This window comes from Oryza sativa, chromosome 7 (assembly GCF_034140825.1).
Source record: "Oryza sativa Japonica Group chromosome 7, ASM3414082v1".
NCBI lineage: Eukaryota > Viridiplantae > Streptophyta > Magnoliopsida > Poales > Poaceae > Oryza > Oryza sativa.
Window position 1 is genome coordinate 10364220 of NC_089041.1, and position 144179 is coordinate 10508398.

Here is a 144179-nt window from a genome sequence, read left to right on the forward strand (position 1 = left end):
CTCCCTCCGTACTCGTAAAGGACGTCGTTTAGGACAATGTTTAACTCAAACCTTGGGAATATAAATCATGAATAACTCTCAAGTTGTTGAGTTTGAAAATGTAAAAATTATATAAATAGATCTGTCTTAAAAAATACTTTCATAAAATTATACATATATCACTTTTCAATAAATATTTTTATATAAACAAAAAGTCAAAGTTGTGTTTTGGAGACCGTGTCGTTGTCCAAAACGAGTTTCCTTTACGAGTACGGAGGGAGTACCACTCTACTAGTTTAATAAAAAAATTAAACGCCTTTTCTAGTATTTTATATTGGTTATTATTACCAAGACTAACCAAACAATTTAACGACCGTAGACCTCCCTTTTTTCCTTTATCTAGCACTGAGACTTTACAACTGAACTTCGAGAAGCGTCAAATCTTTTAATAAAAAAAAAATTCTTGGGTTCACCTCCTTTTTTAAAAAAAGGCTTTAATTTAATCGCCACGATGGACCTAGTATTCGGTTTAGCACATAATCTAGGCTTTAAAGAAAAGATTTGGTCGTGTAATCCAAAAAGGTCTCCCCCCCTACTCCATCGGCCTTTCCGTCTCCACAAGCTTCTTCCCTCCTTCCTTCGTCTTCCCCCTTCTCCACTTCCCCCATTCCATTCCATTCCATTCCTTTCCTTTCTCTCTCCTCCCCCTCGCGCCATTAAGGCTCCAGAGCTTTCTCCCTCTTCACTTGGGGGGGACTGGAAGAAGAGGAGGAGCTCGGCTCGAGGCCCCAAGAATCGAGTTCGTCGGAGGCGGCGGATGCCGGAGAGGTCCGAGCTGGGGCGGCAGCTCCCGCTGAGAGGGCCCCTCAAGGCACTGGAGGCCGACATCCACCATGCCAACACCATGTGAGCGCTCTCTCTCCCCCGTGTGTTGTTTCCGCACGATTTCTGCTGGGTTTGGGTGGGGGATTAGGATGAGCGGGCGCTCGTGGTGAATTCGGAGGAAACGAAACTGTTGTGATGGAGAAGTCCCCCCCGATTTCGGAAACCGCAGTAATTCAAGAACGCAAGATTGGAGAGTACGGCGTTTCAGGGGGGGGGGGGGGGGCGCGGCGGTTTCGCGCGATTCCTGCGGGAATCTTCGTTGGGCGGGAGGGTAATTCGGGAAGTTCACCCAGGTAAGTCGTGGGACTGCGCCGTCCGAAATTCGTGTTGAGGGTTACTGTTGATTTTGAACTGGCCCTTGCTAGGTTCTTTGCCTCTACAAGCATATACCCTATTACCCTGTGGTTGAAGTGAGCTCTCAGTGTGGTGCTGTGTTGTGAGAGTAATGGATTAGAGCAATTGTAGTGTGTTCACGAATCAGTTTAGTTGTGAAGAACCCTATTATAGCAAATTGATTTTTTGCTTCCTGGCCAAAAAAAGTGGAAATTTCTTCTGTGTCCTAGGATGATAAGTCAACCTGGAGTCCAGAAATTACTCATCAATAACTTCAATTGTCAATCATTTACTATGATAAGGGCCGCCTCTTGCTACTGTTTAGTGGTAGTAACAAGTTTTGAGGTGGGGACTGAGTGTAATAGGTCAAAAACAAACTATACATCTACAACTTACTATCACGAATTTTTCTTTGCGAATGTGTTCATTTATCCATTTCGTGACATTTTTGTGTTGGATTAATGATAAGAGTTAATTGGATCCGTGCCATTACAAAATTGTCCATTTGAGAAAATACCACTACTATTCGTGAAACCTGCTACATGCCATTGCAATTTTCTAAAATCCGAACCATGCCATTGCCATCGGGTTTTCTATTAATATCATCTTCCATCGTGTCTACTGTCAATGTCATGCCCGTCTTCAATCTCCAGCCATCGTCGGGAGTTGATACCGGCGGGTTATCGTCAGGGCGTGACAGGAACTTCCACCATCTCCTCGTTGACTTGCTCTTGCGCTCGCACACGCACACATCGCTCTTGCTCTGTTGCCGCGACTTGCGAGCGTAGAGTGCCGCCACTCGGCAGGCGCATTGTGTGGCTGGATGGATCTGGTTGGTGTGTCGATCTGCTTGTCGGGTGGATGGTTTGCCGGTTTCGATCTGATTGAGGCGCTACGTGTGGATTGGATGGTCGTTGCTGCCGCTGCATTACTGCATTAGTAGTAGCGCCATGGCTCTCGCGCGCCGACACTGTTGCTGCTGTTCGATTGGTATCAGTCCGGGAGGTGAGGCGGATTCCTCACTGCTCATGCTGTTCATGTGGTGATGTGCATGTGTGGTTCAATGGGTTCGGGTTGTTGGGATGAGCGAGGAGCAGGGATTGATTCATTGTGCTGCGCTGTTGCTACTGCTGCTGCTGGAACACGTTGGAGATGCAGCCGGGAGGTAGAATGGCTGGCAGGAACTCGATGTCTGGCCATGGAGATGACGAGTTAAGGCGTGATAGTTGGTGATGATTCGGGGTCCTATTGAAGGGGGATTTGTGTGGGAATGGCAGAGGAAGTGAGGGAGTAATTCCCCTCCGTCAATTCGGAACGAGAATGGCCGAGAGAGTTGAATTGGAGGAGGTGCCACACTAGGGTTTTAATGGGGAGAGAGGACGCAGTGGCTGGAGGTTGAAGAAGGGCCTGACGAGTGGACCTGACCTTGACGGTAGCGGTGATGGTAGCAGAAAACCCAGCGGCAATGACATGGTTTGAATTTTAGAAAATTGCAATGGCATGTAACAGGTTTCATGAATAGTAATGGTACTTTTCCAAATCGGTAGTTATGTAATGGCATGGATCCAATTAATCCTAATGATAATGGGTTGGTCGTTGTTGATTTATGACTTGTTTCCAAATTTCAGGGCTAATGCTATCCAGAGGAACTATGGTGGAGCATGTGTGCAGATGAGGTTGTCGTGCAGCTCACTGGCGCCATTCTTTCTTTACCTCATCCAGTGGCTGGATTGTGGCTGCTGTTATGCTCTTCCCAGTTATCTAGGCCTTTTTCACATTCTCATTTGCAAGGTACCACTGAAGTATGGATGTATGTATCTTTGTACAAGAAAGTATGGTTGCTTGCATTTATGGGCTTGTTCAGCTGTCATTTTTGTGGCTGCAGCTGTCATTAGTAGCCATGGCTGTGCGCTCAGCCACACACACTAGACACAGAGGATGCTGCAGCCATAAAAATCGCAGCCAAATAGCCCCTCTATGTTTTATGACTTGCAGTTGTATAAGAGGTTTGGTTTCATATATCATATGTCTAATTGTTTGTATGTACAGGTTTATGCAGATGGAGATAGCTCAGTATCAACGTATGAAAGGCGTGCAAGCCTTAGAGAATTCTATGGTAATCTGTAACATTCATGTAATATGTAATTCGTAAAAGTCTAATTTGGAATCATAGCCTTAAACAATCTCTGCCTTCCAGCGATCATCTACCCTATCCTTCAACAGCTTGAGGGTAGTTTGATTGAGAGGGACCTGAAAGGGAAAGGGCGATGTAAAGACATAGTGAGTAGGAAGCGGCTCGAAGATTGGAGGAAGCTTTGTAACAAGGATGTGGAAAGGGAGGATGAATGTGGGATTTGCATGGAGACATGCACCAAGATGGTTCTGCCTAATTGCAGTCATGCAATGTGCATAAAATGCTACAGGGACTGGTAAATAGTATTTTCACAACTTAATTGCACTTATTGACAGTAGCAACCTGCTTGCAATTTGGATACATATTCTGAGCCTTTCTTTTCTGAACTATGCAGTCAAAGGATGTATGTATGTATGTATGTATGTATGTATGTATGTATGTATGTATGTATGTATGTATGTATGTATGTATGTATGTATGTATATGTATGTATTGTATACATAGACATATCTCTGGCTTCTGTTGATATCTTTGTTGTCATACAGGTTGACTTAATTTTGGTTTGTTCTTCTTGTAGGTATAGAAGATCAGAGTCTTGCCCTTTCTGCCGAGGAAGCCTTAAACGAATTCGCTCAAGAGACCTGTGGGTGCTCACAAATTACAATGATGTGGTTGATCCTGTAACTCTAGAAAGAGAAAATGTGAGGCATTTCTACAGTTATATTGATAGTTTGCCTCTTATACTTCCAGATAATATTTTCTTCTTCTACTATGATTACCTACTCTAATCTGGAAACACCACAAGTTGTGTGTGTGAAATTATGAAAGCGGAGAAAGCCATTTGTAGATTTTTCTTTGTTAGAGCTTAGAAGGATGGTCTTTCCACCTCTGACAAAACACCTTTTACTTTAGTGTAGCTGCATAACACTTCTAAAGCAACTGTAAATAAAATCTGCAGGTGAAGTTCATTGTATTGCTCATGGTCTCTTTGTTATGATGGACACTTTGCAGTATCTGTATGTACATATCAATGCATCGAGTTACTTGATAAAACCATGCTAGACTGGCCAACCTAAAGGCCTGCTTGGAACACATAATTATTCTCTCTTAACAACTACTCTCTCCATCCTCCTAAAAGAAATCCAATCCTAACTACGATGACCCACAGTTATAAATGAAAATAACAATGCGGTGCACTGATTTGTTGAGTTGAGAAGTTCAGTTTGAGGGGGTTTTATATTTCGATAAATATCCAGTACCGAATTAGCTCCGTTTTCATATTGGATAGTATTCGATTTTGTTTTCATATCAGGGTTGAAAAACTGGATAGTACTCTGTTTTGTTTCCATTCGATTCTGATTCAGAAAAAAAAAAAGAAACGGAACTGTAGAGGTGGTTTCCGAGCCGTTTTCATACATGTTGCCAACTGCACCCAACTGCTGCTCGGACCAAAGGAATAACGAGGTCGGACCTAACTTAGTCGGCATGTACTGACCGGGGATCATTTATCTGATCAGGTTAGTTGCTCAAGATAGTTATTCGAATAGAGTTTAGGGCTACTATGATTTTGAAATTTTTACATTTTGGTCTTTTTTGAAAACTTATTTTACAAAAAGACCCCTGGAAAAACTTAAACCGGGAATGATCCTTTTTGGGCCGCCAGAGTGGCTGCGCCGTCCCCCAACATGGCGGCGCCAGCCACAATGGCGCTGCGCCCGTGCCACCGTGGCACTATGGCTGTCGTGGCGATGCTGACTGGGCAGAAGGGGAGCGCCAGCCACCCTGGCGCCGCCCCGCATATGACGGCGCCAGCATGGCTGCCGCGCCCCTCCTCTGTGGGCCGCGACCTTAAACCCCGTAGGCCCTACCACCTTTCTCCTCCCCACTCCCATTTTCGCCCAAGTCCTAGCCCGAGCAGCAAGCTGCTGTTCTTCATCCTCTCTCTCCTCCTCACCTCTCTACCTCAAATCCACTCGCCCGAGGCAGAAGGCTGAGGGGGGGGGGCGAGGGGGGCAGGGGGCGGCCCCAGCCACCCTGGCGCCGTACTAGGGGGTGCGGCGCCAACCTCTTGCCCGAGGCAGAAGGCCGAGGAGGCCGGGGGAGGGCAGCGCCAGCCTTCCTGGCGCCGTGCTAGGGGGGCGGCGCCAGTGTGGTTGGTGCCCTCTTTTGCCACGTCACCCTTACACGTCGGCCCTATTGCCACGGTGGCACGGGCACGGCGCCAGCCACTCTGGCGCCCCAAAAGGGACCATTCCTGGTTTAAGTTTTTCTAGGGATCTGTTTGTAAAATAAGTTTTCAAAAAGGACAAAAATGTAAAAATTTCAGTACTATGATTGTAGAAAATTTGGAGGCTACTAGGGATCGGACGTCCGATCTCGTGGAAATCATTGGACGGTGTTGCACCATGTTGTTGAGGGATGTTTCACATGTTTTATCTCCTAGTAAAAATTGTTTCAATAAAAATGTTCCAAATGTTTCACTAGCAGATAAAATTGTTTCAGTGCTTGAGCAAAATTGTTTCAACCAAATCAATAGTCAAACGTACTAATTGAAACACAAAAAATCGATGTATGTAACAATGAATCAAAAAGTTTTACTGGCAGAGAAAAAATGTTTCAGTGCTTGAGCAAAATTGTTTCAATCAAATAAATAGTCAAACATCCTGATTGCAACACCAAGAATTGATGTATGCAACAATGAATCAAAATGGAAAGAAACAAATTAATAGAATAAAGTGCAACAAAATTCCGGCCAACGGAATCAAGCGACCGGCACAGGGAGACAAGCGAGGTGAGGTGATGGTGTAGACGACAACGAGGCAAGGAGCGAGACGGCGACGGACACGGCCCACGTCCCCGGCGCGATGGTGCCTGCCGCGTTGGCCATCACCGGCATGGGAGCAGGGGCAAGGCTGCCCTGCTCGACAGCCTCCTCCTCCATCACCCTCACGGCCGCCGTATGGCCACCGACAACGATGGGGAGGCCGCTGTGTGGCTTCCAGCGAGGTCCAGCGCCTCTTCCTATCCCACGTCACCCTGCCTCCCATCGCCGCTGCTGTGTGGCCGCCGACGGCGACGGGGAAGGCCGCCGACGACGACGGAGAAGGCCACCATGGTGAATGAGGAGGTAACTAGGAGAGAGAGCTAGTATGAGAGGGTGAAGCTTTGAGGAGAGAGATGGAGTAAGATAGAAGAAAGAGATAAAGGAAGTAATGTGCGGTGGAGAAGGTTGCTGTGTGTTTGGATAAGAATGAGTGCGTCCGATATTTTGAAGTCTTCGGACATCCGTCAGAAAGCATTTTTGAGAAAATATGAGTAACCCCTACACATACACCTACCTACTGAGAATACCGCATTTGTAACCATAAAAAAGATTAGAATGCTCTCAACACGGGACAAGAGGCCAAGCAAATAAGGATCTGGCGTATCTGAACTGGTTATGATTAAAAGATTGTTCGTTCGTTTCCTTATAGTTCTATTTTCTAAATAAGTGGGCACTCAAAGAGACACGGTGACCAGCTTTTTATGCATTGCTGCCACCACACGAGAGGTTGAGCTCTGAGCTCTGCTGCCACGCGGGGACCTTGTTTGTGCCGCCTTACTGTGGATATAAGAAGCGCCTGGAAGGGGACAAAGAGAGGGTTGGTGTGACGAAGTACCCCTCACATGTGGGTCCTAAATAATGTTTTAATTTTTTCTACCATCACTGAAATGTGAGGCTCACTAGGTTTTTTTCTCTCGCCTCTAGGGTCACGTAAGTACCATGTAGGACGAAACCATCGTCCAAACCGCTCAGGAAAAAAAAAACTGATTTTGATAATTTAAGAAGGCTTCATGTCTAGTTTTATTTGTACAACGAAACAATTTTTTTTATTATTAATTTATTACATAGAAGACCGTTATAACTTAACCAATATAACCCAAAAAACCTATTCTTTATATAGAATACAATGGTAACTTTGGAAACTTACTCTGTCAGAAAAAAACCAACCTATGAGTGGATAAGACACTAGTAAGTACAAAGAATCTAGACAATTACTAGAAAATACCACATCCTCTCCTAGATCGATTTTTTTAAGACGGAGCGAGTACAACCTAACATCGCATGGATCATGTCATCATGTCCAATTGGTGAGCACACGCGAACACCATGGACAAACGCCTGAGCTCAAGATAAAAAACAGAGGTCGAAACAGAGCAAGAACAGAGGACGACAGAGGTTGTGCTGCCAAAACTGCACAACAATTTCACTATTTACGGTATCAAAACATACTCCATCACGGCCATGGAATCCAGTTCATGCCGCACAACGTGGACACGCTCCAGCGTGGACTTTGCCTCGAGCAGCCGAAACAGAATGGCAATGCGATTTTAATTAGGATGGTGTCTATGACATTAACTATATTACCATGTAGGTCTTTTAACTTATATAGCATTATATTAATTAGGAGAGAGAGTGAAAAGAGGAAGAAACTGGGTCTCATACAAGACATAGCTTCAACACGAGAACCTACGCACTAGACACTATCAAATTTTGCATTGGGAGAGAATAATGTCTTCATAATAGATGTATTTATCAATGACCTATTTTAAGAAACTATGGGTTGTGGAGTGTAGTTTCTATTGTGATGTCTTATTGACATGGCACCACAGACACTACTACTTATAGACACTGTGGGTTGATACTGCCCTTAGCAGACGAAGTCATCCAATAAGCTGATATTTCGGACTCCACAAATCTAAATATGGATCAATAATTACGGTCACGCTAATAAACGCGCAACGCTTTGATTAGAAAAGCGAGCGCCTCTGAGAGCACTCAACCCCCACGTTTTCCGTTCTTTCCCACCTCATCCACATTTTCTGTTTCCTGCCACCCCGTGTTTTCTTTTTTCTTTTTTCCATCCCGCACATTCCACCCTTCTCTGTTCCGGCCCAGTAAAAAATTTACACCACAAGTTTTGACCCACTAAAAAATTACCCCGCAACCGTTCTCTGTTCTGGCCTAGTAAAAATAGGAACAATAAAAATATTATCCCTCAAGTCTTCTCTGTTCCAGCCTAGTAAAACAATTACCCTGCTTTTTGGCATGTACCCGTTACTCGTTCAAGCCCAGTAAGTAAATTACACTGCGATTATATCAGGTGAAAAGCACGCTTATTGTTAAGTAAAAAGTTTATTCTCCTGGTGTCAAAAAAAAAGTTTATTCTCCTGATTATTATGTTGTCGTTCCACATCTACTTTCGACTTGTAGTAATTCTTTTACTAAACCCATAATTACTCATGCCTCTACTTACATCTTTTTGTTAAACTGTAATTCCGACAAATGAAATGTTAGTAATTATTTTACTAACAAGTCATTTTTATATTTTAGTAATACATTTAGTTCCATTAGCCATTTTGATTTGGCTCCACAACTGACAACTTTTTACACGGAATACACAAACAGTATAAAGAAAACATTATAGACGCAACCATTCGATAGAAAAGGAAAAAAAAGAAAATTAAAACTGGCTGCTAGGTCTAGAATTCAGGCCGGACAAACACCAGTGAGATGAAACTAGAGGAAGCGTCGAAGGATAAGCGGGCTGGGATGGGGGCATGGGGCACCGGCAGAGCAACAGGGGACGCGATGAACAAGGCCGCCTAGACTAGCAGCCGGGACAGCAGATCCGCAACGAGGTAGTGCTGGTGGAAGAATCTGCCAAGGATGAAATGCCACTTCGCCTCTCCGAACAGCACTCATGGACTGCAACAGCCTGATAGTCGCTGGTTTCCGCTCGGAATCGCCGCGTGGTGGTTCCAAAAGCTTGCATGCCGCCGCATCGGTCCATATCCGGCGACTCCTTCTGCCGGTCGCTGTCGTGATCCGCTCGATACACTCACCATAAGAACTGCACGGCAGCCGCGCGGGGATGGCGACCTCCACCGTGGGTGCACCTCCCCCGTCATCGCTAGTTCCTCACACCCACGACTGCAAGAGCAGCTCGGATCTGCCCGTTTTTGGCCGTGGTAGAGTAAGACCCGACCGCTCTGACCTCGGAAGGTGTCGGATCAGGTGGGTGGCTGCGCTGTTACCCTGAGAGAAGGCGGAGCTCCGACCATGGGGAGGAAGCAGATGTAGGCAACGGTCGCCACATGAGGGAGATGGTATCCTCGCCAGTGTTGGAATGACCCTTGGTGCTGTTGCTGCTTCATCGTTGGTTTCCAGGACGGCACAGAGGAGCGGCAAGGCAGTGCATCGCCGTCCTCGAGGAGACGCCGGGGATCTTGCCTGAGGACGCTTTGCTTCTTCCAGCAAGGACACTGCCCCTCACCTCCCGTGGAATGCACCTTGCTACGCAGCATTGCCGACCGAAGCACAACACCTGAACACCACGCCGCCGATGATCGTCCTCGCCTGGTGCTGCTCCTGATCTAGAAAAACCGGGGGAGCGGAGGGGAAAGTGCTTAGCGGTTGCTTACGGCATGGTAAAAAGAAAGTATAAATAGGGGTATGTTGGATAGTAAAAAAAATTAATGTGTCTTGGATGCGGACTAGATGAAACGCTAGGTGGCAGGATGAATTAGCAGTAAAAGAATTACGTCAGTACGATGGTGGGGGGTTCGGTAAGAGGCACGCTACTACTTAGTTTGAGCGCTACGCTCGATATTGATAACATTTTCATAAATTATTTTTGTTTCTATTTTAGATGAAATATAAAATTTTAAACACTAGTATAATTTAACATACAAGCTTCTAATCCAATGTGGATATGAGATCTGGAGTTATATCAAACAGATCAGGAGTGTAAATTGGAAAATAATAAAAAGCCAAACATACATGATTACAATTTGGACATTAGATCACTGTGTGTCACTATAATTTTGAACTGATCCGACCTGTGACGACTTTTGCTCTTAGCCTTCAGCTGGTCCACTACACTATGTGGGCCATTGTAATTCTTCCAATCATGGAGCCTCACCTCCTTTAAGTCTCTTCAAGTGCTCGACACCATCAAGAATACTTTCTTTGCCATGGAAATTTATAACTAAGGTTTCGAGCTTTGGCATGGCTCCTTTCTCAAACCCGAAAACTCGTGGCATACCCTCACTAGTAATCAAGAACAACTAACTCTATCAGGACGAGGTGAGTGAGTGACTGAACCCAGCCTGGAATTTTGTTGATAGTGCCACGGATGTAGAGTACCCGGAGAAACTTTGGTGGCGAGGGGAGCTCAAGGAGAAAATTCATGTTGTTTGCCTGAAAACGCATGCCATCCATAAACAACTCGTGGAGACCTTCCTATGGATTTGGCGAGCTCGATGAGAACCTGCTCATTGGAGCAATTGGAGCAACTGAGGATGACACCGAGAACTTGCAACTGTACAAGGTCACCGATCTCTCTAGCAAGTTGAACGTCATCCTTACGGAGTTCGAAACTATATATCTGTTGTAAGACCTTCATTTTCCTAATGTGACGGGGTAGCCTCAGAAGTATTGTTGGGTCATGTCTATTTGTGAAACCTACGCGCTCAAGTTTCTCTAGATCGACCAAGGATTCCGGGACCTTGTTAAGCAATGTTTCATATAACCATAGAGTGTACAAATGATGTAGCTTGTTTATCTGGCTAGGCAATTCTGTTATATCTGTTCCATTCAAGCCTAGGAATTTGAGTACGAATAATCGACAAACATGCTTCATATGCTAGTTATGCAAATCCTCACAATCTTGTAGGTCGAGCACCCTCAGTAGGGTGAACTCGGATAGTTTATCCAATAGCCTTCGATGACCACTGGGGCGAAAAGTGGTCAATGACCGGATGTGACTCAATTTTGTATTGTCGATGCCATACCCTTGGTCATCACTGTGGATGGACAAACGACGAACACTGCCATATGAATTAGTACCTTGGCATTGGTTTCCTACCAACCTGACAAAGTTGGATTCTAAGGCCTTCGACACAGTAATATCAAGCATCATGTCGTGTACTCGACACTTTGGCTCCTTGCCATAGGGTTCGACACAGGGTGGTTGAATCATATGCCTGCTCACCAGGTCATCAAAGTAGGCTTCTGCAACTTCGATGAGTGTCAGCCCTCGTTGCTCAGAAACTAAGCCCTCGGCAATCCATCTGTACAACAGTCTATTCTTGCCAATATCATAATCTTCAAGGAAAATGCTCAGATACATCATGCAAGCCCTAAGATGATGAGGTGGGTGGTTGTAGTTGAGTGTTATGATCTATCTCATCCCCTCGAGGGTAGGGTTATTCTCCATCTGAGAGCCAATTGAGTTGGAAACCCTCATCCACACCTCTATGCCGTCCGGTGACCTGTAGCCTGCCAAAAGTCTGCCAATACAGACAATAGCCAACGGTAGTCCAGTGCATCTTGTTAATATCTTGTGCATTGTTTCTACCAAATGCTGTGGGCAATCTTGTTTAGGGCCAAATACTGCATTAATGAACAATTTCTTGGCATCTTCGAATTGGAGGGGCTTAATTCGATGGATGTAGTAGTCTTCCTCAAGGCTAGCTGAGCTGCACGCCCTGGCAACATGCTCTATCCTAGTGGTGACAATGATTCTGCCGCTGCACTTGTTATCCAGCAGTCTTGATAGTATAGCTTCCCAAGCTGATATGGACCATACATTATCAATCACAATAAGGTACCTGATTAAATCAGTTTTGCTATTCATCAGTCATCTTTTTTTCTTATATGTCAAATCACTAACCTTTGCAAATCTAAAAAAAAAATCCGAATTACCCCTGAACTACCATGGTCAACCAAATTATCCCCATGAACTTGAATACCTGATATTCTACACCTTAACTATTCATACATGACAAATAATCCCGCTAAGCAATGTTTTTCACGATTTTGACTCTAGCTTACTCACGTGCCGCCAACATGATAATCCAGTCAGCAAAGGAAAAAAAATCCCTTAGCCCACTTGTCATCTGCCACCCTCAAGGCTGTCTCAGAAAGGTTGGCATTATAGATAATATGTGATATATCATGGCATGTACAATTAGCTACATAAATTACAAATATGGCTGTGGATTGTATAAGTACTAGTGATAGTTTATTTTGTTATTTGGATGATTGACAAATAATAAACTAGTTGACTAATAAATAGAAAAAGGACGCCACTACACAGCATGTGGTCTCATGATAGTCTAAACTACTGTCCCAATTATTTTCATAACTAGTACCCTATTCAACTGAGTGCGCTTTCCGAAAGTAAACATGTCTAATTAACATTCATTTTTTTCTCACGTGGGGAGTATGCAAGCATGCAACAACAAAGAAAGATAGTCCTAATAGCTAAACTTCAAATAAACTTTTCTTTCAAATTACATATCCAATCTACAGTCAGATTATACCATTGTATTCTTTGTAATTAAATCTTTATAACAAGATCTTGCATGCTTATATTTTGATGAAAAGGTATATATATGTTGTAAATTACTTTTATTATATACGTAATTTACTTTTATCATATATATAAATTACTTTTTGGACATAAAATGAACAATTTACTTTATTGGTTAGTTCTATAATATGTTGATAAAATTTAATTTCTAGATGAACTTAAGTTTTTACCCCACAATAGATTTACTTTTATTGTCGTGACAAATTACTTTCTTTTTTTTAAGTTGCTTCTATAATATATGTAAATTACTTTTAGGTTTTATTGAATTTACTTTTTTACGTCTAAGAAGTAATTTAAAGAAAAATAAAAGTAATTTAGATATATTATAAAAGTAATTTGGATTTTTTTCATAAAAATATAATCATGTAAGATCTTGTTATAAAGATTAAATTGCTACAAACACAACGGTGTAATTGGATCGTAGATCGGATAAGTAATTTAAGAGAAAATTTTATTCAAAATATAAGTGGTAGGAATGTATTTTCTACTTGCTTGATGGACTAATACTATAATTAAGTAGATTCTTCCAGTCATGTGATGCCCCATCGCTGGTTACGACTAAAACGAGATGCTCTTGATTTAGATTTTATGGTAGAAAAGGTGGTCATTTAATTTCTGAAGTGACTACTTTTTTTTAACTTATTCATTAACCACCTACTCTAAGAGATGCTACCTTTCCTAATTTTTTTTGACTGTTTTTTCTCTTAAGTTTCTGATTATTTACATCCTAGTTCCATATATATACCCCCTCGCTCCCAACCGATCTTCACTAGTAGTAAAAAGATTCATCCAGAGCTGCCATTTCTGATTCCCTTGTTAGGTCCATTGGGCCATCAAAAAGGAATAACATGAATGCTACAAAACAACAACACATGACCGGGTAAAGACAAGTCTGGGCCAGACTGAGTTAACAGTGAGTACTTGGCCCAGGCTGCACTAAGTGATTCCTTCTCGTTCTGTCGGAAAGAAAGGATGCCTAATCGAACATTAATCACACGGGTTAATGAAAAGAAAGTAAGGCAAAACATGCACTTAAGCTCCTTCCATTCACTGAGGAATTTCTTGACAGACAGAGTGTACCATTGCTTCGCTTCATCTCTAAGAGAAAAATGAAACAACTTCCACTTTCGAGTTTCATGTGTCATGCCTACAATGGATAGGCATGAACACACTAGCTCAAAGTCCCGAAGTTCGAGGTACAGGTTTTCACCAATACTACCAGAGAAGGTTTGCTCTCGAATCATGGCTACAAAACCAGGACCAATTTCGTAGCCATCCGAAAGGATTGGTTTTGAAGAACACGATGGCTCACAAAGATTAGCCCGAGGAGTAGAAATGTTTTGAATTGTGGGTTGTTCCATCAAGGAAAGAAATAAAAGATGAAGAAATAAAAATAAAGATACGAGGATGACCTAGACTCGGATAAATTAGCAAACGTTCCCCGGCAACGGTGCCATAAATGCTTCATGGTATTTCTTACGCCTGCAGATAAATCCGCAAGCGCATGGAATACCACTGTAGCACTTCACCTTCGGGTGACTCCAAAAGGATATCGAACTCAGGGAACGTGTGTAATCTACCGAAGGCTAAGACGATCCAAGGACAACAACTATGGGTAGGCTAGCTAGGTTAGAGAGGAATTTATATGTGCTTTAATTATCTAAGCTAAGTAAATGTAATTTTCTATCTGTTGCTTCGGGCACTAATCCTTGCTGGTCTGCCAGCGTGGTTCCGGCTATAGCTCTATGATGTACCCGAACATGGAGGGTTACTGGGACGGGATTCAGGGCTATCACTACCTGCCGTCTGCCTCTGACAACTCCGTGGGATACACAACAAACAAAGGTAATCTCTTATCTAGACACAACGCCTAAGTTATTAATTACTACTCAAATACTTGCGCAGGAACTTCCTTCTTTATCCAGAGTCCTAGTATTAGAGCACTTAGTACGAACACTAAACAATGAACCTACAGGGTCGCACGCTTAATGGGCTGGAATAAGGGGATTGGATGGAGATCCAATATGAGCTTAATTCGGATAGGGATCCGAATAAGAGTCCTACGGGCCTTGGAGGCCCGAGTGATGGATCCTATATATTCGTGAGGGGTGTGACCGGCGGAGGAATTGTATCACGTGAGAAACCCTAGCCGTCACTTCCCTCCCCGAGCAAAACCCTAGCCGCGCGCGGGTGCTAGCACATCTGTGCGTGGCGTTCCGTCCCTGTACGTGTGGATCCCGTAGAGGCGCCGCTGGTTTGCAGTGTTGATCGGCGTGGGAGTACGACGAGGAGAACGCACGAGGAGGAGAAGGTCGAGCCGGTGCGATCGACTACTTCCTCTACATCGACGCGTGCTACTTCGCGATAGTTCCTTCGACTTCTCAGCGTCTTCTTCCGCTGCGCAGCGCGTCGAGTGGTAACGATCTATGATCTAATACTTGCATGGTTCCTGGTTTATGCAATAGAAAATTTTGATTTATGCTATCGTAGCCTACGCGTATCCCAACACTTCATAGTAGAGCTTGCCATCATTAGCAACCTTCGACAACGCTGACAGGATTTTTTTTAAGTGGAAGCGTGGCAAGAGGCTTGCCGATTATATTAGAAGAGTTGAAAATATAGTTTTAGCTAGGGGAGCGATTACAACAGTATCTTAAGCACAAACACGAGCCGATAAGCCCGACCCCTGCGACAACTGTGACATAGTAAATTACGGAGGTTTGAACGCCAACTGTTGCTCATGAATATCATCCAGGATGAAATTTGCTGTCAGTTGCCAATTTGGCGCCAACTGTTTCTCAATTTGCCAATTTGGCCGGGAGGAAGGTTTTTAGGTTTGGCCGAACTCATCCACGTGTACGCTCTTGATTTCATCCCAATGACGTTTGGATGGCATTTAGGACAATTCCCATATATGTAACCGTCATATTTGGAGCCTATAAATAGATCTCCTCTCCCTCACTTCACTCACACACAACTTTGAGCTCGACATATTTCACTCACACAACTTATTTCACTTCACTCACACACAACTTAGTATGCTGACAGGATGTTCGACGTTCGTCGAACGCCTATCTTGGTTGAGGTTGACATGTGTCATGCCTAGAAATTAACTAGTAATTTCCAAACTCATTTGTGCATAAAATCCTCGTCCAGGAATCAGCCGAGGTACACAAACTGACAATTTAATATACAGATTCATCAATAATACAATGTTACATACTTACAAAAGAATAGAGAAAACAACAGCGGAATTACGGTCTAGCGAAGCTCCGGCTCCACTCCCACAGGCAGCTCAACTGGGGTATAAGCCAAACGTCTTCTCCTTCGCAACTTGTCTTCAACTGAGGTTTGATTGATTATTGCAAGGTGAGCATATGACATACTCAGCAAGCCACACAGCAAATAAGCAAGTGCATAAGGATACCAAAGGAAGGCATAATATAGAGCTTATTTGCAAAAGTAGCATTTAGCAAACAGTTAAGAATTATAAAACAGTAGAGTAATTAATCATCAATATTAATCAACGCTGAACAGCACACCCATGCTGCACAGACCCAACCATCCTGAACAACTATACTCGGCTGTACAGATCTATCTCCAAACCAGGAATGTACCATTCCAAACCAGGAGCTAATCAAATTATTACCAATTATAGCATCATTTATTATGGTGAGAAGTGTGAGACTAATCACGAAAGACATTGTTAGACCCGCCCATAACCGCGGGCATGGCTATTCGAATAGTTTTACTCTGGCCAGAGGTGTACCACTGTACCCACAAGACACAGCCCCACAACATGTCACCGTGCGCCTCAATACCACCACGGTACCTCGGAAAGGAGCTGTGACAGTGCCCTTCGCACAACACAATCCACCACAGCGCACCATTTCTGGATCATAATCACCCCCTTATAAAACAAGGCATGGACTCCCCAGCGACCTCCGTGGGCTTATTTCCGCCACTTCGCAGTGGTTGCCCCGCAATGAACCATGCTATACAAAAGGTAAAGCCGTTGCCCATACTAGCTTGTGGTTGGCACGGTTAATGTTTCACAACCGAAACTCGTGAACCAGTCCTTAATTGTCATGAGCACGACTATCAAAACCATGTGCTCACAACCTACCATTATCAAGTTTTAGTTGGCAATTAATTAATTAACCAATCACGATTAGCCATCGTGAGCTACCTTTACCATGTACATCATTAAGTAACAGTGAAACATTAGTTATCCCAATGGTATACTAATGTTTCTAAGCATGGCTAAGCAATTATATCTAATACATCTAGTTGAACCAATATATAAATCCAACTAGTCAAATTATAACCCGAGGTAATTAAGAAATAGGGTAATCAATGCAAATTGGCCATAACAAAGGAACAGGTTCACGCTACCCGGTGACATTCGAAAATAAATGCACAGTTGAAATAAATAGATAATTTAAATATAGGATCAACATGCTCAAAGGAATAGTGTACGGGCTTCGGCTTGGTGTTGCGATGCCGACGACGGCCTCGGGGTGAACCGGCGACGACCGCAACAACGAGGAGGCTCGGCTGGAGATCAAACCGAGGCGGCGAACTCGGCCTTCAAGGCGACGACGGGCTTCCCGGGGTCTTCGGCTTCGGGGAGATGGCTGCCGGGCTTCTTCTCCTTCTTGCGAACCAAACGGCGGCAGTGGCGACCAAATGCGACGATGGACGACGACGAACGGCGCGGCTGGAGCGGCGGCCGGCGCTTGGAGAGAGAAGGAGAGCGCGGGGAGAGCGATTCCGGCGACGGCGGAAGATGGGACTTGCGGGGATAGGTAGAGGACGACGAGGGGGTCCTTTATATAGCCATGGGAGCCTGGAATCGAGCCCACATCGACGGGAAAAACTCGGGAAAGTTTAGATCTTCGCCGGAAAAAGGAAAGGTTGAACCGCGAAATTGGAAAGGATTTCCATAGAAATATTTGGGGATTTCTTGGGGAAATTGTAGAGGAGATTGAGAGGATTTCATTCCCGCAACTACTTTGGAAAGAGGAGCAACGAGGAGATCGGATTTTGGAAGGGGATCGGCGGCAACAGGACACGGCACGGCTGGCTCGGCTCTGTCCAAAGCTGGAAGATGAACAGTGCTGCTTGGGGACGAAAACTAGACTTTGGCTGGGCTGAGAGGAAGGGAGAGAGAAGAGACTTGGGCTGACTTTCGGCCCAAATCCAAAAGAAGGATTTTAAAACATTTTCTATTTAAATTATTCATGAAATGCAATTCCATTTATTAAAAATATTTCCTTTGCTCAAATAAATTCCAGAAAAATCTAGGAACTATAGAAACAAGAGAAGTATTTAATAAAATTTTATCTAGCCCACTTTTATATTGATATTTAGAGAATTAAAATTAGATCTTCTCTTTTAGACTTTTAAGACCATTTCTAATAATTCCTTTTAAACAACAATTTATAATTTAAGGATTTTTAAACAAGAAAAACATTTAACATAAATATAATTATTAGATCATTAATTGATTAATTTAATGATTAACTAATTACTGAAATATTCTTTGTATTATTAAAATTAGGAATTGAGCTCTGAAAAATTTGAGAAAATTCCAGAGAGTATAATTAATCATGGAGAATTTAATAAAAATTAAATCCAGCCATGCTTTATATTTAGGAAATTTTATTTTCCACATTTAACTTCACTTGTAAATTAATGAACATTTAATATAAATTTTATTAATAATTTATTAAATAATTTATAAATCCTGAAACGAAAATTCAGGCTGTGACAACATGAACTCTGTCAAGTAATGTTGCAGCACTCTCTCTGCAGCCTTCTCATAGGGGGGGGGCCTAGATCTTCAACCGTCACGTACTTCGACGATGAAGGAGACGATATCTCGACGGACATATTCTCGTCGAGGACAAAAGGGTCTCTGAAGAGGTCGGCACCGGCTCCTCGGACCTGGATCCAGCTATTAGGGTAGAGGAAGGAGTAGCCATCATGTGTTAATGTACTCCCTGAATGTACCACCGGTTGTCTCCGCTAGTGTGATCTGTTTTGGTCCAAAGAGGATGAATGTTGAAGTGGATAGCATTGTGGATAGTAAATTCCTCCTTGGAACTGCAAAAATATTTAGTTTGGTTGCAGTTTCCAAAAGAAAAAAAATGATTTATGATGACATATAGTTGTAGTGATCAAGGCAAGGATAATCACATTCATAATTCTAAAATTTTGGGATAGCTTCATTTTGTACTGAAGCCAATTTGAAAAAAATGTAGATACAAGCTAGCACAAGCAAAGTTTCAGACACAGCGGGACCGCCGTGTGCGTTGCCCCTTAGATTTCGCTTAGGGTTTTATATCTATCTTACTTTTTATTACTATTGTATATTTGATATGACATGGTAGGATAGATCCCCTCAGAAAAATTAAGTGTAATTTATGCTCTTCCAATAATTGCACCTATTACGGTTGTGATCATAAGTGATGGGTTTGCCATAGCAAAGTGTCACTTTTTATAATGATAAAATATGATAGATGTCTGACATCTATATGCGGAGATTATTGGTTTACTTGACAGGGTTATCAAAATGGTTTTGGACCTGGCATAGGTTGGGTTGGACATGGAGATGTCACCCCAACAGCACAAGAGTCACATATGATGTGATTAGCAAGGTGTTGCTTACCTATTTTGATAGTTATCTAGGTGTGATGCCAAAACTCACTAGACACTAATAAAATGAGGATCTTGACTCACTATGTTTCTAGAGGGAATTTTGTTTCACAATACATAGTGGGAGTATCTTTTGTTAAATTATTTAATGAAAGGTTAAATGTAAACATGGTACTGATGTTGCATACATATATTTCTATTGTAGATCATGGCAGCTCATGCACCATCCAATTTTAACTTGCGGTCTATTCTTGAGAAAGAGAAGATGACTGGAACAAACTTCATGGATTGATATCGCAACCTGAGAATTGTTCTCAGGCAAAAACACAAAGAGTTTGTGCTTACAGAGCCTTTTCCAGCTAACTTGCCCAACAATGCTCCTGTTGCTCAACGTAGGGAGTATGAAAAGCGATGCAATGATTATCTTGATATAAGCTGTCTCATGCTTGCTACTATGTCCCCTGAGATTCAAAGACAATATGAGGCATTGGATGCTCATGCGATAATCACGGGACTACGTAACATGTTTGAGGACCAAGCAAGAGCTGAGAGGTTTAATACCTCAAAGTCCTTGTTTGTGTGCAGGCTTGCAGAAGGTAATCCAGTGAGCCCATATGTGATCAAAATGATTGGTTACACCGAGAGTCTGGATAAGCTTGGTTTTCCCCTCAGCCAAGAGTTGGCTACTGATTTGATTCTCCAGTCGCTCCCTCCCAGCTTTGAGCCGTTCATAATGAATTTTCAACATGAACAACTTGAATAGGACCTTGGCAGAATTGCATGGGATGCTAAAGACTGCCGAGGAAAGCATTAAGAAAAACTCCAACCATGTGATGGTTATGCATAAGCGCAAGCCCAACAACAAGAAGAGTGGTCAAAAGAGAAAGCTAAACTCTGATGAGATCACGAGTACTAGTAACTCTAAGACCAAGGTTCAAAAGACAGGGCCCGCTAAGGATGCAGAGTACTTCTTTTGCAAGGAGACAGGTCATTGGAAGAGAAACTGTAAGAAATACCTAGAGCAGCTCAAGCAGAAGCAACAGGATGGAAAGAGTTCCACCTCAGGTATTAATGTTATAGAAATTAATCTTGCTACTTCCTCTACTGATTCTTGGGTATTTGATACCGGGTCAGTTGCTCACATATGCAAATCGTTGCAGGGGCTGAAAAGAAGTAGGAGCTTAGCAAGAGGCGAAGTGGACATTCGCGTGGGCAATGGAGCAAGAGTTGCTGCTGTTGCGGTCGGCACTATGCCATTATCTTTACCGTCATGATTAGTTTTGGAGTTAAATAATTGTTATTGCATTCCAGCTTTGTGTAAGAACGTTATCTCTGCTTCTTGTTTGCAAGCAGAGGGTTATGGTTTTAGATCTGTGGACAATGGTTGTTCAGTCTATTATAATGACATTTTCTATTTCCATGCACCCATGATGAATAGCTTATACATTGTGAATCTTGATGGATGTTCAGTCTATAACATTAATGCAAAAAGGCAACGTCCTAATGATTTGAATCACACTTTTATTTGGCATTGTCGCTTAGGTCATATAAATGAGAAACGCATGGAGAAGCTTCAAAGAGATGGACTTCTACACTTATTTGATTTTGAATCATTTGAGACATGCGAATCTTGTTTACTTGGCAAAATGACAAAGGCACCTTTCACGGGTCAAAGTGAAAGGGCAAGTGAACAATTGGCACTAGTACATACTGATGTATGTGGACCAATGAGCTCAATTGCCAGAGGTGGTTTTGGGTACTTTATTACCTTTACCGATGACTTTAGTAGATATGGTTATGTCTATTTAATGAGACATAAGTCTGAGTCCTTTGAAAAGTTCAAGGAATTTCAGAATGAGGTACAAAATCATTTGGGCAAGACAATCAAGTATCTACGATCTGATCGTGGTGGAGAGTTCTTGAGCCTTGAATTTGGTAATCATCTAAAGGAGTGTGGAATTGTTCCGCAACTCACTCCGCTAGGAACGCCTCAGTGGAATGGGGTGTCTGAACGGAGGAATCGTACATTGTTGGACATGGTGCGATCAATGATGAGCCAAACTAATCTGCCGCTAAGCTTTTGGGGTTACGCTCTAAAGACAGCTGCGTTCACACTAAACAGGGTTCCATCAAAATCAGTGGATAAGACACCATATGAGATATGGACAAGGAAGCGTCCCAGTTTGTCTTTCCTAAAGATTTGGGGCTGTGAGGTCTATGTAAAACGTTTGCAATCCGACAAACTCACAACTAAATTAGATAAATGCTTCTTTGTGAGGTATCCTAAGGAAACAAAAGGATATTATTTTTATAATCGGGAAGAGAGCAAAGTGTTTGTCGCTCGACACGGTGTTTTCTTGGAAAAAGAGTTTATTTCAAGAAAGGATAATGGGAGCATGGTGCGACTTGAAGAAATTTAGGAAACACCGGAAAACGCTTCAACGTCCACACAACCATAACAAGCTGAGCAAGATGTTGTTCAACAGGTTGAACAAGTTGTTGTTGAACCAGTTGTGGAAGCACCGGCTTCACGAAGGTCCAAAAGGATACGGCGTACACCTGCGAGGTATGCGTTGTTAACTACAGGACAATGTGATATATTGTTGTTAGACAACGATGAACGTACTACCTATAAGGAAGCAATGCTGGGACCAGACTCTGAGAAATGGCTTGGAGCCATAAAATCCGAAATAGAATCCATGCATGTGAATCAAGTTTGGAACTTGGTTGATCCACCTAATGGTGTAAAAGCCATTGAGTGCAAATGGGTCTTTAAGAAAAAGACAGACGTAGATGGAAATGTTCACATCTACAAGGCACGATTGGTGACGAAAGGTTTCAGACAAATTCAAGGTGTTGATTATGATGAAACTTTCTCGCTAGTCGTCATGCTAAAATCTATTCGGATTGTTTTAGCGATTTCTGCCTATTTCGATTATGAGATATGGAAAATGGATGTCAAAACAGCTTTCCTCAATGGAAATCACGATGAGGATGTGTACATGATACAACCCAAGGGATTCGTTGATCCACAATCAGCTAAAAAGATATGCAAATTGCAGAAATCCATTTATGGGTTGAAGCAAGCATCTCGGAGTTGGAATATTCGTTTTGACGAAGTAGTCAAGGCGTTGGGCTTTGTCAAAAACGAAGAAGAGCCTTGTGTATACAAGAAGATTAGGGGGAGCGCACTGGTGTTTCTAATCCTATGCTTGAATCCGTTAAGACATCATTGAAAAATAGTTTTTCAATGAAGGACTTAGGGGAAGCAGCATATATTCTGGGCATAAGGATCTATAGAGATAGATCAAAGAGGCTAATTGGATTAAGCCAGAGTACATACATTGACAAGGTGTTGAAGAGGTTCAACATGCAAGATTCTAAGAAAGGTTTCTTACCGATATCACATGGCATTAATCTTGGCAAGAATCAGTGTCCTCAAATGACTGATGAGCGAAACAAGATGAGTGTGATTTCATATGCCTCGGCAATCGGATCCATTATGTATGCTATGCTATATACACGTCCAGATGTTTCATATGCACTTAGTGCAACAAGCCGATACCAATCAGATCCAGGTAAGAGTCACTGGAGAGCTGTAAAGAATATCCTGAAGTACTTGAGAAGAACTAAGGATATGTTCCTAGTCTATGGAGGACAGGAAGAGCTCGTTGTAAATGGTTACACTGACGCATGCTTCCAAACCGATAAAGATGATTTTAGATCGCAGTCTGGATTTGTGTTTTGCCTGAATGGAACCGCTGTGAGTTGGAAGAGTTCCAAGCAAGATACAGTGGCTGATTCTACAACAGAAGCCGAATACATTGCCGCTTCTGAAGCAGCAAAGGAGGCTATTTGGATAAAGAAATTTGTTTCTCAACTAGGTGTGATGACTAGTGCTTCTAGCCCTATGGACCTCTATTGCGATAATAGTGGTGCCATTGCGCAAGCCAAGGAGCCTAGATCGCATCAAAAGTCCAAACGCATTTTACGGCGGTATCACCTCATTCGCGAGATAGTGGGTAGAGGAGATGTGAAGATATGCAAAATATATACGGATTTGAGTGTTGCAGATTCGTTGACAAAGCCACTCCCTCAGCCTAAGCATGAGGCACACACTAGGGCAATGGGTACAAGATACGTTCATGATTGACTCTAGTGCAAGTGGGAGACTATTAGTGATATGCCCTAGAGGCAATCATAGAGATAATTGTATCACACACTATGTTTACATATTTATCCGACTTTGTTCCTTGAAATGGATAAACTCATTATTGGTTAATGAATATGTGATTCTTTCATGAGACTCTTTATATTGTGTGTTGCTATTTCTAAAGGATCCCTGATCAAATATCATATGTGGAACAAATATGTTTAGATGATCAGCACATATATTAATTGATGGTCATGTCTCATGGATCATGGTATAGAGATACCAAATTAATAATGTGGACACATGTTGGTGAACATGTTGTTTGATAAACCCAACATGAGACACTGCAAGAGCCATATGTGTTGTGTCATCAGTGATCTCATTTAGTGTTGGTGTTGAATCCTTAGACCTGAGATTATAATTGTTCCCAACATGTGTAGTAGCTTACTTACGGACTGCTAAATGCTACTCCGTAATTAGATAGTTATAAAAGTAGTTTTCGGGTATGCTATGAAACATGTAGTGAGATATGAATAATCAAGATGGGATTTGCCCCTCCTATGGAGAGATATCTCTGGGCCCCTCGATGTTGTAGATTATGGAAGTGCATGGCCATGCCAAAGGTGATTGTGGAGTCAATCACAAGTTATATAATCTATCAACAGGTTCGAGTGAATGATTGAGCTATTAGAGGATGGCACATATCTAGCCTTGAGCTTAATCGATATCGTGAGGCAAAGGGGTTCATACAAGTATACACTAGAGGTTCAGCCGATATGATCTTTATGTATGCCCGGTGGGTCAATACGTTCTGCTAGGGGCCACTGTTGGCGCGTGGACCGAAAAGGAGTTTTCGGGTTACAGCCGAGTATATATGAACCTACAGGTTCGCACGCTTAATGGGCCGGAATAAGGGGATTGGATGGAGATCCAATATGAGCTTAATTCGAACAGGGATCCGAATAGGAGTCCTACGGGCTTTGAGGCCCGAGTAATGGATCCTATATATTCGTGAGGGGTGTGACCAGCAGAGGAATTGTATCACGTGAGAAACCCTAGCTGTCACTTCCTTCCCCGAGCAAAACCCTAGCCGCTCGCGGGTGCTAGCACATCTGCACGTGGCGTTCCGTCCCTGTACATGTGGATACCGGTAGAGGCGCCGCTGGTTTGCGGTGCTGATCGGCGTGGGAGTACGGCAAGGAGAACGCACGAGGAGGAGAAGGTCGAGCCGGTGCGATCGACTACTTCCTCTACATCAACGCGCGCTACTTCGTGATAGTTCCTTCAACTTCTCAGCGTCTTCTTCCGCTACGCAGCGCGTCGAGTGGTAACGATCTATGATTTAATACTTGCATGGTTCCTGGTTTATGCGATAGAAAATTTTGATTTATGCTATCGTAGCCTACGCGTATCCCAACACTTCATAGTAGAGCTTGCCATCGTCAGCAACCTTCGACGACGCTGACAGGATTTTTTTTTAAGTGGAAGCGCGGCAAGAGGCTTGCCGATTATATTAGAAGTGTAGAAAATATAGTTTTAGCTAGGGGAGCGATTACAGCAGTATCTTAAGCACAAACACGAGCCGATAAGCCCGGCCCTTGCGACAACTGTGACATAGTAAATTACGGAGGTTTGAACGCCAACTGTTGCTCATGAATATCATCCAGGATGAAATTTGCTGTCATTTGCCAATTTGGCGCCAACCGTTGCTCAATTTGCCAATTTGGCAGGGAGGAAGGTTTTTGGGTTAGGCCGAACCCATCCTGAGGCCGTTGATCACCATCTTCCACGTGTACGCTCCTGATTTCATCCCAATGACGGTTGGAGGGCATTTAGGACATTTCCCATATATGTAACCGTCATATTTGGAGCCTATAAATAGAGCTCCTCTCCCTCACTTCACTCGCACACAACTTTGAGCTCGACATATTTCACTCACACACAACTTAGTATGCTGACAGGATGTTCGACGTTCGTCGAACGCCTAGCTTGGTTGAGGTCGACATGAACTCTGTCAAGTAATGTTGCAGCACTCTCTCTGCAGCCTTCTCAGGGGGGCCTAGATCTTCAACCGTCACGTACTTCGACGATGAAGGAGACGATATCTCGACTGACATATTCTCGTCGAGGACAAAAGGGTCTCTGAAGAGGTCAGCACCGGCTACTCGGACTTGGATTCAGCTCTTAGGGTAGAGGAAGGAGTAGCCATCAAATGTGTCAATGTACTCCCTGAATGTACCACCGGTTGTCTCCGCTAGTGTGATCTGTTTTGGTCCAAAGAGGATGAATGTTGAAGTGGATATCATTGTGGATAGTACATTCCTCCTGGGAACTGCAAAACTATTTAGTTTGGTTGCAGTTTCCAAAAGAAAAAAAATGATTTATGATGACATATAGTTGTAGTGATCAAGGCAAGGATAATCACATTCATAATTCTAAAATTTTGGGATAGCTTCATTTTGTACTGAAGCCAATCTAGCACAAGCAAAGTTTCAGACACAGCACCGACAAGGTTCTAGACAAGCTACTACATGGTACGGTACAACAGTTCAACTGTTTACTCTCGGCATTTTTAGTATGCAGTAATTAAAACATGTAGCTGTTGTAGCTAGTACGAAAAATTCAAAATGCACCTTGCTTCTGACAGGCATTGTATTGTGACATGTCATATCACCAATCTTCTTCTGAGTTTGCTTTCTCGTAAACACAGGAGGACTGCGCTTCATTCTATTAAGAAAAAGAAGTATGAAAAAACTGTACAACAGAGAGATCCAAAGGACCCCTCTAGAGCCACCAAAAAGAAAAATAACATCTTAGCATTGCCACCATTGCTTAAAGATAACCAATGTTAATTGTTTCCACCAATCCTATCCTACACAACAGTGTACAAAATCATTGGAGGAAGTATGTAAGAAAATAGTATGCATAACTGAATACTCCCTCCGTTTCTAAATATTTGACACCGGTGATTTTTTAAATATGTTTGACTGTTCGTCTTATTCAAAAAACATATTTAAAAAATATTTAAAAAATTTAACGGCGTCAAATATTTAGAAACGGAGAGAGTAAGTTTCCCACCGAACCACGCTAGATGGAAACTCTAAGATTATGGTTCAACCGTTTGAACATTTGAATAAAGGTTATACAAGATTTTCAACACTAGGGTGTAGGGTAACACAGAAACTGTCACAGTACAGCGCGCATCTTCGGATGTACAGACTAACACAGAAGGCGTCGCGATACGCCTAATGGAGTCTTGCTCTTGAGCATCGGCTTTTAAACATGTAGGCTCTTCCTTTGACGAACACAAAAATATCTCGATGATAATCAGTCTACTTACATGGGCCTTATGGAAAACAAGAAACAAAGCTTGTTTTGAACATATTCTGCCTGTTGATCCTATAGAAACTGTGTATGTAGCATGTAATTGGATTGAGAACTGGGCTGTTTTGCAGAAGTTGGAAGCAAATCGAAGAAGGTTGCTGCTGGGAGCCATACTCATAAAGCAAGTGGCAAGTGAGGTCTTTAGCTCAAGACATGGATGGAGACTGTGTGCCAGACGACTGGAGATGTGAAGAGTGTGGCGCTTTTGCTATCCCTGTTTTAAGCCTGAAGATGGTGTAGCATGGCCTTTCTGTTCTTGCTGTCTTCCGATCTTTTGTTAGCAGTCTTTTGTTACTAAAAAAGTTGTCCCTGGCTCGGGGTAGATGTTTAGGCTGTTCTGAACAGTCTTAGTTCTATTTCGATCTCTCCTTTTACTGTTTTCTGCTGTAAGACTTTTGTAGAGACCTTTGTCATTTCTGTTAATGGAAATGGAGGCTTCCAGCCCTAGTTCAAGAAAAAAAAAAGTCTAACTGATGAGCTATAACAGCCAGCAATAACATGTTAATCCCAATCGAGTAGGCTATATATGTTGTTTATATCCTTTTGCATCTGCAAATTTAGAACAAGTACTATAAAGTTTCAAATTTCAGAACAAGTGGTAGTACGAATTCAGATTTCAGAGAACTCAGAACAAGTGCTAGTATTCAGATTTCAGTGCTACAGCCATTTCAGAGAAGTGAAAATATCCATTTCAGACAATTTATACTACAGCCATTGTTCTGGGAAATGTCAAAAATTGAAAACCAAATTTATACTATATTGAAAACCCAATTTCAGAACAAGCACTACTACAGTCTCATATTTCAGAACAATCTACAGCAGTTTCTGAACTTATATGCATGTGTAGGCAGTATATTAGATCATCTGTATCAGAGCATACGGTCTAAATCAAGAGTAGAGCAATTTTTTACTATGTAGGTCAGATTGTACAGCTACAGCTCTTCAAAACAACTCATGGATTAATTCAAAAATATACTAGGGCTGATTTCAGAATTTAAGTATTGTACAACCCACAATTCAGTACTGTACTTCCTATAAAAGAAGAATTTATCACAGCAATTTCAGAATCAAGACTTGACAAAATTTTAGAGAATTTATATTACAGCCAAAGTCTACAGCAAAAATGTCAGAGCATTTTAGAGAATTTATATCCAGGCATGTATCTACAAACTCAGATTTCAGAAAAAAAATGTCAGAGGATTTATATTACTTATGGACCAACTGCACAAAGTCTACAGCAAAAATTCATTCATTTTTTCATGTAGTAAATTAGAATGTGAATCCATGTCAATGTATATCAGATTTCATATACAACATATCAGATTTCAGAACAGGAGATATCTCTGTTTGGTTTTCACCATTTTCATAAAAAAAATCAACATGTGCAATAACAGCTAGATTGACATAAAATAAAGCAATAACAGAGTTTATGCATCACTGCATTTGCAGAATCCATTTTTCACCTCTTAAACATACAGCAAATCCATCCAGTTTGTCCAATTTCTGTCACTCCCAAAACTCAATTTATATCCCCATAATCCAAGATCATCCATGCCATGAACTCATTCTGCCAAATGTCTAAAATATCCCCAAAATTCAGAGGCAACAGCATACTCATCAAGGTCCCAGGCATTTCACCAAAACAGGCTTGCATGCTCATCAAGGTCCCAGGCATTTCATCAAACATTTGGATAAGGCAGCACAACTTATTATCAAATTCTGTACAAAATTTGTACTATAGTCAATTCAAATTTCAGTAACAGGAGATATCTCTGTTTGGTTTTCAGAACTGTTTTGGGTTCATCCCATTTCAATTACCCCCAGTTTGCAGCATCCAGGACAAAAGGATGTATGAGTGGCGGCGGCTTACCTGGACATGAGGAGGTCGGAGGAGGCGTGGCAGCATGCAGCCGTGGTGGAGAGGAGGTCGAGGAGGGTGGCGGACATATAAATGGCCGATATGAAAAACCTTTTTTTCTAGTAGTGAAATAATGTGATAACTGTAATAATGAGCAGTGAGCCGAGCATTGAACAGCCCCGAGGGAAAAATGCAACTATTACTAGCTGCAAGTTGTTTAAAAAAAATACTAGCTGCATAGTTCCCTTTATTACCTTTAGGGGTTGTATTTTCTCCTACTCTATTCAATGAAAAGGCACACCTGTGCTGTTTTCCGTTCAAAAAAAAAAAACTAGCTGCAAGAACACATGTACATCGCTCATTCAATCAAATTCAATTTTGAGATTCTTATATATATAATAAAATACGTTACTAGTTAAAGCTTCAACAAACACATCACATATTCAGAGAAGCTGAAATTCAGAGTTCAAAATGGATGGGCATTACAGGGATGTAGAAATTCAGCAATTTCAGAAGCATCAAAGTGAAGAGAACGGGTATAGGAGCCAATAAACTGTTCTGTAGTTCACATAATGTTCACAGCAACATTTTCAGGAACATAGCAACATAGAATAATCTGGCTGCAATAATACTACCTCTTTCCCTGAATGTTTGACGCCGTTGACTTTTTAAAACATGTTTGACCGTTCGTCTTATTCAAAAATTTTTGTGAAATATGTAAAACTGTATGTATACATAAAAGTATATTTAACAATAAATCAAATGATAGGAAAAGAATTCATAATTACTTAAATTTTTTGAATAAAACGAACGGTCAAACATATTTAAAAAAGTCAACGGCGTCAAATATTTTGGGATGGAGGGAGTATTTCGTTAATCTCCCACCTGCCGTAATATATGCAGCCATTCTGCAGCGGAACACATCTTTTGAAAACAAATAAATGAATGACTAATAGAAATCAAAATTTGTATGAGCATACGCTAGCTTATGTTTGCAGATATATATTACGAGGGCAAGGCTGTAGACACATATCAACAAGAGATGCATGCAAGGATACACAAGAAGTACCATATATATAAGTCCCTAAACATCCCAAGTGATGGTCATGCTGCACGAACGAAAAGAAAAAAACAAAGGCATTCCCTTGTTGTAACCAATCCTTACAGCTTACAACCAAACTAATATATGCTTGCCTCACTGCAGACAATCTCAGCATTAGAGGATGGCGTCGCACCAACATACTTGCAAGTTAATTATATTTGTCACATGACGAAATTAAAGCTGCAACCACTTGTTTGTAACTTGCCCCTAGCTACGCAACAAGATGATCAGTCTGGAGGATGATCAGGGGATGGATCGCCTCAGTCTTCCAACTACCAGATGAGTCGGGTTTGGACCGGGGGGATTTGTAGCTAAGGGTGCGACTGAGTTTTTGGACGCACTACAGGGAAGCCTTCGATACCTTGGTTCTCTTTGTGTGCTGGATGATGTGTGGAAGGAGACGAATGCACGTGTGTTCCACAACCGGGAGAAATCTGTTGGCTTGCTCTTTGGTGCCATCAAGGAGGAGGTCATCATCTGGAAGGAAGCTGGGGTTCTTAAGGGTTTGAGAGAGTAAAGCCAAGCCATAACTCCTTTTTTTCTTGTTTTGGGATGTTGTTTCTTTAGCAATCTCCATTTGGTTCCTGACAGCCTCTTGTTGGTTTTTGAAAACTTGTAAATTTGAACACTCCCCAATCATAATGAAATTTGGTCGGCATTTCTTTCGGCCGACCAGGCAACTAATATATGCAGCGCCAGTTAGGATATCATCCATGTGTATTACATGCTCCGTGCATGCATTTATGTGTTTGGGCACGCATGTAGTATGAAATTTTTTCGCAAGGAACAAAATATAATAAGAAGACCAAGAGCTAGTGTTTTGCAATTCTATTAGCAAAGTTCACAATTTGTTTGTTACAAACTCTTCATATCCTCATGGGTTGCCTCCTGCGAGGCGATTCTAGAGGTCCCCCAAACCCTAGCTAATATTCAGGGCTGAGGCAGTGACAGGGCTTCGTCGACTCCACCCAATAGTTTTCTCTCCATCCAGGCGTAGGACTGATGGATGCAAATCGATGTCATTTTTGCCGTCGTTCACCTTCATCGTGGTCTCGATCTCCGAGTGTGGCGGAAAGAGAATCAGATCCGGGCTTGGCTGGTCATAGCTGTCGTTGACTCTTCTCTATGGCAACAAGATGACCGAGATCGGTCGGTGACTAAGGAGCCAGGTGCACATCGACCCATCGCTATCATAGCTTCCACTAGCGGATGCACGATTTCCGACTTTATAGGATAGTGCCTCCATCCATGTGGGAAATGCCATGGATTCAGCCATCCATGGATAGCATTAATAAATGAATGATGGCATTAATAAATGAAATCTCTTATGGAAGTAGAGGCGGCAATTTCATTTATTAGTGAAATGATTCCCATTGTTAAGAAACAGTCTCTTCATAGAATGTTGCTTCACTTAAAAAAATCTATAGTCCACGGTACAGTTGAAATAGAATGCTAGGTAGACAAAACATAGACAGATCATTCATCATCCTCCGTGCTACTTTTGTAGAGTTATAAAACAGAACTATAACATATTTATAACGGAATAACTAGAGCAATATTATTTCCTATTAACAGGAGTCGAAAATGCTATTTCTAGAACCATTAGCGTACTAACAGAAGAGTACTGAAACATACAACATGTTACCCTAGCACAAAGCCACAAATTAGATCATGTCCACCCCCCCTCCCCTAGCAAAAATGATATCCTATCTGATCTATCCCGCCTACCACAAAATCCCTAATGCACAACAAGAGCACAGCCTTAAATCAGACTAGAAAAAAAAATGGGATTTGATGCGGCAACCTCGCTGACTGCTGCTGGAGAAAACAAAGTGGCTTCTGCATCGACTGTTGCTAGAAAACAAGGCACCATCTCGCTCACTAACCACTGCTGGAAAATCCATGGCACCCGCCTCGTCGACAGCCGCATAATTCGTCATGGCTGCCATTTCCACCTCACCAACTGTGCCATGGAAGCCATTGCAGCCACCTCGACATTGTCACAGAAAATACCGACGAATCACAGGCACTCACTCTACATACTTCACTGCTAAAAAAATAATAATATGATATGTAACACTATCGGTTCAAGCCCTGAACCAACAAAGATATGGGTGGCCCTACTGCTGGTTTACTTGTGTTCACTGGAAAACGAAGTGAATCAGCAGTGATGAGCTTTGCTGTGGTAGTGGTTCCATATAAAAATAATAAGGATGCGTATTGTATAAAAAAAGATTGAGGACAGAACATAGAATTCAATATGCATGACAGCTAAACTGCCATTGACAACAATTTTTTTAACAAGTATTATTACAACAGAAATTGGTAAAAAAATAAAAAAAGTAGTATCTGAGCGAAACAACTGCTCAATACATCAATCTTTTTCAACAATATTCAAAGGTATCTGAATGAAACAACAGCTCAATACATCAAACCTTGTTTCAACAACATCCAAAGGTATGTACAGCAATTAAGGCAAATCTACAACATGATCAATATAGATTTTCAGCTCAGTGACAGTATCCATCAGTCTTAAATTCAAAACGAGCAACTCTCCAAAGTCCTCTTTCCCAGTTGAACCATCTTACAATAATTCTACTCATCAGTCTCAACAGGTACATTCAAAAGGATCAGCAATAGACAAATCATGGACATCCTTGATATGCACCCAATCATAATAGCATTTCTTGGTTGTAAAATGAAAGTGAGCAGTTTTTGAAGCCCTTTTCTCAAACTCCAGCAGCTTTTGCTGTCGTGCAATAAAATATGCGTTACCATTGCTACGACCACCTGTAAATATCATATTCTCAAGCTTAGTCGCATTCCTTATGAAGAATGTGGCAAAGTTAATTTGTGATTTCAAGCCACGATAATTATCCAGCACTAATGTCTTCAGACATATGTCAAGGCTTTTGAGTTTTCTCCAATGTTTGCGGCGCCAGCAATAAGTTGCCCCATAATGGGATGCCTGAAAAAAGAAAAGGGAGGATAATGCAAGAACTTCAGATTAAATATCTTCTCGTTATGTAAGCTAACAAAATAAGTATAATAACACAATACATCAACAGAAAAAATATTTCACCGTGATGTACAATTTCTCCAAGCACTGAAAGCATCTCATTAACTCGATAACCCTGTCCAACCTGAGATTATCCCTGATGAGGGCTAAAATCTTGATGCTCGACACTGGTGTTGTGTAGTTAATAACCGCAAATCCCTATATTAATTATGGAACATGGCATTAGGACATTTGTAAATAATGTATATAGATTGACCATATTTTCTAGATAATGGATATTTCATGAAGTAATGAAATTATATCTGGCCTTTGCATCTAAAAAGGTTGCACACAGACCTAAAAAGAAAAAGAAAGGAACCCCAAAAAATACCATGAACATATCATATTATTGTTATAGCTTGCTAGTGACTCGGAGACAGTATAGTTTCTATGCCATAGACTCCAGAACAGTGACTTCCGGAACGAATTAGGATATGTTCATCAATGTTATCCGAGTAAAATTAATAGCATATTTATCCAGAGACATGTCTAGGATAATATATTTTTTTAGAGAATGGATTAAGACCTGGCCTTGAAACTTGATGTACATAGCTATGTTCTAACACAACATATAGATCAACAACATGAAGGATATATCATATATGCACATAGAAATTAATGTCCAATGCAGCTTGTAATCAATTCCTATAGATTGCTGGGAGTATGTAGGGATAAGGGGAAGCCACATCTATATACCTTAAAAACCACCTTGCCGAAATCGAGTCGGTAATAGCCGTCATCAAGGTCGTCTAGGACGCAGGCCTCCAGTTTGGGCGCCGCGATCACGGTTACATTAACGCCCAATCCCATTGCACGTTCAATATGGATCAACCTTTCAAGACATGGAGCATCCTCGATGACCACCTCTTCCAAGTGGAAACCCACCTTCCATACACAGTGATCTCCACAGCATGGGGAATGGAAGGCGACGCTTCTAATGGTAGGGGAATTGATGCGGAGGCATCGGAATCCGAAGGAACGTTTGAGCAGCAACCCCTCCAGTGCAGGGCAGCCGGCGATGATGCTATGGAGAGAATGCTCGGAGACGATGACTTCCTGGAGGGAGAGCAGCCTGAGCTGCGGGAACCGAAGCGCGAGGGTGGCTGTGCAGTCTGGGAGGCTGCATTGGCTAATGGCGGCGACACGGAGGGTGGCCGAGAAGCGGAAGGTGGACGGCGGGGGCGGGAGCAGCAAGAATGATCTCCCGTAGAAGGGGTCTTCCGGGACGGTGAACTCGAGCTCCTCCAGGTTTTTGAATCTCCGCGATCCGAGCCAGCCTTCGACCATGGCGGGGCGCTCGTGGATCTGCTGCGCGGGGATGCAGAAGCGGCGTACGGGCCCCGCGTGAACGAGGAGTATCTGGGTGACGAGGACGGCCAGCGCCGCCCCGTTGGCGTCGGGGGCGAGATCACCGGCGTCGAGGTTGAGCGGCGCGGTGCGCCAGACGGGGCGCCACCGTTTGGACAGGGCTCTGGTCTTCCCGCCGTCCTTGGTGGGAAGGCGCGAGATGATGTCGCCGAGGACGGCGTCGGGGAGGCGGCTGATGAGATCGAAGCCGACGTCCTCCTCGCCGTCTCCTCCCCGTCCGTCTCCGGCTCCAGGCGGCGGTGGAACATGGCTGCGACTGCGAGCCCTTCTCGGCTCGCGTGGTGGCGCTGCTTCCTTGCTCTTCCTCGCCTCCCTTCCCCTCTTCCTGGTGAGCGGCGGCGGCGGCGGCGGCGGATCGGTCGCGTCCATATCCAAGGGGAGCGCAGAGTCCGGAACACGCAGGTGAATGTGACTGTGTCGGTGGCGGCGTTGCCCTAGGTAGGCTGTCGCTAAACTCAAGTCCAACGCACAGCGGATTAATTAGCGGATCGGCCGGGCCTGCACTTGTCTGTCTGATAGCTGGGCCATGCCTGATGTTCTGGCCCATATAGCATCAATTAATACAAATCATTAGCGACAGCCGGCAGCTTGTATTTTTTTGTCCCGAACAAATTCCTCTTGTTTAGTTGTTCAAATTAATTTTTTAGTCTCATGAGCAACTGAGCCACTCCAGCAGATTGGTAGTAACACTCACAGTGGGTTCTAAGATCAAGCATTTTTGCATATCTGCGTATGGATTTGCCTATGTACAAGGGAGGAGACTAGGGATCGGTCGTCCGATCCAATTCTGCAAAAATCGTGCGTATTTGTGCAAAATTACTTTAAACTATTTTTTCTCTTAAATTATTTATCCAAATCATGATCCGATTACACCATTAAATTCGTTGCAATTAAATCTTCAAAACAAGTCCACACATGGATATATTCCGACGAAAAAAAATTTTAGCTTATTATTGAATTTTTTTTTAAATGTTGCACGATGTTCCACCAAGTATATCGGAATTGTTTCACTAAGTAGATCGAAAATGTTTCAATCGTTTAAATTGGGTGTTGTTTCACCTTATATAAAAATAATGTTTCAGCAAATAGCGAAAGAATGTTTCAGTTCACTGCAACATTAGATCTATACATAGTGAAACATTGTGAGTACACTAGGTGAAACATTTTTGGTGGAACAAAAAAATAAAACAAATTCCCTTAATAGAGGGTTTCCAAAATATGTGGGTGATTTGTTGCAAAAGAATGTTTCGTTCACTGCAACATTAGATCTATACGTAGTGAAACATTGTGAGTACACTAGGTGAAACATTTTTGGTGGAACAAAAAAATAAAACGAATTCCCTTAATAGAGGGTTTCTAAAATATGTGGGTGATTTGTGGCAACGGCGTGTTCCATAATATCAAAATCCACTGCAACATTTACATAGTGAAACATCACGAGTACACAATATGCAACATTCTAAATGACCTAATGAAACGTTAAAAAATTCAATAAAAACTCATCAGAATATAGTCGAGTAAAATCTTATTGTGAAGATTTAATTGTAATGAATACAACGGTATAATCGGATCTCAGATTAGATAAATAATTTATAAAAAAAATCATTTGAAGTTGTGAAATAAAGGAGTATAAACATGCGCTAGGAGCACATGGGAAAGAATAATTAGAAAGATGAATTTGCTGGATGTACTAAGTTGAAGAGAATAAAATCATAATAAAAAAATCATTGGTAGTGAATGTTGCATGCTGTGTAGGTGGTGGGAGTGCGTCTGATTTGTATTGGTTGGATCGGGCGCCCGACCCTAATCAGTTTCGATGTATAAGCTGCGTGACTGTGTATACTTGTAGTTAATTTAGTACTTCTAACTATAAAAAAAAATGACGAGAGGGAGTGCGTAGTGTGTATTTCATGGCATGTCCGAAATGAGTGGAACTAGCGAATTCACTCAACATACACTACTACATAATTCATTTTTCTGTGCGGTCAAAATCCAATTTTCCGTGCGGAGGTAGCGCCCGTTCGCGTGCGGGCAGCCCAACCGCACGGGATAATCGATTATTCCTGCGGTCGTGTTAAGTCGACCGCACGGGATAATCGATTATCCTATGCCATCAAATTATACCACCCGCACGAAAAAAAACAAAAAAAAATAAAATCGACTCATGGTCACCGTGGTCGCGCCGCCGTCGCTCGTGGTCGCCATCGTCCTTGTCGTTGCCGTCGCCGCGCCGCCGCTGCTCCTGTCGTCGCGCCGCCTCCACTCATGGTCGCCATCGTCCTTGTCGTCGCCGTCGTCGTGCCGCCGCCACTCCCGGCCTCCGCCGCAACCGTTCGCCGTCGCCGCCACGACACCTCTGCCAGCAGCCACCGCACTGCCTCCCTTGCAGTCGGTGGTGGCGGCGACACCCCGTGTGCTCGGTGGGGAGGGGAGGAGACGAAAGAGGCAGAGAGAGAGAGGAGTGAGTGAGGGAGAACAAAAGGGAAAAGGAAGAGAGAGGATGTGAAAAATTTGAAGTGGGTGAGAGGGAAAAGGAAGAGAGATGATGTGAAAAATTTGAAGTGGGTGAGAGGGAAAAGACGGAGAGGTATTTTTCCGTGCGGTCCACTTAAGAGGCCCGCACGTGAAAATTGATTTTCCCGTATGGTGCTCTTTAGTCGACCGTACGGGATAATGAGGATTATCCCATGCGGTCGGATTAAGATGCTCACACGGGATAATGCATTTCCCTGTGCGGGCGACAGTCCGGCGCCAGTCGCCTGGTTTTTCTAGACGGCGCCACTTACCGGGTGGGATGGTGGTCGCCCGGTCCGTCTGGAATCTACCGGGGTCGGCGTCCAGAAAAATCATTTTTTACTAGTGATAACAGTATGTTATCAATGTGCATTAAAAAGAATAAACAACACATGTTGTGGCCAAAAACCATTTCACCATGCCAACTACATGTAAGACGTTTGTACTACCTTGCCAACCCAACCCACTAAGCTCACAGGGAGAGAACGCCATCTTCCTAATCAAAGCGTGAGAGTTGAGACGCCATGAGTGCATGCTCATCACCTATTACATGAAAAATCCTCTAGTCAAGGATCCGAGATTACAGAACAGGTTCGAGCGAGAATGGGGCTGCAAAATCTCAATATAGATCAAATGGGCAAGAATCCCATACGATGTATACACGCTCCCATCCAAGTGCTGCCCGTGCGGTCCACTTAAGCCCATTACACGGCGGTTGTTGAGCAGATGTACTCTATGGTTTTCGCGGGTTGTCCATGTTTATTGTCTATTTCGGTCATTGTAGTAACAGAAAGGGGGGAGGAATTCGGTTCCGCTGAGGAAACCGAATAACATTAACTCACAACCAGGGGAGGATAAGGGAGGAGACGTGCAAACCTGACCACACGGCGAAGGATGACAGAACCGGGCCAGGCATGGGTTGGGCAAATACTTGGTTCAACCGACCCAGCCAAGATTCGGTTCTGGGATGTGTACCTATTCCAAGCAATTTTCTTTTTCTCCAAATAAAATCTATCACCATCATCTTTGCAGTAAGAGTCTTAAATTATTTTATCCGCAAAACAGAAAACAGGAGCCATTTTCATCTTATGGGAAATTGCTCATGTTGAATAGCATGTTCTAGCTGCTGGCCTCGAATGAAATCGATAATTTGATAATGACCTGTTAAGTTCTAACTGCTCCCTTAGCTAATAATAATGTATATCAACAGTCTAGCAATCCAAAATTTTCAGCTTAATGATGACATACTGCAGATCCATATAAAAATAAAAAAAACCATATATGTTGCATCAAAAAAAATTGAGAGTAAAACATAGACTTCAAAAATTAATATGGCCGGTAAAATGGGATCAACAACGATCCTGTGATCCTGTATTACAATTGATATTTTGTAGAAGACACAGGATACTGTCCCTGTCGAGGCTGTCCTCATGATCCATTTTCTTCATCTCTACTTACTTAAAAAAATCCGTAGTGGTGATGGTTAAGCTAACGTAGACACACGATCCAACGTATACCTGCGATCTATTAACCGTGGATCAGAAAATCGGACATTGTAGAAGCGATCCCATCGCGCTCCTCCTCTGCACCACCATCGCGCGACTCCTCCGGGTCGCGATCCGCATTCAGCTAGAAAAAAAACGGCGCCGTCTTCGTCCGCATCCAACCTCGCGCCATGCCCCATCGCCGTGCCGCACCACGCCTCCACCGCCGGCGCCCACATTGCCACCGTCTCAGCCCCGGCTCCCGGTCTCCATCGCTGCGAGCCTCACGGTCTCCATCACGCCGGCTCGCCCTTGACCGATCCCAGCCGCACGAAGCCCTCCCGTCGCCGACGCCGACCTTGCCTTTGTGCTCCTCGCCGCCAATGCCGATACCCGCATCCACGCCTCCATCATCTTCTGGTTTTCTTCCCTGCCACCGCCCTGCAAGTCGCCGTCGATCCGCCGCCAGCATCCAGTCTTCGTGGCTGAGTCCCCTTCGCCGCGCACAGCCGTCGTTGGAGCGAGCACCACTGTTGCATCGGCTCTGCGTCTAGCCGCTGCCTTCACAATTAAGTCGCCGTCGATCCGCCGCCATTCAGTCTTCGTCGCCGAGTCCAACACAGCGTCGCCCGCCGCCGCCGCCATCTTCACCGTCAACGACCTCTCCTCTCAGGTTTGATTGCTCAAACATGTTGATTGGATGTTGTCTGAGCTCCCAGATTCATTTCGTGTTGCAGAGAATATGATGTAAATTACCCTGTGATAGTTGACTGGGGAATTGTATTTTTTTTTCTCACTTCTTTCAACGGAATGCTTGGTTTTTGTGCAGCTGTGGTGCTGGACATGAATCTTGGTTTTTGTTTGAGGCCAACCTGTAAATGAATCTAAATAAGTAAAGGACATCTAATCAACAAAGCAATATTTTATGGTAGAAAATCACTAAAAGCAGCATGACGTAGGAGACCTGAAACCACTTTTTCCCATAGAAAAACTACCCATAATATTCTTTTAAATGAATTGTGGGAAATCGGCAAATAATTCAATCAGGTAGCCACTGCTATTTTCTATTTAACACAATTTTGTGGTTATTCAAAGGCAGAATATCTGCCCATACGTCCATATATAACAGTCACTCATGCTAATTGATCAGTTAAACATAGCACCGAGGGTTAACAGATATGGAACATACGATCGTGATCAATGTTTGTAACTTTAACAAACATGTCTCCTTAAAATCATGTCATCAACGGATTTTGGTGTATCACATATATAAAATTACAGTTACTTAACATATGCTCTGACAGTTGTTATTTTAATCTTTCTGGTGCCTTGACATTATAATACTATCAAGCATCACCAAGTACACCTTTTTTTTCTTGATCTGAAGTTTTCATACAAAAACTAAGGATTATTTACATATCAGTGGTGATAGCAGAACAGAGACGAAATCAAACCAGCGCCGGCATTTCCTTAACATTTATAGTCATTCTCATCTTGGCCTCTTGGGGTTGGTCATTTTTTTTTTTTTTTTGCGCTGTGAAACATATGCCATATCCTTCCCTGCTTGATCTTTTGTATTCACATGGAAATAAGTATACCCATGTTTGAACTACTGTCACCGGCTAGGTTGCGGAACTCAGGTCTGATTGGTATTAATTTGTTTGATAAAAAAATAGAAATTGTCTTCATAAAAATGATGAATTGAAGTTGAATGGGATCCATGCGTCTGCTTTTCTATCTTATTTGGGTCTAACTCCAAAGTGCTGCAGTTTTAGGAGGGATGTCACCACCTTTTAGCTTTCTAAGTATTATTTCTGTTTTCGGGACTACATCTCGCATTTCAAGTTCAAGAAGTACCGTGTTCTCAATTTCTGCTTGTTCGTTCCTATGCACTGTATGGCTTTTCAAAGATATATCTCCAAACTGTATAATACATTGATGAATTGCTGTTTTTGGAATGACCTTAAATGCTGTAACATACATCAATACGATAATTTTCAATCACAACAATTATTTGGGTACATGTTCATATTTCTTCTTAATTTGATGTAAGTTGCAGTTACCACCTGTCCGGTGGTACACCTCCCAAGATAGAGAGGTAGGTGCCATAGCTAGCCATCGGTAGAGTACTCCCTCATCGGAGCAGGTAACAGCATTTCGGTGCATCCTCTGCCATCGTGGGGGTGCAGCTGACATGCGAAGCTTGACGATCTCTAGCTGGAGAAGAAGGCATGCAGTTGAGGGGCCAGATGTGTTTAGTTCCTGAAAAAAGTTGGAAGTTTGAAAAAAGTTAGGAGTTTGGAAAAAAAAGTTAAAAGTTTATGTGTGTAGAAAAGTTTTTAATGTGATATGATATGATGGAAAGTTAGGAACAGGAGAAACTAAACACGGCCTGAAATGGAGCCTAAGATGCGGTACAGCCCAAGTCCAATCAGCAGTTTGCGTTCTGCCTTTGCCATTTTAAATTGCAAATGTGGCCAAGGCGCTGAGCAGCTGGGGCAATTCAGGAAGATCTCGCACGGCTGCACAGCTGAGCAGTCTGGAGGTGGCTGGCAGTAGCTGCTGGCTCATCAGCCTAGAGCAAGGCATGGGAAGATGAAGAGACAATCCAGTCAACTCATTCGGCAAGAGCAGAGGAAAAAAAAATTGGAGGAAGAGCAGCATACAGCAGTATGCTCAGTTGCTCACAGGGTATTTCTAGAACTGCCTCGTAGAATTTCAATGCCCTTTGTGGTCAGTTGGCATTTTGCAGCACATTTTTTGAAGCACTTCTAACCATTCGAATATATTATCCTCATGTGAGCAAAATTTTCACATGCTTCCATTTGATCCCATGTGCTGCTACCAGACGCTTTCAGTGGCACCACTATGTTGGGTGGTTTGATCCAAAGTGAAGAAATTATTCTTGGTGCTTGACATGATGCTTAACAATGGTGCAAAATAAAAGGATGAAAGGGTACAGTTACAATTTTTATTGGTTTATAATGATTAATGTGCTGTACTCATTTTCTCTTGTCATACAAAAAATATTGACTACTCAGCTGCTTCTTAGGCATCTGCGTTTGTAGTGTGAAAAGAAACCCAGTACTTCAGGTTCGTCGATTCATTCCCCAAATGACAATCGATGATTAGTATCTTACAACTACTGCACAAACGCACCCTTGATAACGGTTTAGTTGTTTTTCTTCTGAAGAAATAAGCTACTAATGACATTACTAGCGACATAAAAAGATCTGACTCATCAATAAAATGCTTTGCCTCCTGTCCAAATAGAGGTTAGCACTTGGATTTGCTATATTTCATAGTATTCTGTTGTGAGATCTAGCATTATTTAACTTTGATAACTAAATTGTTGGCATTTTCTTTGCAGTATTCGTCTGGAGTACTACTGTTGATGAATATTCTTCACCGAATATAGTCATATTTTGGTGCCTGTTCTTTGTTTTTGCAGAGCCTACAGTGTGGTTTTCCGCCCATTGATTTCATATCACCATTTCACCAGACCTCTGCCGAATGTCTTTAGTTCCTAAAAGAACCCAACAGTTTTGGAGATATCTATCAGATTTACACAAAATTTGGATTTTTTATGACTGGGTGCACTCCTGAAATCTGGTCTTATTGGACTATAGATCATCAATTTCATAGGATTGATAAAACATGCAAATAAAAAATTTTGGTACTATGTCAGTAAGAAAATCCAACTCATTGTGCCCAAACATGAGACTTTGGCATGATATCTCTGTGCGATTACTGCTGATTGAGCACAAGCATAACCGAATTTTCTGTTCCTCCTTCTTATTTCATCTTTATATTTTTTTTGTTAGTACTATGGTAAGATACCATGTTGCATCTTGTAGGTAGTACATTATCTCTTGCCATGTTGTGCATAATGCAAATGAAATAAATAAGGGGCAATTTCGTTCGTGCCCCTACTTTGATGTCCAATATTGATTTTGCCCATGTTTTTTAGGTTTTCGCTTTTGCCCCTGTTTTTTTGAAACGATAATAAATTTTGCCCCTATTTTGGATGGACAAATTAACGGTATTAAATCCTTGGCAAGAAGACATTTATACCCTTACTCATGTTGCACACTTCCCCTATTTTGTTCATCGAATGAGAATTTGCCCACATTTAGCAGATGAAGCTTGCAATTTTTATAAATCTTTACAAATATCAACAAAATTTTGCTTGAAAATTTGACATCTTCAAAGAAACAAACAAACAAAAGTCATGCAAATCTCCTCCAGCTTGTCGCAAACGTTGTCTACTCATGACTGCATGGTCGGGCCACCGCCGCCGACTTGCCGTTGCCAACCCGCGCCAAGCCATCGCCATCACCTCCTCCTCTGACCGAGAGGTCGCCGCCAACTTCCACGCCGAGACGCCGCCGCCACCACCTCCTCGCGTCGAGCCATCGTCATCGCCTCCCCCTCTCACAGAGACGCGCCGCCACCTACCTGTGCCGAGGCGCTGCCACCACCTCCTCACGACGAGACGCCGCCACCACCTCTCCGCGCTGAGCCACCACCATCACCTCTCCCCAACTAGACGCACGGTCGTCGCCGCCGCCGCCACCTTCCGCCCGCCCGGCCGAGCAGCCGGCGACATTGCCTCCTCTCCAAACCGAGCAGCCGTCGCCGTCGCCTCCTCGACATGCCGAGCAGCCACGCCTCCTCCCTGCGCCAAGCCGCCACCACCACCTACTTGCGTCAAGCCGCCACCATTGTCCTCCTACCTGCCAAGGCTTCCTCGCGATGCCTAAGCTGCCGCCACCACCTACCCACGGTCATTACTGCTGCCGTTGTTTCACAATGGGGATTCGGGTTCGAGAGGGGAAGAGTCGACGCCGAGAGCCTGATCCTGGAGGTCCACAAGTAGTACATGGATATTTCCTAGGGGTAAAAGGGTCAATCAATAATTTAAAAATTCATCGTGTCCTTTTCTGTCCAATTCTTCACCGCACTAAGTCTGGTCCTACTCACTTCCGTAAAAAATGAAAACCCTAAAAGTAGGGGTAAAATCAATATTGGACATCAAAGTAGGGGTAGAAACAAAATTGTCCCAATAAATAATGATGGAAAATTCGAATTGCGCTTAACAGTCCCATCTACGTAGAAGCTTGCATGAATTTTTTTTGTCTTCTTCACTTCAAAGCCAAAGGCGAAAATATCCCCTTCTTCGGGTGGTGAAACCAGGAATGCGTAGTTGATTCTTTTCCTACTGATTCTTATTGTTAAAATTGGACTCAGTTTGTATGAAAATCCAACATTTTTTTCTCTAAGTGAAGAAATGTTTTTTTAAGGGCTCATATCACAAAAATTGAACTTGATTAATGGTTATTATTATTTTTTCCCGTTGCAACGTGTAGGATCGAATCACAAGAACTAAGCTAACCAGAGGGGGGTGAATGGTTGGTATACCAAAAACCGAAAACTTTTAGCGGAAATAAAAGTTACCCTCGAAATCGACGGAAGTCGGTCTGACCGAGATTAATCTACCGGTCTGACCGAGTAGATGCCGCCGGTCTGACCACCCGTATGCCGCAGGTCTGACTGCCGCGTGCCGCCGGTTTGACCGACGATAGATTGCCGGTTAGACTGCCGAAACCTGGTAAACACAAATTGAAGAACTCTTAAAGTGGATGACGACTTTATTGATTCTCTCTGTGTTTACAAAGTACACCAACAACACTCCTTACAAAAATTTCGACTAAACTCGAAACCCTAACTCAAAACTCAACTCAATTGCTCTCCAAAGCGATACAGGGAAGCCTCACGCTCCCCCTCTATTTATACATGAGGTAGGCAGCCTAAAGCCACGAACCAAACTCATACTAGGAGTCATAAACACCTTAGGAAACCCACTAGTACAAGAAAGAAACTTTACATAACCAATCATACCAAATTTGGACTCCTTCCAAATTCGACTCCGCATCCCATATGCACACAATACCTCTATCGTATGCCATATGGAATCTCCATCAACCACGTGCATCAACTCTAGCCTTAGTATACCGCATGATCTCTGACCACCACGAACGTCGTCTTATCCCCAAGCCGACTCCCGGTCCATCACCGCAAATACTCTCCCGAGACATCGAGTCACCTACACATGAAATAAACAAAGAAACCATATTCCGAGACCAAGCTATCTCCAACTTGACTCATTAGTAGCAAACAACAGTATTACAAACGTATAGTATCCATTTAGAAGCCATAATCATGAAATAAACTCGGATATCCAAACAAACAACTCGAAACCGAAACCGACAGTGTGTCGGCCGGTCAGACCGCGGGCTGCGCCGTTCTGACTACGCATTACACGCCGGTCTGACCGGCTACCAGAGTCCGGTCTGACCGGTCACATGAAATAATGAATCCTGCGATCACCTGTGAATCCAATCATCTCCAAAACCACTTCAGGAATAAATTCCAAATAACAAAACCAATAATCTCCAATGCCCAATTGTTCATCGCAGAATAATAATCAAAAGCACCTTTGATTGTACAATCTCCCCCTTGATGAACACATTTGCAAACCCATTAAAAATGTTTTGATGTTTGGAAAAATATAAACAAAAGTGGTAAAAAGCACACTTCGTACAAATATACACATCGTGCTCAAAAAATCCAAAAGAAAACTTCTCCCCCTTTTTAAAAGAAAGAAATTCCCTCATGAACCAAAAACATGCTCTTCTCAATAACAAAATTCACCTTGCTTCTCCCAAAAATCCAAAAATTTTCACATAACTTTTCCCCCTTTTGACAATGATTTCATCAAGCATAGGAATTATGTTCATTAATGTTCAAGAGCTTAGCATACATATAACATATCAAGTCATGTGTTGCAATAAAAAGAAGATGAACCCATCTATAATATAACAAGCATGCATTAAAGTATAACCATGAACCAAAGATTTTACAATTTAGCTTGAATCAACATCTTAACAAGCACATAGGTTGAAAAATAAACACTAAACACATATACCTATTGCATTTATCACTCTTTCTCAAATAAACTTTAGCACAAAATAACCAAGAGAATATTTTTAACTTTTTCTTTTCTTGAGCCTTTTTGCTCATATTTTTCTCTTTTATTCCAGGTACGTCCTTGTTGTCAAGACTGTTTCTAGGGATTCGATACCCATTATTTTGCTCACATCGAATACGTCCTCGTCGTGAAGACTGTTTCCAAGGATTCGGTATTCATTTTTTTCATATTTTTTATTCTCTTTTCACAATGAGCAATTAAAGCTATTTGAGGAATAACAATTCAATAAAGCATATATATATAAAGCATTTATAAATCAAACCATATGCTAGCATCAACATTGCATATTTGCTTAATTCAAGTATAGAATTTAAGTGTCATGCATCATCTCCCTTAAAAGCAAAATCTAAACCTCATGAAAAGACTAGAATACATACAAGCTATGCTAGAGACAAATAAACCTTCAAAGTATTGCTAGCATGCACAAGAAAATACCATATACATAAACAAAGCTCTCTTTTCTCAATTTTTTTCATTGTCATATTATTTCTTGATAAAACCATGAGGTACAAACTCCCCCTCAAATCATGCCAAAATGATGAATTATGCCCAATTCACCACGAAGAAAAGCAAAGCGATTAGAATCCAAAGGTTTAGTGAAAATATCAGCAATTTGCAACTTTGTGTCCAAAAACTGCAATTCAACATCTCCCTTCTCAACATAATCCCTCAAAAAGTGAAAACGAATATCAATGTGCTTTGTGCGTGAGTGTTAAACAGGATTCTTAGCAATGTTAATAGCACTAGTATTATCACAAAAGAGAGGTAGTTTCTCAAAAGTAAGACCATAATCTTTCAAAGTAGATAAAAGCCAAAGAATCTGTGAACAACAACTAGCAGCAGCAACATATTCAGATTCAGCAGTTGATTGATCAACACTAGATTGTTTCCTAGAAAACCATGCAATCAATGATGTACCAAGAAAATGACATGTTCCACTAGTACTTTTCCTCTCAATTCTACAACCACCAAAATCAGCATCGGAATATCCACTTAAGCATATAGAAGATGAAGTAGAATATCAAATTCCAAACTCAAGTGTATGATTCAAATACCTCATTAGTCACTTGACCGCTTGACAATGTGAAGCACGAGGAGAAGTTTGAAAGCGTGCGCACAAACACACAGTAAATTGTATGTCTGGCCTAGAAGCAGTTAGATACAACAAAGATCCAATCATACTTCTATATTCCTTTTGATCAACAACTTCACCATCTTCATCAGGATCCAACACAGCTGTAGAACCAATTGGTGTTGAAATTGGCTTGCAATTCTCCATCTTAAACTATCTCAAAAGATCCTTCGTATACTTCGTTTGATGCACAAAAGTACCTTGAGGAGTTTGCTTAATTTGCAATCCCAAAAAGTACGATAACTCACCCATCATGCTCATCTCAAATTCCCTGCACATAGTCTCAGCAAAATCTACAACCAAAGCGTGAGTCGAACAACCAAAGATGATATCATCCACATAAATCTGAACGAAAAGTTGATTATCACCATGCTTAAGAACAAAAAGCGTTTTGTCAACCTTTCCCATTGTAAAACCTTTTGCAAGCAAAAAGTTCTTAAGCCTATCATACCATGCCCTAGGAGCTTGTTTCAAACCATATAAAGCTTTAGACAATTTAAAAACATGGTTGGGAAAATTAGGATTTTCAAAACCTGGTGGTTGTTTGACATAAACTTCCTCCTGTATAAAACCATTTAGAAAAGCACTTTTCACATCCATTAGATATAATTTAAAACCTTTTGAAGCAGCAAAAGCCAACAAAAGTCTAATTGCCTCAATTCTAGCAACAGGAGCAAAAGTTTCATCAAAATCCAAACCCTCCACCTGAGTAGAACCTTGAGCAACAAGTCTAGCTTTATTTCTCACAATCAAACCATCCTCATTTTGTTTATTTTTGAAAACCCACTTGGTTCCAATAATATAATGTCCAGAAGGTGGTTCAACTAAAGTCCAAACTTTGTTTCTCTCAAAATTTTCAAGTTCTTCATGCATGGCGTTAATCCACGATTCATCAGTTAATGTATGTGACACATCTTTGGGTTCAAAAGAAGCAACAAATGCGGAATTTGCACAAACATCATGAGTCGTTACCTTAGACCTTGTAGTCCGCTCACCTTTATTACCAATAATTTGTTCCGGCAGATGTCGTCGTTGAATGTGCAAAGGAGCTGTGACTTCTGAAGTTGATCCACGTTCTGTATCATTACTGGTCGAAGTAGTAATTTCCGGAGGACCATCTCAAACAGCATCAACAGAACCCTCAGCCTACGACCCTGGCCTGTCTGACCGCACCTCCTGTGCCGGTCTGACCGGAGGTGTGCCGGCGGTCTGACCGGCCTGGCGCCTGGTTTGACCGGCCGAGCCGACCTCGTCGCCGTCGTTGTCGTCGCTCTCGTCTTCGAAAATACGACCATCCTCCCCCTGAACCTGTGACAGTGTACCTGAAATATCGGGTCTAGTACATGGACTAGCCTCATCAAAAGAAACTTCGCAAGTCTCAACGATTTTGTTAGTCTCCAAAATAAGTACACGATAGCCACGAGTGTGTGCGGGGTAACCAAGAAACAATCCATCTGTAGAACGTGCCTCAAACTTATTCAAATTTCCAGATTTCAAGACAAAGCATTTGCATCAAAAAATGCGCAAATGTGATACTTTGGGTTGATGTCCAAATCGAAGTTCATAAGAAGTTTTTCCAAGTTTAGATCTCAAGAAAACTCGATTTGAAATATAACAAGCAGTGTTGATAGCCTCAGCCCAAAATTTTCTTGGAGTTTTATATTCATCCAACATCGTTCTAGCCATCTCAACCAAAACACGGTTTTTCCTTTCAACAACACCGTTTTGTTGAGGAACACGAGGAGAAGAAAATTCATGTTCAAGACCTCTTTCGTTGCAAAATTGTTCAAATGAAGCATTTTTAAACTCACCACCATTATCACTTCGAATTCTTTTCAAAGAACCAGGAAATTCAAGATCCAATCGATGAAACAAACCACGAAAGTGTTGAAAAGCTTCGTCCTTAGTTGCCATAAAGAAAACCCAAGAATATCGAGAAAAATCATCAACAATAACCAACACATACCACTTTCCTTCAACAGATTGCACTCTAGCTGGACTAATAGTGTCCATTTGTAATAGCTGTCCCGGTGCATCCGTCATCACAGAAATAATAGGAACATGTGAAGAAGCAACCATCTTAGCATGACGACACGGTGTACAAACCAAATGAAGATCTTTCTTAAGTTTAGGCAAACCACGAACAAGATCCAAACTACTTAATCTAGTGAGATGATCAAAACCAACATGTCCAAGTCTACGATGCCAAAACATCACATCTTTATCAAACTTAGCAACTAAACATGTTATCACAGGTGAAACATGAATTTCAAAATCAGCTTTAAACACTCTTCCATAACGAGAAATATTCAACACAGAATCACCACAAGAATCAAAAACTTTACTTCCAGTTTTCTTAAAGTGAACCTCAAAATTTTCATCAACAATTTGTGAAACTGAAAGCAAATTATACTTTAAGTCCTCAACCAAAGCTACATTCTTCAATTCAAAATTTTCATTTACCTTAACCAAACCTGTAGCGAGAACGGCACTTGTAGCAGCATCACCAAAGATAATCGATTCAGTCTTAGATGCCTTCTTTAGGGAGGAGAACCAATTTTTATCACCGGTCATGTGTCGCGAACAACCGGAATCCATGATCCACACGTTCTCCTTCCTTGCTATCAAAGCCTACACACAAGCAGAAGTCGAAGCCTCAGTACTGGGGTTAGATGATAATAAAAATTTAGGAATCCAGTACTGAGACACACGACCAGCAGATCCAATAGGCATATATCCACGTGCAAAATCAATTTTAGAATTTTCAGAAAAATTCCTCCGAGGCCGGTCTGACCAAGGTACAGTGGCCAGTCTGACCGCCTCTGTACCACCGGTCTGACCGGTGCCCGGTCTGACCGACGCTCAGTAGCCGGTCTGACTAGTCATCGGTCTGACCGTGGGACCCACTGCGGTCTGACCGGTTTCCTCGAGGGAAAACCCGATTTTTGCCACTTTGATTTTGCAAAAGCAATCTCTCTCTCATTTTTCTGTTTATGAGCTAACCTGAAACAAAAACCAATAATATGTCCATCTTTGCCACAAAAAGAACAAGTATATTTTTCACGATGATTAGACACATTGGTAGCATTAGAAGATTTAGCAACACAAGCAATAACAGGAGATTTTGCATGCACAACATTGGATTTTGAAGAAGATGCATTCAAGGTAGACATGAAACCAGCAGATTTAAACACAGTTTTGTTAGTATCAGGTTTAACCAAAATCTCACCACTTCTAGCACCAACACCTAACACAACAGGATGATGTCTAGAATTATGAGCATAAGGATTAAAACCTAAACCACGGTTATGTGTGCTAACCTTTGATTGATCCAAGATCATGTTGAGGTTCTTTTTACCATCAGAAAATCTTAGCAAAGAATTTTCAAATAAGAAACCTCTTTTTCCAAATTAGCACAATTTTCACAATCTACCATGACACCTTTGCTTTTACGACATTTAGGGCAAGAAAGCACTTCATTGTTTTTCACAACATCTTCCATGAACTCAACACGACCTAAAGCATCTTTCAATTTCAACTTATTCAAATTACATGTTGAGCAATCCAAAACATCATGAGATTGTTTTGACTTTTTAGCAGAAATCATATTAAACATCAAGTTAGCATGAAAAGCAATTTGATATTTTTGCAACAACTTTTTAGTTAAAAACAACTCATCCAAAGTGCGTGTGTGCAAAGCAAAACTACAAACAAGAGAAGATCTATTTTTCAAATCATGTACAGCATTAACATGTCTAATTTTTGAAATCTCACTCATTAAAACCTCATAATTTGAGCAATCATCATCATTAGGAATAAGAGGTTTTAACCTATCAGATTCAGATTTAAGAGATTCAATGATAAATTCCTGTTTTCTATACATCTTCTCACACTTCTTATTTTTTGCACTCAAAATATTAATAGCTTCCTCAAAAGCACTCACCTCATTATCTTCATACTCTGTGTCAGATTCACCACGCGCCATGAAGCAAACATCGGAGACGTTCTTTCCCTTATCATCATCTCAACTTTCACCATCTACATCACTTAGTGGCTCGAAGGCGGCGCAAACTTGTTGAAAAGCCTTCCTGAGATTGTCCAGCTTCCTCCCTTGGGATGAACCCTTCGACTTGTTGTTGTTGGGCTTGTTGTTGTTGGTCTTCTCACCATCTTTGTCTTCTCTTTTGCCTCTCCCAAGCTTAGGACAATGTGAACGAAGATGATCAATTGAACCACATTCAAAGCAACTTTTTGGACCACCTCTTTTCCTATTCCTGGAATTATTCATAGCTCGAGCAATTCTGTTAGCAACCAAAGCCAAATCCTCCTCCTCGATCTATTCGACTTGTTCATCGGATGTGGCATTAAAAATAGCAAGAAAAGAAGACTTAGATGGAGAAGCATCAACATGCAAAGAAGAAGAAGAAGAAACCAAAGCACTTGACTTAGAATCAACTTTACGAGAAAGAACGTTCATCTCATGCGTTTTCAATTTTGTATAACCAAGGTCAAAGTAGACATGTTAATGGACTCCTGAATAGATGTAACTTTCATCTCCCAAATAGACATGTCAAGACCATTCAAAAAGTGGCGAGAAATCTCAGATTGTGGATAATTAGCATCATAAGAAGAATCAACAGATCTAAGATCACTCAAAATTTTTATTAAACCGAGGAAGATAGTCATCCAAAGCTTCTCCAGGTTTCATCTCAAATTTAATATACTCCTTTTTGAAAAGATCACGATGAAGTTCTTTAATATTATTTGTTCCTTGATGAAAATTACTCAAAGCAGTCCAAATCTCATGAGCAGTTTGAAGATGAGCAACACGATCATAATCCGAACGAGAAATACCACTCAAAAGAATATTGCGAGCTTTGCAATTTTGTTCAAAAGCAGTTTTTCAGCAGCAGTATTAATAGCTTCAGGAATCACATAAGGATGAGAAACTTTTCTCCAAATATCATAATCTTCAGCCATAATATAAGATTGCATCCTACTACACCAAATAAGAAAAATCCGTTCCATCGAAAACATGAGCCTTAGTTGAAAACCTAGCGGGAGTAGCCATGGCAAAAACTCTAGATCGATAAAAATCCATACAAGAAAACAAGGCTCTGATACCACTTGTAGGATCGAATCACAACAACTAAGCCAACCAGAGGTGGGGGGTGAATGGTTGGTATACCAAAAACCGAAAACTTTTAGCGGAAATAAAAGTTACCCTCGAAATCGACGGAAGTCGGTCTGACCGAGATTAATCTACCGGTCTGACCGAGTGGATGCCGCCGGTCTAACCGATGTTGAATCTCCGGTCTGACCACCGAAGTTGCCTGCCGCGCCTGTCGCCGCCGCCGGTCTGACCGCCCGTATGCCGTCGGTCTGACCGCCCTGTGCCGCCGGTCTGACCACCGATAGATTGCCGGTTAGACCGCCAAAACCCAGTAAACACAAATCGAAGAACTCTTAAAGTGGATGACGACTTTATTGATTCTCTCTGTGTTTACAAAGTGCACCAACAGCACTCCTTACAAAAATTTCGACTAAACTCGGAACCCTAACTCAAAACTCAACTCAATTGCTCTCCAAAGCGATATAGGGAAGCCTCACGCTCCCCCTCTATTTATACATGAGGTAGGCAGCCTAAAGCCACGAACCAAACTCATACTAGGAGTCCTAAACACCTTAGGAAACCCACTAGTACAAGAAAGAAACTTTACATAACCAATCATACCAAATTTGGACTCCTTCCAAATTGGACTCCGCATCCCATATGCACACAATACCTCCATCGTATGCCATATGAAATCTATATCAACCACGTGCATCAACTCTAGCCTTAGTATCCCGCATGATCTCTGACCACCATGGACGTCGTCTTATCCCCAAGCCGACTCCCGGTCCATCACCGCAAATACTCTCCCGAGACATCGAGTCACCTACACATGAAATAAACAAAGAAACCATATTCCGAGACCAAACTATCTCCAACTTGACTCATTAGTAGCAAACAACAGTATTACATACGTATAGTATCCATCTAGAAGCCATAATCATGAAATAAACTCAGATATCCAAACAAACAACCCGAAACCAAAACCGATACAGTGTCGGCCGGTCAGATCGCGGGCTGCGTCGGTCTGACCGCGCATTACACGCCGGTCTGACCGGCTACCAGAGCCCGGTCTGACCGGTCACATGAAATAATGAATCCTGCGATCACCTGTGAATCCAATCATCTCCAAAACCACTTCGGGAATAAATTCCAAATAACAAAACCAATAATCTCCAATGCCCAATTGTTCATCACAGAATAATAATCAAAAGCACCTTTGATTTTACACAACGCACGGGCACTGTACTAGTATGGTAATAAACCCCAAAGCACTCCACTTTTGAATGGCATTTTTTAGCTGCTCCTTGAAGAAAGTCTATTATTTGATAGTGACCTGTTTTAGCTTCTCCCTTAATTACAGCAACAATAACAACCCTAATTTCGCTAGGTTATAGTCACACTTCAGACTTCCATATAAAAAAAAGGATGCCCAATATAATGTATAAAAAAAGATTGAGGATAGAACAAAAAATAATCAAAAAATATGACAGCTAAATGGCATCAACAACAATTTTATTAACCAGTATTATTACAGCAGAAATTGGAAAAAAAAACACATACAATGGTATCTGAGAAACAACAGCCCAATACACCAGATCAATCCTTTTCTTCAACAACATCCAAAGGTACATATATTAAGATAAATCTTCAACATGATCAATATAGCTCTTCAGCTCAGTGACAACATCCATCAGTACTCTTAAATTCGAAACGAGCACCTCCACAAAGTACTCTTGCCTAGCTCGAACCTTCAAAAGGTACAATAATTCCACCCATCAGTCTCAACAGGTACATTCAAAAGGATCGGCAAGAGACAAATCATGGACATCCTTGATATGCACCCAATCATTATAACATCGCTTCGGTCTAAAATGAAAGTGAGCAGTTTTTGAAGCCCTTTTCTCAAACTCTAGCAGCTTAGGCTGTTGTGCAATAAAATATGCGTTGTATTTGTTAGGTCCACCCGTAAATATCATGTTCTCAAGATTTCTCGCGTTCCGTATGAAGAATGTGGCGAACTGAACTTTGCCGGTTCGTGCCACGATAATCATCCAGCACAACAGTCTTTAGAGATATGTTATGGCTTTTGATAGTTTTCAGATACTTGCGGCGTCAATAATTAGTTTCCCCACACTTGAACCCCTGAAATAAGAAATGGGGAATAATTTAAGTTCTTCAAATTAAATACCTTCTAATTATTTAAACTGACAAAAGAAGTATTGTAACACAATACTTGAAAATAAAAGAATTTTTCCTTTGATGTACAATTTCTCCAAGCATGGAAAGCAAATCATTAACATGATAACCCTGTCCAAGCTGAGATTTTTCATGACGAGAGATAAAACCTTGACACTCGACACCGGCGTTGTGAAGTTAACGACCTCGAATCCCTATATTAAGCACGGAACATAACATTAGGCCATTTGTGAATAATATATATTTGTCGACCATATTTTCTATCCCGCAGTCTAAAACTATAGGTACCTAATTCTGCGATTAGACACCACTTATACTTCAAATCTAGATAGGTTCTGTGCAGATTTATAGTACTAGGTGACGTCTACATGTATTTTGGGACGGAAGTAGTAGATAATGGATATATAATCAAGCAATGAAATTACATCTGGCTGCTACATCTACTGAGGATGCACACAACCAAACAAATCATAGTGTTGCGAGAGCTTGCTATCCAGTAACTCAGACAATAATGAAGTGTGTACGCCATAGTCTCTAGAACAGTAACTTCAAGAAAGAATGAGGATATGTTCAAATAATGTTATCTGAATCAAACTAATATCATCTAAAGAGAACTCCAAGACGACATATTTTTTTAGAGAATAGATTAAAACCCGGACTCCGAACTGGACGTACATGGGTAAACTCTTAACACCACATCTCATTAACAATATATGCACATAGAAATTAATGCAAATGCAACTTGTAATTAATCCCTATAGATTGCGAGGGGGTATAGGGATAATAGGAAGTCACATACCTTGAAAACTACCGTGCCAAAATCGAGTACGGAATAGCCGTCTTTAACATCGTCAAGGACGTCCAATGTCTCCAATTTGGGTGCCACAACAACGGATACGCGGACTCCCAATCCCACCGATTGTTCTATATGGAGCAACTTTTCAAGACATGGAGCAAATTCGACGATAACATCTTCCAAGTGGTAACACACCTCTCCATCGCCATGACTCCAACAGTAGGGAGAATGGAAGGCGACGCCTCTAGTGGTAGGGGAGTTGATCCGGAGGCATCGGAATCCGTAGCTATTTCTGAGCAGCAAACCTTCGAGGGCAGGGCAGCCGGCGATGATGCTATGGAGGGAAGTTTCGGAGATTTTCACCTGCCGTAATGAGAGCAGCTTGAGATGGGGGAACTGGAGCATCAGGTCGGTGCAATCAGGGACGCGGCATTGGCTGAAGGCAGCGACGCGGAGGGTGTTGGAGAAGCGGAAAATGGATGGCGGCAGCGGAAGGAGTTGTCTCATATAGCAGAGGTCTTCTGTGAACTCGAGCTCCTCGAGGTTGTTGAACCTTGGCGATGTCAGCCAGCCTTCGACCATGGCGGGGCGCTCGTGGATCTGCTGCGCGGGGATGCAGAAGCGGCGTACGGGCCCCGCATGAGCGAGGAGTACTGGGTGAGGAGGACGGCCAGCGCCGCCCCGTTGGCGCCGGGGGCGAGATCGCTGGCGTCGAGGTTGAGCGGCGTGGTGCGTAGACAGGGCGCCACCGTTTGGAGAGGGTTCTGGTCTTACCGCCGTCCTTGCTCGGGAGGAGCGAGATGATGATGCCAAGAACGGCGTCAGGGAGGTGGCTGACGAAGTCGACGCCCTCCTCGCGGCCGTCTCCTCCAACTCCGAGCGGTGGAGGAACATGGTTGCGAGCCCTTCTGCTCCCCGAGCCCAGAGGCGGCGACGGCTTGCGTGGAGGTGCTGCTTCATCCGGGGCCGGGTCGTCGCCCTTCGTGGGCCCCCTTCCCCTCTTCCTGGAGGGCATCGGCGGCGGCGGCCGCGGCGGCGGAATCGGCGGATCTGCGGGCTGCATCTCCTCTCCAAGGGCGGCGTCCGGAACACGCGGTGTCTGTGTCGGTGGCGGCGTTGCACGCACCCCCCGATGAGATAGATAGCTACAAGGCTACAGCTAGCCGCGTAGCCCTAGGTCCTACTGGAGTCCAACACACAGCGGATCAGCTGGGCCTGCGCTTGTCTGACTGACAGCTGGGCCTGCCCCTCTCCGTCTGACTTTCTGGCCCATATATACTATTCCGAACAAGCGACGGGGGAGCGGGCGCAGGCCGGTGTGCCTGTCAACGGCGGCGAGGAAAACAGTGGAGGAAATGGCGTCATCGTTGGTTGCGGCAGGCGCTGGAAGAAGCCCGTGGAAGACGGGGGCGAGCGCCTGTACATATTCAGTATTCTGAATGTATGCAACACAGCTTTTGTGATACGTATGTTTGTATGCAATATTCTGGGAGCAAACTGCAGATGCTATCGCGACGGGTTAATTTGTATGAAATTGTTGGGAGCAAACTACGGATCAATATAACAAGTTGGGTGGTGAGCTTGAGGACACAGGAGCCGACTACCTAGAGGAGCTCCTCCGGCTAGCTGTTGGATTTCTCTGTCAATTTCTCTTTCGTCTTACTGGCTTCACTGCTGATTAGAGGATTTTTGCCTCTCTCTCTCTCTCTCTCTCTCTTTTTTAAAAATTTGGCCTTGGTGACATATGCAGCTGATATGTTGAAGTTTGATAATGCACGTGCAGTTTTTATGCTTGATTTCTGATTTCTAATTTCTAATATCTGAAAATGGATAGATATACGAAGGCGAAGGCATTGACATTCTCATTTGAGTTTTTTTTTGTTAGTACCTTAGTTTGTTAAGTGTGTTTACACACATAAATTTCACTTGGTGAGTCCATTTAGTGAGCAAAGGGAATACATCAGTGCACCACCCATTTTTGGGGCGAAAATTTGATGCGTTCGGCGGTGTGGGCATGGTTGTCAAACCGCCCTAGGGTATAATATGATATGTGGGATTTGTTTAGGTTGATATCATTTAAAATGATATGTTTAGGTCTTCTTAATCATTTTGATATTTTACGAATTACATAAATATATCCGACCAGATACTTTTCTTTTCAGATAAAAGTAGTTTTAGTTTTAAATAGAAGTAACTTTTAGATAAAAGTAACTTTGGTTTAGATAGATGTAACTCTATAATCACATGTGTCTATACCTAAAACCTGATATGTTTTATTTTCAAAGAAAAAGAACACTTATTTTAGATAAAAGTAACTTTGGTTTTAGATAGAAGTAACTTCAGTTCTAAATAGAAGTAATTTTGGTTTCAAAAATAGATGTAACTTTGTTTCTAAATAGAATTAACTTTGTTTTAATATAAAAGTAACTTAATTTGGTTTTACATAGAAGTAACTTTAGTTTTAAATAGATGAAACTTTGTTTTAGCATAAAAGTAACTTTGGTGTTTAGATAGAAATAACTATGTTTTCAGATATAAATAATTTTGATTTTATATAGAAGTAACTTTGTTTCCAGATATAAGTAACTTCGGTACAGATAGAAGAAACTTAATTTGGTTTTAGATACAAGCAACTTTGTTTTTACATGCATGGTCTAAGATAGAAGTAACTTAGGTATTCCTAATAAAAGTAACTTCAGTACTATTTATTTTCTGATTTAACGATGTTTAAAGTTGTTTATACAAATTTTGGAACTAATTAATGGCAAGCCGGACACAAATTTTGGCAATATGATTATGGATGTAATATAACCTATTTAGTAGTAACATATACATAATACAGATATAACTATATGTATATTGGTCCTTTCTGCCATTCTCCTTTTATGTAGGATTAAAAAATAAATACATGGAAGTATCGGCGGAAGATAGATATATATATAGTTTATGAACTGAAATGATCGAAGTGTCAAGATGTTTTTCGGCTTAAAAGCATGTTTGTGTTTTTTTTACATATATTCATGTGGAAATGTGGGATGGTTACCTGCAAAGTTGCTCGATGAACCTTCAATTTTATATTACTTTTTATTGATGGTGAATGGTCACGCAAACCTCTAATATTTTCTTCTCGGTGGCCTTAATTATGTGTGTAATTGTATGGCTGCACATGGGTGGGAAGAGAAGCTAATTAAGTCACTCTTCGGCTCTTGCATGGGCAGCGTGGGTTGGCCGAGCAGGAAATGGGCGCACACGAAAGTTTCGTGCGGTGCTGTTTTTGAATGGCACGTGCTGGAGAGATACGGTGTACCTTTTTGGTAGTTGTCACGGTTACGACTATAGAGCGCCCACGATATTGTAGTAGCATCCATAAACATGTTAAGTAATAGAATGTGGAACATCTTTTATACTAGATTTATTATTTGGGGCAAAGGGAGTAAATTTAAGGCAAAATTGGTTATATAGCATCGAAAGTTCACGTTTTTTGTTTTATAGCACCGAAAGATACCGGTTTACTTTAATAGCACCTAAAGTTTACCCTGTTCTCATTTTTAGCACTTCCGTCAATTTTTCCGACCGTCTTGATCGTTATTGACCCAGTTACGCACACGATATGACGTTTCTACCTCTCATTGACATGCATTCTACTTGTATTTGTGAGGGGTAGAAACGTCATATCGTGTGTGTGGCTGGAGACGGACGAAAAACGATCGAGAATTGACGGAAGTGCTAAAAATAGGAACAGGGTGAACTTTGGGTGCTATTAAAGTGAACCGGTATCTTTCGGTGCTATAAAACAAAAAACGTGAACTTCCGATACTATATAACCAATTTTTCCTAAATTTAACTAGAGAAAGTACGTCGTAAATATTATTGCATGGTACTTTATCAGTGCGCATTAAAGACAAGAATGATGGTCTAGCCTGTTGTTATTATCTGCTTAATTATTTGATACGAACAACTCATAAGATATAGTGAACTTTCTTTAGCTATCATTAAATGGTTTGAATAATTAATAATTTGACTATCATAAGATACGCTGAGCTATACCATCAATAAGTCATGAACATCGATAATGATGATCTATCATTGCCGCTTCATGAAGGAATCATGCATGAATTCTCGGACATGAGCCGCGATATCAAGAAAGAGTCACTACTACAGAAACTCTCATAGGAACCTTATAGGTGCCAATTCACTTAAAACCAGCACCTTTGGGTTTTTTTCCACCTCCGCACGAAGAAAAAAAAATAACCCACACCTTTAAGGTTTATAGGTGTCGGTTCATTAGAAAAAACCGGTATCAATACTATAGGTACCGGTTTTTTAAAAGAACCAACAAGTCGCCCCACTCATACTTATATGCACATCGCATCTCTCTTGCATATGCAACGTTTCCCTTCTCCTCGTGCCGTCCTCCTCCATCCTCCCCTTCTCTCTCTCTACCTCTCTCTCTCTTTCTTTCTCTCCGAGTAGCGGCGCGGAAGCTGGCCGGTGCAAAGATCCTGCGGTGGTGGACCATCTGGGCGTGGAGGCCAGGCAAGGTAGCGGCGGCGACGGCGGTGGTGTGGAGGAGGCTCGTCGGCCCCCTCTCTCCCCCAGCGACCTTGGATGGCAAGGAGGAGCACGGTGCGGTGTGGCGCTGCCGTCTTCCTCACTCGCCGACCCCTTTCTTTCCTGGCCCCTCTAGATCTAGTGATGGCGGCGGCGGTAGAGAAGGCCGGTGCAAAGGTGGGTGGCTGCGGCAAAGGAGGAGGAGGCTCATCGGCTCGCTCACTCTGCCGGCCATCTCCCTCTAGTTCTGGTGATGGCATCGACGATGGAAATGGCCAGCGCAGAGGCCGGACCTGGTGGCAGTGGCGGAGGAGGAGGAGGCATACCGCCCCCCTCCCTCATCCTCTTTATCCGCCCTCCCCCCCGTCTCATTCAGATCTGGTGATGGCGGCGACAGTGAAGATGGTTGACGCGTAGGCCGGGCGGGGTGGTGGCCGGCCGGTGGTGGGCGGTTCGGATTATTTTTCTTTTTTTTATTCGTTGAAAACTATAGGTGTCGGTTCCAGATCCAGCACCTCTGCCCCTCGGGTCCGAAGCCGGCACTATGAGGCCTTCGGATCCGGCACCAATGAGTATTTATGTGGTAGTGAGTCAAGGAAACACTAGCACATTACCCTACATCTGTAATGGCTGAATACCCATATCTTTAATGGTTAGACGAGCCATTACAACCCAACAGTTATAGATGTGAAGACTCATCTGTAATGGCTAAGAATTTGGAGCCGTCGCAGATGTGAAAATTCAGCTTAAAAAAAGAAAATCCAAGCCCATGAGCTGTTATTGATGTGGAGATTCATCAAACAAACATACAGGTCTTCATCCCTGCTCCTGGCCTCTTGCTGCTCGACGTCGGTGTTGTGTTCTTGTACTTGGAGATGGCGTTGGTGATGCCACATTTGTTGTGTACCCCGCCGCGTCTAGATCACATCCACTTGCCCCGCCATGCTGTAGAACACCCTCATCCTAATTCGAACATAGAGAAATCAAAGATGAGAATCATCTGCCAGATCTGGGTATGAGGTGGCGCATGAAGCAAAGGGAAAGGGAGAGGGGCTGAGACGAGTACCGAGCTAATTGTCCTTTTTCACCGTTGTTGTCACTAGCAGTGCCGCGCACTCCGCCACTGACACCAGCAGAACACGCACCACCCTACTCGTTATCTCCATCGCCGTTTCTCTCTCCTCACCTCTACCTCCTCCTCCCTCCTCAAAATCCCTTCCTCAGAATCCAACCGAGTTGAGGTCATGGGGTGTTTGGCTAGATCCGTCTAGGCATAGTCCGCATTGTCAGTGGTGGCGGTGGTCGGATGCTGTCTTCGCTGATCCGTCATCGTGGAGGCCCAACCCACCGCCCTCCGCTGACCATGCATTGCCCCCCCCCCCCACACACACATGCATAAAAAAACCTCCACCTGCACCCGACGCCCACCGCCATCCACCACTGCCACGCCTGTCATCTCCACCGCACCAGCGATGTGGAGGAAGGAGGAGAGGAAATGATAAGTGAGATATGTGGCTGGTGGGGAAAATGAGGGATGGGATTTTTTTTCTTGCGGTTGATTCGAGTTAAAATCATCTGTAACGGTTCCACATTAGGAGCCGTTGCAGATGAGAGATACATCTACAATGGCTCCTTAAATGGAGCCGTTATAGATGTGAGGTTGACATCTATGATGGCTCATAATGGGAGTACTACAGATGAGGGGCGTATCTATAACAGCTCCTTAATAAGAGCCGTTACAGATAAGGCGACTAACATCTATAACGGCTCCTATTGGTGAGCTGTTACAAATGAGTGTCGATCCCTAACGGCTAAAATATCGTCTGTTATAGGTACGTGATCTGTAACGGCTCGGTTAGGCCTGTCACAGATGACCTGATACAGAAGTGAGGTGCTAGTGGAATTCCCCAACCTTAAATGATTGAGGCATATTGAATAAATTCAGCACCAAGGCATCTCGATCACTCGTTGGTCTCGGCGCCAAAGTTGGAGAGTTTGGGCTGGCTCCACATATAATCCTTTTAAGTGTGAATACGACGAAGCTTGTTTGCTCTACTATGAATTGCTACCCATATTTTCACTCAAATGAAATAATCAGTTGAACCAGTAGGTAGAGCTCAATTTTATAGAATATTGGATAAAAAAAGATACAATACCCAGATGTTTGAATTAGGAGAAAATCCAAGGTGAAAACAATGTGGCTAGTGCATTGACAACCGCTCAAAATTATGCGACCGTCTCGCTAACCGGTCCTGGAAAAGCAATGGTTACCTTGTTAACAACCAAAATATATGTCGTGGCCATGCCATTTCACCTCACCAACTACCACAGAAATGTTTGTAGTTGAAAGGATCTTGAGGTCGCCTAGAAGGGGGGGAGCTGAATAGGTTTTCCTAGAAAATTATCACAACTTCATAGCATATTAGAGAGATGAGAACTTTCAGTTCAAATCGGAACATCTGGTATGGGATTGGAAGTTCCGGTCTCAACTGAAAAGTTCGGCGGATAACGGAATAAAACACTAGGTATAAACTTGTAGCTCGAATAAACAAAATGTATATAAATCAAAAGGTGACAAATAAGGTATCTAAGCAAGATATAAGGTCACCAACTATATTAATTAAGCATGTAAGTAGATCAGTAAAAAACAAGCTCAAGAACAATATAAGAGAAGGCAAGAACGAGCAAACCAAGAGAGGAGACACGTTGATTTGTTTCCCGAAGTTCGGATCCACGGATTCTACGTCTCCATTGAGGGGTCACAAGGCCGGGTCTATTTCAACCCTTCCCTCACGAGGTTGTATAAATGCACTCCTCGGTTTTACTCTTGATTTCTTCCCTTGCGGAGGCGAAATCGAAGCCTTCACAACTTTCCATGGCACACCACAACCTTGGGTGCTCACCGGCAACGCCTAGTCGTCTAGGAGACCTTAGTACCCAGGAGTAACAATCACAATCGAAGCTTTGCTTGCTATGAACTCGAGTACTCAAAGTATGTAGTGAAGCTCACTAGCTCTCAACTTCTCAATCCAACTCTAATCCCTTCTCAAATCCTTCTCATAAAGAGGCACCACAAAGGTAGAGAAATGGGGATGGCTATTTGGCTTTGGATGTGTCTAATGTTGCCAAGAACAGCATCCACTCAAAGGAGGGTTGGAGGAGTTTATATATCCGAGCCTCTCAAAAACTAGCCGTTGTAGGCCAAGACTGTAATTTTCAGAATTTCTGAAAAGCATTTTCAAATATGTCCGAAAATTTACAGAAGCCAATATCAGTTTCGCAGCCATTTTCAGAATTTCGGAAAAGCGCAGAGAAAAACGACTATAACTTTTCGCTCGGGAGTATGTTTTTATGATTTTGGACTCTATGGAAAGCTCACTTAGAGGACTACTCAACTCAACAAAAAACAAAGTCTAAAACCACTCAAAGGATAGGTTAGAGCTTGGGTTTCTCTCAAGGTAGTACTATCATAGGTCACTTTGAGTACCGAGACATACACAAACACCTCGACGTTGCATCCCTCTTAACAGTACGACATTCTTATACTCAAATGTAAATAGCAATAGAATTATAACAATAGGAATGCCTTATTTCCGTCTTCCTTTCATTGTCTTAAGGGACGCCAATGTCGAAACCATTTCACCATATATTCTTCAAATGATTGATGCGGTTACTTGTAGCTTCAAATGGCCTCGCGCGGTCCATCATGACAAAGCCGTCACGACAAGTATAAAAGGATATGAATAAATGATGAGTATTAATCAACACCACAAGTCTCATATACTCAAATATATGCTCAAATGTAAAGATCCCAATTAAATGAAAGCGAATAACTTGGATCGAATACATGCATAACTAATTCTGTCTCCTCATCTCACCCCCCCATTTCCTCCTCTGACCCGTCTATCTCTCTCCCTCTCACTCCCTCTCCTTCCCGTCCCATCCCCCTTTCTTCTCACTCTCCAGCAATAAAGGAGGTGGCAGTTCACGTGGGCCAGATCCGATGGAGGCGTCGGTGGCCTAGTTGTGGCGCCCTCCCCTCCGCCAGAGCTTAGGAGGCAGCGGCGGCGCCCTCCCTCCACCAGGAGGCGGAGAAAAGGGATATGGTGGCAACCTGGCGCAGGAGAGGAGGTGGTGGCGGCGCGGCGACGGCAGCAGCGACGGATCCTCGGACGATGGTGGGAGTGTAGGAGGCGGTGGTGCCCTCCCTCCGCCAGATTTGGAGGGAGGGCAGGCAGCGGGAAGAGAGTCTGCCTTGGGCGGATCCAGCGGTGGTAGCGGCGTCGGCTTCTCCCGCAGCGGATCTGGCAGACGGTGATGGTGAGCAGCGGTGGAGTCGGCCTTCTGTCCTTCCGCTTCAGTCTTGTTCTTCAATGCTTGTTGATATGTGATAGATTCGGGAGTTCATTGTTCTGTGGTGTTGTGGATTGATATTTTGGGGCAACACGAGGTGGATGCGCTCGATGCATCAGCTCGATTCGAGCTGGTGCATCGAGAAACCGGCATCTAATACACATATAGATGCCGGTTTGGCACCGATGACATAAGTCATCTATGCTGGTTGGGAAAACTGGTATCTAAGGGGGTTTCCCAGCCGGCACCAATTAGGATTTCCGTAGTAGTGCAAATGGGGTGAAATAATTGAGACTTATGTCATAATTGTAAGTTATGTATTATATTAAAAAAAGGAAAAAAATACAAATTATCCCCCTTGAACTATTGTGGTCAATCAAATTGTCCCCTAAACCCGAAAACCAGACATCGCTCACCATAAACTTTCAATACCGGACAAATTACCCCCTTAATCTAATAAAGAGCGGTTTTGTCCTACGTGGCGTACACGTGGCAGTCCAGTCAAAATTTTATTTTTTTAAAAAATGGTGGGACCCACATGTCATACCCCCTCTTCCTCTCTTCCTATCTTTCACTTGACCCACATGTCATACGTGGTCAGTGGGCGACGGCGCGCATGGCGCGGCGCGGAGATGGGCGGTGGGTAGCGGCACGTGGGGGCGGGCTGCACCCGGCAGTGTGTGGGAGGTGGAGGGGATGTGGGAGGGAGAGCGGAGGTGGATGGGGAAAAGGAGGAAATGGAGGTGGGAGGGGAATTCGATGGGTAGCGAGCCCTGTGCACGGCGCCGGCCGGAAGCGTCGGTGAATAAGGCGGCCTCCTTCTCTGTCGCCGACCGCTCAGTCCGCCTCTGCCTGCTCCACCGTCATGAGCTCGCTCCCTAGCCACTGCTGCGGCGGCCGCCTTCCTCACGCTGCAGCCTCCTTGTCGCCCCGCCGATAGCGCCGGCCACCCGAGTTCTCTCCGCCTCCGCCTCCACCGCCAGCTGACCGAGGTCTGCCGAGTGAGCGAGAGGGAGAGAAACAGAGTAGAGGGATTGGGGAGGGCAAGGGATGCTAGATGGGTCCATGAGTTTTTTTAATTTTCTTTGCTGACTGGATTGCCACGTGTGCAAGCTCAAGTCGAAAATAGCTCAAAACGGTGCTTAGGGGGGTTATTTGTCTGGTTTGTATAGTTAGTGGTTGAGGATGTCTATTTTTCGGGTTTCGGAGGGTAATTCGGTTGACCACGATACTTCGGAGGGGGGGAGGTGGGGCAATTCGTACTTCTTCCAAAAAAAGATTGTGAGTTATCTAATCCCACACCCCTTTAGATCGGAAAACTATGCCATGTCTCTAATGCGGTTTGGGATTATATAACAGGTCTGATCTAGAATGGGTCCTCAAAATCTCAAGATAGATCAGATGGGCAAGATTCTAACTGAAAAGAAAATAGTGTACCGATGCGGCGATGCCTAGCAATTTCCATTTTTCTAAATAAAATCTATCACCCTCTTTGCAATAAGTGTCCTATTTATTTTCCAAAACAGAAAACATGATATTGCCCATGTTTGCGGCCTATGCAATCATTTTCAACATATGGGAATAAGCCCAAGGCCCTTTTGAATGGCATTGCTTTCAGCTGCTGCTCTAAGGAAACTCTATAATTTGATAGTCGCCTGTTAATTACTCCCCCCGTTTCACAATGTAAGTCATTCTAGCATTTCTCACATTCATATTAATGTGAAATGCTAGAATGACTTACATTGTGAAACGGAGGAGGTAGATTTAGCTGTTCCCTTAGCAAGTACTGTAATTGTGTAACAATCCTAATTTCGGTAGGTTACTGACACTGCAGACTTCCATATAAATATATATAAATATATAAATATATATATATATATATATATATATATATATATATTAAAAAAATGTGGGTAAAACATCGACTTCAAAAATTAATATCATTGCTAATTAAATTTGGATCAACAACGATCCTATGACCCTTATATTTTGTAAAAGACACACGACACAGCTGCCAGTGGAGGCTGTGCGCGTGATCGATTTTCTTCATCTATACTAATATAAAAAGTAGGAGTTGCCCTTTCCAATTCTATAAGCCAAATCATCCGGATCAATCTGTACCGTCCATCCGGTAGGTTAAATAATATAATCCATTAATCCGTTTGGTGAAATCTTCCACTGATTCTATCCTCGGCGACCCTATCCTCTCGACCGCGCCATGATTACGCCCGCACTCCTACCCGCGAATCATTTTCTTTCGACGAAACCGCCGCCCGCCCTCCACCCCGCCAGTGACCGCGCCTCCCCTCCCCTAGTGGCCGTGCCTCCCTACCGCCGGCACCGTCGCCTACCCCTCAAATCCTCCACCGTGCCTCCCTACCGCCGGCGTCGTCGCTTACCCTCCAACCGTGCTATCTATGCCCCCACGACCGCCGCTGTGCTTTCCCAACGCGATGACTTCACCGCCGTGCCTCCTCACGCTGCTCCAGATGCGCGCTGCGCCTCCCGAATCCTCCTAACTCCATGCCGTCATCGTCATCGCGTGGTCCCAGCTCCTCCCGCATCCCCCCATCCCCGCCGCCTCCTCCACCGTGTCGCCGATGGCTCCATGTCGTCGTCGTCGCACGGTCCCGGCTGGCTCCTCCACTGTGCCGTTGCTGCCTCATCCATCGTGCTGTCCAAGATCCAGCCATCCCTCATACCGAACTCCCCCATCCCAGCGGCGGTGGCGATTCTAGCAGGTAGGCTCTCCAATTTTTGAAAAAAAAAAACTAGGTATCCTCAAGTATCAGCCGGCGTCCTGGAGTTCATGGCGACATGTGCTCGGCGTCCTGGAGTTTGTTACAATTCTGAATAGAAAACTTTGCCAATGCCGGTCATGTGTTTGACAAAATGCTCCACACACTTGATCAAATGAATTTATCTGTATAAAACATATTATAAAATATATGCCATGTTAGATTTAATAATATTAATTTTGTATTTTAGATATTGTCAATTTTTTCTATAAACTTGGAGTTTGACTAGGACAGAAAACATCAAACATCTTACAATATAAAACGAAGGGAGTAGCAACATTGCAATGTACAAATCATGTCTAGCTACCTTGTACGTTATGGATAAATTCACCAAAAATGATTTTATAGAAATAATCCTAATAGGGATTTTACTATGATGTACGCAACTTTATTTTTACCTCAACAATTTTTATAGTCTGCACTGCCTTAAAAAAGTCACCATTCTACCTATGTACTACCTCCATTCCAAAATGTAACAACTTTTGCCTGCATGTCCAGATTTATAGCTAAAAATATTTATATTTTGAGACGGAGGGAGTACATACCATGCCAAAACATGCCTTGCAACGGTAACAACGCACTCCCATTTTAAAAATGCGTGATTTTCTTCATATGGTAATAAGCCCCAACACACTCCAATTTTGAATGGCATATTTATATGTTCCTTGAAGAAAGTCTATTATTTGACAGAGACCTGGTTTAGCTTTTTTTTTTTTAAGAAAATGGGGTAAACCCGGTCTTTACATCCAATCATATGTACATACAGCCAAAGTGACATGTTTTAGCTGCTCCCTTATAGCAAGGGTAACAACCCTAATATGGCTAGGTTATAGTCACACTGCAGACTTCCATATAAAAATAAAAAGGATGCCCAATCTCTACCATTATAAAAATAGAAGATGTTTTTGCTGATTGTTTGGTAAGTCGTTCGATTCCAGTACAAATACATCGACTGTATCAGATTCAACCGTCATCCAAAAATTGTTCCTTCATCGTACGACCGCGTATATATACACTTGCCATCCTCATATACGCTCGCATCAGCCCATGTCCATCTCAGATTTGGTTGCTCGCATGCATAGGAAAGAACAGATCACCAGATCGATCTGTCCTAGAATATCCGGCGCGTGCATACATCTCTCTTTATTAGTTCTAGAAAAGAGAAGCGCCACTGCATGCTTGCATATTGTAGGCAATTTATTTATCCTATCCAATACTTTAGTTTCAATTAAATAGTAACCCCCAACTGTAATATCTTTCAATAACTATACACTGGTGAAGAAACCATCTTTCGTCGGTCGGCCGATTTCCACAATAGTCCCGGATGCAATAAAAACCGGGGCTAAAGATGATCTTTAGTCCCGGTTCGAAAGGGTAACGGGCATATTTGATCTTTAGTCCCGGTTTGTGTTACCAACCGGGACTAAAGATCATCTTTAGTCCCGGTTCGAATGCTGTCAGGACCTGTCAGGCCCCCCCGGGATCTTTAGTCCCGGTTGGTAACACCAACCGGGACTAAAGATCTTAACCAACCGGGACTAAAGATCCCGGTGATCTTTAGCCCCGGTTGGTATCTTAACTTTAGTCCCCGTTGGTAATACCAACCGGGACTAATGATCCCGGTGATCTTTAGCCCCGGTTGGTGCTACCAACCGGGACTAAAGTCCCACCCCTATATATATGTCTTCATCCTCCTCCAGCTGCCCGAGCAAGCTTCAAAATTTCTTCAAAAAAGAGGGGAGGTCATGCCAAAATTTCTATTGAATTTATTTTGGTGATTACATACAAATCGGAGGTGCCTAAAAGGTTTGCAACTTCATCCTCCAATGTTTTTTTTTGTCATACTACATTTGCACCTATGTTTTGCACACTTTTTTTGTCTCCAAAATTTAGTTGTAAGTTGATGAGAGAGAAAATGTGTGTGGGGAAGAAAGAATATATAGAAATTTAGTTCATTTGCTAAACAAGGTTTTATAAAATAGTTGAGAAGGAAAACTCTAGTGAAAGTTAATCTTAAATAATAGAAAACAAACTAAAATGAAAATTAAAAGAAGTAAAACACATTAAAATTAGTTTAAAACTTTACAAATAGTTTTTAAGAATTATTTGGTGTAATATTTTATGATTTTTGTATGAATAAAGATATCTTATAATTATTGTATGACTGTCATTATTGTAAGAATAATTATTTGTGTGCGGTTTTTTTGACTCATGTAGATGGATCGGCAATGGATGTACGCTGACCGGCGGTCCAAAGAGTTTATTGACGGCGTGCACTATTTTTTGAGAGTGGCCGAAGCTAACAGGCAAAGGGGTTTTATTTGTTGTCCATGCAATAAGTGTAAGAATCAGAAGGAGTATTCTGCATCCAGGACTATTCATTTCCACTTGTTTGAGTCGGGGTTCATGCCAAGCTATAATTGTTGGACATCCCACGGAGAGCAAGGTGTTGAAATGGAAGAAGATGAAGTGGAAGACGACAATATTCCGGACTTTGCTCAGTATGTTGGATTTGAAGGAAATCAAACGGGCGAGGAGGAAATAGCTGCTGATGGTAACGACGTTGCGGATGATCTTGGTCAGATGTTGCAGGACGCCAGGGAAGACTGCGAAAGTGAAAAGGAGGCCCATAAATTGGACAAGATGTTGGAGGACCACAGAACTTCGTTGTACCCAGGTTGCGAGCAGGGGCACAAAAAGTTGGATACCACTCTGGAGTTGTTGCAATGGAAGGCAAAAAATGGGGTTAGTGACAAGGCATTTGGCGATTTATTGAAACTCGTCAAGAACATTCTTCCGGGGGAAAACAAATTGCCCGAGACAACGTACGAGGCTAAGAAGATAGTCTGCCCGTTAGGACTGGAAGTTCATAAGATTCACGCATGTCCGAACGATTGTATCCTATATCGCGGTGAGGAGTATGAGAACCTAGAAGCATGCCCTGTTTGCAAAGCACTACGATACAAGATTAGACGGGACGATCCAGGAGAAGTTGACGGGCAGGTAACAAAGAAGAGAATTCCTGCTAAGGTGATGTGGTATTTCCCTATAATACCACGGCTAAGGCGTTTGTTCAGGAACAAGGGGAATGCTAGAATGTTGCGATGGCACGCTGAAGAGCGTCAACAGGACGGGATGCTGAGACACCCCGCCGATGGTTCGCAGTGGCGAAACATCGACAGAAAATTTAAAGAATTTGGAAAGGACGCACGAAACATACGGTTTGGTTTGAGTACGGATGGCATGAATCCTTTTGGAGAGATGAGCAGCGGCCATAGCACTTGGCCCGTTACGATGTGTATCTACAACCTCCCCCCCTGGCTATGCATGAAGAGGAAGTACATAATGATGCCGATTATTATTCAAGGCCCCAAGCAACCTGGTAACGACATCGACGTGTACCTAAGACCACTGGTCGAAGATCTTAAACAGTTGTGGAAGAAGGAAGGTGTCCCCGTGTGGGACGAGGACAAACAGGAGGAGTTTAACCTACGAGCGCTGCTGTTCGTAACCATCAACGATTGGCCTGCACTTAGCAACCTATCCGGACAGTCCAACAAGAGGTACAAGGCTTGCACTCACTGTATGGATGAAACAGAAAGTACGTATCTTAAGCACTGTAGGAAGGTTGTATACATGGGTCATCGTCGATTCCTTGCAGCAAACCACCCGGTACGGAAGAAAGGCAAGCACTTCGAACATAAGGCCGACCACCGTACGAAGCCTAAACATCGCAGCGGGAAAACAGTGTTTGATATGGTTAAAGATCTTAAAGTAGTGTTCGGAAAGGGGCCTGGAAGCCAGCATATAGAGAGCGAAGATGGTCACGTGGCGATGTGGAAAAAGAACTCTATATTTTGGGAGTTACCATATTGGGAATTCTTGGACGTACGCCACGCAATCGACGTGATGCACCTCACTAAGAACCTTTGCATAAACCTTCTTGGCTTCCTAGGTGTATACGGAATGTCGAAAGATACACTGGAAGCACGTAACGATCTGAAGCATATGGAACAACGCGGCGACCTTCACCCGGAACCAAAGGAGAAAGAAAGCCATTACTTGAGTCCAGCCAGCTACACTCTTAGCAAGGCAGAGAAGGAAAGTATGTTTGAATGCTTGGAGAGCATAAAGGTATCGTCTGGATACTCCACGAATATCAAGCGAATAATAAGCACGAAGGAGAAGAAGTTCACAAACCTAAAGTCTCATGACTGTCACGTGTTGATGACACAACTGCTACCAGTTGTAATAAGGGGTATCCTTCCAGACAATGTCCGGGCAACAATAACAAAGATATGTGCATTCATGAACGCAATTTCGCACAAGGTCATCGATCCGGATAGATTAGAAGCCCTTCAGAATGAAGTGGTGCAATGTCTCGTCAGTTTTGAGTTGATATTTCCACCTTCATTTTTCAATATAATGACGCATCTGCTTTGTCACCTTGTGAAAGAGATCCGTATTCTCGGGCCTATGTACCTACACAACATGTTTCCTTTCGAGAGGTACATGGGCGTTCTGAAGAAGTATGTTCGTAACCGTGCTCGTCCAGAGGCAAGCATCGCCAAGGGTTATGGAACAGAGGAGGTCATCGAATTTTGCGTAGAATTTATCGAAGACCTTCGCCCAATCGGGGTACCTGAATCACGCCATGAAGAGAGACTACGGGGAAAGGGAACTCTCGGAAGGAAAGCAATAACGACGGTACACAACAATTTATTCCGTAAAGCCCATTTCACTGTTCTGCAACACTCTTCATTGGTAGCTCCTTACATCGAGGAGCACTTGGCTCTAGTTCGCGCCAGGAACATCGGTAAGTCCGATGCATGGACTACACGGCATCACATTGATACTTTCCCCGCGTGGCTACGACAACATCTCATGGGTAACGAGTCGATCAACCAACAACTTGCCTTCCTGGCGAGGGGACCGTCTGGGTCGATCGCGACATTCCAGGGATATGAGATCAATGGGTACACATTCTACACGAGAGCCCAAGACATGAAGAGCAAGAACCAAAACAGCGCTGTTCGTGTCGATGCCATGGGACACGATGGAACAACTGCCACGTATTACGGTGCCATCGAGGACATATGGGAACTTGACTATGGTCCTCTCAAGGTTCCTCTGTTCCGGTGCCAATGGGTTAGGTTGACTAGTGGAGGCGTAATGATTGATGACAGTGGGATGACAACTGTTGACCTTAACAAGGTTGGATACTCGGACGAACCTTTTGTCCTTGCCAATGATGTAACGCAAGTCTTTTTCGTGAAGGACATGTCTAGCAAAGGAAAGAAGGGCAGAGGGCCTGATGAGCCTAAGCGTCAAGTGGTTCTCCCAGGCAAAAGAAAAATCGTCGGAGTTGAGGACAAGACTGACGAGGATTACGGTCAGTTGGATGGGCAACCCCCTTTCAGTTGGATGGGCAACCCCCTATCAAATGAAGACACCCCTTACTCACGCAGCGATCACAAGGAGGGAACAATAGTGAGGAGAAAGTACGTGCCGTAATTATTGTGTACACGATGTAAACTATTTTGGATGTATTGATTATCCATATAAATCAATTGATGTATGGCATATGTTAATTACGCACGATTATTAGAGGTTTCAACAAGTTTAAATCATGTATATGCTAGTTATATGTGATACTTACAATTTTTAAAAGTTTTAAATCACACAGGTGGCAATTTCATATGTATGTTAATTAGAGTTTTTAACATTTAATTTACTAGCATTCATATGCTAATTATAATTGACTAGAGGATTTTTAAAAGTTTTAAATCACGCAAGTGGCAATTTCATATGTTAATTAGAGTTTTTAACATTTAATTTACTATCATTCATATGCTAATTATAATTGACTGGAGAATTTTTAAAAGTATTAAATTTAATATATTTTTAAAACTATCATTCATATATTAGAGTTTTTCACAATTTAATTTACTATCTTTCATATGCTACTTATATATGACTATTCGAATTTTTAAAAGGTTTAAATCATGCATGTGGCATTTACATATGTTAATTAGAGTTTTTAGCATTTAATTTAATATAATTCCTACGCTAAGTACATATGATGATTACAATTTTTATTAATTTTAAATCATGCAGTATGTACATACATATCTTAATTAGAGTTTTTACCAATATAATAATATCATTCATATATATGCTAAGTATATATGATTATTGGAATTTTTATTAATTTTATTTGCTTATTACGATTTATCCACTTAATTTATTACAGACAAAAATAATTTTTCGAAGTAATTGTCATTAATCTTAGTACTTTAAATAATGTTAATGCATTAACTTCTATTTTATAAACACATATGTAAGCGAAAATCATATGCAGTGCTATAATCTTTAGTCCCGGTTCTTAACCCTAACCGGGTTTAAAAAGAATTTCGAAATAGCGGGAAAAGATATTTACTCCCGGTTGTTGAGAACAACCGGGACTAAAGATATCTTTAGTCCCGGTTGTTGAGAACAATCGGGAGTAAAGATCCAGGGGTATATATATTCCCGGTGCGCCCTCGTCTTCTTCACCAACACTTAAACGTTTTCGGCCGATCGATCTCTCTCGGCCTCTCTCCTTCGCCGCCACTGCCTAGGGCAAATCCCCGCGCCGACGCCGCCGTATCTCGCCTCGCCGCCGCCGCCGCCTCCGCCGCATCTCTGGGGTGAGAGCCGCCGCCGCCAGATCTCCCTTCATGCATCTCGATCTCTCCGATCTCGATCTCTCTCCGTCGCGCCGCCCGCCACGAGACGCCGCGCCACGACGACGACGCGCCATGACGACGACGCACCACGCCGCCGCCTTCGACGCCGCGCAACGCCACCGCCGCATGCCAACGCCACGACGCCGCCGCCGTCGCCACGCCGCCGCCGCCTTCGCCGCCGCGCGCGCAACGCCGCCGCCGCCACGCCACGCCGCCGCCGTCACGCCACGCCACGCCGCCACCGCCATGGCCCCGCAACGCCACGCCGCCGCCGCCGTCGCCACGCTGCCGCGCCAACCGCCGCCCCGATGCCGCCACACCGCCGTTAACGAACGAGAACGAGAACGATCGAACGAACGAGAGCGAGAACGAACACGTCAACGTACGTTGCCGCGACAACGTGAACGAGAACGAGAACGATCGAACGAACGAGAGCGAGAACGAACACGTCAACGTACGTTGCCGCGAGAACGTGAACGAGAACGAGAACGATCGAACGAACGAGAGCGAGAACGAGAACGAGAACGATCGAACGAAGACAAGCGAGAATGAGGGAACAAACGTGAATGAGAACAAGCGAACGAACGTGAATGAGAACGAGCGAACGAACGTGAACGAGCTAGGGAACGTGAACGAGCGAACGAACGAGGACGAACGTTAACGTGAAATGCAATATATATATATATATATATATATATATATATGTTACTTCGCATTTATCCTAATACATTTTTTTGTATCTTGCAGAAAAGACGTGTTGTCGGAGTCGTCCGTCAAGCCTGAGTGGAAGAGCTAGCCCTAGAAGGAATTGGAGCAGGCAAGTGACGTAATAATATAAATGATTGTTATATTTGTAATGCAATTAATTAAGATTATTAGACCTGTAATTAGACTGATCATATAAGATTGTGTAGTGTTCTAATATTATTTGAGTTTTAATGTAAGATTATTTTATTGCAAATTAGACTTAGTATGACATTATTGACTACGGAATTGGTGCGACTCCTAGCAATTGACTACTGTAGTCTTAATTAGACTTAGCATATACACACGAAACACTTAGCATACATGACTATTTTAGTCTTAGCATGTAATATTATTTGAGTTTTAATATAATATTACTTTATTTGTAATTAGACTTGGTATGTAATTATTGACTACGGCATTGGTGCGACAAGTAGCAATTGACTATTGTAGTCTTAATTAGACTTAGCATATACGCACGAAACACTTAGCATATACATGACTATTTTAGTCTTAGTATGTAATATTATTTAAGTTTTAATATAAGATTATTTTATTTGTAATTAGACTTAGTATATAATTATTTACTAGCTAGGGTTGTATAATATACGTCACCTAGACTTAGCTTATATCACGATTTGTAATTAGACTTAGCACGTAAGGTTGTGTAGGGTTCTAATGTACGACATTTACACTTAGCATACATGACTTAGATTGTTAAAACATAAATGTCTCGTGACTTAGCATATACACACGAAACACTTAGCATATACATGACTATTTTAGTCTTAGCATGTAATATTATTTGAGTTTTAATATAAGATTATTTTATTTGTAATTAGACTTAGTATATAATTATTTACTAGCTAGGGTTGTATAATATACGTCACCTAGACTTAGCTTATATCACGATTTGTAATTAGACTTAGCACGTAAGGTTGTGTAGGGTTCTAATGTACGACATTTACACTTAGCATACATGACTTAGATTGTTAAAACATAAATGTCTCGTGACTTAGCAGATGTTTCTTGTATCAACAGATGGCTGACCGCGATGAGGAACAGATATTGTACGATACAATCGCGGAGGGAAGCAGCCAGTACTGGAATGAAGAAGAGGGGAACGAGGATCCAAACCAGTACTTGAACGAGGAAGGGAACGTGGAGAGGGATGCGGAGGTGAACCAGCAGGGGCACGTGGAAAGGGATGTGGAGGGGAACCAGGAGGAGGAGGCTAGTGGTAGTCAACCCTCCGTTGGACAGAAGAGGGCACGCGGGCAACGAGGTGGAGCGAAGAAGCTTGAGGGTCGGCACATCATAACGGAAGTGGAAGAAGTTGGACGTCCTAGTGCCCCGGCCGAAGCCGCCAAGAACTATGTACGTCACAGCGGTTGGGTTGTGCGGGATAACGTGCCTGTCAGTACGGTGTACTGGCGAAGAACAAGGGCACGCGGAGATCATGAGAGCTTTGTCCCAGATTCGGAGAAAGAGATGCTGTGGACCACAATGCTCGAGACATTCACCCTTCCTGCGGGTACAGAGGACAAAGTGAAAAGGTGGACTCTGAAGAAAATGGCAGAACAGTTTCAGAGCTTCAAGGGAGATCTGTACCAGAAGTATATACTGAAGGGGCAGACACCGAACTTCGACACATTCCCAAAGCTAAGGGATCACTGGGACGAGTTCGTTGCATATAAGACAGGTGAACAAGGGCAGGCGATGATGGAAAGAAACAAAGAAAATGCCGCCAAGAAGAAGTACCATCACCACTTGGGGTCAGGAGGCTATAGCGTCGCGATGCCGAAGTGGGAGCAGATGGAGGCTAGCTTGATTGAGAGGGGTATCGAACCGGCAACAGCCAATTGGCCGGAACAATCAAAGTTCTGGTACTATGCTCACGGTGGAACGCTCAACCCAGCTGATGGCTCACTGGTCTTCGGCTATCAGATACGAGAGGCTGCGCGACGACTAACAGATGCAGTGGAAGCCTCCTCTCAGGGCACGTTCCGACCAGACAGAGATAGGGACGAGCTGACACTCGCCCTGCAGACTCCAGAGCATCCAGGACGAACTCGAGGGAAAGGGGTGATTCCTTGGAAGATTGGTTTCAAGGAGGACATCCACACGTACAGGAGTCGGATGAGGAGCAAGAGAGATACCGAGGCGAAGATTGCAGACCTAGAGTTCCGGGTATCGAGCTACGAACTCAACATGCAAGAGGAGGTGGCAAGGAAGGTTGATGAACGCATGGCCGCACATCGGTCCCATTATCCCCAGCCGACCATTCCTCCTGCAATGGTGAGCCCGTCAGGAAACCGTAGCAGCTGCGCCTCAACGGGGCAGGTAGGATCACAGAGCATGGACGCCATGCAAACACAGGACGAATCGACCTGTCCCGTTGATGACATCACTCAGCGGACACCATGTGAGCTGCATATTCCTTTCAAGAACTTATCAATAAAGGTAAGATTTAGCCATTCCGCTAGTTGCTGCTTATATATGTTGATTACTAATAAATAATCTCTCACAACATGAAGGTGGCGTCGGGCATGGCCATCCCAACGGACCCTTCAGGTACTTACCACTGCAGGCCGATTCCAGCAGGATACTCGAAGGTCGAAGTTGAGTTGGTCGAAGGCGCGTACGAGGACCTCGAGCTGGATTACCCTGGAGGAGACGGTGAGACGCATCTACGAGACACATGCCATGCCATTATTCTATGGCGCAGGCGGTACATCATCCTCCCTGGGCAACAAGCGGCGTCTCATGCACCATCTCCTCCGGCTCCGCCATCTCCTCCTCAGGATCCTGCACCGTCTCCTCCTCATGCTCCCCCAGCACCGTCTCCACCTCAGGCTCCAGCATCGACTCCTCCTCAGGATCCTGCACCGACTCCTCCTCGTGCTCCTACACCTACTCCCCCGCAAGCTCCTCTTTCGGCACCTTCAAAGTCAAGGGCCCCCCAGCTCCACCGCCTGCCCACACAAGGGCAACGAAGAAGGCGAAAGTTGACGCCGCCAAGAACAAGGACCCGGGGTACGATTGCACGCAAGAGGAGCTTGACGCTTACGTTGCATCAGAAGTCAAGAGACAATTCAAGCCTCGAAGTCCAGAAAAGAAGATTCCTATAGACCCTAGTGTCAGGAACTTCTTCAGGGGTATGTCTGCATCTGTCAAGGAGGCCATCAAGCTATCAGACTATGAGCGAACGCTGAAGAAAGCATCTTCTGGAAAGTCCAAACCAGTCCCTCAGCTTGGAGAGCAACCAAACCAGGAGATCGAGCCGTTGGTGACCGGTAAAGAAATGACGATAGAACAATTTATTACTGACACTGGTCTAACTACGGATCAATTGCTAGGAGTCGCACCAATCGAAAAGGCGGAAGTGAAATACATGTACGAACTCGGTAAACCGCTTGTCAAGCCTGAGCTGCTGCAGTCCCTACCCACACAAATGTACAAGTTCCATCAGCTGTACATGGAGATGAGCGCCACCGGTAGAGAGATGATCGGAGCGAGGATCAAGGACACTGACTTCTTGCAAGGAGATGACATTCTCTGGATCAATTTCAGGGGAATCTACGAACTATACCAGCTGGACGCCCTCGACGTCTCTATTATGAGTTACTGGATTTTGTAAGTATATCGTTCAGTTAGATTTCTTACTATACGTCTCCTTTAATTAATTAGGTCCTTGTATATAAGTATACCATAGAAAATAATATACTCCCTTTTATCGTTGTAGAATGGAGATTCAAAGGGCCCGACGGCGGAGGGTTTTCGATACTGGATTCATCGACCCTCGGAAAGTAAACGTCGCAATGCTCGACCAATATCCACAAGAAACAGAGGACAATCTCGTCCATCTCCTGAAGGCGCAGCATTACAAGACGTTCATACTGTTGCCATACAACACAGAGTTAGTTTAATTTTACTGTCTTCCTACATACCAAATTTCATTCCCGTACGAACTTGCTAAGTGTTTCATATGTAATGCATCCCACGCACATTGCAGATTCCACTGGGTGCTTTTACTCATCGACCTGGAGGCCTGCACCGTCAACGTATATGACTCAATGGATAAAAAAGAGTCTACGTTTGACAAGGTTTTCGAACTTATAGACAGGTACCGTCATAAGTTCCTTTGTTAATTAAGAAAATCTTGTTATGTTAATTGCTACTACGAATCATAGCTTTAAACTCCATGTAGGGCTTGGTATCGGTTCCGTCATTTGGTCCGCGGCAAATGGAGAGAAAGACTTAGGCGGAAGTTCAAATTTCCTGTGAGTACACATGCTCTACATTTATATTTCTCCGATTCAAATACATACAAGTGTATATTAATTAGATCTCTCGTTGTTTGTCATTTATTTGTAGTGCGCAAAGCAAAAGCAGGGAACTAACTTGTGCGGCTATTACGTGTGCGAGTATTGCCACTGCCTTGCAGACCAAATCATCACCACAAGAGAGCTCGATGTACGTACAAATAAATTCAAAATTTCATTACGTAGCGATTTCTTGTTTAATTACTAATCAATTTCATACATTCATATAGTTTATTCGCATGAGGGATAACCTGACCACACACAAGGAATTTATCGCGGTGGTTCAAGAACAACTCATGGGATTCATCAACGAAGAAATCCTTGATCCCAAGGGTGAATTCTACTACGACGGAAACACAATTCACCGGTCCTTAGCTTCTGAGCTAGCAGCGAGTACTACTACGTCGAAATCGTAGCTAGCTAGGACATATAATGGATTATAATTAATACATGACTACATATGTTTCTATATGCATGTGTACACATTTTCTATAATGTAAATATATTTTGTTCATATATATATCTATATACATATGCATTTGCATAACATATATATGTATAAATACATATATATTATGCATGTATATACATATAATATAATATAATATATATATATATACATATATATGTATGCATATATATGTATTGAAACATATATATGCATGGTTTATATATATATATATATATATATATATATAAACCATGCAGCAACAGGGGCATGCAAAAAAAAAAAAAGGTCAGCTCGATCTTTAGTCCCGGTTGGTAAGATGGCTCAGCCGGCCACGTGGCTAAGATAGCGATCTTTACTCCCGGTTATTTCACCCGGGACTAAAGATAGCGATCTTTAGTCCCGGATTGGTACTCCCGGTTTGGAAACCGGGACTAAAGGGGGGTTACGAACCGGGACTACAAAGGGTTTCTCCACCAGTGATATGTGTCAATTTCACAACTCATAACGCTCGAATACTGCACATAAAATGTGCCATGATTTAGTTTACCCGTTGAAAAGCACAGGCACTTTTCTAGTGTGTAAAAAAATATTGAGGATAGAAAAAAAATCAAAAAATATGACTGCTACAACAATTTTATTAACCAGTACTGTTACAGCAAAAAATGGAACAACACACATGCAATGGTATCTGAGAAACAACAGCCCAATACATCAATCCTTTTCTTCATAAACATCCAAAGGTACAGTAATTAAGATAAATCTTCAACATGATCAATATAGTTCTTCAGCTCAGTGACAACATCCATCAGTCTTAAATTCGAACAGAGCACCTCCGCAAAGTCCTCTTGCCTAGCTCGAATATTGAAAAGGTACAAGAATTTCACCCATCAGTCTCAACAGGTACATTCAAAAGGATCTGAAAGAGACAAATCATGGACATCCTTGATATGCACCCAATCATAATAACATTTCTTGGATCTAAAATGAAAGTGAGCAGTTTTTGAAGCCCTTTTCTCAAACTCCAGCAGCTTAGGCTGTTCTGCAATAACATATGTGTTGTCGTTGTTAGGTCCACTCATAAATATCATATTCTCAAGCTTAGCCGCATTCCATATGAAGAATCTGGCGAACTGAACTTGCGGCTTCGAGCCACGATAATCATCCAGCACAATAGTCTTGAGACATATGTTAAGGCTTTTGATAGTTTTCCCATATTTGCGGCGCCAGTAATTAGTTTCCCCATATTTGATCCCCTGAAAAAAAAATTGGGGAATAATAGATTAAATACCTTCTGATTATGTAAACTAACAAAAGAAGTATGGCAACACAGTACTTGAAAAGAAAAGTATTTTACCCTGATGTACAGTTTCTCCAAGCATGGAAAGCATATCATTAACTTGATAACCCTGTCCAAGCTGAGATTATCCATGATGAGAGCTAAAACCTTTACACTCGACACTGGCCTTGTGAAGTTAACAACCTCGAATCCCTTTATTAAGTACGGAACATAACATTAGGACATGTCGATCATATTTTCTACTCCCCCAGTCTAAAAATATAGCTACCTACTACTACGATTAGACACCAACTTAAAACTTCAAATCTAGGTAGGGTTTCTGCAGATTTGTAGTACTATAGGTGATGTCTAAACGTATTTTGGGATGGCGGGAGTAGATAATGGATATCTAATCAAGTAAAAAAATTATATCCAGCCGCTACATCTACTGAGGATGCACACAACCAAACAAAATCATAGTGTGCAAGAGCTTGCTATCCTGTAAACTTAAGCGATAATCTAGTTAGTATGCCATAGTCTTTAGAACAGTGACATGAAGAACGAATGATTATATGCTCAATGATGTTGTCTAAATCAGCCTAATATCATCTAGAGAGAACTCTAAGACAATGGACTGGACGTACATAGCTATACTCTAACACCACATATTATTAACAATATACGCACATAGAAATTAATGTAAAATGCAGCTTGTAATTAATCCCAATAAATTGCTAGGGGGTTATAGGGATAATGGAAGCCACAACTACATATACATATATTATACCTTGAAAACCACTGTGCCGAAATTGAGTCGGGAATAGACATCGTTAACGTTGTCTAGGATGCCCAATGTCTCCAGTTTGGGTGCCATAATCACGGATACACGAACTCCAAGTCCCATCGAGCGTTCAATATGGAGCAACTTTTCAAGACATGGAGCAAATTCGATGATAACATTTTCTAAGTGATAACCCACCTCTCCATCGCCGTGACTCCCACAGTAGGGAGAATGGAAGGCGACGCCTCTAATGGTAGGGGAGTTGATCCGGAGGCATCGGAATCCGTAGCTATTTCTGAGCAGCAAACCTTCCAGGGCAGGGCAGCCGGCGATGATGCTATGGAGGGAGGTTTCGGAGATTTTCACCTGCCGTAATGAGAGCAGCTTGAGATGGGGGAACTGGAGCATCAGGTCGGTGCAATCAGGGACGCGGCATTGGCTGAAGGCAGCGACGCGGAGGGTGTTGGAGAAGCGGAAAATGGATGGCGGCAGCGGAAGGAGTTGTCTCATATAGCAGAGGTCTTCCGTGAACTCGAGCTCCTCGAGGTTGTTGAACCTTGGCGATGTCAGCCAGCCTTCGACCATGGCGGGGCGCTCGTGGATCTGCTGCGCGGGGATGCAGAAGCGGCGTACGGGCCCCGCATGAGCGAGGAGTATATGGGTGAGGAGGACGGCTAGCGCCGCCCCGTTGGCGCCGGGGGCGAGATCGCTGGCTTCGAGGTTGAGCGGCGTGGTGCGCTAGACAGGGCGCCACCGTTTGGAGAGGGTTCTGGTCTTACCGCCGTCCTTGCTCGGGAGGAGCGAGATGATGATGCCAAGAACGGCGTCAGGGAGGTGGCTGACGAAGTCGACGCCCTCCTCGCCGCCGTCTCCTCCAACTCCGAGTGGCGGAGGTACATGGCTGCGCCCCCTTCTGCTCCCCGTGGCCAGAGGCAGCGACGGCTTGCATGGTGGTGCTGCTTCATCCGGGACCGGGTCGTCGCCCTTCGTCGCCCCCCTTCCCCTCTTCCTGGTAGGCTTCCTGGTAGGCGGTGGCGGCGGCGGCGGCGGCGGAATCGGCGGATTTGCGGGCTCCATCTCCTCTCCAAGGGCAGCGTCCAGAACACGCGGTGTGTCTGTCGGTGGCGGCGTTGCACGCATCCCCCGATGAGATAGATAGCTACAGCCGCGTAGCCCTAGGTCGGCTGCTCCTACTGGAGTCCAACACACCGCGGATCAACTGGGCCTGCACTTCTGTCTGACAACTGGGCCCGCACCTGTCCGTCTGACTTTCTGGCCCATATATGAAATACTAGTACTAGCCCGAACAAATATATCATTAGTGGCAGCTTACATTTTTTTTCCGAACAAATTTATCTTGTTTACAACTTTATTAGATGTCCGAACCAATATTTTGAAGTGATGCAGCCAAGCTGATTGGTTGTCACTGCATAATGCATACTGCATGAATTTGCTGATGTATATATAAGCCGAGCTCCTGCGCGTACTTAGCTTGGAGCACATGGTGATTATTGCATGGCATGTCTCGGAAAGAGTGGAATTAGCGGGTTTTCCTATGCCCCAAACTCTTAGACAATAATGGTGTCAATGCCCATTAAACGCAAGAACGACGGTCTAGCCTGTGGTTATTTGCATATCCACGGTAGTGATACAGTTAACTCTCATGCGATATACTCCCTCCGTACTCGTAAAGGAAGTCGTTTTGGACAATGTTTAAGTCAAACCTTAGAAATATAAATCATAAATAACTCTCAAGTTGTTGAGTTTGAAAATGTAAAAATTATATGAATAGATTTGTCTTGAAAAATACTTTCATAAAAGTATACATATATCATTTTTCAATAAATTTTTTTATAGAAACAAGAAGTTAAAGTTGTGTTTTGGAGACCGTGTCGCTGTCCAAAACGACTTCCTTTACGAGTATAGAGGGAGTATTGTACTCTATTCAGCTATCTTTAGTTCGTTTGCATAATTAATAATTTGGCTCTATATATAGATAGATCGAGCTACTCTCACTGCATAACAATTGTGAATCGGCGGTGATGGAGCTTCGTCACTATCGGTTCATAAAGGAACCATGAACCGGCAAAGATGAACCGATACCCAAGATCATGTTCGGAGTGAGGAAGAAAGAGGAATCCGATATTTCATGGCCGGAGCAAACACATCAACAGAAAGTATCACTTCGTTCATGAATGTGTTGAAGGTGGTCAGATTTAGATCGAGTATAGAGGCGACACATCGCATGTTAATTTTTCCATGTACTATGTGTTGAACACATCAAGTCAATGATGTTTGAGGTCCTACGTAACATTCCCTATGATGATGAGTGGACTATGAATCGCAATAAGCAACTCCAGCTGAACAATAGAGCTTCCAGGGGTGCGCAGTTTGCGTTTAGAAAATCTAAAGATTTGATGATTTCAGGAATATCAACCATGCATGCTTCTGACCTGTTAATGACACATATCCCTTTGCATTTAGATATGGCAGATGTAACTGCTAGAGTCTGTTGAAAAGCTATCTAAGTCCAACATACATTAGTTTTAAAGCTTGTGTTTCTTCTACTCAGGTGTCCGTGCATTGCAACAGATCTTAAATAGATACTTCCTCCATCTCAAAATATAGTTATTTTTTAGGTTATACGGGTATTAAGAAAGTATGTGAGAATGATTAGAGAAAGTATGTGATTGGTTGAAAAGAGAAAATAGACAAAGAATAATGGTTGTGATTGGTTGAGAGGAGGAGGTAGGTGGAGAAATAGCTTCATTTTAGGACAAGACACTGTGCTAGAAATAGCTATATTTTAGGACGGAGGTAGTAATACGACATGGTCTAACGTGAATGAAAACATACAAACGTATATCTGAATTATTGTATGCCTTCGAGAAAATGTAAATCAACTGTAATACTACAAATTATAAAATATAAATTCCAAAGGAATGCATATGCGCCATGGATGTACGGACTCATAGACCAACTGTGGGACCAATTATAGACTTGTGATTAGAAAGTAATCAGATTGTCTGCTAAACACCAAATTATTAACAAATATCAAGTCATCAGTCATCACATTTTGGGGGTTGGACAATGATCGGTTATATGTAAGTACCATGCTATCTTATCCTCGAGAAATCAGGAAGGCCCTCGATGGTCGATGGAATAAAATAAAGGCTGCCGATTCTGAAGAAAGAAACTCTTCAAGGGCTTGAACCTAGCAAGATGAACAGGTATAATAGTGAGTTAGAACAAGATATAGGCTCTTTTTAATTTAAAACATTCAATTATGTATACTGGCTGTCAATAAAAAAACAACTATAGGGGCGCGTAGGTTTGATCTGGTTTCAGTCGGTGGTGACGTTTGCGATGAAATAGCTAGGTCAAGACTCGAGAGAGACGCCACCTGGTCGGCACTGTCCCGCATCAATGTGGGCCCGCTAGCTGCACCTCCGTGTTTGATGTTATGGGCCCCATTCGAGAGGACCAATTTGTCTATGTCATTTTGGTCCATATCTCTGATGAGTCATGAGCCACGCAATGCAGTACCCATATTCTGTGAAACAGTTATTTCTATAAAAAGAAATGTTCGAGAGAATATTTCAGACTTTTTCCATCCTCTCTTAGCCACTTCCAGTTGAATTGTTGAAGTGCACGTACATATTCACTCAGCTAGTTTGCATCGACTGCCCATGCCGTGTAACTGTATCGCATGTGCTTATATTTGTAAATTTAATACTAGCTACCAACGTCAAATAAATATGACTAATGGGTACGTAATGCGTATTGCATTACATGTCCGAAAAAGAACGGAAAACTAGTGGGTTTTCCCACAGCCAAATTCAACAATGGTGTCAATGCCCATTAAAGGCGAGAATAACGGTCTATTTTGTTATCCATATAAGAAAGATGGGGACAATTTATGCAATAGATCATCAAAGCCTATTATGCTATCTTTAGTTGGTTATCGTATACTTAATTGTCACCCACTATTTGTAGTTCTCTGGTAAACAAGCACAAGTGTATAAATGACGACATCATGCGTGAGAGCATATTATCAAGAAAAAGCCAAGCCAGTAGATTTCATATGTATGGTTCCCACAATCCCGCTCTTTTTTCCTACAATATTTTGCCTTACATAGCTTATAAGTGTCTGCAAATTTTGAATTTTCAAATTAAATTTTGAAGTTGGTTTTAATTTTTTTTATAGAGCTTGCTTTTAGTATTAGCTTTTAAATCAATAAAGACATATAAATAAAAGTTTCACCTACAGATTATAATAACATGTACGGCTTATAATCAGTATGTGTGGCAAACCGATTATAGCCTACGGCTTAATTATAGGCATTTGCTCAATTTTTTTTGTTTTCTTTCATATAGGTTACTACAGCAACATGGGGTGTATCTTCTGGATTTAATTAACTCTACAGATTAATTAAGCTTGTCAATTCCAGTATGGCTGGAAGGCCATTCCAATTTGGATATTGGGACAATATTTCGATATACTCGACGATATCAGTCTACCTTGATGGGGTTTAACGAAAGTGCAGACAAATTATTATGCAAAATTTCACAATATTTTGCATGTAAATGCTACCTTGCTAGTATAGTTTTGTAAGCTCATTAAGAAAACTAAATACACCGATAATATCATGTTTTTGTTTGTGATAAATTAAATAGAAAAAGGAGAAAATTAATTGTATAACATCAAAAAAATTGATGAACTTATATATAATGTGACACAAGGATTTTTTTTTTCAAAAAGTAATTGTTTCTGTTGTATAATTGTGTAGAGTGTATGTAGGGATATCGTTTAGTGTGATCTGTTGAATATTTCACTTTGTGCGGAAATTTAATCCTTGATATTTATAAGTACGTTTTGGTTTCTGAGCAAATTTCCAGAATTATATCCTTATAGAGTTATGTACAATCTAATTTTTCTTATTTAAATAATTTTGTAAGAGCTGAAAGGTTCTCTGAATTCTCGATTTCTTATGCTTGAACATGTATGATCATGCTGGTAAGTTTTCATGCTACCAGATTAAAAAATCAGTAAAAAGAGTGTATTTTATGAGCAGAAGTGTAAGCAATGCACAAACACATATCAGTGTTTCCAATTTAGGTGGGCGGAAGCTGTGAGAGCCCTTTAGTTCACGTTTATTGGGCTGAAAATAGAACTAGCTACTACAGAAACATAGATTACTTCCAGTTTGTAAGCCTGCATAGGTGCCGGTTTCTGTAACCGGCGTCACACAAGCGGCACTAATTAATGAGCCATGTGATAGATGCCGGTTTTAGAACCAGTACCTATCGTCAGACAAAAAAAAAAGGGAGCCAGCTTGATGAATTGAGCAGATGCTTCGACTGCCATACCCAAGATCCACATTAAGGCATAGATCACACTGGTGGAGAAACCATTTTTTGTCGGTCGGCCGAATTCCATAATAGTCCCGGTTGCAATAAAAACCGGAGCTAAAGATGATCTTTAGTCCCGGTTAAAAAGGGTAACGGGCATATTTGGTCTTTAGTCCCGGTTGGTAAGATGCGGTTCAAATGCTATCAGGGTTTGTCAGCCCCCTCCCCCCCCCCCGGGATCTAAAGATCGTAACTTTAGTCCCGGTTGGTTACCAACCGGGACTAAAGATCTCGGCAATCTTTAGCCTCGATTCATAACACCAACCGGGACTAAAGTCCCACCCCTATATATATATGTCTTCTTCCTCCTCCAGCTGCCCGAGCAAGCTTCAAAATTTCTTCAAAAAAGAGGGGAGGTCATGCCAAAATTTCTTGTGAATTTATTTTGGTGATTATATATAAATCAGAGGTGCCTAAAAGGTTAGCAACTTCATCCTCCAATGTTTTTTTTGTCATATTACATTTGGAGCTATGTTTTGCACACTTTTATGTCTCCAAAATTTAGTTGTAAGTTGATGAGAGAGAAAATTTGTGTGGGGGGAAGAAAGAATATATAGAAATTTAGATTATTTGCTAAAGAAGGTTTTATAAAATAGTTGAGAAGGAAAATATAGTGAAAGTTAATCTTAAATAATAGAAAACAAACTAAAATGAAAATTAAAAGAAGTACAACACATTAATATTAGTTTGAAACTTTAGAAATAGTAAATAAGAATTATTTGGTGTAATATTTTATAATTTTTGTATGCATAATGATATGTCATCTATTGTATGACTGTTGAAAGAGTTTGTAATTATTTTATAATTATTGTATGACCGTCATTATTGTAAGAATAATTATTTGTGTACGATTTTTTTTCATGTCATGTAGATGGATCGGCAATGGATGTATGCTGACCGGCGGTCAAAAGAGTTTATTGACGGCGTGCATTATTTTTTGAGAGTGGCCGAAGCTAACAGGCATAAGGGTTTTATTTGTTGTCCATGCAATAAGTGTAAGAATCAGAAGGAGTATTCTGCATCCAGGACTATTCATTTCCACTTGTTTGAGTCGGGGTTCATGCCAAGCTATAATTGTTGGACATCCCACGGAGAGCAAGGTGTTGAAATGGAAGAAGATGAAGTGGAAGACGACAATATTCTGGACTTTGCTCAGTACATTGGATTTGAAGGAAATCAAACCGGTGAGGAGGAAAGGGATACTGATGGTAACGACGTTGCGGATGATCTTGTTCAGATGTTGTAGGACGCCAAGGAGGACTGCGAAAGTGAAAAGGGAGCCCATAAATTGGACAAGATGTTAGAGGACCACAGAACGTCGTTGTACCCAGGTTGCGAGCAGGGGCACAAAAAGTTGGATACCACTCTGGAGTTCTTGCAATGGAAGGAAAAAAATGGTGTTAGTGACAAGGCATTTGGCGATTTATTGAAACTCGTCAAGAACATTCTTCCGGAGGGAAACAAATTGCCCGAGACAACATACGAGGCTAAGAAAATAGTCTGCCCTCTAGGACTGGAAGTTCAGAAGATTCACACATGTCCGAATGATTGTATCCTATATCGCGGTGAGGAGTACGAGAACCTAGAAGCATGCCCTGTTTGCAAAGCACTACGATACAAGATTAGACGAGACGATCCAGGAGAAAGAAGAGAATTCCTGCTAAGGTGATGTGGTATTTCCCTATAATACCACGGCTAAGGCGTTTGTTCAGGAACAAGGGGAATGCTAGAATGATACGATGGCATGCTGAAGAGCGTCAACAGGACGGGATGCTGAGACACCCCGCCGATGATTCGCAGTGGCGAAACATCGACAGAAAATTTAAAGACTTTGGAAAGGACGCACGAAACATACGGTTTGGATTAAGTACGGATGGCATGAATCGTTTTGGAGAGATGAGCAGCGGCCATAGCACTTGGCCCGTTACGATGTGTATCTACAACCTCCCCCCTGGCTATGCATGAAGAGGAAGTACATAATGATGCCGATTATTATTCAAGGCTTCAAGCAACCTGGTAACGACATCGATGTGTACCTAAGACCACTGGTCGAAGATCTTAAACTATTGTGGAAAAAGAAAGGTGTCCCCATGTGGGACGAGGACAAACAAGAGGAGTTTAACCTACTAGCGCTGTTGTTCGTAACCATCAACGATTGGCCTGCACTTAGCAACCTTTCCGGTCAGTCCAACAAGGGGTACAAGGCTTGCATTCACTGTATGGATGAAACAGAAAGTACGTATCTTAAGCACTGTAGGAAGGTTGTGTACATGTGTCATCGTCGATTCCTTGCTGCAAACCACCCGGTACGGAAGAAAGGCAAGCACTTTGAACATAAGGCAGACCACCGTACGAAGCCTAAACATCGCAGCAGGAAAACAGTGTTTGATATGGTTAAAGATCTTAAAGTAATGTTCGAAAAGGGGCCTGGAAGCCAGCCTATAGAGAGCGAAGATGGTCACGCGGCGATGTGGAAAAAGAACTCTATATTTTGGGAGTTATCCTATTGGGAATTCTTGGATGTCCGCCACACAATTGACGTGATGCACCTCACTAAGACCTTTGCGTAAACCTTCTTGGTTTCCTAGGTGTATATGGAAAGTCGAAAGATACACTGGAAGCACGTAATGATCTGAAGCATATGGAACAACGCGGCGACCTTCACCCGGAACCAAAGGAGAAAGGAAGCCATTACTTGAGTCCAGCCAGCTACACTCTTAGCAAGGCAGAGAAGGAAAGTATGTTTGAATGCTTGGAGAGCATAAAGGTACTGTCTAGATACTCCACGAATATCAAGCGAATAATAAGCACGAAGGAGAAGAAGTTCACAAACCTAAAGTCTCATGACTGTCACGTGTTGATGACACAACTGCTACCAATTGTAATAAGGGGTATCCTTCCAGACAATGTCCGGGCAACAATAACAAAGCTATGTGCATTCATGAACGCAATTTCGCAGAAGGTCATCGATCCGGATAGATTAGAAGCCCTTCAGAATGATGTGCTGCAATGTCTTGTCAGTTTTGAGTTGATATTTCCACCTTCATTTTTCAATATAATGACGCATCTGCTTTGTCACCTTGTCAAAGAGATCAGTATTCTCGGGCCTGTATACCTACACAACATGTTTCCTTTCGAGAGGTACATGGGCGTTATGAAGAAGTATGTTCGTAACCGTTCTCGTCTAGAGGCAAGCATCGCCAAAGGGTATGGAACAGAGGAGGTCATCGAATTTTGCGTAGAATTTATTGAAGACCTTCGCCTAATCAGGGTACCTGAATCACGCCATAAAGGGAGACTACGGGGAAAGGGAACTCTCGGAAGGAAAGCAATAATGACGGTAGACAACAATTTATTCCGTAAAGCCCATTTCACGGTTCTGCAACAATCTTCATTGGTAGCTCCTTACATCGAGGAGAATTTGGCTCTAGTTCGCACCAGAATAATCGGTAAGTCTGATGCATGGATTACACGGCATCACATTGATACTTTCCCCGTGTGGCTATGACAACATCTCGATCGCGACATTCCAGGGATATGAGATCAATGGGTACACATTCTACACGAGAGCCCAAGACATGAAGAGTACGAACCAAAACAGCGTTGTTCGTATCGATGCCATGGGATACGATGGAACAACTGGCACGTATTACGGTGCCATCGAGGACATATGGGAACTTGACTATGGTCCTCTCAAGGTCCCTCTGTTCCGATGCCAATGGGTTAGGTTGACTAGTGGAGGCATAATGATTGATGACAGTGGGATGACAACGGTTGACCTTAACAAGGTTGGATACTCGGACGAACCTTTTGTCCTTGCCAATGATGTAACGCAAGTCTTTTACGTGAAGGACATGTCTAGCAAAGGAAAGAAGGGCAGAGGGCCTGACGAGCCGAAGCGTCACGTGGTTCTCCCAGGCAAAAGAAAAATCGTTGGAGTTGAGGACAAGACTGACGAGGATTACGATCAGTTGGATGGGCAACCCCCTTTCACGGTGACGATTGACCCTAGCATACTCCTATCAAATAAAGACACCCCTTACTCACGTAGCGATCACAAGGAGGGAACAATAGTGAGGAGAAAGTACGTGCGGTCAACCATCACAGCCGATATATTGCCGTAATTATTGTGTACACGATGTAAACTATTTTGGATGTATTGATTATCCATATAAATCAATTGTTGTATGGCATATGTTAATTACGTACGGTTATTAGAGGTTTTAACAATTTTAAATCATGTAATTGCTAGTTATATGCGATAATTAGAATTTTTAAAAGTTTAAATTATGCATGTGGCATTTACATATGTTAATTAGAGTTTTTAACAATTAATTTAATATCATTCATATGCTAATTATATATGATTATTCAAATTTTTATTAATTTTAAATCATGCATGTGGCATTTACATATGTTAATTAGAGTTTTTAACAATTAATTTAATATCATTCATATGCTAATTATATATGATTATTAGAATTTTTATTAATTTTAAATCATGCATGTCGTATGTATATACATATGTTAATTACAATTTTTAACAATTTAATATCATTCATATGCTAAGTATATATGATTATTAGAATTTATATTAATTTTAAATCATATATTTGGTTATTACGTTTTGTCCACTTAATTTACTACAGACAACAATAATTTTTCGAAGTAATTGTCATTAATTTTTCGACTTTAAATAATTTTAATGCATTATTTTCTATTTTAGAAACACATATGTAATGGAAATTAATATTCAGTGCGCTTATCAATAGTCCCAGTTCTTAACCCTAACCGGGTTTAAAAAGAATTTGGAAATAGCGGGAAAATATCTTTAGTCCCGGTTGATGAGAACAACCGGGAGTAAATTTACTCTCGGTTGTTCTCATCAACCGGGACTAAAGATCTAGGGGTATATATATTCCCGATGCGCGCCCTCGTCTTATCCACCAACACTTAGAAGTTTTTTCTCCGATCGATCTCTTTCTCGGCTTCTCCTTCACCGCCACTGCCTACGGCATCCCCGCACCGACGCCGCCGTCGTATCTCGCCGTCGTCTCGCGTACGTCGTCGTCGCCACCTCTGCCGCCGCCGCATCTCTGGGGTGAGAGCCGCCGCCGCCTCCCTCTCTCTCTCCGACCTCAATCTCTCTCTCTCTCCCCAAACCGCCGTCGGCCGCCTCGTTGCCGACGCCGCCGCCGACGTCGTCTCGGCCGAACACGACTCCGCCGCGCCGACGATGCCGACCCCGACCTCGATGCGGCCGCCACCGGCGACGACGTCGCGCCGGTAGTGCCAACGAAGCCGCGCCACGACGCCGGGCTGCGCCGCGCCGCGGCGGCACGCCGTTGGGACGCCACGACGCCACCGCGGCACGCCACTGCCGCGCCGCCACACCGCCGCCGCGCAACGCCGTCGCCACGCCGCGCGCCACGCCGCCGCCGCGCCACGCCGATTCCGCGCCGCCACGCCGCCGCTCCGCTGCCGCCACGTGAACGAACGAACGATCTTGAACGAGAACGAACGAACGTGCACGAGAACGTGAACGAACAAACGAACGTGAACGAGAACGTGAACGTGAACGTGAACGAACGAACGTGAACGAGAACGTGAACAAACGTGAACGAATGAATCGTACGTGAACGAGAACGTGAACGAACGAACGTACGTGAACGTGAATGAACTTGAACGAACGTGAACCTAATGTGAACGTGAACTTAACGTTGTATGTGAACATACATAAACGCACGAACGTGCGTGAATGAAAAGTGAACTTAACAAGAACGCGAACATTACTTAACGTACGTTAACATGAACTCACGGGAACGAACGAACGTAGGTGAATGAAACGTGAACTTAATGACAACGCGAACGTGAACGATCATGAACGAAACGTGAACTTAACGAGAATGCGAACGTGAAATACAATATATGTTACTTTGCGTTTATCCTAATACATCTTTTTGTATGTTGCAGAAAAGTCGTTGTCGTCGTCGTCCCTCAAGCCGGAGTGGTCGCTAGCCCTCGAAGGAATTCGCGCAGGCAAGTGATGTAAATATATGATTGTTAGATTTTTAATGCAATTAAGACTATTAGATTTAATATACGACACTTAGACTTAGCAACATAATTAGAGTTTTAATACAATATTATTTGAGTTTTAATATAAGATTATTATATTTTTAATATAAGATTATTAGATTTGTAATTAGACTTAGCACATAAGATTGTGTAGGGTTCTAATATACGACAGTTAGACTTAGCATATATGACTATTTGAGTTTTAATATAAGATTATTAGAGTTCTAATACAAGATTATTTGAGTTTTAATATAAGATTATTAGATTTGTAATTAGACTTAGTATATAATTATTGTCTAGGGTCCTAATACACGACACTTAGACTTAGCATAGTTGACTATTACAGTTTTAATACAATACTATTTGAGTTTTAGTATAAGATTATTATAGTTTTAATATAAGATTATTAGATTTGTAATTAGACTTAGCATATAAGATTGTGTAGGGTTCTAATATACGACAGTTAGACTTAGCATATATGATTGTTAGCATATAAGATTGTTAAAGCAAAAATGACCTATAGACTTAGCAACTATTTCTTGTATGAACAGATGGCTGATCGCGATGAGGAACAGATATTGTACGATACAATCGCGGAGGGAAGCAGCCAGTACTGGAACGAAGAAGAGGGGAATGAGGATCCAAACCAGTACTTGAACGAGGAAGGGAACGTGAAGAAGGATGCGGAGGGGAACCAGGAGGGGAACGTGGAGAGGGATGTGGAGGGGAACCAGGAGGAGGAGGCTAGTGGAAGTCAACCCTCCGCTGGACAGAAGAGGGCACGCGGGCAATGAGGTGCCGCAAAGAAGCTAGAGGGTCGGCACATCATAACGGAAGTGGACGAAGACAGCCAACCTAGTGCCCCGGCGGAAGCAGCCAAGAACTACGTACGACACAGCGGTTGGGTTGTGCGGGATAACGTGCCTATCAGTACGGTGTACTGGCGCAGAACAAGGGCACGCGGAGATCATGAGAGCTTTGTCCCAGATTTGGAGAAAGAGATGCTGTGGACCACAATGCTCGAGACATTCACCCTTCCCGCGGGTACAGAGGACAAAGTGAAAAGGTGGACTCTAAAGAAAATGGCAGAACAGTTTCAAAGCTTCAAGGGAGATCTGTACTAGAAATATATCCTGAAGGGGCAGACACCGAACTTTGACACATTCCCAAAGCTAAGGGATCACTAGGACGAGTTCGTTGCATATAAGACAGGTCAACAAGGGCAGACGATGATGGAAAGAAACAAAGAAAATGCTGCCAAGAAGAAGTACCATCACCACTTGGGGTCAGGCGGCTATAGCGTCGCGATGCCGAAGTGGGAGGAGATGGAGGCAAGCTTGCTTGAGAGGGGTATCGAACCGGCCACCGCTAAATGGCCGGATCGATTGAAGTTCTGGTACTACGCTCACGGTGAAACGCTTAACCCAGTTGATGGCTCCCTGGTCTTCAGCGATCAGATACGCGAGGCTGCGCGTCGACTAACGGATGCAGTGGAAGCCTCTTCTCAAGGCACGTTCCGACCCGACAGAGAGAAGGACGAGCTGTCACTCGCCCTGCAGACTCTAGAGCATCCAGGACGAACACGAGGGAAAGGGGTGATTCCTTGGAAGATTGGATTCAAGGAGGACATCCACACGTACAGGAGTCGGATGAGGAGCAAGAGAGATACCGAGACGAAGATTGCAGATCTTGAGTACAGGGTATCGAGCTACGAGCTCAGCATGCAAGAGGAGGTGGCAAGGAAGGTTGATGAACGCATGGCCACACATCGGTCCCATGATCCCCAGCCAACCATTCCTCCTGCAATGGTGAGCCCTTCAGGAAGTCGTAGCAGCTGCGCCTCAACGGGGCAGGTAGGATCACAGAGCATGGACGCCATGCAAACCCAGGACGAAACCACTTGCCCCGTTGATGACATCACTCAGCGGACACCATGTGAGCTGCATATTCCCTTCAACAACTTATCAATAAAGGTAAACTCGTAGTTTACAGATTTTAGATTTGTCCATTCCGCAAGTTGCTGCTTAGATATGTTGATTACTAATAAATAACCTCTCACCACGTGAAGGTGGCGTCGGGCATGGCCATCCCAATGGACCCTTCAGGTACTTACCACTGCAGGCCGATTCCAGCAGGATACTCCAAGGTCGAAGTTGAGTTGGTCGAAGGTGCGTACGAGGACCTCGAGTTGGATTACCCTGGAGGAGACGGTGAGACGCATCTACGAGACACAAGCCACGCCATTATACTATGGCGCAAGCGGTATATCATCCTCCCTGGGCGACAAGCGGCATCTCATGCACCATCTCCTCCAGCTCCGCCATCTCCTCCTCAGGCTCCTGCACCGTCTCCTCCTCATGCTCCAGCACCGTCTCCTCCTCAGGCTCCTGCACCGACTCCTCCTCAGGCTCCTGCACCGACTCCTCCTCAAGCTCCTCGTCTGGCACCTTCCAAGTCAAGGGCCCCCCAAGCTCCATCGCCTGCCCCCACAAGGGCAACGAAGAAGGCGAAAGTTGACGCCGCCAAGAACAAGGACCCGGGGTACGATTGCACGCAAGAGGAGCTTGACGCTTATGTGGCATCGGAAGTTAGGAGACAATTGAAGCCTCGAAGTCCAGAAAAGAAGATTCCTATAGACCCGAGTGTCAGGAACTTCTTCAGGGGTATGTCTGCACGTGCCAAGGAGGCCATAAAGCTATCGGACTATGAGCGAACACTCAAGAAAGCATCTTCTGGAAAGTCCAAACTAGTCCCTCAGCTTGGAGAGCAACCAAACCAGGAGATCGAGCCGTTGGTGACTGGTGAAGATTTTGGAATAGAAAAATTTATTACTGACACCGGGCTAACTACGGATCAATTGCTACGAGGCGCACCAATCGAAAAGGCGGAAGTGAAATACATGTACGAACTCGGTAAACCGCTTGTCAAGCTTGAGCAGCTGCAGTCCTTACCCACACAAATGTACAAGTTCCATCAACTGTACATGGAGATGAGTGCCACCGGTAGAGAGATGATCGGAGCGAGGATCAGGGACACGGACTTCTTGCAAGGAGATGACATTCTCTGGATCAATTTCAAGGGTATCTACGAACTATACCAGCTGGACGCCCTCGATGCCTCTATTATGAGTTGCTGGATTTTGTAAGTATCGTTCAGTTAGATTTCTTATTACGTTTCCTTTAGTTAATTAGGTCCTTGTATATAAGCAGACTATATATAATATATACTTCCTTTTATCGTTGTAGAATGGAGATTCAAAGGGTCCGACGGCGGGGGGTTTTCGATATTGGATTCATCGACCCTCGGAAAGTAAACGTCGCAATGCTCGACCAGTATCTGCAAGCCACAGAGGACAATCTCGTCCATCTCCTAAAGGCGCAGCATTACAAGACGTTCATACTATTGCCATATAACACAGAGTTAGTTTAATTTTACTGTCTTCCTATACCAAATTTCATTCCCGTACGAACATTCTAAGTGTTTCATATGTAATGTATCCCACGCACATTGCAGATTCCACTGGGTCCTTTTACTCTTCGACCTGGAGGCCTGCACCGTCAACGTATATGACTCAATGGATAAAAAAGAGTCTACGTTTGACAAGGTTTTCGAACTTATAGACAGGTACTGTCATAAGTTCCTATGTTAATTAAGAATTTTGTTATAATTAATTGCTACTACGAATCATAGCTTTAAACTCCATGTAGGGCTTGGTATCGGTTCCGTCATTTGGTCCGCGGCAAATGGAGAGAAAGACTTAGGCGGAAGTTCAATTTTCCTGTGAGTACACATGCTCTACATTTATATTAATTAGATCTCTCGCCGTTTGTCATTTATTTGTAGTGCGCAAAGCAAAAGCAGGGAACTAACTTGTGCGGCTACTACGTGTGTGAGTATTGCCACTGCCTTGCAAACCAAATCATCACCACAAGAGAGCTCGATGTACGTACAAATAAATTCAAATTTTCATTGCGTACGTATTGATTTGTTGTTTAGTTACTAATTAATTTCATACATTCATTATAGTTTATTCGCATGAGGGATAACCTGATCACACACAAGGAATTTATCGCGGCGGTTCAAGAACAACTCATGGGATTCATCAACGAACAAATCCTTGATCCCAAGGGTGAATTCTACTACAACGGAAATACAATTCATAGGTCCTTAGCGCTTCTGAGATAACGACTACTACTACGTCAAAATCGTAGCTAGCTAGGACATCATAATGGATTGTAATTAATACATGTCTATTTTTCTATATGCATGTACACATTTTCTTTAATGTAAATATATATTTTGGTCATATATATATATATATGCACATAAAATGTTAAGTGCTTTCATATATATATATATATATATACATATGCATTTGCATAACATATATATGTATAAATACATATATATTATGCGTGTATATGTATTGAAACATATATAAATATAATATATATATATATATATTATGTGCATATATATGTATTGAAACAAGTAGTGCATGTATTTCACCCGGGACTAAAGATAGCGATCTTTAGTCCCGGATTGGTAGTGCCGGTTTGAAAACCAGGACTAAAGGGGGATTACGAACCGGGACTACAAACGCTTTCTCTACCAGTGTCAAGAAGCCATGAAAGAAAGATCAAGAATATTCATTACATCTCATGGAAGAACAAATAAAATACATTTATCACATCTGAATCCACAACAATAAGGTAGCTACATTGCACACAACAATTCATGTTTGGATCCAACACAAACTCAAAGGCCCTACAACATGAAATCCCGCACATTTTCCCTTCCCAAAAAATTGAGAAATCCCAATGCAAAAAAGCAAAAGGGGTACCAGTTGGAAAAGAGTGAGCAGTCAGGGTCCTCGGCTTCGTCACCAGCACGGCGAATCCCTGCAGCACCGGCCAAGCCACCGGGGTGAAGGGGTTGTGGTGGCTCCCTTCAGTGCGGTGGAGGAGATTGTACGGGAGCCAAAAGCGGAGGCCGAGGCATCTCCAGCACCAGAGATCTATCCCGGTTAAGCCAAGTTGTCACCACCGCCATAGCCACAGCCGCTGCCTGGGAGAGGATAGAAGCGGAGGTCGAGGCGTCGCCGGTCCTAGAGATCCGTCCTAGTGGAGTCATTGTCGTCGTCGTCGTGGAGCCGTCGTGTTTCCGGGTACAGGCGTGCCGCCACCACCGCTGTCGTCTCATGGAGCCACCGCCACCGGTCGCTGTTGTTAGATAGATAGATAGATAGATAGAGGGGGGGAGGGAGAGCTAGAGAGGATAAGAATGTGAGCTGGTGTGTAGTTGAGTGTTGGGGGTAAGGAAGGGGGCATAAGGCTGCTAGAGAGTGAATGAGTGGAGACTCAAGTCGCCCAGAAAAAATCGGTGAGGTTCATCAACTCGGCTCCCCAAAGGTGTCGGTTTCTTTAAAAAAACTGACACCAATAACCATGTTATAAGTGTTGTTTTATTAAAGATGTTAATAAACCGACACTTATAAGGGGTCAAAGGTGCCGGTTTTTTACTTTTATATACTTTCGGGGGGTGGGAAAGGGTCATAAGTGCTGGCTTTAGATTAACTAGTACATATAAGTGTCGGTTTTAGAGTTATTTTAGTAGTGTAGAAAAAAATGGTGCCGAGAGAAAAAGAAACACAAAAGGGCATGTTGGAATGGACCCATTAGCAGCCCAGACAAGACTAGAATATGGAAAAAGAGTGTTAGTACTCGGCACATTGATGGATGGCACGCTCGTATTTTCTCCACGGAAAAATAACTTAAACTATCTCAATTATCACTCTAGTTTTAAGATTCCACACCATAACATATTTTGTTGCATAGGCCCACCCACCCAACATTGCTGGGCCAAAATTATCACCTCCGAGTAGTCATTTGACCCATTTCTTCCAATATGGCCGTCGATTACTGCCATCGATAACCTCAGTGCTCAGCCCCCATGTGGTTCACAACCATCTTCCCGCTTTGAACTAGCCTGAGAACAAGCTCTACTCGAACTCACCTCATAACCATGCTAGACAAGGCCGTGAGATGGCACAATCCTTAAACTTCCATGAGTTCTATAAATAGCAGTAACTAAAGGTTGTAAGTGTGAGTCATAGCAAGTTTAGCTTTTGATTCCAAGAAAAGAAAAAAAACGCAAAAAATTTCCCCACGTTCTTGTTAATTTGCGCACTTTGTGTGCTTTTCTCTGTTTTGATGTGTTCTCCTTGTTGGAATACGTAATACTGAGTGAGGAATTGGGTGTGCTTTCTTGTGCATAGCCAAAAATTGGTATCAAAGCCATGTCAATCGTGATGATATGATGGACGCAACATGAAGAGTGAGTAACTCTACCCGCAACTAATGGCGGAAATTACACCAGGTGGGTGATTCAAGTACAGGCTATAATGGAGGACCAAAGAATCAGGGAGGTGATTGAGCAGATGTCTTCTTCTTCGCATCGAATAGCCATCCCGACTGTTGTATCGAACGCCTCCAAATTCCTTGGTCATCTATCATCGCCCGCACCGAAATCAACCAGGAGGTGTAGTTGCCAGTTGTCAGTTGTGTGTAGAGGAACTCATTCCCCGTGCCCCCCCCCCTCAACGAGCGTCCCCTATTATGATCGACATTGCTCTTATACCAATTGTTGGTTAGGCATTGATCACACACTCAATTTCTCACTCACTGTGATGTATTCCAACAAGGAGGATAGAGCAAAACAGAGAAAGAGAAACAAAGTGTGCAAGTTCACAAGAACTTGGGTCGATTTTTTGGAGTTCTCTTTCTTGGAACCGAAAGCTACAATTTGTTAACCTAGTCTTTCAAGCTTTACTTAGCTACTAGGATGCATGGAAGTTTAAGGATCTTAATTGCCATCCCCATGACCTGTTACATTCTTGCGTAGAAAATCATGCATTCATGATGGCGACCAAGTACATCACCCTCTCCGAGGTCGCCCTACATGCCATCATCATCGCCTGCCCTCTCCTAGAGACCTTGCTGCTGGAACACATATATGGCTTCCATTGTGTCCGAATCAGCTCCCCAAGGCTTAGAGCATCGGTGTGCTGGTTGGCTACGGAAGGCGGTCAACGTTGGAGGAAGTCATTGTCGAGGATACCCCCATGGTTTGAAATTTTGGACCAACTGGCAAGCACAAACCTCCATCGAATTTTTCGAATTTTTTCAAATATTTGTGAATCTGGTCAAATTCAGTCAAAATATATTAAATTTCAAATAATTTCGGTCAGCGAAATAGTGGATATTCGGTGGCTAACGAAAGTGCAAACCCTGGATGCCCCTTGTCGCAAATGATTGCTATATCTTGTCCGTGCCTAAGCCATTTCAGTGGTGTTGCATCAAAGCTGGAGATCATGGGCTGGCTTGGCATCTCCATGCTAAAACTTGGCATCATAGAGATTCAGGTAGCCACAATTTTCTTTCATGTACAATTATTTCAGTGAAATTTGTGTAATTAATTAGCATCATGTTCTTGGCCATTTTTTCATCCCTTGTGTTCCATGTTTAGTAAATTCAGGGAACTGAATCACACAGTACGTGTTGGCTCTATCTAATGCACTTGCATATTTGCTTATGCTCTTTATAGCTATATTCTGAAGTATATGCAATAATGAAGATACGTATCGAGGACCGGAGAAGCGTATAAGAACCGAGTGATCGACGAGATAGGATTGTAGGAGCTTAATTTCACTTTGTTTATCTCCACCCTCTCACCGGACAAGCTCGCCTTGCCCGAGGTGCTCATCGGTTCGCAGTCGCCGTCGTCGGCGAACGAGACGGTGATACGGTGTGGTGTGGTCTTGGCCCGTCGCGCCATTACTGGCCTCATCACCGCGAGGAGACGCAGAAAGGAAGAGAGAGAGCGCAACAGTAGTAGATAGAACCTCCCCAAGACGGCGTGCAGCGTGCACTAGCTCGCCACAGCTGAAAGGAAGAGAGAGAGAGAGCGCAACTGCTGGCGGCCTGCCGCTCGCTCGTGCGAGCTGACCTATATATATCATTATCTCTTGGGTATCCTGTCTTTACTCCTCTCTACTACTGTACTGCTAACGTTTTCACTGCGGTGAAAGAAGAGATAAGATTGGCAGGATAGGAAGAGAAACAAAAGGTAGAAAACTAAATAAACAATAATATACAGAAGAGAATAAAATTTCTAATTTTGGTTTGCATACCATTTTATCTAGAATGCTTATAAATCTTTCCATAAAAATACGATTACTGCAGGTTAAAATATGAGGCAAGTACAGTTTACTAATATCTATATTTGTAAGAAATAGAAAATAATAAATGCTGAAATCAAATGCATACCACTACTTAAAAAATGGTTTTTCCTGGCGGCCAAAATCAATCTTTGCTGACGGTTAGGCTAGCCACCTGAAATCGAAGGCCAGAGAAAAAAAAAGTTTTCACAAGTGGAACTTAACCGCTAGCAAAAAATATATTTTCACTGGCGGCTCGCGGCTCTATTACACGTACCGCCAGTGAAAACAGATTTTTGCCGGCGGTTGTGTTATGCGGGCCGCTCGCAATGGTGCATTTTTGCTGGCGTATTTGTTAAGACGACTGCCAGTGAAGCTCATCTTTTATTAAAAAAAAATAAAAACATGTGAATGCATCTGTTCTCTGAAAATTGAAAATTGCCAGATGCAACAACCCTGCATTCCCATTCCACATTGCAAATCAAATCAAGAACATGTCACAAATACAAATTCACATATCAAATTCACATTGCAAATCAAGGGTGTCGCCGGCACCAGATCTGCGCTCCCGATGCATGCCGCACATGGTCTTGGGCCCCACCGACGACCGGCTCGCGGCGGCCTCCTCCTCCTCGCGGTCACCGCCACCATCCTCCTTGCCCTTTGTCGTACTCGCCATGGACAAACCGCCGAGGATGAGAACAAAGACGAGGCCGGATCCGCGCCGATAGCGGTGGCGGCGGATCGATCTCGCCGGTGGAGAGGGGAGAGAGGTGGACGAACGCCGCCACCCGCCGGTCGTCTCCCCTCCGCCCAGATCTAGGCCTCCCATCGCGGTGCGGCAGGGGAGGCAGAATGGGAGGGGGGAGGGAGGGTGGAGCGAGCTGGAGTGGCGATGGTGAGGTAGAGGAGGTCAGGGGACAAGTTGGAGTCGGAGAGGAGGTTGGCAGCGTGACGCTGGAGGGCAAGGGGAGGCCCGGACGTGCCCATCCCACGGACTAATCCACCCCGCGCGCACCTCGTGCGCGTCGCTTTCGCCGTCGCCGTCGCTGCCTTGTCCGCCGTTGCCGCCTTGTCCGCCGTCACCGTCGTCTTCTTGCTGTGGCAGCCGAGAGCAGGGAGGCGCGAGCGCATGTGAGAAGAGGATAAGATGGAGTGAGTGGATAATAAGAGTCTGCGCACACTTGGTGTTTTAATATAGCGAAAAACTTTTTGCAGTCGGTGGCGGTCACTTAAAGGCCCGCTTGTAAAAAGACATCTATTTTTGCAAGTGGTCCTCATAATCCGGCCGCCAGCGTTATTAGTACCTCATCCTCATTAAATTTTCGCTGGCAGTTTTCGCTTATAGCCGCCAGAGAAAAAATAGGTAAACGTCATGAAAAATTGATTTTCTAGTAGTGTATAGAAACGGAAAATATGTTTTATTAACCACGATTTTCCTGTTTTAATATCATATATAGTTTTCCGCTCGAGAATTGAAAATGAAATTGACGTCAAGGCAAGTATTGTACGATGTCCCACTTTGACATCGTATTTTGATTTGAGGAACCTTTAACAAGCATAAAAATTGAAACCTGTATATTAAAGGTCATGCCCAGTCAAATGTACTTTGATTTGAGGAACCTTTAACAAGCATAAAATTTTAAACCTATTAAAGGTCATGTCCATTCCAGGGTAGGAAGAAAAATGTATACTTTGATTTGAGGAACCTTTACCAAGCATAAAATTTTAAACCTATTATAAAAAGGTCATGTCCAGTCCAGGGTAGGAAGAAAAATAAGACATAATTATATATTTTTAGAGGTGTAAATGCAAAATTTTCTGCCTTTATGAAAGTCACAGTATTTAGAAAGAAAAAGTGTACTTAATATCATCTTCACCAATTTTGCAAAGTAAGAAAAAAAATATACACGAATAGTCCACTACTGGCAAAGTAAGATTAAAATTATTAATTAAAATGCTACTTCTAGATGTAAAATTTTATTGTACAAGTTATGAAATAATTAAAGTAAATACTTGAAAATTACTATGCTCGAAAGATCCAAATAATGTACACGGGCTATAAGTTAGGCATGCCCACAAGCACGCCGATTTTAGTTATTTAACCTAATTTCTCTTGTAAGGCAAAAACACTTCAATTTTTATCCATTATTTTAGTGCCACTTAAACACTTGATTGTGAATGAGTCATGAAGTTTTCTGTGAATTTTCTCTTCCAGTTCCAGTACACACTTGCCAGCAACGGGTGAAAAGTCAAAACAAAAAAAAAAGAAGAAGAAGAAAAAGAAGAATCATGCTGGTTGCTGGGTCGATTCGCTGGCCCAATAATGGCCTTACTTGGGTTACACACAGAAAAAAGAAAGAAGACATCGGCCACCGATTCCCCTCCCCGAAACCCCTAATCCCCCGCGCCGCATTTCGCCTCTCCCGTGCACTAACTCCGCATCGGACGCCGCCGCACGCCGGCCGCCGCCGTCCTCTCGCATCGCTCATAGAGTCCCGCCTGCGCCAGCCATGGACCACGTCGGGAACGCGGGTCACAGTCCGAAGAAGCGGAGGTCAGAGGCACCCGAGATTGGGGACGCGGAGGAAGAAGAAGGCGTCGACATCATCAGCAACCTCCCAGACGCCATCCTCGGCGAGATCATCGCCCGCCTCCCCACCAAGGAAGCTGGCAGCACGCAGGTCCTCGCCTCCCGGTGGCACCACCTCTGGTGCTCCACGCCGCTCAACCTCAACTACCGTCCTCTCCGCGCGAGGAAGGACGCCCTCACCCGCGCCGTCTCCCGCATCCTCTTTGTCACGACCGGAAATAACCCAACGGGCGTTCCTTACGTGCGTGCATTATTCCTTGTCCCAGGAGGCAAGGTACACCAAAAGTTGATACAATTCAGAGTTCAACAAGCGGAAGCGTAAATAGTTAATTTATTACATGGGCAGCGAAGGCCCAACACACACAAAGACAAACGAGAAACAGCGGAAGACTAGGGCGACGACCACAGGCGCTTGACGGCAGGCACGAGCTAGACACCAAAACCTTCATCTTCCAGATACTCCTCTTCTGGGTTTGGGAAAAAATTGAGCAAGACTGAGTACAACCACCGTACTCAACAAGACACACCCACAAGTGCATAATAAATGTAAGGGAGTACAAGGGAGTTATAATATAAAGGGTTAGGGTTGCAGTAAACAGCATTTAAAGATACTTAGTTGCTCAAAGCTATTTTGTAAACACGATTCTAGAACTATACAATATTATTTATCAAGGCCGTGAACCCACACGAACCTGCCTTAACCCAAGGCCTACGATGATTCAGACCGAACCGGCAACCCGACCCTGGGTCCCAGCTCGTCCTAAGCCAACCCAGGCCAACCATTCCACATTTTAGTTGTTAAGCAGGTTTTAAGAATTAAAACACTAACTTGGGTACATTGCTCGGCTTGCCCATAACCGAGGGCGCGGCTATTCGAATAGATTATACTCTGATCAGAGGTGTACATCTTTACCCACAAGACACATCTTCCTCACGTGTAACCACGTGCCACATACCACCACGGTATACGGACGGAAGACGTGACATAGTTCCCAACCCATCCTAGCCATAAACAAGAGTACCGACCCAACCCCACCTACGGCCGGAACCCCCGGGACAGGTAGGCAGGACTGAGCCCCCAGCAGCAGGACACCGGCCCTGTGCCATGACATCTCGACTACCGGGCCGCAGCTCGTGTAGCCTTCATTTGCCCTAGAGATGTCCATCGACCCCCGACTTCGTCCATCTCCATCCGTGTACTTTTGTTTATAACCAGACTGAGCCACAAACTAAGCCTTACCCACTAGACATGTGGAAGTACGGTAGTGCTTTGCAACAGATGCCCGAGCTTAATCCTTATAGTACCCGAGGTACGACTAACAAAACCCAACCACGCACCTCGAGCCCAGCCTAAAACCATTTTGGGGGTTTTGAATAGAGGGGGAGGTGTGTGTCCAATTCCAACATAAGCCAACCATTCCATAGTGTCCAAATGATATGAGAATTCCCAAAGTCTAAAGTTATAAAACCACCTAATGTTGCCTAATTAATCAGCGAAGCATCTACCTAAATTCATACTAGTGGAACCATGAATAGAGTACCCACTAGTTGGGGTTTTGTTTATCCTAGGGTGAACAAGGTAATAATAACAATAGCAATAATAATGTCTTAACAAAGGTAAATAGGCATGGCTAAATAAAACAGTGCTAACGCGGGAATTTAAATAAAGCGGTAATGCATTAATTTAAATTAAAATAATTTTATAAACTGGGATTCAATATGCTCAAGGATGATGTGACTTGCCTTGCTCGCTTTCCCAAACGCCGGCTTCAACTTCCACGAAGAGCGGATCTTCCGAAGCTGCAGCGTCTACACGACCAACGGAAAAGAAAAGGCTTTTACTCTAATAAACTCCATATAACAAGCAGAAACAAAGCACAAAAATGGGTTCTTGACTTCTTAAGGAAAAATTAGAGACTTGAACGGTCCAATTCCGAGTTCAAATGGCCAAGTTATGGCCATTTGAAGTTTATATGCTCTTTAAATGAATATTTGCGAATTTCTTCATTTAAATTTTAATTTAAAATAGATTTATTGCGTCAGCCGAGAGGAGGGGCGCGCGGACCGGGTCCACGGGGGTGGGGCCCACGCTGCAGCCTCACGGCCCACGGTGGACCGGGCGCACCCGGGCTCGCACCGGCCGGCGCCGTGGGTCCCACGCGTCAGCCGCACCTAAGGGCGCGGGCGGCTGACAGCCGGGCCCCACACGGCAGCCGCGGGGCGCGCGCGAAGGCGGCCACGCCGGCGCAGCGGCGGGAGGCGGCGCGCCCGCGCCCCTATGGTCGCCGGCGGCGGCCATAGGTACGGCGGAGCGGCGGCCGAGAGAGGGGAGGGAAGGGGGAAACGAATCGGCGGTCCACGGCTCACCCCAGGTCGACGGCGACGACGGGAACAGCGACCGGAGCGGAGGAAGGCGGCGGCGCGGCTCGGGTGGACGGGGTCGACGGTGCTCCGGCGGTCGGCGTGCGAAACGGGGGGGTGGACGAGGTCGGCGAGGATGCGGTGAAGTCGAAGGAGGCGACGCCGAGGTGATAGGTGGTCCGGGGCGACAACGGCGGCGGACCGGAGCTCGGCGGCGACGGCGGAGAGAGAAAGCGACGGCGCGAGCTCGATTCCGGCGGGGAGAGAGAGCGACGAGTGGCGGAAACGGTGGAGGGAGGCACGGGGAGGGTTTATAGAGGGTTAAGAGAGGGAGGGGGTGGCCGGAGGAGGGGGAAACAGGCGCGGGAGTCCCGGCCGCCATTGATGGCGCCGGCGAGGTTAGGGGGAAAGTTTCCAAACGAATCCGAGGGAGAGAGAGAGGGAAAAATGGGGGGAAAGAGGGAGGGAATCACGGGGAATATTTCCCCCCTCTTGATTGCACGCGGGGCGGACGGGGGCGGCGGGATTCACGGCGGCGGCGGCGCTAGGGCGCGGGCGGGGCGGCGGGAGCGGCGGGAGGAAGGGGATGACGGGTGGGCCCCACCCGTCAGCGAGGGAGGCGGGCGGGCCCGCCCGTCAGCGGCACGCGCGCGGGGAGGAGGCCGAATGGGCTGCGGGGGAGAGGAGAGAGAGGGAGAGAAATGGGCCGAGCCGGCCCAAGAGGGGGAGGGGGGAAAAGGACTTTTTAGGGTTTTTCTTTTTATAAAACCTTTTTAACTTTGTTTATTTCTTCTTAATTATTATTTGTGCTCTGAAAATTCCACTAAAATTTATTTACGCATTTTAGGCTTTTAGGAAATATACAAAAATCCTCCAAGCCTTATTTGACTTTTAACTTTGCACATTTTAATTGTTGGAGACTTTCACACGGATTTTAATTATTCTAGGCATAATTTCGAGGATGTATTTTAGAGTTGTTTTCGGACGCGACAAACCTACCCCCTTAAACGGAATCTCGACCCCGAGATTCGGAAGAACTGGCGAAGAGATCGGGATGGGCTGCCTTCAGCTCGTCTTCACGCTCCCAGGTAGCTTCTTCCTCGGCGTGGTTGCTCCATTGGACCTTGCAAAAACGGATTACCCGGTTCCTGGTCCTGCGCTCCATGGTGTCCAGGATTTTCACTGGCCTCTCCACGTAGGCCAAGTCTTCGCGAACTTCAATTTGCTCTGAGTCGGCCTGCTCGGATGGCACTCGAAGACATTTCTTGAGTTGCGACACATGGAACACATCATGCACGTTGCCCAAGGAGGCGGGCAGCTCCAACTGGTAAGCGACTTCTCCGCACCGAGCAATGATACGGAAAGGACCCACGAACCGAGGTGCGAGCTTCCCCTTTGTCTGAAACCTGTGTACACCTCGCAGGGGCGTGACCCGAAGATACACAAAGTCATCCACTGCGAATTCCAGGTCACGGCGTCGGTTGTCTGCATAACTCTTCTGCCGAGACTGGGCCACCTTTAGATTATCCCGAATGGTTCTGACTTTAGCTTTAGCTTCTCTCAGGATATCAGTCCCGAACACTTGGCTTTCCCCAACTTGGTCCCACAATAGCAGTGTCCGGCATTTGCATCCATACAACGCTTCATAGGGTGCCATTTGTATGCTGGCTTGGTAGCTGTTATTGTAGGAGAACTCGGCATAGGGGAGACTCTTATCCCAGGTCTTCCCGAAATCTAGGACACATGCGCGAAGCATATCTTCTAGGATCTGATTTAGACGCTCGGTCTGTCCATCTGTCTGCGGGTGATACGTGGTGCTGAAATTTAATCGGGTACCCAGCTCTTCTTGGAGCTTCTTCCAAAAGTGAGAGGTGAATTGGCTTCCCCTATCAGATACGATTTTCTTGGGAACGCCATGGAGACTCACGATCCTAGCGAAGTAGAGCTCGGCTAGTTTGTTCCCTCCATAGGTGGTCTTCACAGGAATAAATCGAGCTACCTTGGTTAATCGATCCACAACTACCCATATAGAATCGTATCCACCTTGGGTTTTTGAAAGTCCGGTGATGAAATCCATCCCAATTTCATCCCATTTCCATTCTGGTACTTGGAGAGGTTGGAGAAGTCCGGCCGGTCGTTGGTGCTCTGCCTTGACACGCTGGCACACATCACAAAGGGCCACGAACTCTGCAATTTCCCGCTTCATACTAACCCACCAGTATTTCTCCTTCAAGTCTAAGTACATCTTCGTACTGCCAGGGTGGATGGAATAAGGACTTTCGTGAGCTTCCTGAAGTATCAGCTCTTTATGTTCTCTGTTATCTGGAACGCATACCCGATTTCCGTTCCATAGGGTTCCGTGTTCATCCTCTGTGAAACCAGCGGCTTTACCCTGTTTCATATTCTTGAGGAGTCCACGCATGTCCGGGTCGTTCTTCTGAGCCTCGCGGATTTGATCGAGTAAGGTGGGCTTGGCTTCCAACGCAGCCAAGAATCCACGACCCACTATGCTTAGATTCAGGGCTTCCATCTGTTGGTTAAGTTCGGGTGGAATGCCACGGACGTTAAGAGTGTTGCAATGGCTCTTTCGACTTAGAGCGTCGGCGACCATGTTGGCCTTACCAGGATGATAGTGAATTCCCACATCATAATCCTTGATGAGTTCTAACCATCTCCTCTGCCGAAGATTCAGATCCGACTGGGTGAAGATGTATTTCAAACTCTTATGATCAGTATATATTTCACAGCGATTCCCAATGAGATAGTGCCGCCAGATTTTTAGAGCATGAACCACCGCGGCTAACTCCAAATCATGGGTAGGGTAGTTGCCTTCATGAGGCCGTAGCTGGCGTGAGGCATAGGCCACCACATGACCGTCCTGCATGAGCACGCACCCCAATCCTTGGCGCGAAGCGTCACAATACACCGTGAAGTCCTTGCAAGTATCCGGCATGATTAACACTGGCGAGGAAACCAGCTTTTCTTTGAGAGTTTGGAACGCCTTCTCGCATTGCGGGCTCCACACAAATTTCTCTTCTTTCTTCAACAACTGTGTCATGGGTCGAGCGATTTTGGAGAAGTTCTCGATGAACCTCCGGTAGTATCCTGCCAAACCTAAGAAACTGCGAATTTGAGTGACTGTCTTGGGTTGCTTCCAATCAGTGACGGCGGTCACTGTTTCGGGGTCCACAGCAACTCCTTTAGCGGATATCACGTGCCCTAAGAACTTGACTTCGGACAACCAGAACTCACACTTGCTAAGTTTGGCATACAATTGATGTTCCCGCAACTTTCCCAATACCAGACGGAGATGGTGCTGATGGTCTTCCTCTGATTGTGAGTATACCAGAATGTCATCAATGAAAACCACAACAAACTTATCCAAGTATTCCATGAACACTTTGTTCATTAAGTTCATGAAGAAGGCAGGAGCATTGGTTAAACCGAATGACATCACCGTGAATTCATACAGTCCGTATCGCGTGGTGAATGCGGTCTTCGGAATATCTTCTTCACGGATGCGCAACTGGTGATATCCGGAACGAAGATCAATCTTGGAGAATACCGTGGCACCTTTAAGCTGATCGAACAGATCATCGATCCGGGGAAGAGGGTACTTGTTTTTGATGGTGACTTCATTGAGAGCTCTGTAGTCAACGCACATCCTCTTCGTCTTGTCTTTCTTTTCCACAAAAATCACAGGAGCACCCCAGGGGGAAGTACTCGGACGTATGTACCCCTTTTCTTTCAACTCTTCCAACTGTTTCTTAACTTCGGCCAGTTCATTTGCTGCCATACGGTAGGGTCGTTTGTACAGAGGAGTGGTTCCTGTAGCAAGATCTATCCGGAACTCAATCTCTCGCTTGGGCGGCATACCGGGTAGTTCTTCCGGAAACACGTCTCCAAACTCTCTGACGATGGGGATTTCTGACAGTCCTATCTGATGAAGTTCTGAACTACTGACAGAGGTTGGGGGTGCAAAGAAAACAACCGGTTGTTCCGGCCCTCGGTACAGAGTGACAGTGCGTCTCGCGCAATCCACTACTCCTTGGAATTGAGCCAACCAATTCATCCCAAGGATCACATCCAAGTTCTTGGTGTCTAGAAGAATCAGATCCGAGGGAAAAGGAATCCCCTGAATTTCTATAGGGACGGCAGGACTATAATACTTTGCTGTCATAACCCCTCCAGGGGTGGTGATGAGGAGAGGGTTCCTAAGCCTTTCTACCCCCAACTGATTTCTTCCCACGAATGGCACAGATATAAACGAGTGGGAAGCTCCAGAGTCGAACAAAATGGTAGCAGGGATGGAATGAATGAGGAACGTACCAACGATGACGTCTGGAGTTGTCAGCACGTCCTCGGCCGTCACGTGGTTCACACGACCCCGAATGACATCCTTACCACCGTTGTTGGAGCGGGGAGGCGCTTGGCCTTGCTGGCGCCTCGACTTTGGGCATTTGTCCGCAAAGTGCCCGGGCTCGAAGCAGTTGAAGCACAAACGCTGCGGACCTTGAACGTCCCTGCGGCCTTGACCAGACTGCGCGGCTGGCGTAGGAGGACGGGGCGCATGGGTCCCTTGCTGGCTCTGCTGTTGCTGCGGCTGTGGGACGCGCACCACGAATTGAGGTCGGGGCGCGGAGCGAGGTTGCTGCTACTGTTGTTGCTGCTGCGAGGAGGATCCCCCTGGATAGGGATTGGTGTAGCGGATCCTTTGGTTAGCTCCCTGTTGATTGCGGAAATTCGCCAAGCGACGCTTGTGCGACTCCAGTTCCTTGTGCTTGGCTTCCAAGCGGATGCTCTTGTCCACCAGACGTTGGAAATCCGGATAGTCCCCGGAGACTAGACGGACGGACAGCTCAGGATCCATTCCTGCCAAGAACTTCTCCTGCTTTTCCTCATCTTCCCGTACATCCTCCGGGGCGTACCGGGCCAGGTTGTTGAACTCATGCAAATACTCCATCACGGAGCGGTTGCCTTGCTTCAACTCTCGAAATTCCCTTTTCTTAAGGGCCATGACTCCGGCGGGCACATGGGTCCTCCGGAAGGCGGCGGTGAAGCGGGCCCAAGTAATAGGCTGCCCCTCTGGCTGTGTAGCCTGGAAATGGTCCCACCATAGAGATGCGGGCCCCTGCAGTTGGTGGGCGGCGAAGACGACTTTCTCCTCATCGCTGCACTGCACGGTGTCTAGCTTTTTTGTCGCGACCGAGAAAATTGCCTTTTCCCGAACGCTAGTGTATTAATCCCCGTCCCAGGAAAAGCCGGGGTACACCACACAAACATGATATAAAAGACACATCTTTATTATATCGATAATATTTACATTATTACAAAGGCGCTTCAGGCCTGGCAATCAAAAATGAACAGCAGCGGACTAGCGGGCCTATGGCTCCATCTTCACAGGCGCTCAACTGGGGTATAAGCCAGGACTCCACCTAAGACATCTTCTCCAAAGCTTCTCTTACTGAAGAGGGGAAAGATTGAGCAAGAATGAGTACAACCACAGTACTCAGCAAGCCACACCGGCGGATGCATGATTAATGCAAGGGGGTACAAGGGGATAATAATATTGGGGTTAAGTTTTGCAGTAAACAGCATTTAAAAGTCACTTAGTTGCCCAAAGCCATTTTATAAGGACGATCCTAGAGCTACACAATGTTATTAAACAAGGCCGTGAACCCTCACGAACCTGCCTTAACCCAAGGCCTACGATGATTCAGACCGAACTGGCAACCCGACCCTGGGTCCCAGCTCGTCCCAAGCCAACCCAGGCCAACCATTCCACATTTTAGTTGTTGAGCAAATTTTAAGAATTAAAACACTGACTTGGGTACATTGCTCAGCTTGCCCATAACCGAGGGCGCGGCTATTCGAATAGATTATACTCTGATCAGAGGTGTACATCTTTACCCACAAGACACATCTCCCTCACGTGTAACCACGTGCCACATACCACCACGGTATACGGACGGAAGACGTGACATAGTTCCCAACCCATCCTAGCCATAAACAAGAGTACCGACCCAACCCCACCTACGGCCGGAACCCCCGGGACAGGCAGGCAGGATTGAGCCCCCTAGCAGCAGGACACCAGCCCTGTGCCATGACATCTCGACTACCGGGCCGCAGCTCGTGTAGCCTTCATTTGCCCTGGAGAATGTCCATCGACCCCCGACTTCATCCATCTCCAATCCGTGTACTTTTGTTTATAACCAGACTGAGCCACAAACTAAGCCTTACCCACTAGACATGTGGAAGTACGGTAGTGCTTTGCAACAGAGGCCCGAGCTTAATCCTTATAGTACCCGAGGTACGACTAGCAAAACCCAACCACGCACCTCGAGCCCAGCCTAAAACCATTTTGGGGGTTTTGAATAGAGGGGGAGGTGTGTGTCCAATTCCAACAAAAGCCAACCATTCCAAAGTATCCAAGTGATATGAATATTCCCAAAGTCTAAAGTTATAAAACCACCTAATGTTGCCTAATTAATCAGCGAAGCATCTACCTAAATTCATACTAGTGGAACCACGAATAGAGTACCCACTAGTTGGGGTTTTATTTATTCTAGGGTGAACAAGGTAATAATAACAATAGCAATAATAACGTCTTAACAAAGGTAAATAGGCATGGCTAAATAAAACAGTGATAACGCGGGAATTTAAATAAAGCGGTAATGCATTAATTTAAATCAAAATAATTTTATAAACTGGGATTCAATATGCTCAAGGATGATGTGACTTGCCCAAACGCCGGCTTCAACTTCCACGAAGAGCGGATCTTCCGAAGCTGCAGCGTCTACACGACCAACGGAAAAGAAAAGGCTTTTACTCTACTAAACTCCATATAACAAGCAGAAACAAAGCACAAAAATGGGTTCTTGACTTCTTAAGGAAAAATTAGAGACTTGAACGGTCCAATTACGAGTTCAAATGGCCAAGTTATGGCCATTTGAAGTTTATATGCTCTTTAAATGGATATTTACGAATTTCTTCATTTAAATTTTAATTTAAAATTGGATTTATTGCGTCAGTCGAGGGGAGGGGGCGCGCGGACCGGGGCCCACGCGGCAGCCTCACGGTCCACGGTGGACCGGGCGCACGCGGCTGACGCCGGCCGGCGCCGTGGGTCCCACGTGTCAGCCGCACCGAGGGCTCGGGCGGCTGACGGCCGGGCCCCACCTAGCAGCCGCGGGGCGCGCCCGAAGGCGGCCTCGCCGGCACGGCCGACGGGAGGCGGCGCGCCCGCGCCCCGATGGTCGCCGGCGGCGACCTCCGGCGCGACGGAGCGGCGGCCGAGAGAGGGGAGGGAAGGGGGAAGTGAAACAACGGTCCTCGGCTCACCCCGGGTCGACGGCGACGACGGAAACGGCGACCGAAGTGGAGAGAGGCGGCGGCGCGGCTCGGGTCGACGAGGACGACGGTGCTCCGGCGGTCGGCGGGCGATACGGAGGAGTGGACGAGATGGGCAAGGACACGGCGATGCCGAAGCAAGCGATGCCGAAGCGGGAGGAGGTCCGGGGCGACGACGGCGGTGAACCGGAGCTCGGCGGCGACGGCGGAGAGAGAGGACGACGGCGCGGGCTCGAATCCGACGGAGAGAGAGTGCGGCGAGGGTCGGAAACGGAGGAGGGAGGCACAGGGAGCGTTTAAATAGCGGTGGGAGTGAGAGAGGGCGGCCGGAGGAGAAGGAAACCGGCGCGGAAGATCCGGCCGCCATTGATGGCGCCGGCGAGGTTTGCGGGAGGAAATCTGAACGATTCCGAGGGAGAGAGAGAGGGAAAAACGGGGGGAAAGGGAGAGGGAATCACGGGGAGTGATTTCCCCCTCTTTATGGCGCGCGGGGACGGCAGGATGCGGCGGAATCCGCGGCGGCGGCGGCGCTAGGGCACGGGCGAGCGGCGGGCGCGGCGCGAGGTCGGGGATGACGGGTGGGCCCCACCCGTCAACGAGGGTGGCGGGCGGGCCCGCCCGTCAGCGGCGCGCGCGCGGGGAGGAGCCGATGGGCCGCGGGGGAGAGGAGAGAGAGGGAGGGAGTTGGGCCGAGCCGGCCCAAGAAGGGAAGGGGGGGAAAGAAGACTTTTAGGGTTTTTCTTTTTACAAAACCTTTTTAACTTTGTTTATTTCTTCTTAATTATTATTTGTGCTTTGAAAATTCCACTAAAATTTGAGGGCTCCTTTTAGACCAAGGAGAATTTAACAAAAATTCTCCGGGCCACATTTGAATTTTTCTTGTACGTATTTTAGTGTTTGCCAATTTCTTTTCGAATTTTAATTAATTCTATTATTCCTTTTAGCGAATGATTTTTAATTCGGGATGAATTTATCAGGACGTGACATTTTTCCCCACGGCATGCAACCAATCCAACGCATCCACAGGGTTATTGGAGCTAGAGAAGGTTGGTGGACGGATGCGGAGGAACTCGGCGAGTTTAGAGTGTTGTGGGGGTGGTGGTGGAGCATTATGATGTGGCGGATTTTGGATGTGGTGGAGGAAAACAGCCATCATGTTGGCCTGCTGGGCGAGGATTTGGGTGAGAATGGCGTTGGTGTCTGGTGGTGGTGGTGGAGGAGGTGGAGGTGGGCTGCCATGGTTGTTGTGGTTGCTGCCTTCAGGTTGGTTGCCATCACCGGTGGCAGCACTTCTCCTGGTCGTCACCATCTGAAGACCCCACACAGAACCAGCAAACAGAGAGAGCTGACAATTAAAGCTAACCATCCACGACTACCATAATTCTTAAATTTATTACTGCTATTAAATTGGTTCATTAAAGTTCAAGTTGCTTAGGCAAATAAGATAAAGACAGGCTCCGACACAGTTATACCACACACCGGCATAACGATGCCCCACACGACTCCAACAGGAAGACAAACGAGAAAGAACACACGCGCAAGCCTACTAACTGCTCGTCTACCGCTGCGACGGGCCAGGACGGAAGGTGAGCAACAGCGCATCCTCCGTGCTACCAACGCCGGAGGCTTCCCCCTCCTGAGGAACCACGGGCGCGGGCTCGGCACGAGGGGTCTCAACGAAGCAAGTCCACGCCAGGGACTGACGAACAAGCTCGGGCCTGGAGGTACTCTTGCGGGCGGTGATCTTCTGGCTGCGGCAGACACGGCAGCGCTTGGGGCGACAGACCTCTCCCTGGGCGATCTTGAGCTGATGCAGCTGCGCCTCCACTACGTCTAGGTCCTTCTTCAGCTGCAGATTCTCCTGACGCAGCTCCAAGATCTTCATGTTGTTCTCGACCATCCCAGGGCGCACCATCTGATGGAAGTCGATACGAGCCGCGTCGTACGCCTACACCATGCGCGCCAGGTGCATGATGGTAGCGTCATCCTCCGAGCTAGCATCCCGGAAGGTGGCGTAGTCGCGGGCTCCTCCGCGGCGAGGGTGGTAGCGGTAGGGCGAGTGCTGCAACTCGTCCAGGTAGCGCTGGTGAAGAGTGCCGATGGCGAGGAGAGCGGCGTTCTGGCAAGCGGCGGAGAAAGAATCTCCACCCGCGGTGACTGCCAACGAAGTCCTCTCGGGTGAGCCAGTGAGGATCACTGCAGTAACCTCCCAAGCAGCGTGGGGCTCTGCATCATCACCCTCCTGCTCCGGGAGCGGCCTGCCCTGGTAGTCCACTCCATGCGGATACCCCAGGGCAACGCACATGCCCCGCAGCTCCAAGACGAAGCTAGTCAGGTCCAGACCACGACGGCTGACGCTGCCGGCCATCTACAAACAAAAGCAAAAAGAAAAGCAACATTTTAAAGGTCAGATTTTGACGATAAATGAAGCAGCAGGACGGAGAGAGACTAGAGGATTTTCACAAATAAGAAATGATTTTTATTTTGAAAATATTGCTAAGGCTTGGGATCTACAGCTCATCCTAGGGTCAAGGGGGCTCTGATACCAACTTGTCACGACCGGAAATAACCCAACGGGCGTTCCTTACGTGCGTGCATTATTCCTTGTCCCAGGAGGCAAGGTACACCAAAAGTTGATACAATTCAGAGTTCAACAAGCGGAAGCGTAAATAGTTAATTTATTACATGGGCAGCGAAGGCCCAGCACATACAAAGACAAACGAGAAACAGCGGAAGACTAGGGCGACGACCACAGGCGCTTGACGGCAGGCACGAGCTAGACACCAAAACCTTCATCTTCCAGAGACTCCTCTTCTGGGTTTGGGAAAAAATTGAGCAAGACTGAGTACAACCACCGTACTCAACAAGACACACCCGCAAGTGCATAATAAATGTAAGGGAGTACAAGGGAGTTATAATATAAAGGGTTAGGGTTGCAGTAAACAGCATTTAAAGATACTTAGTTGCTCAAAGCTATTTTGTAAACACGATTCTAGAACTATACAATATTATTTATCAAGGCCGTGAACCCACACGAACCTGCCTTAACCCAAGGCCTACGATGATTCAGACCGAACTGGCAACCCGACCCTGGGTCCCAGCTCGTCCCAAGACAACCCAGGCCAACCATTCCACATTTTAGTTGTTAAGCAGGTTTTAAGAATTAAAACACTAACTTGGGTACATTGCTCGGCTTGCCCATAACCGAGGGCGCGGCTATTCGAATAGATTATACTCTGATCAGAGGTGTACATCTTTACCCACAAGACACATCTTCCTCACGTGTAACCACGTGCCACATATCACCACGGTATACGGACGGAAGACGTGACATAGTTCCCAACCCATCCTAGCCATAAACAAGAGTACCGACCCAACCCCACCTACGGCCGGAACCCCCGGGACAGGTAGGCAGGACTGAGCCCCCAGCAGCAGGACACCGGCCCTGTGCCATGACATCTCGACTACCGGGCCGCAGCTCGTGTAGCCTTCATTTGCCCTAGAGATGTCCATCGACCCCCGACTTCGTCCATCTCCATCCGTGTACTTTTGTTTATAACCAGACTGAGCCACAAACTAAGCCTTACCCACTAGACATGTGGAAGTACGGTAGTGCTTTGCAACAGAGGCCCGAGCTTAATCCTTATAGTACCCGAGGTACGACTAACAAAACCCAACCACGCACCTCGAGCCCAGCCTAAAACCATTTTGGGGGTTTTGAATAGAGGGGGAGGTGTGTGTCCAATTCCAACATAAGCCAACCATTCCATAGTGTCCAAATGATATGAGAATTCCCAAAGTCTAAAGTTATAAAACCACCTAATGTTGCCTAATTAATCAGCGAAGCATCTACCTAAATTCATACTAGTGGAACCATGAATAGAGTACCCACTAGTTGGGGTTTTGTTTATCCAAGGGTGAACAAGGTAATAATAACAATAGCAATAATAATGTCTTAACAAAGGTAAATAGGCATGGCTAAATAAAACAGTGCTAACGCGGGAATTTAAATAAAGCGGTAATGCATTAATTTAAATTAAAATAATTTTATAAACTGGGATTCAATATGCTCAAGGATGATGTGACTTGCCTTGCTCGCTTTCCCAAACGCCGGCTTCAACTTCCACGAAGAGCGGATCTTCCGAAGCTGCAGCGTCTACACGACCAACGGAAAAGAAAAGGCTTTTACTCTAATAAACTCCATATAACAAGTAGAAACAAAGCACAAAAATGGGTTCTTGACTTCTTAAGGAAAAATTAGAGACTTGAACGGTCCAATTCCGAGTTCAAATGGCCAAGTTATGGCCATTTGAAGTTTATATGCTCTTTAAATGAATATTTGCGAATTTCTTCATTTAAATTTTAATTTAAAATAGATTTATTGCGTCAGCCGAGGGGAGGGGCGCGCGGACCGGGTCCACGGGGGGTGGGGCCCACGCTGCAGCCTCACGGCCCACGGTGGACCGGGCGCACCCGGGCTCTCACCGGCCGGCGCCGTGGGTCCCACGCGTCAGCCGCACCTAAGGGCGTGGGCGGCTGACAGCCGGGCCCCACACGGCAGCCGCGGGGCGCGCCCGAAGGCGGCCACGCCGGCGCAGCGGCGGGAGGCGGCGCGCCCGCGCCCCTATGGTCGCCGGCGGCGGCCATATGTACGGCGGAGCGGCGGCCGAGAGAGGGGAGGGAAGGGGGAAACGAATCGGCGGTCCACGGCTCACCCCAGGTCGACGGCGACGACGGGAACGACGACCGGAGCGGAGGAAGGCGGCGGCGCGGCTCGGGTGGACGGGGTCGACGGTGCTCCGGCGGTCGGCGTGCGAAACGGAGGGGTGGACGAGGTCGGCGAGGATCCGGCGAAGCCGAAGGAGGCGACGCCGAGGGGAGAGGTGGTCCGGGGCGACAACGGCGGCGGACCGGAGCTCGGCGGCCACGGCGGAGAGAGAGAGCGATGGCGCGAGCTCGATTCCGGCGGGGAGAGAGAGCGGCGAGTGGCGGAAACGGTGGAGGGAGGCACGGGGAGGGTTTATATAGGGTTAAGAGAGGGAGGGGGTGGCCGGAGGAGGGGGAAACAGGCGCGGGAGTCCCGGCCGCCATTGATGGCGCCGGCGAGGTTAGGGGGAAAGTTTCCAAACGAATCCGAGGGAGAGAGAGAGGGAAAAATGGGGGGAAAGAGGGAGGGAATCACGGGGAATATTTCCCCCCTCTTGATTGCACGCGGGGCGGACGGGGGCGGCGGGATTCGCGGCGGCGGCGGCGCTAGGGCGCGGGCGGGGCGGCGGGAGCGGCGGGAGGAAGGGGATGACGGGTGGGACCCACCCGTCAGCGAGGGAGGCGGGCGGGCCCGCCCGTCAGCGGCACGCGCGCGGGGAGGAGGCCGAATGGGCCGCGGGGGAGAGGAGAGAGAGGGAGAGAGATGGGCCGAGCCGGCCCAAGAGGGGGAGGGGGGAAAAGGACTTTTTAGGGTTTTTCTTTTTATAAAACCTTTTTAACTTTGTTTATTTCTTCTTAATTATTATTTGTGCTCTGAAAATTCCACTAAAATTTATTTACGCATTTTAGGCTTTTAGGAAATATACAAAAATCCTCCAAGCCTTATTTGACTTTTAACTTTGCACATTTTAATTGTTGGAGGCTTTCACACGGATTTTAATTATTCTAGGCATAATTTCGAGGATGTATTTTAGAGTCGTTTTGGGACGCGACACTCTCCGCCCACCCGGGCCCCTACCGCCGCCTGTGCATCTCCACTTACCAGCTCCTTCACTGGCCCGACGCCGTGGATGCCTAGCTGTGGAGATTATGGATACCCCATATCTACATGACAGTTATAATTTAGTCGGATATATGGTACCAAATATAGATAGAATATCTCTATGAGGACTCGGGTTAGATTCTAAACTTGTATGTCAAGAAAATACCCGGGATCCTAGTCGGTTATGATTGTATTTTATCTATGATACCATATTCCGTTAGGATATGGACGGTACTTTGTAAAGCGGACTCCTTCCCCTATATAAGGAAGGTCCATGTGCCTCTCGGGGCACGATTCTTTTTTCCAGTTTATACAATCAATAACACACTCGGAGGAATTATCCCCGGACAGGAGTAGGGTATTACTTCTTGAATAAGAAGGCCTGAACCTGTATAAAATCCCTTGTCTCCAAACCCATCCACTTTCCTAGCTTGATAGCCACCCCCTTTTATTATTGTCGAAATCTTGCTTCGACAGTTGGCGCGCCAGGTAGGGGTAGCGTCAAGTTTTTGCCGACTAAGTGCGATGGGTTCCGTTTCTGGCATCGACGACTTCGCCTTCCCTCCCGGGCAGGCGTTCCGGTTCGGCAGCCTCAACTTCATCACCAACGACTTCGCGCAAGATCTCTCTCCTTGACTCGGATTCAAACCAGTCGGGGAGAGACCAGGTCCCTGTGCCGTTCGGTATTCCGAACTCGGCCGAGGCCTACTCCAAGATCATCTCTCCCGAGTCGGCTTCAAACCACTCGGACGAGATCCAATCTACATTTCCGCGACCAGATCAAGACGACGGGTCCTATCCCTCAATCCTGATGAAACTTCCTAATGATTTGGCCGCTGTCTTCACAGTCAAGACATCTCCCACTCGAAGATCTAGGCGAGCTCCGGCTTCGGCCCCGATCCGATCTAGATCCAGGGAGGTTGGCGTTATACTCCAACCTCTTGGGACAGTCTCGACGGAAGAGTTGGATGGCTACCTTAGCTCTCCTGGCGTTAGTTCTCGACCAACCGAGATCCTCGACTATGACGACTTCGGCTACCACTACGACCACGGCGACCTCGACAACTTCGACGACAGCTATGAGGATAACTACACGCTCCTCTTCTTCGGCGTATTCATGGCTGACAACGAAACGGAGGAAAAGCGCCAATCCCGAGAAGCGGACCAAGATCGCGCACGACAAGAAGCTGAACGTCGCCGACTGGAGGAAGAGCGACAGTGACAGGAGCGAGAACGACTACAGCATGAGTAACAAGATCGTGAACAGATTGCAAAGGAGGCTGAAGATCGACGACAACGCGCCTTGCAATCTGGGCGGCGAGTGAGAGAGCTCATTGGGCAACAAGACATCGATGGGACAGCGGTCTTTCGCACCCCCCCAGCAGAACGCGGTTGTAGCAATCACTCTCCTCGACACCCTCCTCAAGGAAGACGCACTCAACCAAGCCGATCATGTTGTCAACATCTTGAACCAGACGAAGACCATGATCGCTGCCTCGGTTCCAGCCAACTCTGCAAGCACCCGCACCCCGTGTCACGACCGGAATTAACCCAACGGGCGTTCCTTTCGTGCGTGTATTATTCCTTGTCCCAGGAGGCAAGGTACACCAAGAGTTGATACAATTCAGAGTTTAACAAGCGGAAGCGTAAATAGATAATTTATTACATGGGCGACGGTGGCCCAGCACACACAAAGACAAACGAGAAACAGCGGAAGACTAGGGCGACGACCACAGGCGCTTGACGGCAGGCACGAGCTAGACACCAAAGCCTTCATCATCCAGGGGCTCCTCTTCTGGGTTGGGAAAAATTGAGCAAGACTGAGTACAACCACCGTACTCAACAAGACACACCCACAAGTGCATAATAAATGCAAGGGAGTACAAGGGGGTTATAATATAAAGGGTTAGGGTTGCAGTAAACAGCATTTAAAGATGCTTAGTTGCTCAAAGTTATTTTGTAAACACGATTCTAGAACTATGCAATATTATTTATCAACGCCGTGAACCCACACGAACCTGCCTTAACCCAAGGCCTACGATGATTCAGACCGAACCGGCAACCCGACCCTGGGTCCCAGCTCGTCCCAAGCCAACCCAGGCCAACCATTCCACATTTTAGTTGTTAAGCAGGTTTTAAGAATTAAAACACTAACTTGGGTACATTGCTCGGCTTGCCCATAACCGAGGGCGCGTGTCGCGTCCCAAAACGACTCTAAAATACATCCTCGAAATAATGCCTAGAATAATTAAAATCCTTGTGAAAGCCTCCCACAATTAAAATGTGCAAAGTTAAAAGTCAAATAAGGCTTGGAGGATTTTTGTATATTTCCTAAAAGCCTAAAATGCGTAAATAAATTTTAGTGGAATTTTCAGAGCACAAATAATAATTATTAAGAAATAAACAAAGTTAAAATGGTTTTATAAAAAGAAAAGCTCTAAAAAGTCTTTTTCCCCCCCTCCCCCTCTTGGGCCGGCTCGGCCCATCTCCTTCCCTCTCTCTCCTCTCCCCGCGGCCCATTCGGCCTCCTCCCCGCGCGCGCGCCGCTGACGGGCGGGCCCGCCCGCCACCCTCGCTGACGGGTGGGGCCCACCCATCATCCCCTTCCTCCCGCCGCTCCCGCCGCCTCGCCCGTGCCCTAGCGCCGCCGCCGCCGCAAATCCCGCCGCTCCCGTCCGCCCCACGTGCAATCAAGAGGGGGGAAATATTCCCCGTGATTCCCTCCCTCTTTCCCCCCATTTTTCCCTCCCTCTCTCCCTCGGATTCGTTCGGAATCTTTCCCCCTAAACCTCGTCGGCGCATCAATGGCGGCCGGATCTTCCGCGCCCGTTTCCCCCTCATCCGGCCGCCCTCTCTCACTCCCAACCCTATATAAACACTCCCCGTGCCTCCCTCCACCGTTTCCGCCACTCGCCGCTCCCTCTCTCCGCCGGAATCGAGCTCGCGCCGTCGCTCTCTCTCTCCGCCGTCACCGCCGAGCTCCGGTCTGCCGCCGTCGTCGCCCCGGACCTTCTTCCGCTTCGGCGCCGCCTCCTTCGGTTTCACCGCAACCTCGCCGACCTCGTCCACCCCTCCGTTTCGCCCGCCGACAGCCGGAACGCCGCCGTCCCCGTCTACCCGAGCCGCGCCGCCGCCTTCCTCCGCTCCGGTCGCCGTTCCCGTCGTCGCCGTCGACCCGGGGTGAGCTGTGGACCGCCGATTCGTTTCCCCCTTCCCTCCCCTCTCTCGGGCGCCGCTCTACCGCGCCGGTGGTCACCGGCGGCGACCATCGGGGCGCGGGTGCGCCGCCTCCCGTCGGCTGTGCCGGCGTGGCCGCCTTCGGGCGCGCCCCGCGGCTGCCATGTGGGGCCCGGCCGTCAGCCGCCCGCGCCCTCGGGTGCGGCTGACGCGTGGGACCCACGGCGCCGGCCGGTGTGAGCCGGGTGCACCCGGTCCACCATGGACCGTGAGGCTGCCGCGTGGGCCCCACTCCCGTGGACCCGGTCCGCGCGCCCCTCCCCTCGGCTGACGCAATAAATCCATTTTAAATTAATATTTAAATGAAGAAATTCGCAAATATTCATTTAAAGAGCATATAACCTTCAAATGGCCATAACTTGGCCATTTGAACTCGGAATTGGACCGTTCAAGTCTCTAATTTTTCCTTAAGAAGTCAAGAACCCATTTTTGTGCTTTGTTTCTGCTTGTTATATGGAGTTTATTAGAGTAAAAGCCTTTTCTTTTCTGTTGGTCGTGTAGACGCTGCAGCTTCGGAAGATCCACTCTTCGTGGAGGTTGAAGCCGACATTTGGGAAAGCGAGCAAGGCAAGTCACATCATCTTTGAACATATTGAATCCCAGTTTATAAAATTATGTTGATTTAAATTATTGCATTATCGCTTTATTTAAATTCCCGCGTTATCACTGTTTTATTTAGCCATGCCTATTTACCTTTGTTATGACCTTATTATTGTTATTGTTATTATTTCCTTATTCACCCTAGATTAAACAAAACCCCAACTAGTGGACACTCTACTCATGGTACCACTAGTATGATGTTAGGTAGATGCTTCGCTTTTTAATTAGGTAACATTAGGCGGTTTTACAACTCTAGACTTTGGGATATTCATATCACCTGGACACTTTGGAATTGTTGGAGTATTGTAGAATTGGATTCACACCGCCCCCTCTATTCAAAATCCCCAAAATGGTTTTAGGCTGGGCTCGGGGTGCATGGTTTTGATAGTAGCACCTCGGCCATATAAGGACCGGTCTTCGGGCCTCTGTTGCAAAGCACTACCGTACTTCCACATGTCTAGTGGGTAAGGCTTAGTTTGTGGCTCAGTCTGGTTATAAACAAAAGTACACGGATGGAGATGGACGAAGTCGGGGGTCGATGGACATCTCCAGGGCAAATGAAGGCTACACGAGCTGCGGCCCGGTAGTCGAGATGTCATGGCACAGGGCCGGTGTCCTGCTGCTAGGGGCTCAGTCCTGCCTACCTGTCCCGGGGGTTCCGGGCGTAGGTGGGATTGGGTCGGTACTCTTGTCTATGGCTAGGATGGGTTGGAAACTATGTCACGTCTTCCGTCTGTATACCGTGGTGGTATGTGGCACGTGGTTGCACGTGAGGAAGATGTGTCTTGTGGGTAAAGATGTACACCTCTGATCAGAGTATAATCTATTCGAATAGCCGCGCCCTCGGTTATGGGCAAGCCGAGCAATGTACCCAAGTTAGTGTTTTAATTCTTAAAACCTGCTTAACAACTAAAATGTGGAATGGTTGGCCTGGGTTGGCTTGGGACGAGCTGGGACCCAGGGTCGGGTTGCCGGTTCGGTCTGAATCATCGTAGGCCTTGGGTTAAGGCAGGTTCGTGTGGGTTCACGGCCTTGATAAATAATATTGCATAGTTCTAGAATCGTGTTTACAAAATAGCTTTGAGCAACTAAGCATCTTTAAATGCTGTTTACTGCAACCCTAACCCTTTATATTATAACTCCCTTGTACTCCCTTGCATTTATTATGCACTTGTGGGTGTGTCTTTTTTGAGTACGGTGGTTGTACTCAGTCTTGCTCAATTTTTCCCAACCCAGAAGAGGAGCCCCTGGATGATGAAGGCTTTGGTGTCTAGATCGTGCCTGCCGTCAAGCGCCTGTGGTCGTCGCCCTAGTCTTCCGCTGTTTCTCGTTTGTCTTTGTGTGTGCTGGGCCTTCGTCGCCCATGTAATAAATTATCTATTTACGCTTCCGCTTGTTAAACTCTGAATTGTATCAACTCTTGGTGTACCTTGCCTCCTGGGACAAGGAATAATACACGCACGAAAGGAACGCCCGTTGGGTTAATTCCGGTCGTGACAAGTTGGTATCATAGCCCCCTTGACCCTAGGACGAGCCGTAGATCCCAAGCCTTAGCAATATTATCAAAAATAAAAATCCTTTGCTATTTGTGAAAACTCTCTAGTCTCTCTCTGTCCTGCTGCTTCATTTATCGCCAAAATCTGACTTTTAAATGTGGCTTTTCTTTTTGTTTTTGTTTGTAGATGGCCGGCAGCGTCAGCCGTCGTGGTCTGGACCTGACTGGTTTCGTCTTGGAGCTGCGGGGCATGTGCGTTGTCCTGGGGTATCCGCATGGAGTGGACTACCAGGGCAGGCCGCTCCCGGAGCAGGAGGGTGACGATGCAGAGCCCCACGCTGCTTGGGAGGTTACTGCAGTGATCCTCACTGGCTCACCCGAGAGGACTTCGTTGGCAGTCACCGCAGGTGGAGATTCTTTCTCCGCCGCTTGCCAGAGCGCCGCTCTCCTCGCCATCAGCACTCTTCACCAGCGCTACCCGGACGAGCTGCAGCACTCGCCCTACCGCTACCACCCTCGTCGCGGAGGAGCCCGCGACTACGCCACCTTCCGGGATGCTAGCTCGGAGGATGACGCTACCATCATGCACCTGGCGCGCATGGTGGAGGCGTACGACGCGGCTCGTATCGACTTCCATCAGATGGTGCGCCATGGGATGGTCGAGAACAACCTGAAGATCCTGAAGCTGCGTCAGGAGAATCTGCAGCTGAAGAAGGACCTAGACGCAGTGGAGGCGCAGCTGCATCAGCTCAAGATCGCCCAGAGAGAGGTCTGTCGCCCCCAGCGTCGCCGCGTCTGCCGCAGCCAGAAGATCACCGCCCGCAAGAGCACCTCCAGGCCCGAGCTTGTTCGTCAGTCCCTGGCGTGGACTTGCTTCGTGGAGACCCCTCGTGCCGAGCCCGCGCCCGTGGTTCCTCAGGAGGGGGAAGCCTCCGGCGTCGGTAGCATGGAGGATGCGCTGTTGCTCACCTTCCGTCCTGGCCCGTCGCAGCGGTAGACGAGCAGTTAGTAGGCTTGCGCGTGTGTTCTTTCTCGTTTGTCTTCTTGTTGGGGTCTTGTGGGGCATGGTTATGCCGGTGTGTGGCATAACTGTGTCGGAGCCTGTCTTTATTTTATTTGCTTAAGCAACTTGAACTTTAATGAACCAATTTAATAGCAGTAATAAATTCAAGAGTTATGGTAGTCGTGGATGGTTAGCTTTAATTGTCAGCTCTCTCTGTTTGCTGGTTCTGTGTGGGGTTTTCAGATGGTGACGACCAGGAGAAATGCTGCCACCAGTGATAGCAACCAACCTGAAGGCAGCAACCACAACAACCATGGCAGCCCACCTCCACCTCCTCCACCGCCTCCACCACCACCACCAGACACCAACGCCATTCTCACCCAAATCCTCGCCCAGCAGGCCAACATGATGGCTGCTTTCCTCCACCACATCCAAAATCCGCCACAACATAATGCTCCACCACCACCCCCACAACACTCTAAACTCGCCGAGTTCCTACGCATCCGTCCACCTACCTTCTCTAGCTCCAACAACCCCGTGGATGCGTTGGATTGGTTGCATGCCGTGGGGAAAAAGTTAGACACCGTGCAGTGCAGCGATGAGGAGAAAGTCATCTTCGCCGCCCACCAACTGCAGGGGCCCGCATCTCTATGGTGGGACCATTTCCAAGCTACGCAACTAGAGGGGCAACCTATTACTTGGGCCCGCTTCACCGCCGCCTTCCGGAGGACCCATGTGCCCGCCGGAGTCATGGCCCTTAAGAAAAGGGAGTTCCGAGAGTTGAAGCAAGGCAACCGCTCCGTGATGGAGTATTTGCATGAGTTCAACAACCTGGCCCGGTACGCCCCGGAGGATGTACGGGAAGATGAGGAAAAGCAGGAGAAGTTCTTGGCAGGAATGGATCCTGAGCTGTCCGTCCGTCTAGTCTCCGGGGACTATCCGGATTTCCAACGTCTGGTGGACAAGAGCATCCGCTTGGAAGCCAAGCACAAGGAACTGGAGTCGCACAAGCGTCGCTTGGCGAATTTTCGCAACCAACAGGGTGCTAACCAAAGGATCCGCTACACCAATCCCTATCCAGGGGGATCTTCCTCGCAGCAGCAGCAACCTCGCTCCGCGCCTCGACCTCAATTCGTGGTGCGCGTCCCACAGCCGCAGCAACAGCAGAGCCAGCAAGGGACCCGTGCGCCCCGTCCTCCTACGCCAGCCGCGCAGTCTGGACAAGGCCGCAGGGACGTTCAAGGTCCGCAGCGTCTGTGCTTCAACTGCTTCGAGCCCGGGCACTTTGCGGATAAATGCCCGAAGCCGAGGCGCCAGCAAGGCCAAGCGCCTCCCCACTCCAACAACGGTGGTAAGGATGTCATTTGGGGTCGTGTGAACCACGTGACGGCCGAGGACGTGCTGACAACTCCAGACGTCATCGTTGGTACGTTCCTCATCCATTCCATCCCTGCTACCATTTTGTTCGACTCTGGAGCTTCCCACTCGTTTATATCTGTGCCATTCGTGGGGAGAAATCAGTTGGGGGTAGAAAGGCTTAGGAACCCTCTACTCATCACCACCCCTGGAGGGGTTATGACAGCAAAGTATTATAGTCCTGCCGTCCCTATAGAAATTCAGGGGATTCCTTTTCCCTCGGATCTGATTCTTCTAGACACCAAGAACTTGGATGTGATCCTTGGGATGAATTGGTTGGCTCAATTCCAAGGAGTAGTGGATTGTGCAAGACGCACTGTCACTCTGTACCGAGGGCCGGAATAACCGGTTGTTTTCTTTGCACCCCCAACCTCTGTCAGTAGTTCAGAACTTCATCAGATAGGACTGTCAGAAATCCCCATTGTCAGAGAGTTCGGAGACGTGTTTCCGGAAGAACTACCCGGTATGCCGCCCAAGCGAGAGATTGAGTTCCGGATAGATCTTGCTCCAGGAACCACTCCTCTGTACAAGCGACCCTACCGTATGGCAGCAAATGAACTGGCCGAAGTTAAGAAACAGTTGGAAGAGTTGAAAGAAAAGGGGTATATACGTCTGAGTACTTCCCCCTGGGGTGCTCCTGTGATTTTTGTGGAGAAGAAAGACAAGACAAAGAGGATGTGCGTTGACTACAGAGCTCTCAATGAAGTCACCATCAAAAACAAGTACCCTCTTCCCCGGATCGATGATCTGTTCGATCAGCTTAAAGGTGCCACGGTATTCTCCAAGATTGATCTTCGTTCTGGATATCACCAGTTGCGCATCCGTGAAGAAGATATTCCGAAGACCGCATTCACCATTCGATACGGACTGTATGAATTCACGGTGATGTCGTTCGGTTTAACCAATGCTCCTGCCTTCTTCATGAACTTAATGAACAAAGTGTTCATGGAATACTTGGATAAGTTTGTTGTGGTTTTCATTGATGACATTCTGGTATACTCACAATCAGAGGAAGACCATCAGCACCATCTCCGTCTGGTGTTGGGAAAGTTGCGGGAACATCAATTGTATGCCAAACTTAGCAAGTGTGAGTTCTGGTTGTCCGAAGTCACCGATTGGAAGCAACCCAAGACAGTCACTCAAATTCGCAGTTTCTTAGGTTTGGCAGGATACTACCGGAGGTTCATCGAGAACTTCTCCAAAATCACTCGACCCATGACACAGTTGTTGAAGAAAGAGGAGAAATTTGTGTGGAGCCCGCAATGCGAGAAGGCGTTCAAAACTCTCAAAGAAAAGCTGGTTTCCTCGCCAGTGTTAATCTTGCTGGATACTCGCAAGGACTTCATGGTGTATTGTGACGCTTCGCGCCAAGGATTGGGCGCGTGCTCATGCAGGACGGTCATGTGGTGGCCTATGCCTCACGCCAGCTACGGCCTCATGAAGGCAACTACCCTACCCATGATTTGGAGTTAGCCGCGGTGGTTCATGCTCTAAAAATCTGGCGGCACTATCTCATTGGGAATCGCTGTGAAATATATACTGATCATAAGAGTTTGAAATACATCTTCACCCAGTCGGATCTGAATCTTCGGCAGAGGAGATGGTTAGAACTCATCAAGGATTATGATGTGGGAATTCACTATCATCCTGGTAAGGCCAACGTGGTCGCCGACGCTCTAAGTCGAAAAAGCCATTGCAACACTCTTAACGTCCGTGGCATTCCACCCGAACTTAATCAACAGATGGAAGCCCTGAATCTAAGCATAGTGGGTCGCGGATTCTTGGCTGCGTTGGAAGCCAAGCCCACCTTGCTCGATCAAATCCGCGAGGCTCAGAAGAACGATCCGGACATGCATGGACTCCTCAAGAATATGAAACAGGGTAAAGCCACTGGTTTCACAGAGGATGAACACGGAACCCTATGGAACGGAAATCGGGTATGCGTTCCAGATAACAGAGAACTTAAACAGCTGATACTTCAGGAAGCTCACGAAAGCCCTTATTCCATCCACCCTGGCAGTACGAAGATGTACTTAGACTTGAAGGAGAAATACTGGTGGGTTAGTATGAAGCGGGAAATTGTAGAGTTCGTGGCCCTTTATGATGTCTGCCAGCGTGTCAAGGCAGAGCACCAACGACTGGCCGGACATCTCCAACCTCTCCAAGTACCAGAATGGAAATGGGATGAAATTGGGATGGATTTCATCACCGGACTTCCAAAAACCCAAGGTGGATATGATTCTATATGGGTAGTTGTGGATCGATTAACCAAGGTAGCTCGATTTATTCTTGTGAAGGCCACCTATGGAGGGAACAAACTAGCCGAGCTCTACTTCGCTAGGATCGTGAGTCTCCATGGCGTTCCTAAGAAAATTGTATCCGATAGGGGAAGCCAATTCACCTCTCACTTTTGGAAGAAGCTCCAAGAAGAGCTGGGTACCCGATTAAATTTCAGCACCGCGTATCACCCGCAGACAGATGGACAGACCGAGCGTCTAAATCAGATCCTAGAAGATATGCTTCGCGCATGTGTCCTAGATTTCGGGAAGACCTGGGATAAGAGTCTCCCCTATGCCGAGTTCTCCTACAATAACAGCTACCAAGCCAGCATACAAATGGCACCTTATGAAGCATTGTATGGGCGCAAATGTCGGACACCGCTATTGTGGGACCAAGTTGGGGAAAGCCAAGTGTTCGGGACCGATATCCTGAGAGAAGCTGAAGCTAAAGTCAGAACCATTCGGGATAATCTAAAGGTTGCCCAGTCTCGGCAGAAGAGTTATGTAGACAACCGACGCCGTGACCTAGAATTCGCAGTGGATGACTTTGTGTATCTTCGGGTCACGCCCTTGCGAGGTGTACACAGGTTTCAGACAAAGGGGAAGCTCGCACCTCGGTTTGTGGGTCCTTTCCGTATCATTGCACGGCGCGGAGAAGTCGCTTACCAGTTGGAGCTGCCTGCCTCCTTGGGCAACGTGCATGATGTGTTCCATGTGTCGCAACTCAAGAAATGTCTTCGAGTGCCATCCGAGAAGGCCGACTCAGAGTAAATTGAAGTTCGCGAAGACTTGACCTACGTGGAGAGGCCAGTGAAAATCCTGGACACCATGGAGCGAAGGACCAGGAACCGGGTAATCCGTTTTTTCAAGGTCCACTGGAGCAACCACGCCGAGGAAGAAGCTACTTGGGAGCGTGAAGACGAGCTGAAGGCAGCCCATCCCGATCTCTTCGTCAGTTCTTCCGAATCTCGGGGTCGAGATTCCGTTTAAGGGGGGTAGGTTTGTCGCGTCCCAAAATGACTCTAAAATACATCCTCGAAATAATGCCTAGAATAATTAAAATCCGTGTGAAAGCCTCCCACAATTAAAATGTGCAAAGTTAAAAGTCAAATAAGGCTTGGAGGATTTTTGTATACTTCCTAAAAGCCTAAAATGCGTAAATAAATTTTAGTGGAATTTTCAGAGCACAAATAATAATTATTAAGAAATAAACAAAGTTAAAATGGTTTTATAAAAAGAAAAGCTCTAAAAAGTCTTTTTCCCCCCCTCCCCCTCTTGGGCCGCCTCGGCCCATCTCCTTCCCTCTCTCTCCTCTCCCCGCGGCCCATTCGGCCTCCTCCCGCCCGCCACCCTCGCTGACGGGTGGGGCCCACCCGTCATCCCCTTCCTCCCGCCGCTCCCGCCGCCTCGCCCGTGCCCTAGCGCCGCCGCCGCCGCAAATCCCGCCGCTCCCGTCCGCCCCGCGTGCAATCAAGAGGGGGGAAATATTCCCCGTGATTCCCTCCCTCTTTCCCCCCATTTTTCCCTCCCTCTCTCCCTCGGATTCGTTCGGAATCTTTCCCCCTAAACCTCGTCGGCGCATCAATGGCGGCCGGATCTTCCGCGCCCGTTTCCCCCTTATCCGGCCGCCCTCTCTCACTCCCAACCCTATATAAACACTCCCCGTGCCTCCCTCCACCGTTTCCGCCACTCGCCGCTCCCTCTCTCCGCCGGAATCGAGCTCGCGCCGTCGCTCTCTCTCTCCGCCGTCACCGCCGAGCTCCAGTCTGCCGCCGTCGTCGCCCCGGACCTTCTCCCGCTTCGGCGCCGCCTCCTTCGGTTTCGCCGCAACCTCGCCGACCTCGTCCACCCCTCCGTTTCGCCCGCCGACCACCGGAACGCCGCCGTCCCCGTCTACCCGAGCCGCGCCGCCGCCTTCCTCCGCTCCGGTCGCCGTTCCCGTCGTCGCCGTCGACCCGGGGTGAGCTGTGGACCGCCGATTCGTTTCCCCCTTCCCTCCCCTCTCTCGGGCGCCGCTCCGCCGCGCCGGTGGTCCACAGCTCGGCGACCATCGGGGCGCGGGTGCGCCGCCTCCCGTCGGCTGTGCCGGCGTGTCCGCCTTCGGGCGCGCCCCGCGGCTGCCATGTGGGGCCCGGCCGTCAGCCGCCCGCGCCCTCGGGTCCGGCTGACGCGTGGGACCCACGGCGCCGGCCGGTGTGAGCCGGGTGCACCCGAGAGAGGGGAGGGAAGGGGGAAACGAATCGGCGGTCCACAGCTCACCCCGGGTCGACGGCGACGACGGGAACGGCGACCGGAGCGGAGGAAGGCGGCGGCGCGGCTCGGGTAGACGGGGACGGCGGCGTTCCGGCGGTCGGCGGGCGAAACGGAGGGGTGGACGAGGTCGGCGAGGTTGCGGCGAAACCGAAGGAGGCGGCGCCGAAGCGGGAGAAGGTCCGGGGCGACGACGGCGGCAGACTGGAGCTCGGCGGTGACGGCGGAGAGAGAGAGCGACGGCGCGAGCTCGATTCCGGCGGAGAGAGGGAGCGGCGAGTGGCGGAAACGGTGGAGGGAGGCACGGGGAGTGTTTATATAGGGTTGGGAGTGAGAGAGGGCGGCCGGATAAGGGGGAAACGGGCGCGGAAGATCCGGCCGCCATTGATGCGCCGGCGAGGTTTAGGGGGAAAGATTCCGAACGAATCCGAGGGAGAGAGGGAGGGAAAAATGGGGGGAAAGAGGGAGGGAATCACGGGGAATATTTCCCCCCTCTTGATTGCACGCGGGGCGGACGGGAGCGGCGGGATTTGCGGCGGCGGCGGCGCTAGGGCACGGGCGAGGCGGCGGGAGCGGCGGGAGGAAGGGGATGACGGGTGGGCCCCACCCGTCAGCGAGGGTGGCGGGCGGGCCCGCCCGTCAGCGGCGCGCGCGGGGAGTAGGCCGAATGGGCCGCGGGGAGAGGAGAGAGAGGGAAGGAGATGGGCCGAGCCGGCCCAAGAGGGGGAGGGGGGGAAAAAGACTTTTTAGAGCTTTTCTTTTTATAAAACCATTTTAACTTTGTTTATTTCTTAATAATTATTATTTGTGCTCTGAAAATTCCACTAAAATTTATTTACGCATTTTAGGCTTTTAGGAAATATACAAAAATCCTCCAAGCCTTATTTGACTTTTAACTTTGCACATTTTAATTGTGGGAGGCTTTCACATGGATTTTAATTATTCTAGGCATTATTTCGAGGATGTATTTTAGAGTCGTTTTGGGACGCGACAAACCTACCCCCCTTAAACGGAATCTCGACCCCGAGATTCGAAAGAACTGACGAAGAGATCGGGATGGGCTGCCTTCAGCTCGTCTTCACGCTCCCAAGTAGCTTCTTCCTCGGCGTGGTTGCTCCATTGGACCTTGCAAAAACGGATTACCCGGTTCCTGGTCCTTCGCTCCATGGTGTCCAGGATTTTCACTGGCCTCTCCACGTAGGTCAAGTCTTCGCGAACTTCAATTTACTCTGAGTCGGCCTTCTCGGATGGCACTCGAAGACATTTCTTGAGTTGCGACACATGGAACACATCATGCACGTTGCCCAAGGAGGCGGGCAGCTCCAACTGGTAAGCGACTTCTCCGCGCCGTGCAATGATACGGAAAGGACCCACAAACCGAGGTGCGAGCTTCCCCTTTGTCTGAAACCTGTGTACACCTCGCAAGGACGTGACCCGAAGATACACAAAGTCATCCACTGCGAATTCTAGGTCACGGCGTCGGTTGTCTGCATAACTCTTCTGCCGAGACTGGGCCACCTTTAGATTATCCCGAATGGTTCTGACTTTAGCTTCAGCTTCTCTCAGGATATCGGTCCCGAACACTTGGCTTTCCCCAACTTGGTCCCACAATAGTGGTGTCCGACATTTGCGCCCATACAATGCTTCATAAGGTGCCATTAGTATGCTGGCTTGGTAGCTGTTATTGTAGGAGAACTCGGCATAGGGGAGACTCTTATCCCAGGTCTTCCCGAAATCTAGGACACATGCGCGAAGCATATCTTCTAGGATCTGATTTAGACGCTCGGTCTGTCCATCTGTCTGCGGGTGATACGCGGTGCTGAAATTTAATCGGGTGCCCAGCTCTTCTTGGAGCTTCTTCCAAAAGTGAGAGGTGAATTGGCTTCCCCTATCGGATACAATTTTCTTAGGAACGCCATGGAGACTCACGATCCTAGCAAAGTAGAGCTCAGCTAGTTTGTTCCCTCCATAGGTGGCCTTCACAGGAATAAATCGAGCTACCTTGGTTAATCGATCCACAACTACCCATATAGAATCATATCCACCTTGGGTTTTTGGAAGTCCGGTGATGAAATCCATCCCAATTTCATCCCATTTCCATTCTGGTACTTGGAGAGGTTGGAGAAGTCCGGCCGGTCGTTGGTGCTCTGCCTTGACACGCTGGCACACATCATAAAGGGCCACGAACTCTACAATTTCCCGCTTCATACTAACCCACCAGTATTTCTCCTTCAAGTCTAAGTACATCTTCGTACTGCCAGGGTGGATGGAATAAGGGCTTTCGTGAGCTTCCTGAAGTATCAGCTGTTTAAGTTCTCTGTTATCTGGAACGCATACCCGATTTCTGTTCCATAGGGTTCCGTGTTCATCCTCTGTGAAACCAGCGGCTTTACCCTGTTTCATATTCTTGAGGAGTCCATGCATGTCCGGATCGTTCTTCTGAGCCTCGCGGATTTGATCGAGCAAGGTGGGCTTGGCTTCCAACGCAGCCAAGAATCCGCGACCCACTATGCTTAGATTCAGGGCTTCCATCTGTTGATTAAGTTCGGGTGGAATGCCACGGACGTTAAGAGTGTTGCAATGGCTTTTTCGACTTAGAGCGTCGGCGACCACGTTGGCCTTACCAGGATGATAGTGAATTCCCACATCATAATCCTTGATGAGTTCTAACCATCTCCTCTGCCGAAGATTCAGATCCGACTGGGTGAAGATGTATTTCAAACTCTTATGATCAGTATATATTTCACAGCGATTCCCAATGAGATAGTGCCGCCAGATTTTTAGAGCATGAACCACCGCGGCTAACTCCAAATCATGGGTAGGGTAGTTGCCTTCATGAGGCCGTAGCTGGCGTGAGGCATAGGCCACCACATGACCGTCCTGCATGAGCACGCGCCCCAATCCTTGGCGCGAAGCGTCACAATACACCATGAAGTCCTTGCGAGTATCCAGCAAGATTAACACTGGCGAGGAAACCAGCTTTTCTTTGAGAGTTTTGAACGCCTTCTCGCATTGCGGGCTCCACACAAATTTCTCCTCTTTCTTCAACAACTGTGTCATGGGTCGAGTGATTTTGGAGAAGTTCTCGATGAACCTCCGGTAGTATCCTGCCAAACCTAAGAAACTGCGAATTTGAGTGACTGTCTTGGGTTGCTTCCAATCGGTGACGGCGGTCACTGTTTCGGGATCCACAGCAACTCCTTTAGCGGATATCACGTGCCCTAAGAATTTGACTTCGGACAACCAGAACTCACACTTGCTAAGTTTGGCATACAATTGATGTTCCCGCAACTTTCCCAACACCAGACGGAGATGGTGCTGATGGTCTTCCTCTGATTGTGAGTATACCAGAATGTCATCAATGAAAACCACAACAAACTTATCCAAGTATTCCATGAACACTTTGTTCATTAAGTTCATGAAGAAGGCAGGAGCATTGGTTAAACCGAACGACATCACCGTGAATTCATACAGTCCGTATCGCATGGTGAATGCGGTCTTCGGAATATCTTCTTCACGGATGCGCAACTGGTGATATCCAGAACGAAGATCAATCTTGGAGAATACCGTGGCACCTTTAAGCTGATTGAACAGATCATCGATCCGGGGAAGAGGGTACTTGTTTTTGATGGTGACTTCATTGAGAGCTCTGTAGTCAATGCACATCCTCTTCGTCTTGTCTTTCTTCTCCACAAAAATCACAGGAGCACCCCAGGGGGAAGTACTCGGACGTTTATACCCCTTTTCTTTCAACTCTTCCAACTGTTTCTTAACTTCGGCCAGTTCATTTGCTGCCATACGGTAGGGTCGCTTGTACAGAGGAGTGGTTCCTGGAGCAAGATCTATCCGGAACTCAATCTCTCGCTTGGGCGGCATACCGGGTAGTTCGTCCGGAAACACGTCTCCGAACTCTCTGACAATGGGGATTTCTGACAGTCCTATCTGATGAAGTTCTGAACTACTGACAGAGGTTGGGGGTGCAAAGAAAACAACCGGTTGTTCCGGCCCTCGGTACAGAGTGACAGTGCGTCTTGCACAATCCACTACTCCTTGGAATTGAGCCAACCAATTCATCCCAAGGATCATATCCAAGTTCTTGGTGTCTAGAAGAATCAGATCCGAGGGAAAAGGAATCCCCTGAATTTCTATAGGGACGGCAGGACTATAATACTTTGCTGTCATAACCCCTCCAGGGGTGGTGATGAGTAGAGGGTTCCTAAGCCTTTCTACCCCCAACTGATTTCTCCCCATGAATGGCACAGATATAAACGAGTGGGAAGCTCCAGAGTCGAACAAAATGGTAGCAGGGATGGAATGGATGAGGAACGTACCAACGATGACGTCTGGAGTTGTCAGCACGTCCTCGGCCGTCACGTGGTTCACACGACCCCAAATGACATCCTTACCACCGTTGTTGGAGCGGGGAGGCACTTGGCCTTGCTGGCGCCTCGGCTTCGGGCATTTATCCGCAAAGTGCCCGGGCTCGAAGCAGTTGAAGCACAGAGGCTGCGGACCTTGAACGTCCCTGCGGCCTTGTCCAGACTGCGCGGCTGGCGTAGGAGGACGGGGCGCACGGGTCCCTTGCTGGCTCTGCTGTTGCTGCGGCTGTGGGACGCGCACCACGAATTGAGGTCGAGGCGCGGAGCGAGGTTGCTGCTGCTGCGAGGAAGATCCCCCTGGATAGGGATTGGTGTAGCGGATCCTTTGGTTAGCACCCTGTTGGTTGCGAAAATTCGCCAAGCGACGCTTGTGCGACTCCAGTTCCTTGTGCTTGGCTTCCAAGCGGATGCTCTTGTCCACCAGACGTTGGAAATCCGGATAGTCCCCGGAGACTAGACAGACGGACAGCTCAGGATCCATTCCTGCCAAGAACTTCTCCTGCTTTTCCTCATCTTCCCGTACATCCTCCGGGGCGTACTGGGCCAGGTTGTTGAACTCATGCAAATACTCCATCACGGAGCGGTTGCCTTGCTTCAACTCTCGGAACTCCCTTTTCTTAAGGGCCATGACTCCGGCGGGCACATGGGTCCTCCGGAAGGCGGCGGTGAAGCGGGCCCAAGTAATAGGTTGCCCCACTGGCTGCGTAGCCTGGAAATGGTCCCACCATAGAGATGCGGGCCCCTGCAGTTGGTGGGCGGCGAAGATGACTTTCTCCTCATCGCTGCACTGCACGGTGTCTAACTTTTTCCCCACGGCATGCAACCAATCCAACGCATCCACGGGGTTGTTGGAGCTAGAGAAGGTAGGTGGACGGATGCGTAGGAACTCGGCGAGTTTAGAGTGTTGTGGGGGTGGTGGTGGAGCATTATGTTGTGGCGGATTTTGGATGTGGTGGAGGAAAGCAGCCATCATGTTGGCCTGCTGGGCGAGGATTTGGGTGAGAATGGCGTTGGTGTCTGGTGGTGGTGGTGGAGGCGGTGGAGGAGGTGGAGGTGGGCTGCCATGGTTGTTGTGGTTGCTGCCTTCAGGTTGGTTGCCATCACTGGTGGCAGCATTTCTCCTGGTCGTCACCATCTGAAAACCCCACACAGAACCACCAAACAGAGAGAGCTGACAATTAAAGCTAACCATCCACGACTACCATAACTCTTGAATTTATTACTGCTATTAAATTGGTTCATTAAAGTTCAAGTTGCTTAAGCAAATAAAATAAAGACAGGCTCCGACACAGTTATGCCACACACCGGCATAACCATGCCCCACAAGACCCCAACAAGAAGACAAACGAGAAAGAACACACGCGCAAGCCTACTAACTGCTCGTCTACCGCTGCGACGGGCCAGGACGGAAGGTGAGCAACAGCGCATCCTCCGTGCTACTGACGCCGGAGGCTTCCCCCTCCTGAGGAACCACGGGCGCGGGCTCGGCACGAGGGGTCTCCACGAAGCAAGTCCACGCCAGGGACTGACGAACAAGCTCGGGCCTGGAGGTGCTCTTGCGGGCGGTGATCTTCTGGCTGCGGCAGACGCAGCGACGCTTGGGGCGACAGACCTCTTCCTGGGCGATCTTGAGCTGATGCAGCTGCGCCTCCACTGCGTCTAGGTCCTTCTTCAGCTGCAGATTCTCCTGACGCAGCTCCAGGATCTTCAGGTTGTCCTCGACCATCCCACGGCGCACCATCTGATGGAAGTCGATACGAGCCGTGTCGTACGCCTCCACCATGCGCGCCAGGTGCATGATGGTAGTGTCATCCTCCGAGCTGGCATCCCGGAAGGTGGCGTAGTCGCGGGCTCCTCCGCGACGAGGGTGGTAGCGGTAGGGCGAGTGCTGTAGCTCGTCCGGGTAGCGCTGGTGAAGAGTGCCGATGGCGAGGAGAGCGGCGCTCTGGCAAGCGGCGGAGAAAGAATCTCCACCCGCGGTGACTGCCAACGAAGTCCTCTCGGGTGAGCCAGTGAGGATCACTACAGTAACCTCCCAAGCAGCGTGGGGCTCTGCATCGTCACCCTCCTGCTCCGGGAGCGTCCTGCCCTGGTAGTCCACTCCATGCGAATACCCCAAGACAACGCACATGCCCCGCAGCTCCAAGACGAAACCAGTCAGGTCCAGACCACGACGGCTGACGCTGCCGGCCATCTACAAACAAAAACAAAAAGAAAAGCAACATTTAAAAGTCAGATTTTGGCGATAAATGAAGCAGCAGGACAGAGAGAGACTAGAGAGTTTTCACAAATAGCAAAGGATTTTTATTTTTGATAATATTGCTAAGGCTTGGGATCTACGGCTCGTCCTAGGGTCAAGGGGGCTCTGATACCAACTTGTCACGACCGGAATTAACCCAACGGGCGTTCCTTTCGTGCGTGTATTATTCCTTGTCCCAGGAGGCAAGGTACACCAAGAGTTGATACAATTCAGAGTTTAACAAGCGGAAGCGTAAATAGATAATTTATTACATGGGCGACGAAGGCCCAGCACACACAAAGACAAACGAGAAACAGCGGAAGACTAGGGCGACGACCACAGGCGCTTGACGGCAGGCACGAGCTAGACACCAAAGCCTTCATCATCCAGGGGCTCCTCTTCTGGGTTGGGAAAAATTGAGCAAGACTGAGTACAACCACCGTACTCAACAAGACACACCCACAAGTGCATAATAAATGCAAGGGAGTACAAGGGGGTTATAATATAAAGGGTTAGGGTTGCAGTAAACAGCATTTAAAGATGCTTAGTTGCTCAAAGCTATTTTGTAAACACGATTCTAGAACTATGCAATATTATTTATCAAGGCCGTGAACCCACATGAACCTGCCTTAACCCAAGGCCTACGATGATTCAGACCGAACCGGCAACCCAACCCTGGGTCCCAGCTCGTCCCAAGCCAACCCAGGCCAACCATTCCATATTTTAGTTGTTAAGCAGGTTTTAAGAATTATAACACTAACTTGGGTACATTACTCGGCTTGCCCTTAACCGAGGGCGCGGCTATTCGAATAGATTATACTCTGATTAGAGGTGTACATCTTTACCCACAAGACACATCTTCCTCACGTGCAACCACGTGCCACATACCACCACGGTATACAGACGGAAGACGTGACATAGTTTCCAACCCATCCTAGCCATAGACAAGAGTACCGACCCAATCCCACCTACGGCCGGAACCCCCGGGACAGGCAGGCAGGACTGAGCCCCTAGCAGCAGGACACCGGCCCTGTGCCACGACATCTCGACTACCGGGCCGCAGCTCGTGTAGCCTTCATTTGCCCTGGAGATATCCATCGACCCCCGACTTCGTCCATCTCCATCCGTGTACTTTTGTTTATAACCAGACTGAGCCACAAACTAAGCCTTACCCACTAGACATGTGGAAGTACGGTAGTGCTTTGCAACAGAGGCCCGAAGACTGGTCCTTATATGGCCGAGGTGCTACTATCAAAACCATGCACCCCGAGCCCAGCCTAAAACCATTTTGGGGATTTTGAATAGAGGGGGCGGTGTGAATCCAATTCTACAATACTCCAACAATTCCAAAGTGTCCAGGTGATATGAATATCCCAAAGTCTAGAGTTGTAAAACCGCCTAATGTTACCTAATTAAATAGCGAAGCATCTACCTAACATCATACTAGTGGTACCATGAGTAGAGTGTCCACTAGTTGGGGTTTTGTTTAATCTAGGGTGAACAAGGAAATAATAACAATAACAATAAGAAGGTCATAACAAAGGTAAATAGGCATGGCTAAATAAATAGTGATAACGCGGGAATTTAAATAAAGCGATAATGCAATAATTTAAATCAACATAATTTTATAAACTGGGATTCAATATGTTCAAAGATGATGTGACTTGCCTTGCTCGCTTTCCCAAACGTCGGCTTCAACCTCCACGAAGAGCGGATCTTCCGAAGCTGCAGCGTCTACACGACCAATGGAAAAGAAAAGGCTTTTACTCTAATAAACTCTATATAACAAGCAGAAACAAAGCACAAAAATGGGTTCTTGACTTCTTAAGGAAAAATTAGAAACTTGAACGGTCCAATTCCGAGTTCAAATGGCCAAGTTATGGCCATTTGAAGGTTATATGCTCTTTAAATGAATATTTGCGAATTTCTTCATTTAAATTTTAATTTAAAAATGGATTTATTGCGTCAGCCGAGGGGAGGGGCGCGCGGACCGGGTCCACGGGAGTGGGGCCCACGCGGCAGCCTCACGGTCCACGGTGGACCGGGTGCACCCGGCTTACACCGGCCGGCGCCGTGGGTACCACGCGTCAGCCGCACCCGAGGGCGTGGGCGGCTGACGGCCGGGCCCCACATGGCAGCCGCGGGGCGCGCCCGAAGGCGGCCACGCCGGCACAGCCGACGGGAGGCGGCGCACCCGCGCCCCGATGGTCGCCGCCGGCGACCACCGGCGCGGCGGAGCGGCGCCCGAGAGAGGGGAGGGAAGGGGGAAACGAATCGGCGGTCCACAGCTCACCCCGGGTCGATGGCGACGACGGGAACGGCGACCGGAGCGGAGGAAGGCGGCGGCGCGGCTCGGGTAGACGGGGACGGCGGCGTTCCGGCGGTCGGCGGGCGAAACGGAGGGGTGGACGAGGTCGGCGAGGTTGCGGCGAAACCGAAGGAGGCGGCGCCGAAGCGGGAGAAGGTCCGGGGCGACGACGGCGGCAGACCGGAGCTCGGCGGTGACGGCGGAGAGAGAGAGCGACGGCGCGAGCTCGATTCCGGCGGAGAGAGGGAGCGGCGAGTGGCGGAAACGGTGGAGGGAGGCACGGGGAGTGTTTATATAGGGTTGGGAGTGAGAGAGGGCAGCCGGATGAGGGGGAAACGGGCGCGGAAGATCCGGCCGCCATTGATGCGCCGGCGAGGTTTAGGGGGAAAGATTCCGAATGAATCCGAGGGAGAGAGGGAGGGAAAAATGGGGGGAAAGAGGGAGGGAATCACGGGGAATATTTCCCCCCTCTTGATTGCACGCGGGGCGGACGGGAGCGGCGGGATTTGCGGCGGCGGCGGCGCTAGGGCACGGGCGAGGCGGCGGGAGCGGCGGGAGGAAGGGGATGACGGGTGGGCCCCACCCGTCAGCGGCGCGCGCACGGGGAGGAGGCCGAATGGGCCGCGGGGAGAGGAGAGAGAGGGAAGGAGATGGGCCGAGCCGGCCCAAGAGGGGGAGGGGGAAAAAGACTTTTTAGAGCTTTTCTTTTTATAAAACCATTTTAACTTTGTTTATTTCTTAATAATTATTATTTGTGCTTTGAAAATTCCACTAAAATTTATTTACGCATTTTAGGCTTTTAGGAAATATACAAAAATCCTCCAAGCCTTATTTGACTTTTAACTTTGCACATTTTAATTGTGGGAGGCTTTCACACGGATTTTAATTATTCTAGGCATTATTTCGAGGATGTATTTTAGAGTCGTTTTGGGACGCGACACCCCGACTGGTAGCCGAGTCCCTCATCTTCGATCTCAAGACAATCACCAGCCAAGCCTCAGCATTGCCGGCGCCGAATCTAGTCGCAGGAGCAGGGGACACGATGAACGGTCTATTCGTTTGCCTCCCGAACGATATAGGGAGCGCCGAGTTGAACGACCACACTCCCCACATCGAAGGCGCCCCATCGATCTTCGCGACACCATCAACCAGCGCCGCGCAGCAAGAGGCCATCATTCACCAGATCGCTATGACGACGACATGGACGGAGTTGCTGCCTTCACAAGCGATCTGCGTCGAGTGGATTGGCTAGCCGGCTTTAAGCCGACTGGAATCGAGAAATATGACGGCACCACCAAGCCTAAATCTTGGCTCACCGTCTATGGTCTCGCAATCCGCGCAGCAGGAGGAGACAGCAAAGCCATGGCGAATTATCTACCTGTGGCCCTAGCGGATTCTGCCCGGTCATGGCTCCACGGGCTACCCCGCGGCACGATCGGATCATGGGCAGAGCTACGCGACCACTTCATCGCCGACGACGTCATCATTGCCGCCTTTACTAAAGGCATTCGCCACAAGGACCTAGTCGGCAAGTTCGGACGCAAACCTCCCAAGACGGTCAAGTAGATGTTTGAAAAAGCCAATGAGTATGCCAAAGCCGAAAATGCTATCACGGCGTCCAAGCAGTCGGGCACCGCTTGAAAGCCAAAGAAGGATACGCCGACTGCAGGAGGGAGTGGAAGTAACAACCACAAGGATCGCAAGCGTAAGCCCGAAGAACTTGTGGCGACCACCTCTCCGTCTTCCCAACAACGTTCCCGCGTCAACACCTTCGACAAAATAATGAACTCCCAATGTCCGCATCATCCCAACTCCAACCACGTGGCCAAAGATTGCTTCGTCTACAAACAGTTTGTGAAGCAATATGTCAAGAACGCGCGTAAGCCCTCAGACGGAGATCAAGGCACATCAAAGAAGAAAGATGATGAAGACGATGCCCCGACTGGTTTTCAAGATCACCGCAAAGAACTCAATCACATGTTCGGTGGACCCCTGGCTTATGAATCTAAGAGAAAGCAGAAGCTAACAGAACGGGAGATAGCAATACCTTCGGTGGTCAGAGATAGCAATTAAGTTCGACCGCTCCGATCATCCCGACCGAGTGGTCCACCCGGGGCGGTACCCCTTGGTACTAGACCTAGTGGTTCGCAATGTCAAGCTCCGACGGACTCTCATCGATGGTGGCAGTGCACTTAACATCCTTTTCGCTAAGACCCTGGACGATATGCAGATTCCTCGCACATAATTAAAGCCGAGTAATGCACCCTTTCACGGTGTTATCCCAGGATTGTCAGCTACACCACTCGGCCAGATCACTCTTCTAGTTACCTTCGGCACTTGGGAGAATTTTCGCACAGAAAATGTTTGCTTCGAAGTTGCTGATTTCGAGACAGCATATCATGCTATACTCGGACGACCGGCTTTAGCTAAATTCATGGCCGCCCCACACTACACCTACATGATGATGAAGATGCCTGGTCCTCGAGGAGTCATATCACTACGGAGCGACATCAAGCAGGCCGTCACATGTGACAAAGAAAGTTGCGAGATGGCCCAAACCCACGAGACTACTCTTGCCCGCGAAGAGATCCGACTGGCTGCGACCACGGCAAGCGAGGGAGAAGTGCCTGCAACCAAGCTGACGAAGACCGAAGAAGGTGATGCCAAGATGAAAAAGATTCCCTTAGATCCCTCCGATCCTGATAAGACTGCTGTAATAGGCGCTGAGTTAGATTGTAAATAGGAAAGCGCGCTCATCACCTTTCTTCAAAATAATAAAGATATCTTTGCGTGGAAACCATCTGATATGCCTAGTATTCCTAGAGAGGTGATTGAGCACTCTTTACATGTTAAGCAAGAGGCCAAACCCATCAAGCAACGACTCCGCCATTTTGCACAGGACAGGAAGGATGCGATCAAGGAGGAATTAACCAAGCTGTTAGCAGTAGGCTTCATTAAGGAAGTCCTTCATCCCGACTGGCTGGCTAACCCAGTCCTGGTTCGGAAAAAGACGGGGCAATGGCGCATGTGTGTCGATTATACCGACCTCAACAAATATTGTCCCAAAGACCCTTTTGGGTTACCTCGCATTGACCAGGTGGTTGACTCAACGGCCGGCTGCGAGTTACTCAGCTTCTTGGACTGTTACTCGGGATATCATCAGATCCGACTAAAAGAATCCGACTGCTTGAAGACCTTGTTTCTTACGCCCTTTGGGGCCTACTGCTACATCACCATGCCCTTTGGATTAAAGAACGCAGGAGCAACCTATCAACGCATGATTCAAAGATGTTTTTCAACTCAGATCGGTCGCAATGTTGAAGCTTATGTTGATGATGTAGTCGTCAAGACCAAGCAGAAGGATGACCTGATTGCGGATTTAGAAGAAACTTTTACAAGCATTCGTGCTTTCAAGATGAAACTAAACCCGGAAAAGTGCATCTTCGGAGTACCGTTAGGGAAGTTGCTCGGATTTATGGTATCTCAAAGAGGCATACAGGCCAACCCGGAGAAAATCAACGCCATCCTCAACATGAAACCGCCAAGCTCCCAAAAACACGTCCAAAAGCTGACTGGTTGCATGGCGGCGCTCAGCCGGTTCGTCTCACGACTCGGCGAGTGGGGGATGCCCTTCTTCAAGCTGCTGAAGAAGACTGACAATTTCCAGTGGGGACCCGAAGCACAAAAAGCCTTTGAAGACTTCAAGAAACTTCTCACCACTACACCAGTTTTAGCCTCGCCACATCCACAAGAACCGCTACTGTTATATGTGTTGGCAACCTCCCAGGTGGTGAGTACGGTCCTGGTCGTCGAGCGTGAAGAGGAAGACCATATTCAAAAAGTCCAACGTCCAATTTATTTTGTTAGCGAGGTTTTAGTCGACTCCAAGACAAGATATCCTCAGGTTCAAAAGTTATTATATGGTGTCTTAATTACCGTCAGGAAGTTATCTCACTATTTTCAAAGTCACTCGGTCACGGTGGTCACATCGTTTCCACTCGGAGATATACTTCATAATCGCGAAGCAAATGGACGGATTGCGAAGTGGGCCTTAGAGTTGATGTCTTTGGACATATCGTTCAAGCCACGAACTTCGATCAAGTCACAAGCGTTAGCTGATTTCCTTGCCGAGTGGACCGAGTGCCAAGAAGACATGCCAGAGGAAAAGATGGAACATTGGACTATGCATTTTGATGGGTCGAAGAGGCTTACAGGCACTGGAGCTGGGGTCGTCTTGATTTCCCCGACTGGAGAAAGATTGAGCTACGTATTGTGGATACATTTTTCTGTGTCCCATAACGTGGCGGAATACGAGGCGCTACTCCATGGATTAAGGATTGCAATCTCTCTAGGCATTCACTGACTAATCGTCCGTGGAGACTCTCAGTTGGTTGTTAATCAAGTCATGAAAGAGTGGTCTTGTCTAGATGATAATATGACTGCTTATCGACAAGAGGTACGCAAGTTGGAAGATAAATTCGATGGACTCGAGCTCACCCATGTCCTCCGACATAACAATGAGGCTGCCGACAGGCTGGCCAATTTTGGTTCAAAACGGGAAGCAGCTCCTTCAGATGTGTTCG

At 45.8% G+C, this 144179-nt stretch overlaps 5 protein-coding genes and 1 pseudogene across 6 annotated transcripts; 3 read left to right on the forward strand and 3 right to left on the reverse strand.

The window, feature by feature from the left end:
- Positions 1 to 636: 636 nt before the first annotated feature.
- On the forward strand, positions 637 to 4304 carry LOC4342914 (E3 ubiquitin-protein ligase AIRP2). Its single transcript, XM_015789779.3, has 5 exons — positions 637 to 885; positions 2826 to 2988; positions 3247 to 3313; positions 3395 to 3626; positions 3909 to 4304. Exons 1-5 carry the CDS (start codon positions 797 to 799, stop codon positions 4117 to 4119), a joined length of 762 nt encoding a protein of 253 aa, XP_015645265.1. The 5' UTR covers positions 637 to 796; the 3' UTR covers positions 4120 to 4304.
- Positions 4305 to 32147: 27843 nt separating this feature from the next.
- LOC9271169 (F-box/LRR-repeat protein At3g26922) lies at positions 32148 to 34774 on the reverse strand. Of its 2 annotated transcripts, XM_015790855.2 has the most exons (3): positions 33662 to 34774; positions 32990 to 33124; positions 32148 to 32875 (listed from the first exon to the last, which is right to left on the reverse strand). In XM_015790855.2, the coding sequence occupies exons 1-3, from the start codon at positions 34700 to 34702 to the stop codon at positions 32516 to 32518; spliced, it is 1536 nt and encodes a 511-aa protein (XP_015646341.1). In that variant the 5' UTR covers positions 34703 to 34774; the 3' UTR covers positions 32148 to 32515. The 2 variants fall into 2 exon arrangements, with proteins under 2 accessions (XP_015646341.1, XP_015646342.1); XM_015790856.1 differs by lacking the exon at positions 32148 to 32875 and having other exon boundaries at positions 32969 to 33124.
- A 7828-nt stretch (positions 34775 to 42602) lies between these two features.
- Positions 42603 to 43094, forward strand: LOC107275559 (uncharacterized). The gene has a single exon (XM_015790451.1). The coding sequence runs from the start codon at positions 42603 to 42605 to the stop codon at positions 43092 to 43094; it is 492 nt and encodes a 163-aa protein (XP_015645937.1).
- Positions 43095 to 53778: 10684 nt separating this feature from the next.
- LOC107281592 (putative F-box protein At1g64540) lies at positions 53779 to 55755 on the reverse strand (annotated as a pseudogene).
- A 23419-nt stretch (positions 55756 to 79174) lies between these two features.
- Positions 79175 to 81769, reverse strand: LOC107277026 (uncharacterized). Its single transcript, XM_026026879.2, has 3 exons — positions 80636 to 81769; positions 79927 to 80061; positions 79175 to 79825 (listed from the first exon to the last, which is right to left on the reverse strand). The coding sequence occupies exons 1-3, from the start codon at positions 81212 to 81214 to the stop codon at positions 79466 to 79468; spliced, it is 1074 nt and encodes a 357-aa protein (XP_025882664.1). The 5' UTR covers positions 81215 to 81769; the 3' UTR covers positions 79175 to 79465.
- A 21081-nt stretch (positions 81770 to 102850) lies between these two features.
- LOC136357189 (F-box/FBD/LRR-repeat protein At5g22660-like) lies at positions 102851 to 103252 on the forward strand. The gene has a single exon (XM_066312150.1). The coding sequence runs from the start codon at positions 102851 to 102853 to the stop codon at positions 103250 to 103252; it is 402 nt and encodes a 133-aa protein (XP_066168247.1).
- The last annotated feature ends 40927 nt before the right edge of the window (positions 103253 to 144179 follow it).

Excerpts from the sequence above, each read along its gene's own strand:
- LOC4342914 (XM_015789779.3), top strand. The coding sequence starts at position 797 with ATGCCGGAGAGGTCCGAGCTGGGGCGGCAGCTCCCGCTGAGAGGGCCC. Across the intron at positions 886-2,825 it reads ATCCACCATGCCAACACCAT|GGCTAATGCTATCCAGAGGA; the intron begins GTGAGCGCTCTC and ends TCCAAATTTCAG. Across the intron at positions 3,314-3,394 it reads AAGCCTTAGAGAATTCTATG|CGATCATCTACCCTATCCTT; the intron begins GTAATCTGTAAC and ends TCTGCCTTCCAG.
- LOC9271169 (XM_015790855.2), bottom strand. The coding sequence starts at position 34,702 with ATGGACGCGACCGATCCGCCGCCGCCGCCGCCGCCGCTCACCAGGAAG. Across the intron at positions 33,125-33,661 it reads TCGGCAAGGTGGTTTTTAAG|GGATTTGCGGTTATTAACTA; the intron begins GTATATAGATGT and ends TAATTAATATAG. Across the intron at positions 32,876-32,989 it reads TGGAGAAATTGTACATCACG|GCATCCCATTATGGGGCAAC; the intron begins GTGAAATATTTT and ends TTCTTTTTTCAG.
- LOC107275559 (XM_015790451.1), top strand. The coding sequence starts at position 42,603 with ATGACTGCATGGTCGGGCCACCGCCGCCGACTTGCCGTTGCCAACCCG.
- LOC107277026 (XM_026026879.2), bottom strand. The coding sequence starts at position 81,214 with ATGGTCGAAGGCTGGCTGACATCGCCAAGGTTCAACAACCTCGAGGAG. Across the intron at positions 80,062-80,635 it reads TCGGCACAGTGGTTTTCAAG|GGATTCGAGGTTGTTAACTT; the intron begins GTATAATATATG and ends TACTTAATAAAG. Across the intron at positions 79,826-79,926 it reads TGGAGAAACTGTACATCAGG|GGGATCAAATATGGGGAAAC; the intron begins GTAAAATACTTT and ends TTTTTTTTTCAG.
- LOC136357189 (XM_066312150.1), top strand. The coding sequence starts at position 102,851 with ATGGACCACGTCGGGAACGCGGGTCACAGTCCGAAGAAGCGGAGGTCA.